Source organism: Nicotiana tomentosiformis, chromosome 10 (assembly GCF_000390325.3).
Source record: "Nicotiana tomentosiformis chromosome 10, ASM39032v3, whole genome shotgun sequence".
Lineage (NCBI taxonomy): Eukaryota > Viridiplantae > Streptophyta > Magnoliopsida > Solanales > Solanaceae > Nicotiana > Nicotiana tomentosiformis.
This window is the reverse complement of record NC_090821.1, coordinates 65,946,605-66,090,783: the sequence shown is the minus strand read 5'-3', so window position 1 is coordinate 66,090,783 and position 144,179 is coordinate 65,946,605. Positions and strand designations below refer to the sequence as shown.

General features: G+C 39.0%; 3 protein-coding genes, 1 long non-coding RNA gene and 1 pseudogene across 5 annotated transcripts in view; 1 reads left to right on the top strand and 4 right to left on the bottom strand.

The window, feature by feature from the left end:
• LOC138900321 (uncharacterized) overlaps positions 1 to 1,524 on the bottom strand; it is a 5,675-nt gene extending 4,151 nt beyond the window's left edge. The window contains exon 1 of the mRNA XM_070187048.1: positions 1,245 to 1,524. Within this exon, the coding sequence (XP_070043149.1) occupies positions 1,245 to 1,524 (280 nt within the window). The remainder of the gene's footprint in view (positions 1 to 1,244) is intronic.
• Positions 1,525 to 6,970: 5,446 nt separating this feature from the next.
• On the bottom strand, positions 6,971 to 9,467 carry LOC108945814 (uncharacterized). 2 transcript variants are annotated; one of them, XR_011411728.1, is made up of 6 exons: positions 9,209 to 9,467; positions 9,054 to 9,099; positions 8,859 to 8,941; positions 8,634 to 8,717; positions 7,563 to 7,636; positions 6,971 to 7,396 (listed from the first exon to the last, which is right to left on the bottom strand). It is a non-coding gene; the product is annotated as an uncharacterized lncRNA (long non-coding RNA). The 2 variants fall into 2 exon arrangements; XR_011411727.1 differs by having other exon boundaries at positions 8,859 to 8,920; positions 9,209 to 9,464.
• A 54,185-nt stretch (positions 9,468 to 63,652) lies between these two features.
• LOC138900320 (uncharacterized) lies at positions 63,653 to 64,801 on the bottom strand. The gene is made up of 2 exons (XM_070187046.1): positions 64,359 to 64,801; positions 63,653 to 64,253 (listed from the first exon to the last, which is right to left on the bottom strand). Exons 1-2 carry the CDS (start codon positions 64,799 to 64,801, stop codon positions 63,653 to 63,655), a joined length of 1,044 nt encoding a protein of 347 aa, XP_070043147.1.
• An 18,927-nt stretch (positions 64,802 to 83,728) lies between these two features.
• Positions 83,729 to 114,257, bottom strand: LOC117277706 (sugar transport protein 12-like; annotated as a pseudogene).
• Positions 114,258 to 124,754: 10,497 nt separating this feature from the next.
• LOC138900319 (uncharacterized) lies at positions 124,755 to 127,301 on the top strand. The gene is made up of 5 exons (XM_070187045.1): positions 124,755 to 124,860; positions 125,482 to 125,610; positions 125,679 to 126,395; positions 126,463 to 126,647; positions 126,714 to 127,301. Exons 1-5 carry the CDS (start codon positions 124,755 to 124,757, stop codon positions 127,299 to 127,301), a joined length of 1,725 nt encoding a protein of 574 aa, XP_070043146.1.
• Positions 127,302 to 144,179: the final 16,878 nt, after the last annotated feature.

Sequence of the window (144,179 nt, the reverse complement as noted above, 5' to 3'; positions counted from 1 at the left end):
CTATCTTCCACCTTTTGGCATCATAAAAAAATTACATAATTAAGTTATATAACCAGATTTTAGTAGATCTTACTCATGGTCATTGAGGCTACTTCAATTGCAAGCATGGATTCATGTTTCTCTTATCTATCTAAGGATATTATCCATATAAGAAATATCAACAAACAATTAGAGCAACAAGAGTGGTTATCATTGATAAAATTCATCCACAAAGCATAAAAAGAAATAAAAGTACTGAACCATGAGCAAAAAGACAAAAAGAAACACCCCACTCGGATCACTGGTTACAAACTAGGCTAGGAAGGATTTAAGATTGTGAAGAACCAGGTTCTTGGTTTCTGGCCTGAAGCAGCTTTAACATGTCTTGAAGAATGCATCCATTCTTCTATTTTTCCTTTGCAAGCTTAGACCTGAGAGAGTCGTTTTCAACCTCTACTTCAACCAATCGTTTCTTTAGCCTTTCAATTTCAGCATCCTTCGCCATTTTCTTTCACTATTTGAGCCTCCTTGCTCCTTTTGGCAGACCTAGTTCTTTTAGAGACAATTGAGCCCTCTGTCTTAGCCTCTGTTTCTTGAGAATTCTTTTGAGAAGTCTTTCTCTTTTTGACACTAGGGGTGAGTACTTCCACATCCTCATATTTATCTTCAAGAACCAGGTTCATCTCCTCAATCTGTACTACTACACTTGGCTTACCAGCCTTTTTTCTTTCTTTTCCAAGCGACTTTCTTGGCACTCTCAACTAAGGCCCTTTTTACATTGGCCTCACTCTGGTTCTTCTGGGTCCTTGTAGTTCTTCCTCTTATGAGAGGAATTTCTACATGGATTGAAGGAGAATTTTTCTTTTTGCCACCCATGCCCTTTTCCTGCAGTCTTTCCAACTTTGCTCTTCTTCTTTTAATTATAACTATTTGACACCTTTTGCAGCAGATCTGGACTCTTTTCTATTTTAGCAGGAGAAGGAACTGATTCATGAAACCGTTTTCTTAACCTAACCAACACATATGCTGCACTTCTATCACCAGACCTATCACATATATCCTATGATTCTATCCCTATACTTTCATTCAAAGTCTTATCATCTTCACTAATCTTTTCACTCCAAACCACCATTGCACATGTCTCCTCATGTAATCCATAACCAATAGGTAAATCAAATCCATCCACTTGTTCTTTTACCCTTCCCCTCGCATCAACCTCAACACCTCGCTCTTGTTTTATTTTTATTTTTATTTTTTATTTTTACCACCAATGTCTTCAGTAACAACATTTTCCTTTTCAATACCAGCCATAGACCTAACCAAAACAAATCGATTCTTAAGATTTTCTACAATTTCAGAACCAAACTTAGAGGTGGGAAACTTAGAGGTTACATGTTCAGTTTTAGAAGAAACTAGTTCTTCCCCCTCAGTCGCAGACCAAAAAGAATCATCGGAATTTTGTGGTTCTTTTGCTTGATTGGCTTGTAGCTTCTTATTCAATTTCTTGGCTTGTTCTTTGCTTGCTACTATTCTACGTGCAATCATTTTGATATGCTTTTTCTTGGGGGTTTGGGTGGTTGAATTGTGGGTGAAGGTTCTTTGGGTGATGAAGGAGGATTCTCAGTGTTCTTGGGATTTTCAGATAAGTTGGCCATTTGATCAGTGTAGGTAGATGAAGAAATTCAAGAGAATATTAAGGCTTAGAAACTTTGGTCTTTGGAAAATGAGAAATGAGAGGATATGATAATTATAGATCAATTTAAAGGAGGGTAGGTTGAGTGTGTAATGACACTTTTTGAAATCAAGAGGTCTAATCACTTTGGGAGTTTCAGTATGACACAATGTTGGGCTCTTCCCTAGAATTTCGGCAATTATGGCGCGTGAGACTCTTGGTAAAACTGGTTCGTTGATAACTGATTGGTTCAAAATTTGTTTGGGACAAAGTGGGACTCTTTTTAAATCATGATTCAAATACAATTATTTCAAATTATGCGCAGTGTTTAATACAAACCTTATAAGCTCGATGAACCACGTTCTTCACTAAAAATTCTCTTGTGTAAGATTGATTTTTTCCAAAATTATAAGGGAAATATCATTAGACATCAGTGAGAATTTTTAGCACACAACACAAGAGTATACTAATAAAAGTATGAGACTGAGAAATATCTAATCTAATTATTTGCAAAATTCACAAATTATCTAACCAATCATTGGGTTAGAACCAGTTTAGTTTAGGTGATCTTAATCATCCCTAATTCTAACCTGTTACTTTCAAAGTGATCTCTACTGAGAGCTTTTGTGAAGATGACAAGTATTTGTTTATCAGTAACACAAAATTCCACAGTGATCAAACCCTTCTCAAAGTTTTTCCTCAAAAAATAATGCCTAACATCTATGTGCTAGTCCTGCGCCATTTTCTAGAATCCTCTCCGTACAGGCGACTGAAAGCTACAGTAACGCGCCAGTGGCGAAATGGCCCCAGCGCTTTCGTCCACCAGTGAGAAACCACCGGACCACCACCAAAAGATACATCCTATAAATGCACACCTCCCCTAACATACCCTATTCCCAAATAACACCCTAGTCATGACAGATCTCCAAAAAGGCACAGGGATCACTGTTAACAAATATCGCCTGGGAGCCTCTGAAATTTCCCAAGCGAGTTCTGGGCCAAATTTCAAAATTCTAAGCCATGGAAACTCTTATCCATCATCAGGCGCAGGCATTTCCACCGTGGGAATAGTCGTCTATGATGAGTTGCAGATTTTCGGCATAACAGAAATGGCCGTCGATAGTGTTCCAGGGGTCCAAATAGGGAAAACTCGATACCAATCTGCTCGTTTTGATGAGGAGGATCTGATTTCACCTCCAATTTCACATGGGTGTCAATCACAAGCTCCAATTTTGGAATCAAATATTCCTGGCAGCGTGAACACTCCAGGTGTTCGACAAACGGACAAATCCAATTTTGGTCCAAATTACGATCAATTGGCTATTGGAAATTCATCTCCAACGCCTAAGGACCATGCAAGCAAAGTTTTATACCAATCCATTATGGCATTCTTTCATCATGATCAGCTCAAGAACCCAGAAATGCACTAGTTGGTCGGCGATGGTGTTCCGGTGATCCAAAATGGCCAAGACCAATGCAAAATTATTTGTTATGCTCTGGAGATTGATAGTGAGCAATCCAATTTCCTCAACAATGTTTCAATCGATGCAGCAATCCAAAAGACACTCCCAGCAGACTTAACTATCACAAGTGTTCGACGAAATGTATAGAAGAGTTCTGAAGCTAATTTGATCGAGCCTGACATTTCCCTAATACCACAATGTGATATAAAAGGTAATTGTCAAAGAAAATTTCAACTACACTTCCTCCAAAGTGATGGTCATACCCTTTTTCCACTCAGTCTGCCATGTTGGTTGAGCCATGTGCCCCTGTTGTACCTATGGCCCCTATTGAGCAAAACCACAATGAAATCCCTACAACCAATGTGCAAAATACCCTTGCTACATCCCCCTTGCAATCCCATGATCCTAAAGATAAAGGTGTGATAACACCTGTTGAGCTGCAGGGACAAAAGACTGGCGAGCCAAAGTCCCAACCTAGCCAACAACAGTAAAAAAAACTTGTCCCAACCTCTACAAATAACCACCCCTAAGATCTCAACAAACTTTGACAAACATGCCAAGAAGACCCCCCCACATAACCAAACCTCCCAAGCAACGGTTAATACTTCATCCAGCCCAGATGCCAACAAAGAAAACCCTCAGCTTTCTGGAACAAAAGAACAGCCCAAAAAGAACCCCAACAATGCTGAACCACCCCCACCTACAGTCACCCATTCATATGCTACAAAGATAAGAGTAAGATTTGAAGCAGAAAGAACATCAATGTCTTTCACCCCCCACCCCCCAAAACTGACCACCAAACAAGGCATACCTGCAGTTGTGTTCAAAAAGGAAGACTACATAGTCTACTTAGCTACCAGGGGCAAATACACAGTGGTAGGTAAAGTTTCCAATACCATGCCTAGAATGAAGTCATTAGAAGACGTTTCATCACTCAAACTGAGCTTAAAGGAGGAGTCAAGATTGCCCATTTCAATGATAAGACTGTCTACATTGACTTATACAATGAATATGATCATGCCACAATCTGGAATAAGCAATTCATGTACATCCAAGGTCAAATGATGAAGCTGGAAGCATGGACACCTCTTTTTAAGCCAAATGAAGACTCTCTAATTGTGCCAGTGTGGATTGTCTCCCAGAACTCCCATGGCATTTTTATTACATGGAGATCCTCACCCCACTACTATCTCATGTTGGCAAAGCATTATTTCTGGACCTTGTATCATTTCATAAAATAAGGGGAATTGTAGCTAAGGTTAAGATGCAGATCGATATCACAAAGGACAGACCACACCATGTTTGGTTGGGCTATGATGACAATCAGGATGAAAATAGGGATGGTCAATGTCTAGAGATACAGTATGAAAGCATTCCTGATTATTGATCCTACTGTAGATTGCTAGGACACACTAATCATGCATATCCTGCAAAATCCAAGAATGAAGACCTACAAAAGCAAAGGATCAGTGAAGCACAATAGGAAAAAGCAGCAGGATCAGCTCAAGTCCACCACTCATAGTTGCATCAAACTCAGAACAACAACCAAAACTTAGAAGGTTAGCAATCCCAACAGAACATTCAATCAAAAGACAATGCACAAAACAAGACAAAACCAAAGACACTAAGGGCTAACCCTTCACAGGAAGAATGGCAAACACAGAAAAAAAATAAATCAAAAGGAGGTGCTCATAATAAGAAGCAACAGGATGTTTTTCATAGCCAAACAACCAACAAATCAGCAACATCAGATCATACCAAAGGAGAATCAGCAACAGAACCCCCAAACCTCAGTTATGGCTTCTAGCAATCCTCCAGCTCCACTGGAGATGAGTGCAGATTCTGGTGCCTAGAATCAACCCATTTCCCTTGCTCCCCCTATTTTTTCTGCTGCTAAAGTTATTGAAGGAAATGAGATCTGTCAAGAGGAAATAGTAGATACTAGAGAAGGGGTTCCAAATAGGGGTGGGATTCCTCATATTTTGTATGAATGTGCTGATGCACAAATGATTGACCATAGGATTGGCCATACCCCTGCTACCACTATTGCTAATCCTGCTCATGACACTACAATTCCTGTGAGTTCTGAAGAGGACATTAAACAATGATTGATCAAAAAAAGTAAAAGAAAAGATCATGTGCAAGACACCAGCCACACAAAGAGCGAAAAGAAGAACAATCCTAGCCAAACGAAAAGAAGAGCACTTCAGAGGAAATAGGAGGCATTAAGAATTCAAAAAGACTCAGCAGTCACCAACAAAGAAAATGCAGTTATAGAGGTACAACAGGAAAGTGTTGATGTTGCTGAACTACAACCTCTCTTAGTTGACAAGGAATCAAAAAAGGATGAATTTTTCAATACAAATGAAGAACAGGAACCAAATACTAACAGGAATCCCCAGCACAGAATGCTCTCACAAGAAGCTGATCAACCCAGTGATTATCATTATGTCCCTGATCCCGAAGATGGCCAATTGAATAGATTCTCTCCTTCAGGAATGGATCTTGATGAGTACAAGCCAATCTTGTTAGAAGATGAATTAGAAGATGGATGTGTGGACCTGAATGAAGATCAACATTGTGATCTTCTCATTAGAGCCATTAATGGGGATACTGACAAAGACCACATGATAGCCAGTCAAGGTTTGTTACCAAGACATATGGGACCTTCACTAAGAATCACCAGAAGTAGGGCTGCAGCTGGCCCTAGTACCACCCAAAGGTCCAAACACCTCCCCATTTCCTGATGATTAGTACAATCATTTGGAATGCAAGAGGCATCAGAACCTCTAGAGCTATTGAAATTCTTAAACTTCTGAAAAAACTTCACTAACTCTCATTCATTGCTGTCCTTGAAACTTTCCTTCAATCCAATTCAATTCAACCCAATTACCTCAACTACTTTAGACTCCAAATCTCAATGCATAAAGAATCTGCCAATGTTAATGACAAGATTTGGGTTTTTTGGGATCAAGAATTCAGTGGTACTGTGTTGGACCATGATTGGGGGAAAAGCAAAAAAAAATAAATTAAATAATAAAGTTAATCAAATACAAACATTACTACCTTAGATAAAGAGCAAAAACTGATATGCATCTATCCTGGAGAAACCCAAAAAGGAAAATAAATAACTTGTGTATGAATGGAGCAAGAGAAGTCCCGAGATTTCGATTTTTAAATCGAGATCCAGTGGCAATGACATTAACATTATGCCCTGGCCTCTGGTGTTTCTCCAACATGAGGACTCTTAAAAAATCGCTGGCTCATTCAACACTTAGTATTACCTTGTCAAAAAGTACATGGGAAGTAATCCCAACACTATGAGTTTCTTTTGCTAAACAGCTAGAGGTAGTTTTATGACTCATAGTCCAGTTGATGTCTTGCAGTTCTATAATTAAAACTAATATCCCATAGTAACAAACAACAATCAGCAATTGAGAAATCATATTAGTAATATTTGTGAGATTTCAGCAATCGAAAAATCATACTATCTTTTTTTCCCTTTATCAGCCTGAGCTTGAGTTATTTCCCGAAATTAATACATTTATAAATTGGTCATCAATCCTGAAAGTTTTTTTTATTTTTAAGATCTTTACGTATTCCGAGTTAATCCCTACATTTAACTTAATTTTATCAAGAAAATGATAATTTTTACCATATAAACATAAAAGCCATAGATATACAGGAAAAAAGAAGATTTTCTTTCTTCCTAAGAAGTTGGTATGGTACAAAATAGGGCTAAGATGCTGAAAATACAAAGAAAAGGGAAAATAAAAGGGAATAAGAACAAACCATGTATTTGTTAGCCTCAAACATCTTCCTGCGTGAATAGACGAATCAAAAGCTAAGAAGATCAAAATCCCAAAAAGTTACAACCCATAAACATTAAATATGCATGGAACATATAGTATTAAAGTACCAAACACAACATATGATCTTACAAATTTGATCATAACATAATCTGTCGCATTGGATCACTCCTCGGATTGGATGGAAAAAGCACAGGGTATCTGATGTTGAAACATGATTAAGCCAATCTCTATCTTTGTGTCTATGGATCATAATTTCAAACAACTTCTTCACTACAAGTATATATATCTTCTTATCGCTTTACAATTCTCTTCTTCTGACCCTATTAACTCTGTAACTTGCTTGTCATCATTTCAACAAATGGAACATGTTTTTCTCTCCTGTTCTTTGCCTTCAGAGTCATTGATTATTTTGTCCTTTCATCTCCAAAGTTCGTTCTTTTATTTTGGCAACATGAGCAGCAGTAGTTTATCTGGAAAAGGAAAAAAATTGAAGGGCATATAGAATATCTCTGCAAATCTGCAATCTATGTGTTCGCCTTTTTTTCATATAAAATTCTGAAGCAAGAAGAGAGTTAGAAAGGGATTCCAAGTAGCCCATTTGTGTATAGAAAATTAAATTTGATAGAATGGGATTACCAACACCGATTTTTGAGGCTGAAATCTTTAGCAGCTACTTGTTCCCGGCAACTCTGACGCATTTCATTGAAGAGCTACAATGAAAAAAATTCCAAACAAAAGTGTAACACACTCTAGCAAAGTCAACATTCAAAGGCCATGAATTGCTATAAAAATTAATACCAGGGGCATCAACTTTCACCGACATTCTTAACTGGTGTTATAAGTAGTCGCAAAGCCATCTTATCGTTTTAACCCCTATACAACAATTAGTATGGGACATTTTTCACCATTTAAGGAAATCAAATTCTGATTGAAGTGATAGTTTAGGATAATTCAACTTAATTTAAGAGGGCAACATACTGCACATAAGCCGATGGAATATTGCAAATGCCCACTTTATCCTCCCCTTTTCAGTTTTCACAAGAAGTTTTATATAAGTTTTGATGCGCTAATATTTAGAGGTAGTTTTACGTGTTAGGACAACTTGAAAGTTAAATTAAATAAACTCAATAAGTTGAAAATCAAGTCATAATTAAAGGGTTACATATGAAATTGTGCCCCAACACGAAAGTAAAGAAAGACAATTAATATTTAAAATATATTGTAATACGTTTATATGTGTATATTGATATCTTTTTCGACCTTTTGAATAACATCGAGTACGGGTATTTAATATTTATAGGGACAAGGAACATAACATCTGAAATAAAATCTTAGCCAACTCAAAAAGATATAGACATGGGACTATCTTAAAGACTTTTAAAGAACTTCTTGAACAATTCCTTGCAACTCATGCTCCTTCTACCAATATTTATAATGTTCAATATTATAGTAGACTCTGTTGATGGATCTAAAACTTTCACTCTTTATAGCATCAGCAGGGAAAAAATAACAACGGAAAAAGATAAGAAAAGAGAAATCTTGATGACTCTGGAATTAGACATTATTATAAGAATTTCACCGATAAAATCCTTTGAGTGGTGTATATTTGAAGAATTCCCTTATTGAAGAGTTGCTAGTTGTGCATATAAATCTTATGGAGGCAACTTTTCACCTACACCAAGGAAATAGAGTAGAAGAATATAATACCTCAAGATAATTGAACCATTGGAAGTTTCTAGAGTGACCTTTTAGGCTCTTATTCTACACTCCTCCCACATCTCTGTTACAAAGCTATAAATAATCATAATAGAAGAGGGAATAGTGAATTATTCAACACGGTAACAACAAATAAGTGAAGTGTATCACCAAATAAGTTAATCACAAATTTAAGAAGAGCAGTTAAAATCAGAAAGCACAAATGGGTAAGATTACCTTTGGTCACAATTGTTGAAGGAGAAAACCCAGACTTGATCGTAGAGAGCGTTTGTTAAAACCTGGAAATGACGCTTCAAGCACTGAATTAGCCAATAAGTGCATGTATTAATCAAATCAGTTAGACAAACTTGAACAACAAAGTTGTATTAGAAAGCTAAAATATTAACAAAATAATTATCGACAACATCTAACCTCCTTCAGTGCTTTATAAAGCTAAAATATTAACAAAGTTGCATAACTGGAACAATGGGAGCAAAAAAGGACAATTAGATGGAACTCTCAAATGGAAAAGGGAAAAGGATAAATTAGGAGAATAAAAAGCAGTAGGGGGAGAGAAAAGGGATTACCAATTTCTTTTTAGTGCTTGTACTCTATTGTAGATTCAACTTAGTATATTGTTTCTATGCTAATTTTGCACTGTCACAATTACGAAATAGGTAAAAAAAAAAAAAAAAAAAAAAAGCAGTTCTTTAGCAATGGAGGAGGGGAAACTGATATCATCGGTTTCAATTGCGGGTGAGAGAGATTCTGGAATAAGGAAGGTAGGTTATTGAAATGGACGCCTCTTTTTTGCTGGCAGTTACAGAAGTGTAAGAAGCGTCGGTTGGAATGACACATATTTTTTCTCATTTTTAGCGGTGTAGGAGTAGAATGAAGGAGATTTTTTTTCTTTTAAAAAAAAAGAAGAGAAAATAGATAAATATGGATGCTGGTATCTGGATGCGCCACATCACCGGGTCTATACCTCTCTTTTATATATATATAGATCTTTCAAATTCTGATGTCGTCCGCCAGCTGTTATATATATATATATAGATTATTACAAAGTATTTATTAGACTTATGGCATAGGTAAGTCATCTTGCCTTCCAACCCCAACTTAATGTTGTTCCCCAGGTAATAATGCATCATACCCTTAGGGGTCATTTGCTATGCGGACTAAATTATTTCGGGATTATAATCCCTAAACTAATTTATTCTATCAGGGAGGTAGAATAATATAATCCCAAGTTTGATGGGATAAGGTGAGATATTCTGTATTAAGACTGGAATTAAATTTATATCATGTTTGGTTGACAGTATATATTTATCCTGGAATAAATTTATACCGTCAACCAAACATGGTATAAATTTAATGCCACATCTTATTTCATCTTATCCCGCGTACCAAACGACCCCTTAGGCTGTGGCCCTTCTCCTAATCCTGCGTGAACGCGAAATGCATATGTGTACCGATTTGTCCTTTAATATTTGATAGTAATTAAATTTACAGACTTTTAAAATTTTAAAATAATATTTATCTTATTTATTATTAACACTTAATTTTTTGAATCAGTACTGAGAAGCATGTGCCCATCACTCCAGCAATGGCACCGAAGATGAAATAAAGAGTCCCTATATCCTTGTGGTTAGTGGAGAACAGCCATCGGACCGGATTTGTCGTAAAATTGAGATTATTTCGTTTCCTTCCTTATCAGAGAGGGGCCCGCGGGGCTTATTTATTGAAAAAGGGGGAGTGAGGGGGGGGGGACGGTCTGTTTTTTGAGCAAGAATCACAGCCTTACCTTATCTTCACCATGATACGGACTCCAAGTTCTTATGGCAGAGCACGAGGAGATTTATCATCAATATGATGATTGGAATGGAAACCAGAAGCACGACTGGGGTCCTCGTGGTCCAAGATAATCAAACCATCAATAACAGTAACGTAAGCATGAGACTTTTTGGTAGTACCGGTGAACCAGATGGCCGCGGCGATGGAATCTGGGACGGAGGACTTGTAGTATCTCTCTAGATCTGGCAAAAGCGAAAGACCCCCTAACATAATTCGAATGGAGGCTGACCGCTGAGCCCACTCTGGCCTCGCGGGATCATGCGTGAACTTTAGATGCATTATGCATCGAGCTACTCTTTATATTTATTAGTAATTAGATATACAACCTTCTAAATTTTAAAATAATATTTAACTCATTTAAGTATTAACACTTGTTTTTTTTCTTCCTTTTCTGTACTTTGTTGTCATGTAAGGGTTTTTTGTCATATAAATAGATTTATGTTTTACCTATAGAGATGCAACAATATTTTTTGTTCCCCTTAAAACATGTAAAGAATTTTTGAGCATACGTAATAAATTTTAAACATTATTTTTCCTTACTATATGTATATAAGTATCTAAAAAAAATTATTAGAGAATTAAATTTTTGTGGTATTATGATTTTTCCTTGTAAGGCAACTAAAGGAGAAACAAAGCAAACCCGAATCCTTCGGCGCAAATTCACAAAATCAAAAGCCCCTTAACATGTGTAAGTATCTAAATTTTTTTCCATAGCGAATTAAAGATTTGTCTTATGATTTTTCCTTGTAAGGCAAGAAAAAAAAGAAACAAAAAACCCGAATCCATCTGTCATAAATCCACAAACCAAAATTTTATGAGTCTTATCTATAAGTTTTTTGGCTTTCTTTTTCTTTTCATTTTTTCTTTCTAAATTACCTAACCGGCCTCTTCATTTTATCAGAGAAACTGTCAAATATCCCTTTTTCCTAGCTTGGTAACCAATTTTTTCCCCGAAGAACTCTTAGTTCTTTTATATTCTAGGCCCATACATATCAAGATGACAATACACAATAGTTAAACAGAACTTTTCTAGTCCTATAGAGCAACTTATTTGTTGTTCCAATGCAAAAGACACATCATATGAAGCAAATATTTTTGTTGTAAGGCCGACATGATCAGTACCTTTAGATGGGCATTATGCTTACTCCTATGAAACTTTTCAAAAAACAGCATTACGTTCTTTTTTCTTGAAATCAACAATTAAGTGTAATAGAGATGAAATTATTTTTTCACCTGATCAAACTTTTACATTGTATATAATTAGTGATTCAAATTTCATTTGTGTCAAGTCCCATCTTTACTTGGCTATTGCCAATCCAGAGAATATATCAATCGTCTCATACAGTCACAAACAGTAAAGAATAGAGTCTATAACCACATTAGTATTTTCCTGTTACAAAATATTCAATGATATTAAGTGGTGGATTTTTTTATTTTTTTCTTTCGAAGAAAGTGCCCAAAGAAGAGAAAGGAAACATTACTAAAAACTTTAATTAAGAGACTGTTGTTCACTGCATGGCATAAAAATCATAGAGTGACACGGAACGGTTGCCCCGTAATATAAAAAAATGTAAGTATGAAAGGGAAAACCTTTGTAAGTGTCTCGTAAGAGTTTGCATTTGGTGTATGCAAAGTTAGTGTCAAACGACTTTTGCAGTTGGGAGTTTTAGAATGCAATGTGTACGCACCCGTCTTAACCTTCCTTCTTGGCAAGTTTGGTCTTTGACTATGGTCGATTGCAGTTTGGGTGTAAGAAGTAGCAGAAGGGCACAAAGTGCAGAGAAGTTTAGATTTCCAGGAGGTTTGAATGTGCGTTTTCCAGAAGTTACAGTATGTAATGGTAGCCGTAATTAATAGACGACGGTTAAGGAAAAGATAATGTAATAACTTTTTAAAAGATGTGACTATTGAATTTTTTAGTAGAGCTATGTTATTTAAAAGGTACAAAAAAGCAAAATTCTAAGAAAAAAGATAAATAGAAAACTTGGCATAACAGAATGCCACATCAGCTTGGCTATCGCCTTGCATTATATTAATATATAGATTTAACTCTAGATATTCTTATTGTACCTTAATGAAATGATTTACGGCCACAAAAATATTTATGGTTTATTTGAGGCTACAAATTTAAAAAATCTTCATTCTTTCATATACTCTGTACCGAATCAAACATCACCATATAAATTAGAATATAATGAAAAGGAAGTAATTATCAAATCCTGTTTCTCCTTGAGGCGGGGACAGTTTTAAATGTAGAACATGACTCTACTCTCTCAGAATTTTCATAGAAGTATCATATCTTAGAATTTCCTCTTTAATGATATTTTCACTGTTCCTAGGCGTGTGGTTGATGTAAATGTACAGTATCTAGTATTTAGAGTTTCATATAGTAGAGGATGCGCAGTTTTTTGACAACCAGTTCATTCGAACCCCAATATTAAATTCGAGCTTAATATTAAAACTATTGCTAGTTTAATACTAATAAGAATGTCGAATGTCATATCAATACAATTAAAATTCTGAATTCGCATCTAACTTAGTTTGATAAACAATGAGCGGTCTTGTTTCATCTTACAAGTTCTCTCATCTGGGACAAAAGGTACATAATTTAATAAATTGAAGATTAAATGTGGTTAATTAAACATCACAATAACCAAAATAGAAGCTTGCTAATAGTGGTATCATCCCTTTCTAATTTTCTTGGTTTTAAAAGGCTTCAAGGTCCTATCAAGAACTTGACAAGTTTTTGGTACAATCAGTTGTACCACATTCTCATCCCACTAAACCAAACCCAAAATATATTATTTTAAAAATCTGTTTTTCTTTTCAATTTTTTACCATGATGTCATCGAGCTCTGATTGGTTCGTATAGGATAAGCTCGTCATTATTTTGTAGTTTGAATTTTTAATAGTTAATCATGTCCTTATACTGCCTTTGTACTATTGATTTTCTCCAACAGCAGTATTTAAGGATATTTTTTACTTGTTCGGCTCGTGTTTGATATTCACCTTGTGTTTTCGGACAAATGCGGTTTTATATTCGAGGTTCAAATTTGGAGTCTTTAATTAAATATATAAAGTATTTACTATTCTATCACAATGTTGTAGTATATATTTAGTAGTAGAGTTGTTAGCACATCAATTGTTTAATTATTGTATACTTTATCTGATTACATATAGTGGTGGTTTGTGCGTCTATAGTAATACTTCACTTTAGCTTGCACGCATGTTATGCTTTTGCTTATGTACCATGAATTAAGGTCTTAATCCACTCCGATTGAAAGTGGTTAATTAATTAATTAATGCTGGAGTTATTATTTACCATATGTTTCGCATAATTAACATGGGGTGTATTGAGAGATCGGATTAGACACTAGTTATGGTTTGACTTGTAATTTCTTGAGTATTGCATTGTCACTTCAACGACTAAACAATTGTTTTCCAATTGATAGTGTTCATGGGTATTAACCTTAATCAATACACATCAAGGGTAATTAACGGTTTGTTTTCGTTAATTGATTGGTTGGTTTAGCCTTTTGACACCATCATATTCATCTGAAAACAAATATTGGACCTCAGGAAGTTTGTATATCTAATGATCTGATCTTTATAATGATGTTTGAAATCTCAATGAAATCCTTAGGGAGGTTTCTTATTGTGAAGTCATGACTAATTCACCCCTATTCATTGCTCTATTAGCATCGCAGAAAATATCCTACACGGATGATTGGTGAAGGCCCTTAATGTGTTCAATATGTTTTGAAACATTGTCTAGAGTTTTTAAAATTATTAAAACGTCCCATATTTCGAGTGTAATGATAATCGGCTTAATGTATTCATATTTTGATATATATCGCCTCATATTTTGCTCATGTCTCGACGATTTGAGATGTTTAATATGATTATTTATGCTAAATTTTGGTATTTCTATGTGTAGGTACCATTCAGATGCAATTTGGGACGAAAGGGCGCGAATTGGAGCGAAATCGGGACAAAAAGGCAAAAAGTAAAATTTGAGGGCCACAACCAGCGTCCCAGGGCCAGTGCCACATGCTGCCCTGGATGCTCAAGACGGGAAAGTAGCTTTTTTCGACTAGGACTCGGTTATTTCGACCCCTAGAAGCCCCCAACTCATATAAAAGCCAACCTAAACCTATTTTTACAGGAGGGAGGTGCCAAACACTCGGGAGCACGGATTTGATCAATTCTTCCATCCCTTTCCTAGTACTCATTGATTTTATGTTTGAAAGCTTTATTTTTTATAATTGTATGAACACGAGTGGCTAAGAACCCTATTGTTCGAGGGTCATGGGTGATACATGAATGTTGATGTTTGAAGTTTAATTTGACGAAGTTGATTTTATCATATTGGGTTATTTATTTAATTCTGTTCTTAATTATTTTACTGAGTAACTAATAGTGAAATACTATCTACGAATCTAGAGTTGAACTCGAAAGTGGAAATACTAAATTGCATATAGAATTAAATAGAGCAAGTTCTTGAACTCGGGCATTGGGGAACGGATTCGCAATTACGATAGACATATACCTAATTGCCTTTCTCGGTTGAAATACAAGAATTGTAAATGCATTCTTGTTAATCTTAATTCTATAGACATATAAGCATTGAGTTAGCTTGAATAGGAGAGTAAGGACTCGACAGATTCTTATGAGTAATATCAACCCTGTCAACCAACAATCCAGATAAAATAATTAGTCATTTTAAGCTAAGAACGCAACATAATTGATAGCTAACCCGTGACCCTAGAATTTTATCTCCTATTGATTGTTGAAATTGTTTAATTATTGTGGTTGATTTCTAGTATTTCATTACTTGATAGTTTTTAGGTAATAAATTAGGAAATTATCTATTTTGTGAGAAATCGCTTGAATCGATAAGTTATTTGAGTTTGAATTAGTCAAAAGTTAATCATAAGTTTTCGTGGGAACGATACTCTACGCACTACTCTATTACTTGACGACCACGTATACTTGTGTGAGTGTGTTTGGTCGCAACATGTAACTACCCGACCGATCATTTTGATTTATAGGTCCCCGTCCCCCTAATTAAGACTCCTCATATGTGTCTTTACCATTTTATGACGTGCGGGGATGATTGACTTGGGTTTGGAAGGGTTCGAGTTGAAATCTGAACACTTGGTTCCTTAATAGTGGCCTAAGATGGCCAAGTTTGACTTGAGTCAACGATTTTAGTAAACAACCTTGGAATCGGGATTTGACGGTTCCAATAGGTTCGTATGATGAATTTGGATTTGGGTGTATATTCAGATCAGGTTTCGGGTGATCCGGGAGCATTTCAGCACTTAATTTTGAAAGTTGGTTCATTGATGGTTTTCAAGTTCTTTTAATTTGGTTTGGAGTAGTCTTTAGTGTTATCGAGGTCCATTTGGGATTCTGAATCTGGGAATAGTTCCATATGGTGATGTATGACTTGTATGAAAAATTAGGAGTCATTGTGAGTAGTCTAAGTATGATTCGGTACGTTCGGAGTAAGTTGAAAAGCTTGAAGTTCATAATTTGATTCAATTTGGTATTGGGGTGTGATTCTTAGTTTTGATATTGTTTTACACATTTCGAGAGTTTGAGCAGGTCCGTATTATCTTTATGAACTTGTTGGTGCAATTGAACGAGATCCCGGGTGGGTCGGGTGAGTATCGGCCTACTCGGACCTAAGTCCAAAAATTTGCTATTTGCTGTTCTAGTTTCCTTCTTCTCGAACGCGAAGAAGGCCTCGCGTTCGCGATGAAGGAATTTGGGCTGGGGAGATTTTGTTCTACACGTTTGTGAAAAAAAGCTTGCGATCGCGAAGCTTTGTGCCACTAGCCTTCATGTTCGCATGAAGGGGTCCGCGTTCGCGAAGGGTATGGCGAGCTGGGTGGGGTGGCACGTTGTGGGTCTTCACGTTCGTGTAGGGCAAGTCAGGCAAGCCTTCGTGTTCGCGGGGCTTTGGTCGCGTTCGCGATGTTCATTTTTCTGGGGCTTGGGCAGCTTGCCTTCGCGATCGCGAGGCCTCTTCCGCGATCGTGAAGAAGGAATGCCTGGGGAGAGACTTATTTTAAACACGGGACGTAGGCCATTTTCTCTCATTTTACATTTCCTTGGCTTATTTTGGAGCTTCTTGGAGAGAGATTATCACCTAGATATTGAAGGTAAGTAATTCCTACCTAATGTGAGTTTAATGCATAGATTATGGCTAAATTTTAACATGTAAATTATCGAAATATTAGGATTTTGGTTGAAAAAATAAGATTTTGATAAAAATGATATTAGACCATGAAAATGATTATGGAATTGGGTAAAAATTATATATTTGTGTTTGTGAGATTATAGGTAATATTTATTTATAAATATTTCTGAATCCAGGCACGTGGGCCCGTGGGCCCGTGGGTTTATTTTAGGAACCTTCCAAATTGGGTTGGGTAATCACTCTAATAGTTAAATTATGAACTTTTGAGATATTATTGATTAGTTTGTACAACCTTTGGCTAGTTCCCGATTGTTCGGGACCGACTTGAGGCTTTTAGAGTAATTTGTGGACCAAGTGGACTTGAAAACGAGGTAAGTCTCTTGCCTAACCTTGTAAGAGGGAATTAACCCTATAGTTGTTTAAATTGTTATTTGCTACTAATTGTGGGTGCTACGTATACACGAAGTGAAGAGAGTCCGTGCGTAGCAAAAAATTCATGTTATGTCCGGGTAGACATAGGCTTTTATTATACTATTACTTGTACTATTTGGACTCAACTTGCTAGTTTAATTGCTTGTATTAAAAAATAAAACTTGGTTAAAGATTATGTTTAATCGAGCTTCATTACTTAGAGAGTTGGAAGAATATTTAATTACTGACGGAAATTATATTCTTTCATAGGCTTACCTCGGAGTTGTAAATTTGAAATTCGTAGTCCGAAGAGTTTCCCTATTTCTGTGGATCGGGCCGAACTTCTCGGCAATATATATATATATATATATATATATATATATATATATATATATATATATATATATATAATGGGATGCATTCATGGATAGGGTCGTACGACCTTGGTAATGTATGTACACGATTATTATGGATTGGGCCGTACAACCTCAACATAACTCGTTCGTGTTGTCACTCGTAGTCGGAAGAGTTTTCTTATTTCTGTGGATCGGGCTGAACGCCTCGGTAATATATATATAATGGGATGCATGCATGGATAGGGTCGTACGACCTCAGTAATGTATGTGGATTGGGTTGTACAACCTCAGTATAACTCGTTCGTGTTGTCACTCGGAGTCCGATTATATATATATATATATATATATATATATATATTGGGATGCATGCATGGATAGGGTCGTACGACCTCGGTAATGTATGTGGATTGGGCCGTACGACCTCAGCATAACTCGTGCGGGTTGTCACTCGGAGTCCGATTACACTTGATATATCTCTCACGACTTGATGACCTATAAATGCATGTTGAGCCTTACTTATTAAGATTAGTATGTGATATCTAGGGACTTTTAATTGTTATTTTGATAAATGGTCATTTAATTATTTTCTCCCATTCCATTGTTGATGTTGTATTTCATGCCTATTAAATAATCTTGTACATTATGTACACTGCCTACTAGTAAGTGTCGAAGTCGACCCCTCATCACTACTTCTTTGAGGTTAGACTAGATACTTACTGGGTACATGTTGTTAATATACTCACACTACACTTCTGCACATATTGTGCAGTTTCTGAGGTAGGTGCATCTGGAGTTCGTCCGGGAACGTATTCGCATTACCCAGAGGCTTAGTGGTGAGTTGCTTTCGCATGCTCCATTCCACAGCACCGAAAGCCTTCTCTTGTTATGTTTTTATCATTTCTGTCTATTTTGATTTAGACAATAGTTCTTAGAAAGCTTTGCATATTCTACTAGTTTGCTCATACACTTGTGACGCCGGGTTTTGAGAATATTCTAGTAGATATTTTATGGTTTTGTGTATTAAATTCACTATTTTACATTTTTGTTATTTTATGCTTTACAGTACTATAATCACCTATTAATCATTCTCTTACTAAATAAAAATTAATTACTTTTAAAATATTAAAATGAATAATTACATAGATAGTTTACCGCTGGTTTGCCTAGCGGCGACGTTTGGCGCCATCACGGCCTATAGTGAGAATTGGGTCGTGACAACTTGGTATCAGAGCTCTAATTTCACATAGGTCTCACAAGTCATGAGCAGGCGTAATAGATTATTGCAGATTGGTGCGGAGACATCCGTACTTATCTTCCAGAGGCTATAGGGTGTTAGGAGACTTATTTTTCTTTATCTCCTATCGTGCAGTTGATGTTATGCTAAGTATCTTTCCCTAATGTTTTCACAGATGTTGAGAACGCGCGCGACAAATGTACCTGGTGATGGAGGAACTGCTTCCCCCGTTGCTAGAGGACGAGGCAGATGCTGAGGTAGGGCTCCAGCTCCTACCAGATGAAGGCATCCTAGAGTTGCTCCGGTTGTGCCACCAGTGGACCCAGTGGGGGATCCTGTTATTGAGGAGCATGGTGAGGTACTTGCGGCTGAGCCGGCCCAGGCAAATTTCATGTCTGCACTGGAATTCCAGGAGGTCATGTGCCGTATGCTACGGTTCATGGACTTTATGACGTAGGCTGGTTTATTTCCTACGGACCTAGCCACATCTCAGGCGAGAGGGGGAGCACAGACCCATACCGATCAGGCTCTAGGGAATGATGTTGCCATATATCAGACCCAGATGCATTACCTGTAGGCGGAGCCCATCCAGTTGTAGCTGCTATACCGGGGCCCAAACCAGATGCGACCGTCGAGCTGGAAAAACTGTTGTATAGATAGACCAGGCTACATCCTCCTGCCTTTGGCGGTAAGCGGCATAAGGACCCCCAGGATTTTATTGACCGTTGCAAGGACATACTGCATAACGTGAGAGTATTGGAGTCAAACAGGGTGGAATTCACCGCATTTCAATTGGAGGGCAGGGCCCGAAGATTGTGGCAGTCCTATCTTCTTAGTAGGCTAGAAGGTTCGCCTCCCTTGACTTGGGATCAGTTCACACGTCTCTTTCTAGAGAGATATATTCACCCTCTTAGAGGGATGAGCTACGAAGTCAGTTCGAGCGGCTCCAGCAGGGTCAGATGTTTGTGACTGATTATGAGGCGAGATTCTCTAAGTTGTTCCGCCATGCACTTATGATACTCCCCACAGATGCAGAGAGAGTGCAAAGGTTTATTGCCGGCTTGCATTATGGTATTCAGGTTACTATGCCCGAGAGGTGGAGATGGGGACTCCCTATGAGCAGGTGGTGGAGATAGCTCGGCGGATTGAGGGTATCCGCATCTAGGATCGATTGTATACGACAGGGGGGAAGAGGCCTCGGCATTCTGGAGGATTCTGCGGTGCCCCTTCTGGGGGCGGAGGTCAGTTCGCGAGGGTTCAGTCCAGCACAACCACTTATTCAGCACCACTGCCTTCTCAGGGTGCACCAGTGTGGCCGTATTTCAATGCCACTCAAGAGAGTTCCTATCGTCCACCGGGTATTTAGTTCCCAAGGGTTAGACTTAGAGTCAGTCCTCTTCCACTCCGAGAGGTTGCTATGAGTACGGGGATCTTGGTGAGATCTTGCCCCGGGTTTCGGGGCAAGGAGGTGCAGCAGGGCCATAAGCCCATGATTACCGCACCAGTTGCTATACCAGCCGCCCGACTAGCCAGAGGCGGAGGGAAGGTAGGTAGGGGTCGCCTTATAGGTGGAGGCCAGTCAGATGGCACTTTAGCTAGGTTTTATGCTATTCCATCCAGGCTAGATGTAGTAGCCTCAGACTCCATGATCACATGTATTATTTCTGTCGGTAGAGATGCTTCGGTTCTATTGATCCAGGGTCTATGTATTCATATGTTTCATCTTTATTCTCTCATTATCTGGTTGTCTCTTGTGAGTACTTAGGTGCTCCTGTATATGTATCCTCTCCAGTGGGCGATTCTATTATCGCGGATCGGGTTTACCGGTCCTGTGTTGTGACTTTCTTTGGTTATGAGACCATAGTGGAACTTCTGTTGCTAGGAATGACCGACTTTGAGGTCATCCTAGGCATAGACTGGTTGTCTCTATACCATGCCATTTTTGATTGCCATGCCAAGACTGTTACCATAGGGATGCCAGAGTTGCCTAGATTGGAGTGAAGGGGTTCATCTATCAGTAAATACAGCATGGTTACTTCTTTCTTGAAGGCTCGACATATGGTCGAGAAGGGTTGTTTGGCTTATCTGGCTTACATTCGGGATACTGCTACAGAGACTCCCATGATTGATTCAGTGCCCATGGTACGGGATTCTCCGATATGTTTCCTTCTAATCTACCAGGCATGCCACCAGATCGTGATATCGGTTTCGTATTGGTTTGGTGCCAGTTACCCAGCCTTTCTCTATTCCACCATATCACATGGCTCCAAAAGATTTGAAGGAGTTTAAAGAACAGCTTGAGGAGTTGCTAGCGAAGCGGTTCGTCACACCGAGTATGTTGCCTTGGGGTGCACCGGTATTGTTCGTGAAAAAGAATGATGGGACTATGCAGATGTGCATTGATTACTGCTAGTTGCATAAAGTTACCATTAAGAAAAAGTACCCGTTGCCACGTATTGATAAATTGTTTGACCAGTTGCAGGGTGTTCTGTAAGATCGACTTGCGATTTGGGTATCATCAGCTAAAGATCCATGCTTCGCATGTTTCGAAGACATCGTTTCGCACTAGGTATGGCCACTATGAGTTTCTAGTGATGTATTTCGGCGTGACCAATGTCCTGATGACATTTATCAATTTGATAAACCGGGTTTTCATGCCGTATATTGACTTATTTGTCATTTTATTCATTGATAAAATATTGATCTACTCACGTAATATGGAGAAGGTCGAGCAACATTTGAGAGTTGTGCTTCAGACCTTGCGTGAACAGAAACTATTTGCTAAGTTCTCCAAATGCGAGTTCTAATTAGATTCTGTGGCATTCTTGGGGCATGTCGTATCAGGCGAGGGTATTAATGTAGATCCTAGGAAAATTGGGGTAGTCCAGAGTTTTCCTCGTCCTACCACAACGACCAAGATCAGGAGCTTCTTGGGGTTAGCATGTTAATACCGCCGGTTGGTGGAGGGCTTCTCATCTATTGCGGAACCTTTGACTAGCTTGACCCAGAAATGTGCTCCTTTTTTATGGTCCGATGATTGTGAGGCGAGCTTTCAAAAGCTCAAGACCGCATTGACTATTGCACCAGTGTTAGTGTTTCCTACCGGTTCAGGGAAGTATGCTGTGTATTGCGACACTTCACACGTTGGCCTAGTTGTCTATTGATGCAAGAGAGGCGAGTTATTGCATAAGCTTCACATCAGCTGAAGCCCCAAGAGAAGAAATACCATGTCCATGATTTAGAGTTGTCCTCGATAGTTCATGCTCTCAAGATCTGGAGGCATTATCTTTATGGGGTGTCCTGTGAGGTTTACACCTATCATCGCAACTTACAGTTGTTTAAGCAGATGGATATCAATTTGAGGTAGCACAGGTAGCTTGAGTTACTGAAGGACTATGATATTACCAATCTTTATCATCAGTGCAAGGCGAATGTGGTTGCGGATGCCTTGAGCAGAAAGGTTGAGAATATGGGTAGTTTGGCATTCATTTTAGTAGAGGAGAGACCATTGGCTTTGGACATTCAGCCCTTGGCTAATAGACTTGTGAGGTTTGATATTTCAGAGCTAGTCGAGTTCTTGCATGAATTGTGGCTCAGTCTTCATTATTTGAGAGGATCAAGGCTTGTCAGTACGATGATCCGCACTTGTTGGTTCTTAGGGAGACGGTACTATAGAGTGGTGCCAAGGAGGTTACTATCGGTGAGGATGGTGCTCTGCGACTCCAGGGTCGTCTATATGTTCTTAATGTTGATGGATTGAGGGAGAAGATTCTAGAGGAGGCACACAGTTCTCGGTATTCTATTCATCTAGGTGCTACGAAGATGTATCGCGACCTAAGGCAGTATTATTGGTCGCGGCAGATAAAGAAATACATAGTTGAGTATGTAGCGAGATGCCTAAATTTCAAGCAGGTTAAGTATGAGCACCAGAGGTCGGCTGGCCCACTTCAACAGATGGTTATATCAGAGTGGAAATGGGAGAGCATCACTATGTATTTCGTAGTTGAGTTGTCGTGGACGTTGAGGAAGTTTGACGCCGTTTGGGTCATTGTTGACAGGCTGACCAAGTCAGCACACTTTATTTCCGTGATGACTTCGTACTCGTCGGAGAGGTTGGCCCAGATTTGCATTCAGGAGATTGTCCAGTTTCATGGTGTGCATGTTTTCATCATTTTAGATAGAGGCCCTCAGTTCACTTCGTATTTTTGGAAAGTAGTACAGAGCGAGTTAGGTACCTGGGTAGAGCCCAGCACAACCTTTCATCCGGCGACTGACGGACAGTCGGAGCGGACAGTTCAGATCCTGGAGGATATGCTCAGAGGATGTGTGATTGACTTCGGAGGCCAATGGGATCGATTCTTGCCTTTGGCCGAGTTTGTTTATAAAAACATTTACCAGTCCATCATTGAGATGGATCCATTTATATGGTCAGCGATGGCGTTCGCCCATCGGATGGTTTGGGCCCGGCGAGGCTAGGTTATATGGAACTGATTTTGTGAATGATCCCTAGGAGAAGGTAAAGTTAATTCGTAGAGACTTCGCATAGCACAATCCAGACAGAAGAGTTACGTGGATCAAAAGGCACATGATTTTTCATTTATGGTGGGCGAGAAGGTTCTCTTGAAAGTCTCGCCGATGAAGGGGATCATGAGGTTCGGAAAGAAGGGCAAGCTGGGCCCAAGGTTTATTGGCCCATTTAAGGTGTTGAGGCGAGTTAGGAGGTTGCTTATGAGCTTGCTTTGCCTCCCAGTCTATCGGGAGTTCATCCGATTTTCCACGTATCTATGTTCCGGAAGTATCATGCCGACATGTCACATGTGTTAGATTACATCACGGTTCGGCAAGATGAGAGATTGGACTATGAGGAGGAGTCAGTTGCCATTATTGACTAGCAAGTTCGCCATTTGAGGTATAAGAATATTTTTGCGGTAAAGGTCCAGTGGAGGGGTCAACCAGTCGAGGGGTCCATACCTATTTAGCACTCCAGGTATGATTCTAGACCCGTTCGAGGATGAATGTTTGTTTAAGAGTTGGAAAATATAATGATCTGGCCGGTCATTTTACTTTCTATGTTCTTGTTCCCCTAGTTAAGTCTCCTCGTATGTGACTTTACTATTTTATGACTTGCAGGGATGGTGGACATGGGTTTGGAAGGGTTCGGGTTGAAATTGGAACACTTGATTTCTTAATAATGGCCTAAGATGGCCAAGTTTAACTTGAGTCAACATTTAGTAAACGAGGTCAGAACCGGGATTTGACAGTTCTAATAGGTTCGTATGATGAGTTTGGGCTTAGACGTATGTTCGAATCGAGTTTCGGGTGATCCAGGAGTATGTTGGCTCTTAATGTTGAAAGTTGGTTCATTGAAGGTTTTCAAGTTCTTTAAATTTGATTTGGAGTAGACTTTGGTGTAATCGAGCTCCGTTTGGGATTTCATGTTTGAGAATAGTTTTGTACGGTAATTTATGAATTGTACGCAAAATTTGGCGTCATTCCGAGTAGTCTAAGTATGATTCGGTGCATTCAGGGTAAGTTGAAAAGCTTGAAGTTCATAATCCGATCCAATTTAGTTTTGGGGTGCAATTCCTAGTTTTGATGTTGTTTTACACGTTCTGACGGGATCCCGGGTGGGTCAGATGAGTTTCGAACAACCTAGAGCTAAGTCCAAAAATCTGCTATTTGTTGTTCTGGTTTCCTTCTTCGCGAATGCGGACAAGGCCTCGCGTTCGTGATGAAGGAATTTGGGCTAGGGAGATTTTGTTCTACGCGTTCACGAAAAGGAGATCGTGATCGCGAAGCTCTGGGCCACTGGCCTTCGCGTTCACATGAAGGGGTCCGCATTTGCGAAGGGCAAGGCGAGCTGGTTGGGTTGGGGTGGCACATTGTTGGTCTTTGCATTCACGAAGAAGACCTCATGTTCGCGTAGGGCAGTTCAGGCAAGTCTTCGCGTTCATGAGGCTTTGGTCCCGTTCGCGATGCTCATTTTTCTGGGGCGTGGGTAGTTTGCCTTCGCGATCGCGAGGCCTCTTCCGCAATCGTGAAGAAGGCATGTCTGGGAAGAGATTTGTTTTAATAACGTGACTCAAGCCATTTTCTCTCATTTTTCATTTCCTTAGCCGATTTTGGAGCTTCTTAGAGAGGGATTTTCACTTTGCTATTGAATACATATATTATGGGTAGATTTTAACATGTAAATTGTTGAAATATTAGGATTTTGGTTAAAAAAACTAGATTTTTATAAAAATGAGATTAGACCACGAAAATGATTATGAAATTTGGTAAAAATTATATATTTGTATTTATGAGGTTATGGATAATATTTATTTATAAAATATTTCGGAATCCAAGCATGTGGGTCCGGGAGTGAATTTTTGGAACCTTCCAAATTGGGTTGGGTAATCACTCTAATAGTTAAATTATGAACTATTGAGCTATTATTGATTAGTTTGTACAACCTTTGGCTATTTTCGGATTGTTCACTGACTTGAGGCTTTAAGAGTGATTTGTGGACCAAAAGGTGGACTTGGAAACGAGGTAAGTCTCTTGCCTAACCCTGTAAGAGGGAAACCCATAGGTGTTTAAATTGTTATTTGCTACTAATTGTAGGTGCTACGTACGTACGTACGAAGTGACGCGAGTCCGTGCGCAGCTAAAAATTCATGTTATGTCCAAGTAGACATAGGCCTTTGTTATACTATTACTTGTACCATTTGGACTCAACTTTCAGTTTAATTTCTTTTATTAATAAGTAAAACTTGATTAAAGATTATGTTAAATAGAGCTTCATTACTTAGAGAGTTGGCGGAATGTTTAATTATTGAAGGAAATTATTTTCTTTCATGGGCTTACCTCGAAGTTGTAAATACGAAATTCGTAGTCCGAAGTGCTGTAAAGAGATCGGGTCGTACGACCTCGGTAGTGTATGCACACGATTATTATGGATCGGATCGTACAACCTCAGCATAACTCGTACGTGTTGTCACTCAGAGTCCGATTGCACTTGATATGTCTCTCATGACTTAAGGACCTATAAATACATGTTGAGATTAGTACGTGATATCTGGGGACTTTTAATTGTTATTTTGATAAATGGTCATTTAATTATTGCCTCTCATTCCATTATTGATGTTGTATTTCATGCCTATTAAGTAATCTTGTATGTATATTGCCCACTAGTAAGTGTCGAAGTCGACCCCTCATCACTACTTCTTCGATGTTAGATTAGATACTTATTGGGTACATATTGTTTATGCACTCACGCTACACTTCTACACATATTGTGCAGGTTCTGAGGCAGGTGCATCTGGAGTTTGTCCGGGCGCGTATCCGCATTACCTGGAGGCTTAGCGGTGAGCTGCTTTGCCATGCTCCATTCCATAGCACCCAAAGCCTTATGTTGTTATGTTTTTATCATTTCTGTCTATTTTGTTTCAGACAGTAGTTGTTAGAGAGTTTTGTATATTCTACTAGTTTGCTCATGCACTTGTGACAATGAGTTTTGGGAATACTCTAGTAGATATTTTATGGTTTTGAGTATTATATTCATAATTTATATTTTCGTTATTTTATGCTTTACAGTACTATAATCATCTATTAATTGTTCTCTTATTAAATAAAAATCAATTACTTTAAAAATATTAAAATGAATAATTATATGTATAGTTCATTGTTGGCTTGCCTAGCGGCGACGATGGACGCCATCACGAACTATAGTGGGAATTGGGTCGTAAGATCGAGGTACGAGGTACGAGGTTTAATTACCATATTTTAGGGCTTTGGAAAAAGGATCATTATATGTGAAGAGAGTCTCATATGAAAAATGAAAAAAGAAGAACCTACTTATAAGGAGTTTGATATTCTTAATAGTGTGACGCCTTCTTGGGAAGAATTGTGCGTGCTTGGCCCAAAGCAGATAATATTACGACATGTTAAGAGTATCTTTGGGACACTTAGCCCAAAAACTAGAGATGGCAGAGTGTGGTCTGGGGCCCGGCTTAGTGCCTTTGTCTGTATACGGGGTTTACGACCTTTACCCATAGTTTTTAAGACGTAAACACAACTTTCATCTAAAAGTGTATATTTTTATATGCATGTTGCCTCACATATTTACTCAAAATTTATATATTTCCATGTATGTTGCGATAATTTATTCTAAACGTTAGTGTTATTATGTGTAGGAACCAACCGGGAGCTAAGCGGGACAAAAAAAGCAAGAAATTGACCAGAAGAAAATGGAAGAGCGAAAAAATCAAGTCCAATGCTCAGGCCAGCGCTAGGCGCTACCTGTGGCGCTGTAGTCTGGCGAGATTAGTTGGTGAAGGCAGGCTAGAACAAGGCTAGCGCAACGCGCTGCCTTGCCGCTAAGTTCGGGAGTTATCCTATTTTGTTCGGGACTTGGTTCTTTCGATCCTAAATGAACGCAACAAGTATAAAAGGAATTCTAAACCTAATTTAGGTGGAGAGATGCCACTTTGAGAGCCAACTATATGTGAGGAGCAATTTGGAGCAATGATTCTCAGTTTTCTTTCATTTATCTTAGTATTTTCAATTATCCAACACTTGTGAATTAGATTAGCATTATCATGTGTGGCTAAGACCCATTAATACTTGTAATGACCCGGCCGATTGTTTTGAGTATTACAACCCTGTTCCTCCATATACTGCTCAATTTGTGCTTTACAATTGTTATATGACTTGTCGGGATAATTGGTTCGGGTCCGGCGAGGTCTTGGAATAATTGGGAACACTTAGTTCCAAAGTTTAAAATTTAAGTTGAAAAAGGTTGGCTGGATGTCGACCTATGTATAAACGATCCCGGAATAAAATTTTGATGATTTCAATAGCTCTGTATGGTCATTTTGGACTTAGGAGCGTGTCCGGAAGATTATTTGAAATCCGTAGTTAAATTAGAGTTGAAACGGCTAAAATAGAAATTTAAGTTTGGAAGTTTAACCGGGGAGTTGACTTTTTGATATCGGAGTCGGAATCCAGTTCTGAAAATGTTCATCGCTCTGTTATGTCATTTATTACTTGTGTGCAAATTTTGAGGTCAATCGGAATTGAATTGATAGGTTTTGACATAAAATGTAGAAGTTGGAATTCGTTAGTAGTTTCGTTAAGCTTGAATTGGGGTGTGATTTGTGATTTTAGCATTGTTTGATGTGATATGAGGATTTGACTAAGTTCGTATGATGTTTTAGGACTTGTTGTGTATTTTGTTGACGTCCCCGGGGCCTCGGGTGAGTTTTGGATGGTTAACAGATCGCAATTTGGACTTAATAATATGTTGGATTTTTATGATGACTGTATATGGTTTCCTTCATCGCGTTCGCGAAGAGGAAATTTGGACTGGCCCATTTTGTGCTATGCGTTCGCGACCGAGGGCACGCGTTCGCTAAGGGTCGAGGGGAAAAGATACGCGTACGCGAAAGGGAAAGTCGACCTGGGGGAAATTGGTCTCCTCCTTCGCGAGACTAGGCTCGTGTTCGCGAAGTAGGAAATCCGGGAAGCACAATTTGTGCTTAGCGAACGCGAGGAAGCTTCCTCGTTCACAAAGAAGAAACGCCTGGACATAAGCATTAAGTTCTGAAAATGGGACTTTCCAGTTTTGTCAAATTAGAGTTCGGGAAGAGGCGATTTTCGGGAGATTTTCAAGGAAAACAACATGGTAAGTATTCTTAACTCAATATTGGTTTAATTACCCGAATCCATATTTTTTCATTTATCATTTAATTGGTGAATTAAGTTGGAAAATTTAGAAAACCTTCTTGGTTTAATTTGAAGATTTGAGGGTCGAGTTGATGTCGGAATTTGGTAAAATTTATATGGTTGGACTCGAGGTTGAAGGGACGTTCATATTTTGTCACTTTTGTCGGGTTTCGAGACTTGGGCCCCACAGGCCATTTTTAGTGCAATTTCGGATTTTGTTGGAAAATTACTATTTTCATATAGAATTAATTCCTATAATTTGTATTGATAGAATCGAATTATTTGTGACTAGATTTGAGGCGTTCGGAGGCCGATTCGCGAGGCAAGGATATAGCGGAGTAAAGAATTACACGGTTTGAGGTAAGTAATAGTTCTAAATTTGGTCCTGAGGGTATGAAACCCCGGATTATGTGTTATGTGATCGGTTTTGAGGTAACACATATGCTAGGTGACTGGCGTGTGGGCGTGCACCGTAGGAGTTATGACTTGGTCAAATTCCAAGGAACTGTGTAGTTGAATAATCTGTTGTTATATGTACATTCTCTATGTAGTAGAGAAATTAAACCACAAATCATGTTTAGATTATGTGTTGGCACTGTAGGGACCCACAAAGGTCGTGTACATGTTGAACTATCTGCTAAATTGTTGTTTTGTACTCAGTCACAGTTTACTTGTTTATTTTATCTCAGTCTCTGTTGTTCATTATTGATACATCATATCATTGTTGTTTGGGCTGATTTTTATGATTATTGAGAGCCCGAGAGACTGGAGAGATTTATGACTGAGTGGGACCGAGGGCCTTTTGTGAGATATTATACTATAGCATGTGAGTTGTTCATCTAGCACATGAGTTATCTGTGCAAATCGATAGCTTATACTATAGCACGTGAGTTGTCTGTGCAGCACGAGAGTTGTCCGTGTGGATTCAGATAATTATACTATAGCACGTGAGTTGTCCGTGTAGCACGTGAGTTGACCGTGCAGATCCAGAAATTGATACTATATCACGTGAGTTGTCCGTGTGGATTATAATGCTTGGGCTGAAGGAGCCCCTCCGGAGTTTCTACACACCCCAGTGAGCACAGGTACCTACTGAGTGTGAGTGTTGAGTACCGAGTGAATGGAATGACTGAGTGACTGTGGTCCTGAGATGATGCATTTGATTTGATTATTGTTGCATTTCAGTTGTCTTATACCACTATTTTGAAAATTGCTGAGAGATATTATCTTATGTTTCAGTTTAACCTGACATAAAATTACTGTTTTGGCTTTAAATGTTGAACTTGAAAGCATGCCTACCTTCTTATGTTAGAAATTACTGTAATTGGACTTAGCTGTGAAGCTCGTCACAACTTTCAGTTCTTTATTTAGTATTGTTACTTGCTGAGTTGGTTGTACTCATACTACACCCTGCACTTCGTGTGCAGATCCATGTGTTCTCGGACACAGTGGGTGTTGATTTCTTCGCACAGTTGATTATCCGGAGATTGCGAGGTAACTGCCGGTGTTTCTTAGACCTTGTCTCTCCTTCCTTATCTTCTTGATTATTGTATTTGGTCTCAAACTATTATAGACTGTGTTTTCCAGACATGTGATGTATAGATTCTCATGTACATTGTGACACCCCGATAGTTGGGAATTCCAGACTTTTTTTGGGTTTTCTATCTCGGTTATGCGAACTTTTACTACTAAAACTTCTTTAAATTTATTTTCGCTAAAAGTATTGGAAACATTTGGGAGAAATCGGCTTGCCTAGTAGCACGTTAGGCACCATCACGATATATTACGATTTTGGGTCGTGACAAGTTGGTATCAGAGCCTAGGTTACAAAGGTCTAATGAGTCATGAGAAGGTTTAGTAGAGTCTTGCGGATCGGTACATAGACGTCTGTACTGATCTTCAAGAGCCTGCCGAACCCTTAGGAAACATTTCACTTTCTTGTATTTTGTCGTGTTGATTTGTTGATTCCGGAAACTAATTTCTATTATTCTATTCTCCCACAGATGGTGAGGACACGTACTACTGGATCAGACGGTCAACCACTAGTGACACCAGTTAGGGCCGCGAGAGGCCGGGGCCGTGGTAGTGGCCGGGGACAAGGTAGAGGTCACGGAGTAGATCGTACAACAATTGGAGCAGCACCTGTAGCACCACCAGTTGCTCCAGCTCAGGAGCAGATTCAAGAAATAGTTGAGCCGGCGAGACCAGCTCAGGCACCCGTTGTGCCTATTGTAATTCCAGGCCTTCAGGAGCCTTTGGACCATATATTGACAGTTTTCACTAGCCTTGCTCAGGTGGTTTTGTCTCAGGCCACACCATCCACTTCTCAGGCCGGGAGAGGCACTCATATCCCTGTTGCCCGTACTCTAGAGCAGGTAGTGCAGGGACTTTAGATACTGGGGAACTACTAGCCCAGCCGGCTGCAACTGCTCAGGCCACGGTAGTCCCCGTTATGGCAGATGATGAGCATATGAGACTTGAGAGAATTGGGAGGCTTCGACCTCCATCATTTAGCGGTGCTGAGTTAGAGGATGCTTAGGGTTTTCTGGATAAGTGTCAATGTATGCTTCGGACATCGTGTATTCTGGAGACCAGTGGGGTCTCGTTCATTACTTTTCAGTTATCTAGGGCTGCCTTCAAATTGTGGGAGGATTATGAGAGGCGCATGCCGGTCGGTGCAGTGCCACTTACATGGCAAGAATTCTCTGTTCTCTTTATGAAAATGTTTGTGCCGCTGTCTTGCATGGAGGAGCTATGCAGACAGTTTGAGCAGTTTCGGCACGATGTCATGTCTGTGACCCAGTACGAGATGAGGTTTTCTGAGTTAGCTTATCACGTAGTTTGTTTGGTTTCTACTGATAGGGAGAGGATTAAGAGGTTTATTGATGTCCTCACGTATCAGCTGCGGTTTCTTATGACTAAGGAGATGGTATCTTGTGCCACTTTTGACGAGGTGGTTGACATTTCTCGATAGATAGAGGTGGTCCGTAGCCAGGAGCATAGTGAGAGGGAGGCCAAGAGGACTCGAGATTCGGGCAGTTTTGGTGGTGGTACCTTCTGGGGGGTAGTCCTACCACATCAGGGGTCGTCCTTATAGGCCCGCTCAGACGACTCGTCCAGCTCATCGTGGTGCATTAGCTAGCCACGGTTCTTATAGTGCTCACTCAAGCCCGTCTTCATTCAGTGCACTACTAGTGCAGAGTTCTCACCATGCCTCGTCCGCTCAGGCTTCTACAAGTAATTCCTCGAATTATCAGGAGAATCAGTTCCATCATAGGAGGGATTGGTTCGAGTGTGGATCATTTGGTCATTGCAAAAGAGATTGTCCTAGGCTGTTGCGTGGGGTTCCACAATAGAGTTCTCAGCCGACGGCATCAGCACTAACAGTTACACTACCCACCCACCCAGCTCGGGATGGGGCTCAGCCAGGGGTCCCCCAAGAGAGGGAGGCCAATCAGTTGACGGTCAGGCCCGATTATATGCTTTTCCTACTAGGCCATATGTTGTTGCTTCAAATGCAGTGATTACATGTATTGTCTCAGTGTGCCACAGGGAAGCTTCTATATTATTTGACCCCGGTTCCACATATTCGTATGTTTCATCATATTTTGTTCATTATCTGGATATTCCCCGTGAGTCCTTAGTTTTACCTGTTCATGTATCTACACCGGTGGGTGATACTTTTATAATGGACCATGTGTATTGATTGTGTGTGATAACTATTGGAGGACTGGAGACCAAAGTTGATCTTTTATTGCTTAGTATGGTCGATTTCGATGTTATCTTGGGTATGGATTGGTTGTATCCATGTCATGTTATTATGGACTGCTACACAAAAACGGTGACGTTAGCGATATCGGGATTGCCAAAGGTCGAGTGAAGAGGTTCTCAAGATTATGTTCCCAACTTGAAGGCTCAACGTATGGCTGGGAAGGGGTGTTTGTCATATTTGGACTTTGTGATAGATCTAGATTTAGACACTCCTACTATTGATTATGTACCGGTAATGCGGGAATTTTCGGATGTATTCCCTGTAGACCTACCGGGTATACCACATGACAGGGATATGTATTCCTCTGTATCGTATGGAACCAGCTGAATTGAAAGAATTGAAAGAGCGACTTCAGAAACTCCTTGATAAAGGCTTTATTAGGCCTAGTGTGTCACCTTGGGGTGCACCAGTTCTGTTTGTGAAAAAGAAAGATGGTACTATACGGATGTGCATTGACTATAGGCAGTTGAACAAATTTACATCAAGAATAAATATCCTTTATCGCGTATTGATGATTTATTTGACTAGCTTCAGGGAGCGAGGGTATTCTCTAAAATTGATTTGAGGTCTGGGTATCACTAGTTAAAAATTCGGGATTCGGATATTCTAAAGTCGGCATTCAGGACTCATTATGGTCACTATGAATTTCTCGTGATATCATTTGGGCTGACAAACGCCCCAACAACAATTATGCACTTGATGAATAGTGTATTCCAGCTATATCTTGACTCATTTGTCGTAGTATTTATTGATGATATCCTGGTGTACTCATGTGATGACCCAAAATGTCATCTTTAAATTTAATAAGTAATTTTGTGTTCTAAGACCTCAAAAATCACTATTTATTATTTCTCGACTTGCGTGCGCAATCCGTAAAATTTTTCAAAAAGTTTTTATGTAAAAATTGGATTAAAATGTGAAAATTGAGCCTTAAAACTCAACTGAGTTGACTTTGGTAAATATTTTGAGCAACCGTAACCGGATCAGTATTTTGATAGTTTCGGTAGCTCCGTATCGTGATTCAGGACTTTGGCGTATGCCCAGAATTTAATTTGCAGGTCCCTAGCTCAAGTTATGACCATTTAACGGAAACTAGTAATTTAAAGGCTAAAGATTTCCAAGTTTGACCATGGGGTTAACGTTTTGATATCGGAGCCGGAATCCGATTATGGAAATTTGAATAGCTCCGTTATGTTATTTATGACTTGTGTGCAAAATTTGAAGTCATTCTGGATTCATTTAATATGCTTTGGAACGAGATTTGCAAATTGAAAAATTTTAAACTCAAAGTTCGAATCGGGGTGTGAATTGTAATTTCAGCGTTGTTTGACGTGATATTAGACCCCGAGTAAGTCTATATTATGTTACGGTACTTGTTGGTATAATTAGTTGAGGTCCCGGGGGGATCGGGTGGATTGCGAATGGTTAACAGATCAAAATTTGGACTTAAAGAAATATCTGAAATTTTTGCCTTCTAGTGTAATCGCACCTGCGGTCAATTTTCCGGAGAAGCGGAACCGCAGATGCGGTCAAATTTTCGTAGAAGCAGAAATCGCACCTGCGGTAAATTTTCCGCAGAAGCGAAAATCGCACCTGCGATCAAGTTTCCGCATAAGTGAAATCGCAGATGCGGTCAAATTACCGCAGAATCGGAAATGCTCGACAAAACACATAAAGTCGAGTTTTAGCCATTTTTACTTATTTTTGAGTTTTGAGTCTCGGATTTTGGCGATTCCAAAGCGATTTTTTACGAATTTGAATTGGGTAAGTGTTCTATAACCAAAAGTGATTATATTTCATAAATCAATGTCTATATTCATCATTTATTTCGGATTTAGATGGAAGATATTGGAATTTTTATAAAATCTTTCAAAAACGAAAAATTTAGATTTGAAGGTCCATTTGACATCGGAATTGGATAATTTTTGTATCGTTGGACTCGTCTCGGAATGAGTGTTCGGATTTCGTAATTTTTCTGAAATTTGGGACGTGGCTCCCATTGTCGATTTTTAAAATGAATTTCGGATTTTAATCCGAAAATTAGTAAAATCATATGGAATTAATTCCTACAATTTGTATTAAATATATTGAATTATTTATGACCAGATTTGAGGATTTCGGACACTAATTCGTGAGGCAAGGGTATATTGGAAACATGAAATTTGATTTTGGAGCGAGGTAAGTGTCGTGGCTAACCTTGACTTGAGAGAATAGAACCCTTAAATTATTTGTTATGTGAAATACATGTGAACGGCGTATAGGCGAGGTGACGAGTGTCTATACGTCGTTAAATTAATTGTTTGCCTACTTACTTGAAAAAGCATAAATTATTTTAAATCATGAATTAATTGTTATAATAATTGTTTCTCTCCTATTCTTTGTCAAATATTAATCCTTGAATTCTTGCATTAATTGTTACATGCTATTTGAATTACGTGTCTTAATTGTTATTTGACATTTAGCATATTAAACATTAAACTACTTATTTTCTCTCTGATTTACATAATAACTTTCTATTTGTCATTATTTGTTTCATAATTAAATCATAATTTTATATTAATTGTTGCATTTATTGGGAAAATTACTTATATAAGAATTAGTAAATGAATATATTAGAGGAGCGGGTTGCACGCCACAACATAATTGATCGAAATAAATATATTGGAGGATCGGGTTGCACGCCGCAACAGACTTATTAAAAAGTCCATATTGGAGGATCGGGTTGTACGCCGCAACAGACTTATTAAAAGTCAATATTGGAGGATCGGATTACACGCCGCAACAGACTTATTTAAATGTCTATATATATACTTAATTGAATTAAATATATGACAGACTTGATTAAAAGAAATATATTGGTAGAGCGGGTTGCACGCTGCAACAGAATTGAATGTGAATATATTGTGAGAGCGGGTTGCACGCTGCAACAGAATTGATAGAAATGATAATTGGTTATGACTGCTGAATTGGCTTCAATTATTATAAATGAGTTACCTGATTTATTTCTATTATTTGTTGTTGTTACTAATATTGCGTACAACATAATATAAGTGAACCACCTTAGCCTCGTCACTACTTCGTCGAGGTTAGGCTCAGCACTTACCGGTACATGAGGTCGGTTGTACTGATACTACACTCTACACTTCTTGTACAGATTTCGGAGTTGGTCCCAGTAGTGTACCATAAACTTACTCGGATTTCAGCTACTCAGAGGAGACTTGAGGTATAACTGCAAGACGTTCGCAGTTCTAAAGTCCCCCTCTACTTTACTTTAGCTGTGTGTTTGTTTCCAGACAGCTTTATTTTATTCCGACCTTTATTTGTATTATTCTAGAAGCTCCTGCACTTGTGACACCAATTTTGGGATGGTATTTAGTCACTATTGATTTTAAGGATTATTCACTACATTTCAGACTTTACTTCCGCATTTGTTCTTTGTTATTAATAAATTTAAAAATTATTTTAAAATGTATAATATTATTCTAATGTTGGCTTGCCTAGAAAATGAAATGTTAGGCGCCATCACGGTCTGAAGGTGGAAATTTCGGGTCGTGACAACTCACGTAGCCAGGAGGAGCATGCACGAGACTTGAGTATTGTACTACAGAGGCTGAGAGAGGAGAAACTTTATGCCAAATTCTCTAAGTGTGAGTTATGGCTTAGCTTGGTGGCATTCTTGGGACACATAGTGTCCAGTGAAGGAATTAAGGTAGATCCGAAGAAAATAAAGGTAGTTCAGAGTTGGCACAGGCCATCTTCAGCTAGTGAGATTCGGAGTTTTCTTAGCTTGGCTGGTTATTATCATCTCTTTGTGGAGGGCTTCTCATCTATTGCATCGCCCTTGACTAAATTGACCCAGAAAGGTACTCCATTCAAGTAGTCGGTTGAGTGTGAAGAGAGCTTCCAGAAGCTCAAGGCTACCTTGACCACAACTCCAGTTCTAGTTTTGCCTTCAGCTGTAGGCTCTTATATAGTGTATTGTGATGCCTCTCGAATTCGTATTGGGTGTGTTTTAATGCAGGAGGGTAGAGTGATTTCTTATGCTTTGCGCCAGTTGAAGCCATATGAAAAGAACAACCCTGTTAGTGATTTAGAATTGGCAGTCATTGTTCATGCAATGAAAATTTGGAGGGACTATCTTTATGGATTATCTTGTGAGGTACTTACAGATCATCAGAGTCTTCAACACTTATTCAAACAGAAGGATCTAAATTTGAGGTAGCAGAGATGGTTAGAGCTGCAAAAGGACTATGATATCACTATTCTATATCATCCCGGGAAGGCCAATGTGGTGGCCGATGCCTTGAGTAGGTAGGCGGTGAGTATGGGTAGCCTTGCATTCATTCCTGGTGGTGAAAGGCCTCTTGTAGTTGATCTTCAGGCCTTGGCCAACCAGTTAGTGAGGTTAGATATTTCGGAGCCCAGCCGGGTTCTAATTTGTGTGGTTTCTCGGTCTTCCTTATATGACCGCATCAGAGAGCGCTAGTATGATGATCCCCATTTGCTTGACGGTGATGCCAAAGATGTAACTATTGGAGATGATGGGATGTTGAGGATGTAGGGTCGTATTTGTGTGCCGAATATTTTAGGACTTGTTGGTGTATTTGGTTGAGGTCCCGGGGACCTCGGGTGAGTTTTGGATTGTTAACGGATCGAAATTTGGACTTAAACAGCTACTGGAAGTTTCTGATGCATGTATCTAGTTTCCTTCATCGCGTTCGCGAGGGGAGTCTCGCATTCGCTAAGAGGAATTTTGATTGGACCATTTTGTGCTACGCATTCGCGAAGGGTCGAGGGGCAAAGATACGCATTCGTGATTGGGGCCTCGCGTTTGCGAAAGGGAAAACCGGCCTGGGGGAAATTGGTCTTCCCGTTCATTAGACCAGGCTCGCGTTCACGAAGGAGGAAATCCGGGCAGCACAATTTGTGCTTTGTGAACGCGAGGAAGCTTCAGCATTCGCGAAAAAGAAACGCCTGGACATAAAACCCTCTTGGAGCTCCGGAAGAGCCGATGTTCGGGAGGTTTTCAAGGAAAACAACTGGGTAAGTGTTCTTAACTCAATATTGGTTAAATTACTCCAATCCATGATAGTTTTTAACATTTAATTGGTGAATTAAATTGGAAAATTTTGAAAACCTTCTTGGTTTAATTTGAAGATTTGAGAGTCGAGTTGATGTCGGAATTTGGTAAAATTTATATGGTTGGACTCGTGGTTGAAGGAATATTCATATTTTTTAAATTTTATCAGGTTCTGAGACGTGGACCCCATAGGCGATTTTTAGTGCAATTTCGGATTTTATTGGAAAATTAGTATTTTCATATGGAATTAATTTCTATATTTTGTATTGGCTGAATCGAATTATTTGTGACTAGATTTGAGGCGTTCGAAGTCTGATTCGCGAGGCAAGGGTATAGCGGAGTAATAAATTACACGGTTAGAGGTAAGTAATAGTTCTAAATTTGGTCCTGAGGGTATGATACCCCCGAATTATATGGCATGTGATCGGTTTTGAGGTGACACATATTCTAGGTAATGGGCGTGTGGGCGTGCACCGTAGGAATTGTGACTTGGTCAAATTTTATGGAACTCTGTAGTTGAATAATCTGTTGTTATCTGTACATTCTCCATGTAGTAGAGAAATTGAAACACAAAATATGTTTAGATTATGTGTTGGCACTATAGGAACTAGGGGTGGGCGTTCGGTTTTTCGGTATGGTTTTTAAGAATTATGGTTCGGTACTTCGGCATTCGGTATATCAATTGTGTATACCAAATACCATACCAAAGTAGTTCGGTACGGTTCGATATTTTCTTGTTTGGTTCGGTATGGTTTTAGTACGGTTTCGGTATTATTATTAGTAATAACATTAAAGAAATAATACCTTCAAATGGTGAATGATTAGCTTAAACATCTTGATTTCGTAGACTATTGTAGCCAAGCTATTTGATTTTTCCCAAAATCCATTTGAATTTGCTGTGTAAGCAAAGCATTAGATTTTTACATACTTCAATCTCTCACTTTACCCTTGTAATCACTAATAGAAAGGTAGAAAAGGCTCCGTTGTAGGAGCTTTCAAGCAAACAGTAAGGGAAACTGGGAATTTATGAAACAGAAAAAAAAAGTCCTTAGTTGGGTAGGACTTCAGGATTAATCTTACTAGCTAGGGCCTAGGACATGGGTAATAAGTTGGATTTGGGATGGAAATGGAAAATTTAAAACTTGGGCTGGGAAGTGGTGTGAAGGCTTACTTGAAAATTTTCGGTATTTCGGTATACCGAAATATCAAAAGTTCAATACCGAGAATCGTATCAAAATACCGAACTACCAAAAAATGTATACTGAATTAGCACCGAATAACCGATACCGAAATACCAAATTAATTCGTTCCGGTCCGATTTTTCATCTTTTATACCCACCCCTAGTAGGGACCCACTGTGTTCGTGTACATGTTGAACTATCTGCTAAATTGTTATTTTGTACTCAATCACAGTTTACTTGTTTATTTTATCTCAGCCTCTATTGTTCATTATTGATATATCATATCATTGTTGTTTGGGCTGATTTTCATGATTATTGAGAGCTCGAGAGACTGTAGAGATTTTTGACTGATTGGGATCGAGGGCCTCATTGTGAGATATTATACTATAGCACGTGAGTTGTCCGTGCAACATGTGAGTTGTCTGTGTGGATACATATATTATACTATAGCACGTGAGTCATTCGTGCAGCACGTGAGTTGTCCGTGCGGATCCAGATATTGATACTATAGTACGTGGGTTGTCCGCGCATAATGTGAGTTGTCCGTGTGGATTATAACGCTTGGGCTGAAGGAGCCCCTCCAGAGTTTGTACACACCCCTAGTGAGCGCAGGTACCTACTGAGTACGAGTGCTGACTGCTAAGTGAATGGATGGGTGAGTGACTGTGGTCCTGAGAGGATGTATTTGATTTCATTATTGTTGTACTTTAGCTATCTTATAGCACTGTTTTAAAAATTTCTTAGAGATATTATCTTACATGACATGAAATTACTATTTTGGCATTAAATGTTGAATTTGACAGCATGCCTACCTTATTATGTTGGAAATTACTGTAATTGAACTCAGCTGTGAAACTCATCACTACTTTCAGTTCTTTATTTAGTGTTGTTACTTGTTGAGTTGGTTGTATTCATACTACACTCTACACTTCGTGTGCATATCCAGGTGTTCCCGGACACAGTGGGTGTTGATTTTTTCGCACAGCTGATTATCCGGAGATTCTGAGGTAGTTGCAGGTGTTTCACAAACCTTGTCTCTCCTTCCTTATCTTCTTGATTATTATATTTGGTCTCAGACTATTATATACCATATTTTCTAGACTTGTGATGAATGGATTTTCATGTACTCTGTGACACCCCGATAGTTGGGAATTTCGCATTTTATTTTGGGTTTTCTATCCCGGTTATGCAAACTTTTACTACTAAAACTGCTTTAAATTCATTCTTGCTAAATGTGTTGAAAAGATTTCGGAGAAATCGGCTTGCCTAGTACCACGTTAGGCGCTATCATGACATGTTAGGATTTTGGGTCGTAACAGTACTGGGGTTGTGATAATCTAGGAATATTGTTATTTCATGTTAATTTCTCTTTAAATACAGTTTGCTATAATTATATGGTTGTTTCTTCAATTCTGTGCGTAATGGCTTGGTTGTCTAGCCAATGATCAACTTCTAGCAATTATCTAGATTATGCTTGATGGAGCTAAGTTTAGATTAGAGAAGAATTGAAGAGAGTATGATCTTATCTTTAAGGTTGAGGAGCAGATTTATGGTTATGATAGAATTATACCTTGATACCATGCTTAATCGAATACTGTGATCTTATTCATTCTTGGTAAATTAATTTCATAGAAATATAGGCGTTAATCTATTCTGAGCAGACACATAGTAATTCGAAGTGTAGTACGAGCATATACAATTCGGTAAATTAGCAACCGTAAACAAATTGCATTAAACAAGAATTAAATAGAATTCGATAGGATTGGTAAAATCACAACACTGAAATATTTATTTCTACTGAAGTAACAACGATAACCAATTTTCTGTTGTGTTAGTTTAGCTCTTTGTTCTAATTGTTTGTCTTAGTTAATATTTACAAAACTCAACCTATTTTAACAATTTTAATTAAAATAGTCGGTAGTTAACGACAAGTCTCTGTTGGTTCGACTCTCTATTCATCACTATATTATTATTGACCATGTATACTTACGTGTGCATTTGGGAGTAACACTTACTAAGTAATTATAAGTAAATTTCTTTATAAGGATTAATTGGTAATATAATAAATATGGTACCCAACCTACTATCAAAGGTTAAAATTCACTGATGTAAAAAAATCTCAACATTCAAATTGATATATATATATATATATATATATATATATATATATATATATATATATATATATATATATATATATAAAACTTAAATTCCAAAGTAAAACACCTATATATATGACCAAGGAAAATAAATACGTCATCTGTTTCACTTTTATGACACTATTTGGAAGATCAATCAAACAACACTTTCTTTGATCACAACTTTTTTCGCATACTCCTAACTAAAAAAAAGTTATTATTTTATATTATATTTTTATTAAGATTAGAAGTTAACGAAGGGAATATTGATTGCATATGTATTGCACATTTTAACGTTTCACCACGTCTATGATATTTCTAAGACGTTTCTGCTTTTAATTCCTTAATTATGGGTGATTGGAATGATCATGTGAGGGGCTGGTCTTAGTCGAATGTCCCCAAAATTAATGGTATTTAAAAAATAGTCATCAGCCTGTATACAATCATTGCTCTTCATCAATGTTTTTCTACTCTGATGGTAGAGTTTATACTATATTTACTCTACATGTCTTTTAAATTATTCATCAAAGTCTACCAGATTTGCTTGATTTTGTTATTTAGGAATTTTTCTATCGAACTAGTAGATCTTATGCTATATTTACTCTAACTATCTGTTAAGTTGTTTATTCAAGTCTACCCAACTGGCATACTTTTTTGTGTTATTTTAACAAAGTGTTCTTCGAATTTGCAACTTTAATCTATCAAATAACCCTAAATCTGCTCTAAATGATCTCAAATTTGAAATAATAGCTTCCAAAATACTAACATAAACAATTCTCAATCAGCAATTTAGTCAGATAACACCAAATCAAAAAGACTTAGTTTGTCTTTTTAATACTTTCTAAGGTTCAACAATAGAGTTTTGAGTTTTTTACCGTATATCGCTAAGTTGCTTGAACTAAAAATTTAAGCATAAATTATCTACATTCAAACGATTAACAATAATGGATCATTATATTAGTCTTCTACTTTTCATCACCAAACAAAAATTTTAAGCTTTAAATATTGAAGAACTATGTTGTTCAAATAAAAAATGGGGAAATGTTTCTAAAATCGAAAAAATGGACATTCGACCAGTCCCCCCTTAAGGGACATGCCATGCAATCTTTTGCTTAATTTTAAGACATGGGCCTATAATACAAAGTAATTCTGCTTGTGTCAGGCCCGTCACAATTGCATATGTCAATCTGTTCTTGCGTTACAAAAAGAGAACCGAAGCAAGAACTTTTCTCTCTTTACCCTTTGATTCTAAGGTAAAGCACAAGTTGATGGAAGACCAATAACACTACCCATTACTTCAGAGTTTTCAAACTTTAATCTTACTCCAAAATAATTCAGAATATAGCATGAAGAATTCTGAAGTCTAATTTGCAGATGTTTCTTCTTTTTGCATGTGAAGTCGATCGATGCTACATGTCTGATCGATTTTATCATGTTCTCTATTTAAAAATCTGTATGGGGAATTGAGGTATGTCTTTCCAAAGGTTGAATGGAATAAGCTGGTTTGCAACAATAAAGGAGCATCAAAATGGAATTTCATTTTATTATTAAAATAACTAGAATTAGTTACGAACTTTGTCGCTAATTTATTGTTAAATCTCTCGTAACTAATATATTTTTTTGTTAATTTGTCTCTAATCCATCGCTAAGTAAGATTAGCGACGAATTTTTGTTGTTTAGCTACAAAATTTGTCCGTCGTTAATTCTTATTTTTTAGTAGTATTTGGGGAGTTTTATTGATGATCTAACATCCCCTCTATGTTCTGCCGTGAATGAAGACATTGATCGCCCGTTCTCTTTGAATATATTCAAAATATAAAGAAATAAACAGACGAATAAGTCAAGGGAATTCAACATCTACTATACCCATAAAAGAAAAAATTTAACCTTATATAAAGAGTATAATTTTCTGGCGAAGATGCAGCATGGGCGGATCCACCCTTTAGGGTGGGGGTGGTATGGCACCCGTCAGATTGGTAAAATTATCATATATTTATGTAGAAATTTTCTTAAACTAGGTTAAATATTTGATCTTGCCACCTCCAATCGCAAACTAGACAAAGGTGTCATGGCTGGTAGACCTTTGTGAAAGTGCTTATCGTGTGCAAAATTTAAGTTCGAATTTATCTTGAACCTGATCTAACTTTCTTTTTATGTTGTGCTTTTCATTTCCTTTGTCCTAGTCATTTTCCTTTTTGGCTACCTCCCAATTTTCTATTTGTCGTTTATTATTTTTTATATGTTTTCCTCTATTCTATTATTTTATCTCTAGTCTTTAGCAAAGACACTCGAAAAAGAGCCTCCTATATTTAAAATACCATAAAATAACAATTTATTTTAATTCAAATGTTTTTTTTTGGCAAAATCAGAAACTTGGGTCTTGATACAAATTTTGGATTGAGAACAAATTTGATTTTTATAATTTATTTTTTTATTATAACATAAAAAATTGTGTTATTCTATGATTGTTAAATACAATTTAAATATTTTTACTATTAAATTATGATGAATATTTCGCAAGTATTGCTTAGAAAAATATGAGATTTTTTATTTTAATTTTTTGGATCTTGTAGTTTATCTAATTCTGCATTCACTTATGGTGTATAATTTATCTATTGAAGATATAATTTTATTTTTTTATCCTGATTGGTGGAATTTCCTTATTAAAGATGTTATTTTACTTGTGCAAATTTATTTTTAGCATGAAAAAAGATGCAGTTCCCTAGTAAAAAATATTGATTTTACTTGTATTGTTAATAATAAAGGTGTGAATCCTTCTTTAAAATGCTAATTATATTTGATTCTTGATGTCTGAGATGTAATTTTTGTATAACAACAACAACATACCCAGTGAAATCTCACAAGTATATTATGGGAAAGAGATGAAATTTTTTAATTTTAAATAAAAAATGCCTATTAATTGCCTGAATAAATTAAAAAACAAATAAATCGGATAAACGTTCTGAACAAACTCTATATTAATTATTTTGAGATGTACATTAAAAATAATTGTGGCACCCGTCATCTTCAAATCCTAGATTCGCCTCTCGAATATAGTCGCAAGAAATTAGTAGAGCAGTTATGCCATGGCATAAATGAGCTTATATGGGTAATAAGGAATGAGCTAAAGAGAAGAATGCTAGTGCTGAAATTTATAGAATTAATGACCTTAGCAAGCTGTGTCTATTATATATAGCAAGAAAGAAATTGGACAATTTTTAAATAAAAGACAAAAATACTAGTCTTGAGGCTGTTACAAAGTTAATTGTTCAAAAAGTGCATTCTAGAGGTGGCTTGCAAGAGGCTCTCAATTTTATCCTTAGAAATTAGAATATAGCAGCTGAGAATAGTTGACTTGTTTGTTCAAGTTGCTATTGGTGTTTTCAGCAGGTTTGTGGCCTTTTGTCTAAATCCTAGTAGTTTTGTCTTTCCTACTCTGCATTAATCTCAATTGGGTAAAGAAAATTATCTTAGTTACCAAAAAAAAGTGTAAGATTTCTACTTACTATAAGAGTACGTGTTGGCATGAGTAAGTTTTGTTTTGATGATTGACAAAGGAACACATACATGAATCAGGTCCATACACAATGTACACAGGGCACAGGCAGATTCAAGCAAAAAGCATGCACGTGAAGGGAATAAGCATAAGTAGTTATATCTGATATTCCCTGAACGAAAAGGTTGCATAATTGATAAGGAGAAGGACTTCTTACTTGAAGAAAACTCTATCCTAGATAAGGAAGGAATTAGAAGTTGAAGATAACTAGAACTCTTCGACCATGGAAGAGTAAAGTATTAGAACTCTAGTTAATCCTTATTCTACTAACTCTATATATATCAGTAGTGTTCTCTTTTACAGGCGGCACACACATACAGAAGTGAAAGCACGAATTGAGAGAAAATATCAAGACATTTTGTGAACAATTCCTGTGAGATTCAAAAGTGTGATCCTGAAGGTACACGAACTATATTGAAGAACCAGTTCCATAAAACGTTTTATGTGTCTTTCATTATTTCTAGTTCAGAGTGTAGTGCACGTTTTGAATTGTACCTTTCAACTTTCGTAGAAGCAAATTGTACAAGATACCTCAGTTGTATCATTCAAGTTAGAGTTAACATAAAGTAGTCGCAACAACCTGTGGCGTGTTTCTACAAGGGTTAGAGTTAATCATTAGGTTTGTAAGAGTTTTTAAACTTTGTTGTTGGCTTAGAGTTGTAGTGAAGTGGTTGAGAAAATCCTACTGGGTAGTAGGTCGTAGTTTTTCACCTTTTGAGCTGGGTGTTTTCCATGTAAAAATCCTTGTATTCTTTACTTTCTGCATTATTTATTCCGCAACAGTAGATTAAGGAACGCATAGAAGAACCAGGTTCTTCGATAATCTAGTGCACGCGAAAATTGGACATCACACAAATCACCCCCCTCTTGTGTAGCATTGAAGTATAAAATATCATTTGGTATCAGAGCATGTTATCCTTGAAGAGGCTAACACCTTAGGAAAAGATCAAGATGAGTGCACTACCTGAAAACTGTAAAGACCAATCCACCACTAGGCCACCACTATCCAATGATCACCACTATTCTTTGTGGTAAAAAGAACCACATGATCAAGAACTGTTCTATGTGGGAAGTCGAGTGAAAAAATGATAGATCTAAGAGAAACAATGGAAAGAAATAACATGTACATGATAAGAAGAAATACAACAAAGGGCCATCCAAAGCAATGGTTGCTGCCTGGGAAGACAATTCATGATGATGATGATGATGATGAACGAGCTCTTACAGCAATTCGAAAATCTGAAGATGAACCTGATGAAGAATCTAAGATAAGTTTTCTAGACCTAAAGGATAAAATTAAATTCCTTTCTAAAGATAGAGTATCAGAACTGTTGCTAACTTTAATTGACGAATCTAAGAATATAAGTTCTAAAAAAGAACAGTTGTCAAAAGAGTGTAAGTTTTTAAACGCAGAATGTAAAAACCTGAAAATAAAAGCTTGTAAAACTGAAATGGAAAATATTGTTTTGAAGAACAAGGTTCATGCAGTTGATACAACTGTCTTAGAACTTAGATTTGAAAATATAAAGTTAGGCACAGGAAAAGAGATAGGCAGTGATATACAACTCAACCTAGAAAACGATTTAGGAAAGGGAAAAGATGAGCTATACAAAAGGGATGAAATGGTAAGAGTTTTGAAAGAGGACTTGACAAAGGTTAAACATGAGCTTGATGGAATATGTAAATGGAACAGGTCCTCTGATGCACTTTCATGACTACATAAACATCATAGTAACAACAGATGGGGACTGGGCTTTGGGTAATCTGCACCTAAGTGGGATTCCAAAAGCAAATACCTCACACTCCCTAAGAATAAAATTTGCACACATTGTGGTAAACTGGTCACTATAAGAGTGACTGCACTGCAAAATAAAAGGCAAATCAAAAGAACAAAAATTTCTGTTCTAGGAAAAAATAGGCTGCCAAGTTGGGCTAAAAAGAATTTGGTTTATACTTTTGCCTATAGAAAGGGTCACAAACTAGTTTGGGTTCCTAAGACTAACCCCTGATATCCTTTTACAAGTCCAAGTGAAGGGGAGCAGCCAAATATGGTACATAGATAGTGGATGCTTAAAGCATACGACAGGAAGCAAGAACCAGTTCTTTTCACTTGAGGACCTTAAAAAGGTAATGTCTCCTTTGGAAATGAGGTTGGAAAGGTAGGAAAGTCTGATTCTCACTCTATTGAGAATGTCTACTTGATAGATGGAGTGAAGTACAATCTAATAAGTGTACCACAATTGTGTGATAGAGGTAACTTTGTAGCTTTCACCTCTACAAAATGCTTTGTGATAAAGATTACCACAAACAAGATTGTTTTGCAGGGAAAGAGAGTGAATAACATATATGTGGTGGATTTGCCCACACTTTCAGATAATGAACTCACTTGCTTAAGTGTGTTGGATCATGATCCCCTCATGTGGTACAAGAGACTTGGACATGCAAGTTTAAGTCAACTCAATAAACTAGTCTCCAAGGACTTGGTAATAGGACTGCCTAACATTAATTCAAGGAAGATAAAGTTTGTGGGGCTTGTGCAGGGGGGAAGCAGGTAAGATCCTCTTTTAAAAGCAAAAAAATGAGAAGTACTACCGGGACGATGGAACTGGTCCATATGGATCTGTGTGGACCAATGAGGACAATGAGCAGAGGTGGTAAGAAATATGTTATGGTGCTTGTTGATGATTATTCTAGGTTTACTTGGATACTGTTTTTAACATCTAAAGATGAAGAATTTGACTTGTTCACTTCATTTGTTAGAAAAACTCATAAACAATGAGGTAATAAACTTGCATCAATTATGTCTGATCATGGCACTGAGTTTGTGAATGCTAAATTTTCTAAATTTTGTGATGAGCATGTCATAGATCATAATTTTTCTGCTCCTATAACTCCACAACAAAATAGAGTAGTTGAATGAAATAATAGGACTTTGGAGGAAATGACTAGGACTATGCTACTTGCTAGTAAATTGCCTCATAGCTTCTGGGTAGAAGTTGTGAACACTGCATGCTATATCATAAATAGGTGCATGCCTAGACCTCTTATTGAGAAGCCTCCCTATTAGCTACATAAAGGGAGAAAGCCAAATATATCCCACCTTAGGGCATTAAGATGCAAGTGCTTTGTGCATAACAATGGAAAAGACTCCCTAGGTAAGTTTGATCCTAGAAGTGATGAGGGAGTATTCTTGGAATATGTTTCACATAGTAAAACTTATAAGATTTATCAAAAAAAAGAACTATGTGTGTAGAAGAAAGTGTACATATTGTTTATGATAAAATTAACATTCTTTCTGAGAGGAAGGAACTAGATGATGAAAAAATTAAGGTAGTAAGAAACTCAAATGAAACAATAGTACAGCCTGAAGCTGCACCACATGACGGAACATGTGATAGAACAAGTCCTTCTACCCTGGGCAACCTGACATGAGGGAACTGAACAGAGGAACTAATCCTTAAACCTCAGGGAACCTGTCCATGAACCCGTTCCTCAACAACAAAACCAGGAAGCAACATCCAAAGAAATTGACACTCTTATTGCAACATCCACGAAATTGGATTTGGATGAACCTGGTTCATCTGTTGATCAGAAAATTCTTTTGTGCCAGATTTCAGGAAAATCCAAAAGAGTCTCACTTGAAGGCTGTTAAGAGAATCGTGAGATACTTAAAGGGCACAACTGATCTTTTCTTGTGGTATACAAAAGGTAGTAATTTTGATTTAGTGGGATATGTTGATGTTGACTATGCGGGTCTTCTTATGGATAGAAAGAAAACTTCAAGTATGACACACCTTTTTGGCTCATGTCTTGTATCTTGGGCCACCAAAAAATAAAACTATGTGGCTTTATCTACTTCTGAAGTTGAGTATGTAGGTTCTGCCTCATGTTGTGGATTAAGCAATAATTAATGGAGTTTAGAATTGATATAGGTTGTATCCTTATTATAACGACCCGATCGGTTGTTTTGAGCATTTACGCTCCTTTCAACTATTTGAAGTCTTGAATAATTTCCTACGAGGTATTATGACTTGTGTGAATTGTTGGTTTTGGTTTTAAGGTATTTCGGAGTTAGCTTGGAAGCTTAAGTTGAAATAGTTGACCGGTTATTGACTTATGTGTAAACGACCTCGGATTTGAATTTTGATAATTCCAATAGCTCTGTATAGTGATTTTGGGCTTAGGAGCATGTCCGAAATATTATTTGGAGGTCTGTAGTAGAATTAGGCTTCAAATGCCAAAAGTTGAATTTTTGGGAAGTTTGACCGGGGGGTTGACTTTTTGATAACGGGGTCGAAATCCGATTCTGAAAATTTAAGTACCTCCATTATGTCATTTATGATTTGTGCGCAAAATTTGAGGTAAATCAGACATGATTTGATAGGTTCCGGAGTCGTTTGTAGAAATTAGAAATTTCAAAGTTCATTAGGCTTGAATTGGGATGTAATTCATGGTTTTAGCATTGTTTGAGGTGATTTGAGGGTTCGACTAAGTCCGTATGATATTTTAGGACTTGATGGTATATTTGGTCGAGGTCCCGAGGGGATCGGGTGAGTTTTGGATGGTCAACGGATAAAAAATTTGGACTTGAACAGCTGCTGGAATTTTCTGATATCTGATGATGTTTTCCTTCTACGCGATCGCGTGAATGCGTCTGCGATCGCGTAGGCTTATTTGGTCAGTGGGGGTTTGGTTATACGCGATCGCATGGGGATATCTGCGATCGCGTAGGGTTAATATGAGGCAGTGGCATTTTGTGCTTCACGATAGCGTGAAGCGGGACATGATCGCGTAGCTCTAGGATTTTGTGACTCACGAACGCGTGAGAAAGGTCGCGTTCGCATAGAGTAAGTGGAGCGGAGTAGAAGTCACGCATTTTGTGCTTCGCGATTGCGTGGACTGGTCCGCGATCGCGTAGGTCTGTGATGTTGTGCATCGCGATCACGTGTACGAGTCCGCGATCGCGTAGAGTAAAATCTGGGCTATGGAAAATTGTTCTTCGCGATCGCGTGGCAATGTTCGCGACCGCGTAGAGCAAATGTCTAGGCAGAGAGCTTTAGTTCTTGACGGATTTGAGCTCGGGAAGAGGCGATTTTTTGGAGTTTTCCAAGAAAAACAACGGGGTAAGTGTTCTTAACTCAATATTGGTTAAATTATCCGAATCCATGGTTATTTTTATCATTTAATTGGTGAATTAAGCTGGAAAACTTTAAAAACCCTCTTAGTTTTAATTGAGAATTTGAAAGGCCGAGTTGTGGTCGGATTTGAGTAATTTCTGTATGGTTGGACTCGTGGTTGAATGGGAGTTCGGATTTTGTGAGTTTTATCGGATTCCGAGACGTGGGCCCACGGGTGATTTTTGGGGCGTAATTTTGGATTTTTGGAAAATATTAATATTTTGATATGGAAATAATTCCTATAATTTTTGTGAGCTGAATCAAATTAATTGTGACTAGATTCGAGCCGTTTGGAAGTTGATACGCGCATAATGGAATTTCTAGAGCATTGCTTAGCTTGCTCGACATTGGATTTGGCTTGTTCGAGATAAGTAACTCTTCTAATCTTGGAGTTGAGGGTATGAACCCTGAATATATGTATTTTGTAAATTATTGGGAGGTGACACACATGCTAGGTGACGGGCGTGTGGGCGTGCACTATAGAAATTGTGATATAATTGTTTCTGTTGAATTTTGTAGTTAAGTGATCTTGGCATTTTCCATGCGATTTTATGAGTTAAAGAAACTGAGCTGAAAAGCACATCAAAAAATTATGTTGAGGTTATGTGTCAGTATTATTGGGACCTACATAGGTCATATTGTTGTGAAATATTAATTTTAAATTAAAAATTCATACTCAATCATATTCATTTCATTGCATATCATATCTCAGTCTCTGTTGTTATTTATTGATACATCATATCATCATTTTTGGGCTATTCTCATGACATTGTGAGCCCATGAAAGAGAGACTGGAGAGATTGATGACTGGCGGAGGCAAAGGGCCTGATTGTGAGGATATTTGTTTGGATCAGGCTGCACGCCGCAGCAGTCCATATTGGCTTTATATATATTATACTATTGCACGTGAGTTGGCCGTGCAGTTCTATATATTATACTATTGCACGTGAGTTGGCCGTGCATCACGTGAGTTGGCCGTGCGGATCCAGATATTATTATAGCATGTGAGTTGGCCATGCGGATCCTTATATTATTATTGCACATGAGTTGGCCTTGCGGATCCTTATATTATTATTGCACGTGAGTTGGTCGTGCGAATCCAGATATTTATATTATGGCATGTTTATTGTCCATGCAACACATGAATTGTCATTGCTTATTGCGCTTGGGCTGTAGGAGCCCCTCATGAGTCTGTACACCCCAGTGAGTGCAGTCGACTATAAACAAGGATCGGGTTGTACGCCGCAGCAGGTATTGTATAACGCTGAGTGATTGAGTGTGCTTAGCACAGTGAGAGAGAATATGAGACAATGAGATTGAGTACTCTGAGAGTGTGAGTACATGGGTGCAATCTCTGAGATACATTGCATTGACATGCACACATGACATATATGCATAGAGAAGTGTTTTTCTCATGCTGTACGGTATCACATTATTCATGATTTCTCTCACATGTTGACAGATGGGCATAGTGATGCATTTGTTTTACATTGGTTATCTGGGAAAGAAAATGAGATATTTTATTTATCATTGAAAGGATTTTGGAAAAAATTATTGTTTTCAAACTTATTCATATTTTTGGAAATCTTCAGTATACGATTCGGGTTTTCATTGATGTACTTGAAAGGCAGAACTATTTTCAGAAGTCATGAATTGGCTGAGCCTTTATTCTTGAGTTACTTTTGGTATTACTTGTTTAATATTGTTATAAAATATTGTTGGTTATGGAAGTTGGACTCTGACCTTGGTAGAAGCTCGTCACTACTTTTAACCTACGGCTAGGTTTGTTACTTACTCAGTACATGGGGTCGGTTGTACTGATACTACACTTCTGCACATTGCATGCAGATATTGGTTGCCGTTGTTGCTGTGCTCGATGGTTGCGGGATCTGAAGATGTACATGCGTTTCTGTTGTAGCTGCCTCTTGTTCAGGGTAGCCTTAGATTTATAAAAGCTCTGTTTATGTATTATTCAAACAGACTATGTATTATTTTATTTTCGCTTTGTATACTGTATTCTTAGAAGCTCATGATTTGTACTACCAGTTCTTGAAAAAATGTAATGGTTTCATATATTTTCTTTAATAATTGTCTTGTTAAATTACATTGGAATTGGATAGTGAATAGTTGGCTTACCTAACGGGTTGGGTTAGGTGCCATCACGACTAGTTGGATTTTGGGTCGTGACAAGGTGGTATCAGAGCTCTAGGTAACATAGATCTCACGAGTCATGAGCAGGTTTAGTAGAGTCTTGCGGATCGGTACGGAGACGTCTGTACTTATCTTCGAGAGGCTGCCAAACCCTTAGGAAAATTTCACTTTCTTGTATTCTATCGTGCGGATTTAGCTTGAAACATAACTCATTTAATTCCTTCCACGCAATTCGTATGCACACATGAGCGCTCGGTATCAGCTGTGCATCGCCGGCTTGTGATTCTATGAACGAGGTTCAAGATGTGTATTCTGTATTTTGGTGATGGGCCAGTCTGGAGGACTTGAGGCCAGATTTATACCACAACTTAGACTCGATAGCTTCAGTTGTAATCTGTACATTTGGACTCATATATCCGGTAATGTCCTTACGAGTGGAATTTATGGCTCGATGAACGATGGAATGGCTTTCTTTTTTATGAGAATGATGTAACTGCGGGATGTGTTAAGACGATTTGAATGTGACGAGAAGTGTTTCCTTGAAATGTAAAGGAAAGTCATTGGGTGCTTTATTTTTGTTTTGATGTGACGTACAATCTCGAGTGTGAATGTTTTGAAACATCTTTCACGTTGTTAAATTTTGGTGCAAATTAAATTTTTGTGTGTGATTAATGAGTTTGGACTCTGAAAGATTAAGTGATTTCATAGTAATTGTGGTTGCGAAAAGGTATAACAATATGCCAATTTGAGACTAAGCAGGTGGATTATCCCCTGCGCAGTAATTTATGTAAGTGTGTTCCTTATGATGTGAATAAAGAGTTTCTTTTCTTCCAGCGGGGTGTATGTGTTGAGACTTTAATTTGAATCTGGTTGAGAAAGTTAACTTGAGTGTTAAGAGAATGAATGCGAGATTAGCGGATGATTGAGGTATTTTTTGGATGGTGTGTCTTGATCTAGAGAAGAATTTTCGTTGAACTGACTGCGGTATTAAGACAGTAATAAAGTATGGGTATTGTGAGTTATCAAGTATTTTAATCTATGGCTTTGAGCCAAGTGGGGGAGCCTGTTATTGACAATTCAATTCATGGTTATATGTTAAAATGTTAGTTGGTTTGAAGTATACTTGGGGATCAGTGATGACTTGCAGAGGTGGAGTTCGAGAATGACTCGAGTAAGGAAATTTCCTGAATACGGGATATAATGCACTTACGAACATATGAATATTTTGGAATGATTAAGTTGTTATTTTGAAGGATGTAGTGCACACGAAGTATGAATTTGATTGGTCGTGTTAATACAGGGTTACTTATTTGAGTGTTGATTGTGCTAAAGGAGCACATGTCTTTTGGCCCGTTTGGGGCGGAGTAAATTTAATTTGAGCAGAATGGATGATTCTCGAGAAGGTTCTAATGGATTCAAAATGTATATGGGAAATTGAAATTTTTTCAAATTTGTATATCACTAGAATCAGTTACTTACATTGGATGGTATGGGGGCGTACGGTAATTCTGTTTGATTATGGATTGTACATTTTTAGTATAAGAAAAGAAAGAGGAATAATTTTAAATTCGCATAAGGTATTTTCAGAGTGAGTGTTACGGTTGGGGTATTTATGAAGGTGCTTAAGAAGAATACAGTAGCTTAAGGGCCTTAGGGCGATGTGGCTTTATGTTAGGATGTCTTGTAGTGAGCTTGGGTAAGGATAATAGTGTTTTCACAAGGTGAAATGTCAACCTGAGGGTGATTCAGAAGAAACTCAGAGAAAATAGGACAAATGGGTAACATGATGGATCAATATGGTAATGGTATGCTCGGTTCTTTTGGTTCATATGATGATGTAGGGATTTTACGGGTGTTTGGTGGCAATACTCTTGGATTTGGTAACTTGTGTGGCTTGGTGGAGTTAGAGAGATTCAGTTCTGATAGCTTGGTTATGTGCAAATGTATTTCTAAGTGCTCTTAATGGTTTCTACCATGGATTGAACCAAATATATTTTACCGGTGTAGGGAACGTGTTGCGTATTATGAATTCCTCCTGGAAAGAAGCAAGATGAAGGTTACTGAATGACCGGGTATGTAATTTGCTGGTTACCCAAAGTTGATAATGAGATTCTCGTGCTTGTCACATGATGACAAGATAGATGTGGTGTATGGCGCGAGATTAAGATTTGCATGTACAAGGTGGCAACTTATTCTTGAAAGGAAGATCACAAATTTTGGACAGAATGGTCAATTTTAGATAATTAGATGAATGTTATAATTGCTCGGTAATCCCTGAAAAGGGTACGCATTTTAAAAGGCGCATTGTGTTTTGACTTATGGATGTTCATTGGTATTGCAGTACTCACCTGGTTGATAGACTACTGGTATTCAAATTATTGCTATGTGGCACGGAAGAATTATGAAAGTATTCCTTATGGGAAGATCATAAATGGAAGATGTGTTAGTCATTCTAGTGCTGGAATTGGGATCAGTTACGGTGATTCATGTGTTTGATGAATTTGGAGACTGGGAGTTCTCAGAAGTATATTGTTTCGGGTTGCGGCCTGTTTAAAGTGAGTATTTTATTTTAACTCAGTGGAGGCACTAGTTGCGTTAATTATTTGTGATAGCTACGCGCTATAAGTGTGCATTTATGTGAGGTTGGAGCCTATGTGCGGGCATTAGAGCATGTATTCATATTCGGAAGAATGCTTAGGCTATTATATGCCTAGAGTCGACTGTTTAGCGTAAAGTTATAACGTTTTCCGTATTCGTACCTTTGTTGAAAAATATCTGGGCTATACTTGAGGTTACAAAGAAGATGATTCCCTAAATAAACGGGGTAGTTACTAATTCTGCGTAAAATTGCCGATTTGAAGTGTGATAGCAGACTTTGCACATGCTTACACTATGGCGTGTTATTTATACCAGTCCAGGAGCATGGGAATCTTATTTCATTATCATATACAAGTGTACTTATTTAATTGCTCATGTATGATATGCTGGAACTGGAAGCCCGTGACCATGCAGGGCGATTCATATTATTGGCACGCGAGTTATCCGTGCCGTGTGTGAGAATTTTATTTTTATGATAATTTATCTGATTCATTAATTTCCTTCCTCTATAATTGTGCACATGAGCCTATGGCTTCACAAAATTTGAGGAATTGGTTGTAACATTACGGTTGTGGTAGTGCTTGTTGAACTTGCAATACGATTCTCTTCCTTGAGACATCTCCCATATTTGGGTACACGGATTGCGCAGTGGTGGCTGGAGTTATATTGATGCGGCGTGTCTTTTGGATAGTTGTGTTTAGTAATATAAGGTCATTGGACCTAGAATGGGTACTATCAAGCTTGATTATGGTATATTCAAGAGGGTTATGGTTTTGGTTGGGACGAGAGAGCTCCATGGCTAGTTGATCTGATGAGTGGTTATGAGTTTTTGATTGTTTCTTTCATCATTGGCAGTGTATGAAGGTTTTGGAATGAGGTTTGGCTTGATATGAGGTTTTATACTAGTACTTGGTTGGTTTGGAGTAATTACTATGATCGGGAATGGTGCTGCGAGCATGTGAGTTGTGTAGTATGCAATGTGATCATATCTGGGGTTATGGCTATAGCTTGATATTGCTTGTTCAAGCATATACAATGTGTAGATGGGAGATTCGGGTCTTGAAAAGAATTTTGGATATTAAAAATTTGGCTCCAAGGTTTTTGGGCTAATGTTAAATTAATAATTTTCAGTTATGTTGTGTAGTCAGGCCTATATAGAATAGGGTGACATGAGATCACCCCGGGATATGTGCGTGGTAAGGTGGAATAGAGATTTGAAGGTTATGAACAACTCTTGGCACGTTCGAGGACGAACGTATGTTTAAGTAGGGGAGATTGTAACGACCCGACCGGTCGTTTTGAGCATTTACGCTCCTTTCAACTATTTGAAGTCTTGAATAATTTTCTACGAGGTATTATGACTTGTGTGAATTGTTGGTTTTGGTTTTAAGGTATTTCGAAGTTAGCTTGGAAGCTTAAGTTGAAATCGTTTACCGGATATTGACTTATGTGTAAACGACCTAGGATTTGAATTTTGATGATTTCAATAGTTCCGTATAGTGAGTTTTGGCTTAGGAGCGTATCCGAAATAATATTCGGAGGTCCGTAGTGGAATTAGACTTGAAATGCTGAAAGCTGAATTTTTGGGAAGTTTGACCGGGGAGTTGACTTTTTGATAACGGGGTCGAAATCCGATTCTGAAAATTTGAGTACCTCCGTTATGTCATTTATGATTTGTGCACAAAATTTGATATAAATCGGACGTGATTTGATAGGTTCCGTAGTCGTTTGTAGAAATTAGAAATTTCAAAGTTCATTAGGCTTGAATTAGGGTGTAATTCATGGTTTTAGCGTTGTTTGAGGTGATTTGAGGGTTCGACTAAGTCCGTATGATGTTTTAGGACTTGTTGGTATATTTGGTCGATGTCCCGAGGGGATCGGGTGAGTTTTGGATGGTTAACGGATCAAAAATTTGGACTTGAACAACTGCTGGAATTTTCTGATATCTGATGATGTTTTCCTTCTACGCGATCGCGTGAATGCGTCTGCGATCGCGTAGGCTTATTTGGTCAGTGGGGGTTTTGTTCTACGCAATCGTGTGGGGATATCTGCGATCACGTAGGGTTAATATGAGGCAGTGGCATTTTGTGCTTCGCGATCGCGTGAAGCGGGACGCGATCGCGTAGCTCTGGAATTTTGTGAATCGCAAACGCATGAGAAAGGTCGTGTTCGCGTAGAGTAAGTGGAGCAGAGTAGAAGTCACGCGTTTTGTGCTTCGCGATTGCGTGGACTGGTCCGCGATCACGTAGGTCTGTGATGTTGTGCATCGCGATCGCGTGTACGAGTCCGCGATCACGTAGAGTAAAATCTGGCCGATGGAAAATTGTTCTTCGCGATCGCGTGGCAATGTTCGCAATCGCGTAGAGCAAATGTCTGGGCATGGAGTTTAAGTTTTGAAAATGGGACTTCGTCCCATTTTCAGTTTTTGATGGATTTGAGCTCGGGAAGAGGCGATTTTCCGGAGTTTTTCAAGGAAAATAACGGGGTAAGTGTTCTTAACTAACTATTGATTAAATTACCCGAATCCATGGTTGTTTTTATCATTTAATTGGTGAATTAAGTTGGAAAAATTTGAAAACCCTCTTAGTTTAAATTGAGGATTTGAATGCCGAGTTGTGGTCGGATTTGAGTAATTTTTGTATGGTTGGACTCGTGATTGAATGTGGGTTCGGATTTTGTGAGTTTTATTGGATTCCGAGACGTGGCCCCCTCGAGTGATTTTTAGGGCGTAATTTTGGATTTTTGGAAAATATTAATATTTTAATATGGAATTAATTCCTATAATTTTTATGAGCTGAATCAAATTAATTGTGACTGGATTCGAGCCATTTGGAAGTTGATACGCGCATAATAGAATTTATGGAGCATTGCTTAGCTTGCTCGACATTGGATTTGGCTTGTTCGAGGTAAGTAACTCTTCTAATCTTGGAGTTGAGGGTATGACCCTGAATATATGTATTTTGTAAATTGTTGGGAGGTGACGCACATGCTAGGTGACGGGCATGTGAGCGTGCACTATAGAAATTATGACGGGCATGTGGCATTTTCCATGCGATTTTATGAGTTAAAGAAACTGAGCTGAAAAGCACATTAAAAAATTATGTTGAGGCTATGTGCCAGTATTATTGGGACCCATAGAGGTCATATTGTTGTGAAATATTTATTTTAAATTGAAAATTCATACTCAGTCATATTCATTTCATTGCATATCATATCTCAGTCTCTGTTGTTATTTATTGATACATCATATCATCATTTCTGGGCTATTCTCATGACATTGTGAACCCATGAAAGAGAGACTGGAGAGATTGATGACTGAGGGAGGCCGAGGGCCTGATTGTGAGGATAGTTTTTTGGATCGGGCTGCACGCCGCAGCAGGCCATGCTGGCTTTATATATATTATACTATTGCACGTGAGTTGGCCGTGCAAATCTATATATATTATACTATTGCACGTGAGTAGGCCGTGCAACACGTGAGTTGGCCGTGCAGATCTATATATTATTATAGCATGTGAGTTGGTCGTGCGGACCCTTATATTATTATTGCATGTGAGTTGGCCGTGCGGATCCTTATATTATTATTGCACGTGAGTTGGCCATGCGGATCCTTATATTATTATTGCACGTGAGTTGATCGTGCAACACGTGAGTTGGCCGTGCGGATCCAGATATTTAAATTATGGCACGTGAGTTGTCCGTGCAATACGTGAGTTGTTCGTGATTATAGCGCTTGGGCTGTAGGAGCCCCTCATGAGTCTGTACACCCCCACTGAGCGCAGTCGACTATAAATAGGGATCGGGCTGCACGCCACAACAGGTATTGTATAGCGCTGAGTGATTGAGTGCGCTGAGCACAGTGAGAAATAATGTCAGACAATGAGATTGAGTACTATAAGAGTGTGAGTACATGAGTGCAATCTCTGAGATACATTGCATTGACATGCACATATGACATATATGCATAGAGATGTATTTTTCTCATGTTGTACGGTATCACATTATTCATGATTTCTCTCACATGTTGACGGATGGGCATAGTAATGCATTTGTTTTACACTGGTTATCTGGGAAAGAAAATGAGATATTTTATTTATCATTGAAAGGATTTTGAAAAAAAATACAGTTTTCAAACTTATTCATATTTTTGGTAATCTTCGGTATACGATTCGGGTTTTCATTGATGTACTTGAAAGGCAGAACTATTTTCAGAAGTCATGATTTGGCTGAGCATTTATTCTTGAGTTACTTCTGGTATTACTTGTTTAATATTGTTATGAACTATTGTTGGTTATGAAAGTTGGACTCTGACCTTGGTAGAAGCTCGTCACTACTTTCAACTCACGGCTAGGTTTGTTACTTACTCAGTACATGGGATCGGTTGTACTGATACTACACTTCTGCACATTGCGTGCAGATATTGGTTGTCGTTGTGGATGTGCTCGATGGTTGCGGGATCTGAAGATGTACCTGCATTCGTGTTGTAGCTGCCTCTTATTCAGGGTAGCCTTAGATTTATAAAAGCTCTGTTTATGTATTATTCAAACAGACTATGTATTATTTCATTTTCGCTTTGTATACTCTATTCTTAAAAGCTCATGATTTGTACTACCGGTTCTTGGGGAAATGTAATGGTTTCATATATTTTCTTTAATAATTTTCTTGTTAAATTATATTGGAATTGGATAGTGAATAGTTGGCTTACCTAACGGGTTGGGTTAGGTGCCATCACGACTAGTTGGATTTTGGGTCGTGACACTTATAATTTGTGACAACACTAGTACAACTAGTATGATCAAGAACCCGGTTCATCACAAAAGACTAAGCACGTAGATGTTTTTTTAAGAAAAGTCCAATAGGCATTGTGCCTAGGGTTGATTTTCATATATATAAAAATAAAGATACAACAGTGGAGGGGGGCATAAACCTGACCTCCAAAGATGAGGGAAAACTTTGTCATCCAATTTTGACAACCAAATGAATCATGAATGATATGGTAAGTTAGACCTATAGTGATGAACCTAGTGTCTATCCAGAGTTGATATACACTTGGGTATACAAAAACAGAATGAAGTAAGCCTAGGTCAACTATACAACTAAGTACTAGAAGTCCTACATCTACTAAATACGTGAACTGGAAGCTACTCTTCCATGTACAATAAGTTCTACCTCTAATAAAGGAGTAGAAGATCCCTATGAGATATGGCAAACAAACATGAGAAAGTAGAGGGAACTATCTTCAACCTTGCTTTGACATTGAGGTCAAGGAAAGCCAGGTTGAAGTAGCTGACAAAAAGGCCCAGAGAACTGGGCTGAAATGCTGATGTTGCTACCCGGTATTGCTGACAGAAAAGACTGAGCATAGTCCTAGGTTTGAACCCATAGATTGTTTCTGCTGAAGAAGTAAATGAGATGCAGGTTGTTGTTGATGCAACTGCTGCCTTGAGCCTAGAAGGTGAGAAATTTACTGTTGGTGAAGGGTCCATGGTGTTGGTGTCTTCTGATGGTGATGAATGTGTGCAAATTGTGAGAAATAAGGTTGGAAGGACTGCTGATAATGATTTGTGTACATCATGAGAAACATGTCCTTAGTATCATATGTCCCAGAAAAGGAAGCCAGATAAGTAATAGTGAGTTGGGAGGCTTGGTTTAATTGGTGCTCTTTCAGTAGATTGAGCTTTCTAGATGCAGATACCATACACTGAAAGAGCAACAATTGACCAAGTCTACTCCTTGTACCTGCAAAATTAGCGAACTTGTTAGCAGTGGTGGGGTTCTGTTTGCAAGTTCTTATGGGATCTGGAATCAGAAGTTGTGTGGGGAGTGGGATTGAATGTGGAGGGTTTGATGCCATCCCAAATTCTTGATTAGTACCTACTTGTAGGTTAATGAACACCATAGAGTAGGTTATTTGACTATTGTTGTGACTGGGGGTGTGTGGCAAGGGAGAGAAACTACAGATACTAGGGGTGAGAAAGGTGAAAGGTTGTTCACATGGCGTGTTGAAGGTTGTTGTTGGAACTGGTGCATTGTTCATGCCATTAATGAGGTATTTTGCTTAGTATATTTTTAGAAGAATGAGCATCATAGATGCTAATACCACACTCTGAGAGCATACCAATTGATTGAGCATAAAGAAGTTATTGATACCTACAAAAAAAAAACCAGAGTTAGAGATGAAATGGGCATTTCTGCCCAGGTTTGTTATTCTGTTATTTTCTTGAAGGTCGTGTGGGATTGCATTCAGGTTCTTGTGTCTACTGATGCAATTTGTAAGTGGTTGAGTGATTGGTGGCTGGTGGTTAAGGGAATATGGTTGGTTTTTTTAGGTATTTTTGTGGCTTCTTGTTGTTGGATGATAAGAGTAGAGGACAATTGTAGGATTTTGCCACCAGGTTCTTGTATGTACTGGTGCAGTGGGTGAGGTGTTCAGGGTAGTGAAATATGGAGGTTGTTATTGCTAGGAACTGTAGGTTGTGTGTGTGTGTATTGGTGTATGTTATCTTGTTTGGGTGTGGGACTTCTGTGAATGTGTTTGGGGTGTTACTACTGGGACTTGAGGATTGATGGATTCTAAGTGAAGCAGCATGGAGTGTCCAATTACATTGGGGGGATACCAATAGAATGAGCATCAAATATACTAATACCACACATTGGATTTCCACCAATGATGTTGGCATTCCTGCTATTCCTGTAAAACAAAAAAGAAAGTTAGTCGAAAGGTGTGGGATTATGATGATCGCTGTGTGCTGGGGACTTTGAATCTCTTTGGAATATTAGGACAACTCCCAGATATTTGTGGTTGTCATCCATAGCCATTGTAAGAGGAGGTGGTGGTGTTCATGCATGGTGAGATTTGTATAGTGGTTGTCTTCTTATGCCTGAAGGATGGGGTGCACATTTGGTCCAATATGATCTGACATCTGATGTGGGAAGGGAGGTCAAGCATACTGTTAAAATGGGTAAGTCGGGGAAGATCATGGCTAAGCTTGGATAAGGAGTCTGCAGGGCAGTTTGCTTTCCTGAAGGTGTGTGCGCATCTGATTTCTTCACATTGTTGACAGAGGTGTTGCAACTGTTGAAGTTGCATCTGAATATTCCATGGGGGTTTGGATGAGTTGCTGACCCAGTGTACCAAGATAGTTAAATCAACTTCAAGATGAATTCTAGTAAATCCATTCTCAATGCACCAATTGACTCCAATTGTAGCAGCATTAGTTTCTGCTAAATTATTTGTGCCAGTGCCAAAGGGAGAGGTTATGGTATGAATGAATTGACTATGGTGATCCCTAACTATAACTCCAGCTCCTATTTTTCCAGGATTTGTGAGGGCACTGCCATCACAGTTCACTTTAACAAACTGAGCCTCAGGTTTTACCCATTCCACTTGAGTGGTTGTGGTAATATGTTTTACATTCTCTGCCAAAATGTAGATGTCAATCCAGTTGGGAGGCCATTGGATCTGGGGATAGCTGGTCTTGAGAAGAGGAAGGATATCTGAATGGATAGCAAAGAGTACCCTGGTGATGGATGAACTCATATTGCCATATTTGGCTCCACATTTGTTCTTCCAGTGGTTCCAACATATGATAACTGGAGTGGTGTCAAGCAGAAGTTTGTGGACTGCATTATTAGCTTTCATAAGCCACCATTTTATCAAAAGTTGTCTGAGTGAGAGGTCATCAGTATGAGGTCCAGCAATACCAGAGAATTTCTTCCACACTATTCTTGCAAAATGCCTTTTACTAAAGATGTGATCAATGGATTCCCCCTGAGGTCTAACACAACAAACACACCTGGTAACAGTAGGCTGACCAAAGGAGACAACTCTATCATCAGTAGGCAACTTGTTCCTGAGGGCTCTCCAAAGACAAAAGGACCATTTGACTGGCTTTTTATGTTCCAGATTTTCATATAGGAGAAGAGGTGTTGCTTTTTATTTCTGATAACTTCACAGGCTAATGCACATGCAAAGTCACTTGTTATGTGTGGTGTCTATATGGCTTTATCAGGGATGTGAGGATTAAATTGAATAGGGGTTTTGAGGATTTGGGGGATCATGTGTGTAGGAGCTAAGGCATTCAATTTCTGCATGTTCCACTGTCCAGCTTCCCAAAAATAGGAAACTAGAACTTTACCTGGTTTGCCACCACCATTTGTTTGATTAGCTAATGGACTAGTTCCAAGCCAATTGTCCCACCGGAAGCTGATCTCCCCTGAATGCAGTCTCCAATGAATGTATTGTCCTGCCTCTTTCCTATTGACCGTGAGGTTCTTCCATGCCTGAGATTGTCCTGTATCCCATTTCTTTAAGATAGATGAGATCTTTGGCAGTACTTAGCCAAAAAGAATCTGCTCCACAATGACTGATTGGTTCTAAAATTCCACCATTGCTTGAACTCCATAGCTTTGCATACATCCTGAATAGATCTAGTCCCAATGCCTCATTCTTTCAAGGGGTATGCCATTTTTGACCATGAAGCCCAGTGATATTTATTTCTGTCTTTTTCAACACCCCAGAAAAATTGAGCAGCCAGCTTTTCAATTTGTTTCATAACTGTCTTGGGAGGGGAAACAAATGAAAACAAATGAATGGGAAGGGATTGCATGACATGTTTGATGAGGGTAACTCTGCCTCCATAAGAAAGCAGCTTGTCATGCCAGCCTCTAATTCTCCCCATCACCTTAGATATTAGACCATTGAAGTATATGATTCTTTTCATTCTAATGTATAATGGGCACCCCAGGTATGTGATAGGAGATTCCTTTCTAGTGAATCCAGTTATCTGTTGGATTCTGCTCACATTATAATGGAAAACACTGGCTAGAACCATGAAATAACTCTTGTTTTTGTTAATTTTTTGGCCAGAGGTGGTTTCATAATCACTTAGAATCTTCATGATTTTGTGGAGTGAGGATCTGCACCCTGAAGTGAAGATGATAATATCATCTACAAAGCTAAGATGGTTGACCTGTGGACCTCTCTTTTCCATGTAGAAACCATTGAAAAATTGATTAGGGGTGAGGTTGTTGAGCATTCTTGACAGGAGTTCAGCACCAATAATGAAAAGGGCAGGGGATAGAGGACCCCCCTGCTTCAAACCTCTGGTAGACTTAAAGAAACCATATCCGGTACCATTGACAAAAACTAAATACCAATTGTTGGACATTGTCCTCCAAATCATGTCAATGATAATCTCACAGAACCCTACTCTTCTCAATATAATGCAAGTGAAAGCCCATGAGACTCTGTCATCAGCTTTGTCCATATCAAGCGTGATCCCAACATTGGCACCAGTATTTGGCTTTTTGATTCCCTAAACAATTTCTTGTGCAAGCATAATATTCTCAGAAATGCTCCTTCCCCTAACAAATCTAGATTGATTAGGAGATATAATCTTGGGCAGTGTGGGGGCTAATCTGGTGTAAATGACTTTGGAAATGACCTTGTTGATGAAGTTACTAAGACTGATTGGTCTGAATTCTGTTAAGGAGTTTGGAATTCAAACTTAGGTAGGAGAACCAAACAAGCATTGGTCATGTACTTTGGCATAACACTGCCTCTGAAGTAGGCCAGGACAACATTGAGAAGGTCATGATTTATTATTTACCAGCATGCTTGGAAACATTTTCTATTCATTCCATCTGGACCTGCTGCACTGTTAGGGTTCATAGAGAAGACCACCTTTTTGAGTTCCTGTAAGGTAGGATCATTGATGAGTTCAACATTATCTTCAGGGGTGATCATGCTGGGAATACATTTAAGAAGGTCTTCTTTTATCACCCCCTCTGTTTCAGAAAGGATCTCTTCAAAAAATTCACAAGCAGCTTCACCAATAGCCTCATCCCATTGTATCCAATCCCCTTCCTTATTTTTGAGTTTATGAATGTACAACTTTCTTCTTCTTCCTATGATTAAGTTGTGAAAGTATCTGGAGTTGGCATCACCATATTTGAACCAGTGAAGCTGTATTTTTTGCCTTAGAACAACTTCTTCAGTCTTCAAATATTTAGTATATTGGGCTTGAATCTCATGAAGAGAAGCTCTATCAGATGGATCATTGGTTGATAACCATTTCTCTTCAGCTTCCCCAACCTTTTGTTTAAATTCCTTGGGTAGTTGAAAGATGTCACCATATTGTTCTCTTGACCAGACACTTAGTGCCCTAGAGGTAGTTTTCAATTTCTGGTGGAATTTCCACATAGCACTGCCAGCAATATGTGTGGACCAGATCTGGTGAACTCAGGGTTTGAATGACTCATTTTTAGTCCAAATATTGAGAAATTTGAAGTACTTATGATTGTGTTCTTGCCTCATATGAAGTTCTAAAAGGAGGTGAGAGTGGTCAAAACCAGCTATTGCTAGATGGGTAATGGTGGTGACAGGAAAAGAGCTTAGCCAATTGTCATTAACCATACCTCTATCCAGTCTTTTACAAACTATTGAACATGGGCCTATACTATTTGACCATGTGTATCTTGGACCATAGAAACCAAGGTCAACAAGCCCATAATCTTCAATCATGCTGAGAAAATCAATGTACTTCTTCATTTGATAAGGGAGCCCACCAATCTTCTCTTCAACTGAGGCTATAACATTGAAATCACCAATGACACACCAAGGAACAGAACAACTGGTGGATTTCAATCTCAAAGTTTGCCATAGAGGAATTCTCATAGAAGGTTTACACTTAGTATAGATAATAGTGACCTGAAAGGGATCATCAGCTTCCACATGTTTGAGTTCAATGGTCATTTGTTGTTTGGATTCAATTCTAACATATTTGGAGAGAATGATTCTTTTTTAGATAAGGTTGATTTGGTTTGAAGAAAAGAATCGGTTTTGGTTGGGTGTGAGAGAAGGAAATGATATTTTTGGGGCAACGAGTCAGTTTAGAAGGGTTTAACATTTTGGACTTCAAACATTAAGAGAGAGACAGGAATAAATTAGTAACATAATACTTCAGCAGTTTGAAAAGACATAATATTGAAGAGACTACTAACCTGAGTCACCAGAACTAGGTTCCTTGACGGTTTTTTAAATTTTGAGAAAAAACTCCTAGAAGTGCAATGTCACTCATACTTGTTTTCTCCAAAAAATGCTATGTGTGTATACCTGTAACAATATAGAATTGAGTTAGATGGCACTAGAAAAACACTTTTTAGTATTGTACCTTTCCTTATTTACATGGCCAATCATCAAGGGACCAGGTCCTTAGTTAAGCTTCATCAACCTCAACTCTAGACGATCTCTTTCAAAGTGTTCTCTGCTCAATTCGTTGGTGAAGATATCTACTACCTGATCCCCCATCTTGCAAACCTTCATACAAATAAGCCATTTTTCAATATTGTCCCTCAAAAAGTAATATCAGACATCAATGTGCTTTGTCTCCTTGTGTTGTATCGGGTTCTTTGCAATATTTAAAGCACTTGTATTATCACACAACAATGGCATACAATATGTAAACACACCCAAATCTTCTAGTTGTTCCTTAATCTACAACATTTGAGAATAACAAGAGGCAATATCCACACATTCACCTTCAATAGTAGAAAGAGCCACATGGTTTTGTTTCTTTGTACCGTATGAGATCAAGCATAACCCTAAAAAATGTGCAATTCCAGATGTTCTATTTCGATCCACCAAATATCCAACATGATAAGCATTAGCATATCCAACCAAGTAAAAACTATCTCCTGAAGAATAGAAGAGGACCAACTCCTACGTTCCCTTAGAATACCTCAAAATTCTTTTGCCAGCCTTCAAGTGAGATTCTTTTAGGCTTGATTGGAACCTAGAACACAACCCAACACTAAAAATAATATCAGGTTTGCTAACAGTCAAGTACATAAGAGATCCAATGATACCCTTATACATAGTTTCATTGACTTGAGAACAAGGTTCGTCCATGTCTAAACGAGTAATAGTGGTAATAAGTGTATCAATGGTTTTAGCATTCTCCATCTCAAATCTTTTTAGCAGCTCCTTGAAGTACTTAAACATCAGAATTTGAAGTACCAGGTTCCTCCATAAATGAATCATCATTGACATCAACAGAATTATGACTTCCACTTCGTTGTTCTGCATCAGGAGTACCTGATGCAACATCAGAAACCTTACGTTCAACTTCAGCCGAGGTGATAGAGGGACCAGGTTCCTTTGTGCCTTTTGGAGATTCTGCTACATCTTCTTCATCCCTCTACTTGACTTGACACATCAAGTCAGTCTTTCCATTTGCAATATCTATAGCTTTACCAGGAGCATTTGTAAATTCTCCATCTTCATGTTCTTTGTTATGTGAGCCTTTGCCACCATTATTGAGAACAAAACATTTTGCATCCAACATCTTAGGTTTTCTCCCATTGAGCAGTTCACATAGAGATTTCTCGAGAAGGGACTTGATCATGCGCTTGTTAATCAAGTACCAGGCGGTGTTGACTGCTTCAGCCTACGAACTAGGTCCTCCATAAATGTAACGATCCGGTTGATCGTTTTGAGTATTACATCCCCATTCCCCCATTTACTGCTCAATTTATGCTTTACAGTTGTTATATGACTTGTCGGGGTAATTGGTTCGGGTCCGGTGAGATTTTGGAATGAATTGGAATACTTAGTTCCAAGGTTTAAAGCTTAAGTTGAAATAGTTGACCGGACATTAACTTATGTGTAAACGACTCTGGAATAGAATTTTGATGATTCCAATAGCTCTGTATGGTGATTTTGGACTTAGGAGTATGTCCAAAAATTTATTTGGAAGTCCATAGTTAAATTAGGCTTGAAATGGCTAAAACAGAAATTTACGCTTGGAAGTTTTATCGGAGAGTTGACTTTTTGATATCGGAGTCGGAATCCGATTCTGGAAATTTCAATAAGTATGTTATGTCATTTATGACTTATGTGCAAAATTTGAGGTCAATCCGACTTGATTTGATAAGTTGCGACATCGAATGTAGATGTTGAAAGTTCTTAGTTTTGTTAAGCTTGAATTGGGGTATGATTCGTGGTTCTATCATTGTTTGATGTGATTTGAGGTTTCAACTAAGTTAGTATGATATTTTAGGACTTTTTGGTATGTTTGGTTGAGGTCCCGAGGGCCTCGGGTGAGTTTTGGATGGTTAACGGATTGAATTTTGGACTTGGAACTTTGCTGGAATTGTCTGATGCACTGTCTGGTTTTCTTCTCCGCGTTCGCAAGAGGGGCCTCGCGTTCGCAAAGGGGAACTTGAGGCAGATGAATTTTGTTCTTCATGTTCACAATGCAGGGACCGCGATCCCGAAGGGTTGATGTCAGTGTTTATCGCGAAAGCGTGAAAGCGTTCGTGTTCGCGTAGAAGGACGAGGCCAGGCTGGGTAATATGCATTAAAGCTTCACATTTGTGAAGGGTAGATCGCGTTCGCGAAGGCCAAGCTTGGTAAAGCATCGCGTTCGCAAAGAGTAATTTTGGGCAGAACAATTTTGTGCTTCGCGAACGCGAGGGGCCTGTCGCGTTCGCGAAGAAGAAAGACCTGGATAGAAAGTTTAAGTTCTGAAAATGGGACGAACTTTCCATTTTTGACAATTTGGAGCTCGGGAAAAGGCGAGTTTCAGAAGATTTTCAAGAAAAACAATGGGGTAAGTGTTCTTAACTCAATTTTGGTCAAATTACCCGAATCTATAGTTGTTTTGGCATTTAATTGGTGATTTAAGTTGGAAAATTGTGAAAACTCTCTTGGTTTAATTTGAAGATTTGAGGGTCGAGTTGATGTTGGAATTTGGTAAAATTTGGTTTGACTCATGGTTGAATGGGAGTGCATATTTTGTAATTTTTGTCGAGTTTCGAGACTTGGGCCTCACGGGCTATTTTTGAGTGCAATTTCGGATTTTGCAAGAAAATTTATATTTTTATATGGAATTAATTCCTATAATTTGTATTGATTGAATCAAATTAATTGTGACTAGATTCGAGGTGTTCGGATGCCGATTCGCGAGGCAAAGGCGTAAGAATTGTGATTTAGTCAAATTCCATGGAATTGTGTAGTTGAATAATCTATTGTTACATGTACATTCTCCAGGTATTAGAGAAATTGAACCACAAATCATGTTAGAAATTATGTTTAGGCTATGTATTGGCACTGTAGGTACCCACAGAGGTCGTGTACATGTTGAATTATTTGCTGAATTGTTATTTTGTACGCAATCACAGTTTTACTTGTTATTATATATCAGTCTCTAGTGTTCCTTATTGATACATTATATCATTTCTGTTGGGTCTGATTTTCATGATTAGTGAGTGCCCGAGAGACCGGAGAGATTTATGACCGAGTGAGGCCGAGGACTTGATTGTGATATATTACACTATAGCATGTGAGTTGTCCGTGCAACACGTAAGTTGTCCGTGCATATCCATATATTATACTATAGCATGTGAGTTGTCCGTGTAACAGGTAAGTTGTCTGTGCGGATTATAGCGTTTGGGCTGAATGAGCCCCTCCGGTGTCTGTACACGCCCTAGTGAGCGCAGGTACCTACTGAGTGCGAGTGACGAATCCTGAGCGAATGGGAGGACTGAGTGATTGTTGCTCTGAGAGGATGCATTGATTTCATTATTATTATGCTTCAGTTGACATATATCACTATTTTTTTTGGAAATTTCTAAGAGATATTACCTCCTATTTCAGTTGATCTTAACATGAAATTACTGTTTGGGCCTTGATTGTTGAACTTGAAAGCATGTCTACTTTCTTATGATGGAAATTAATGTAATTGGGCTTAACTGAGAAGCTCGTCACCACTTTCAATTCTTTATTTAGTATTGTTACTTGCTGAGTTGGTTATACTCATACTTTACTCTGCACCTCGTGTGCAGATCCAGGTACTTCCGGACTCGACGGTTGCTAGTTTTTCGGAGCTTTATTTGTTAGAGATTATCGAGGTAGCTTCTTGACGTCTGCAGACCTTGATTTTCTTTCCTTTCAGTTTTTGTACTGTTCTATATTTTCAGACAGTATTTTTATCTGTCAGACTTTGCTATCATTTAGATTCTCTTGTACTTAGTGACACAGGGTTTTGGGAGTGTTTTAGTTTGGTATTGGTGAGATTTTTGGTATTGAATTTAAATATTATATTTTTGAAACTTAAAAGAAATTGTGGTTTATTGAGGTTGTCGACTTTCCTAGTATTGAGATAGGCATCATCATGACAGGCAGGATTTTGAGTCGTAACAAGTTGGTATCAGAGCCAAGGTTATATAGGTCTCACGAGTCATCTACAGGTTAAGTAGAGTCTTGCGGATCGGTACGGAGACGTATGTACTTATCTTCGAGAGGCTACCAAACCCTTAGGAAAATTTCACTTTCTTGTATTCTGTCGTGCAAATTTGTTAATTTCGGAAACTAAATTTCTGTTTTTCTATTCTCTCACAGATGGTGAGGACACGTACTACCGGATCAAATGGTCAGCCACCAGTTAGGGTCGCGAGAAGCTGGGGTCGTGGTAGAGGCCAAGGTAGAGGTCGAGGTATAGCTCGTACAATAGTTGGAGCACCACCTGTAGCACCACCATCATTTAGCAGCGCTGAGTGAGAGGATGCTAAGAGTTTCCTGGATAAGTGCCAGTGGATGCTTCGGAGAACGGGTATTTTGGAGACCAGTGGGGTCTCATTCACAACTTTTCAGTTTTTTTGGGCTGCCTTCAGATGGTGGGAGGTTTATGAGAGGCGCAGGCTGGTCGGTGCAGCACCGCTTACATGGGAGGAGTTCTCCGTTATCTTCTTGGAGAAGTTCGTGTCGCAGTCTCGCAGGGAGGAGTTGTGCATATAGTTTGAGCAGCTTCGGCAGGATGGAATATCTGTGACCGAGTACAAGATGAGGTTTTCTGAGTTAGCTCATCACGTAGTTTGGTTGGTTCCCACTGATAGGGAGAAGATCATGAGGTTTATTGATGGCCTCCCGTATCAGCTGCGGTTGCTTATGACTAGGGAGAGGGTATCGGGTGCTACTTTTGACCAGGTGGTTGACATTTCTCGGCAGATAGAGATGGTCCGTAGCCAGGAGCATGGTGAGAGGGAGGCCAAGAGGCCTCGTGGTTCGGGAGGTTTCGGTGGTGTACTTTCTGGGGGCAATACTACCATAATAGGGGTCGCCCTTATAGGCCCGCTCAGATGACTCGCCCACCTCATCGTGGTACATCAGTTAGCCACTGCTCTTACAGTGCTCACTCAGGCCAGTCGTTATTCCGCGCACTACTAGCACAAAGTTCTCACCATGCCTCATCTGCTCAGGTTTCTATAGGCAGTGCCTCGGGTTATCAGGACCAGCAGCTCCGTTAAAGGAGGGGTTGTTTCGAGTGGTCATATCAAGAGAGATTGTTCTAGGTTGTTGAGTGTGGATCCACAGTAGAGTTCTCGGCTGATAGAACCATCACTAGTAGTTACACCACCCGCCCAGCCAGCTCGGGGTGGGGCTCAGTCAGCTAGGGGTCGCCCAAGAGGAGGAGGCTAATCAAGTGTCGGTCAGGCCTGATTCTATGGTTTTCCTGCCAAACCAGATGTCATTGCTTTAGATGCAGTGATCACAGGTATTGTCTCAGTGTGCCACAGGGAAGCTTCTATATTATTTGACCATGGTTCTACTTATTTGTATGCACCACTATACTTTACTCATTAACTGGATATGCCCCGTGAGTCCTTATTTTGACCTATTCATGTATCTACGTCGGTGGGCGATACTATTATTTTGGACCGTGTGTATCGGTCGTGTGTGGTAACTATTGGGGGACTAGAGACTAGAGTTGATCTTTTATTGCTCAGTATGGTTGATTTCGATGTAATCTTAGGTATGGATTGGTTGTCTCCATGTCATGCTATTCTGGACTGTCACGCCAAAACCGTGACATTGGGATGTCGGGGTTGCCAAAGGTCAAATGGAGAGGTTCTCTAGATTATGTTCCCAACAGGGTAATTTCTTATTTGAAGGCCCAACATATGGTTGGGAAGGGGATTTAGTGATATTTGGCCTTTGTGAGAGCAGTTGATGCAGATACTTCTACTATTGATTCAGTACCGGTAGTGCGAGTCTTTTCGGATGTATTTCCTGCAGACCTGCCGGGTATGCCACCTGACAGGGATACTGATTTTGGTATTAACTTGGTGCTAGGTACACAACCCATTTCTATACCTCTGTATTGTATGGCACCAACTGAGTTGAAAGAATTGAAAGAGCAACTTCATGAACTTATTGATAAGGTGTTTATAAGGCCTAGTGTGTCGCCTTGGGGTACACTAGTTCTGTTTGTGAATAAAGATAGATTGTACTATGTAGATGTGCATCGACTACAGGCAGTTGAACAAAGTTACAATCAAGAACAAGTATCATTTGACGCGTATTGATGGTTTATTTGACCAGCTTTAGGGAGCGAGTGTATTCTCCAAAATTGATTTGAGATCTGGGTATCACCAGTTGAAAATTCGGGATTCAGATATTCTAAAGACGACATTCAGGACTCACTTTGGTCACTATGAATTTCTCGTGATATCGTTTGGGCTGTCCAGTGCCCCAGCAGCCTTTATGCACTTGATGAATAGCGTATTCCATCCGTATCTTGATTCATTTGTCGTAGTATTTATTGATGATATCCTAGTGTACTCACGTAGCCAGGAGGAGAATGCTGATAAGTGGGGATTTTTGACTACTTATTTGCACCCTTTAGCTTTCGTTTTAGTCCCAAAGCGCTTAATTGTGTTCCCGAAAACTGATAAAATATGCTTAATGCATGAATATTTGAAGATAGGCTCCCAAGATAAAATTCAACTCAAGAAGGAGTAATTTGAACTTAAGGACAAAAACAGGCACAAAAGGTCAGAAGTACGGACCGCGGAATATTATCTGTGGCTGCAGATTGTGAAGGAATTCCCATTAGAGAAATGTGCAAAGTACGGTCCGCACATAAATTGTGCGGCCACAGAAGCTGAGGCAAAGCAAAAGTTCAGAGAACCTGAATCTGAAAAATGCGAACCGCACAATTATTGTGCGGCCGCAGAAGAAGAGCTATGCAGCTGCACTCATATTGTGCGGACTGCAGAAGAGCAAGGTGCGACCGTACTCAGAATTGTGTAAACCGCATAAAGAGCGCAGTGTGGCCACAGATTAGAATTATGTGGCCGCGGATTTCCAATCCTGTTAAGCTGAAGAAATGTGCAGCCGCAGAACCTCCGAAAGGGCATTTTTGTTTGAAAAATTCCAGTTCTGTACAAATAGAAGAGTTTCGCTTTTTTAGGCCAACTTTTGACATCAGCTGCTACAGTAGACTATTTCTTTTACTCTTTTTAGAAATTTTTACTATTTTGAATTATTTGAAAATAGATTTTGTTATTTTAATTATCAATATGGGTTTAATTATCATGTCTTCTCCTCTTTCGTCCAATTTAAGCATGAGTAGCTAGATTTTCACTAGGGTTGTGACCCAACCCTAGTGTGTAAACTTACTGGGTGTTTGTTATCTAGCCTTGGTCTTGCTTTTATTTGAAGAATTAATGGTTACAAATACTAATCTATGCCTATTTGACTTGGTATCTACTTGAGAAAGAGAAACTTAGTCTAGAAAAATGTGGCTAGCAAGAAATTGGGTCAATCGATAGATTGATAAGCCCAATTAAAGGGTTGAACCTAGAAATAGTAAAAATCGACTTGAGCTTCTTATCAACCATTTTGTTCAATACCCCTTTGGGCTTGAGAAAATCAAATTAGACAAAATCACTCTCTAATCGAGAGGTATTGAGTGGGTACTTGAGTGTTGATAGCTATAATATACCCCGACCAATAAAACAAGCTTTAAAGTTTACAACCCATTAGGCAAACACCTAGGTGAAGGTCATCAACCTAGGCCTTTTATATCATTTGAAAAACAACAAAAATCAATTTCCTAGTTTCCTTCTTTTAATTGCAAGCGAAGTTTAATTTATATTTTCAAACAAAACCAAATATTGCGAAAGTGCAAATTTAGATATACAAACTCACACGCTAAGATATATACTACCGATTCCTAATCATATAGCTCCTTGTGGAATTCGACCTCGACTCTTGTTGGGTATTAATATTGCATCGGTCATTTTCATAGCCTCAAATAGAGGAGTAAAATTGGACGACATCAATTTTTGGCATCATTGCCGGGGAGCTACAAAACGGTGTTAGCGATATATTTAGGTGTCCTTTTGGGATATCTTCTTTTCCTTCCTTGTTACTAACGTGTTGAGAAATATTAAGTGTAATCATGGCAAACAATTAGGTAGGATAATTACCTTTGGGGGATGTGGACGTTGAGGATGATCAAATGGACGTGGTCCCTCTTGAACCTCAAGCCAATAGACGAGGTCGACCACCTCATCACAATGTACCCGCTCCACCCCCACCTCCATCACGAGAGGCTAAATACCGGTTGTTGTTGAATGAATGGTATGCAAGTGCTATAGTCCTTCCTCGTATTAGGGCGGGCAACTTCCAAATAACCAACGTGATGCTCACTTTGCTTGAGCAACGAGGGTTCTTCACCGGTGTATCGAGTCAAAATGCATATAAACACTTGAAGGGGTTCGTCGATACGTGTTGGGAGAGCAAACAAACAAATGTCGCCAAGGATGCTTTGAGGCTAAGGCTTTTTCCCTTCTTTCGATGGGGATAAGCTTTAGATTGGTTGGAACGTTTACCAAATTATTCCATTCATACTTGAGATGAATTAGCGGAGAAATTTATTTCAAAGTACTTCTCTCCCGAACACATGGCTATTCTTTGGGATGAAATTCTAGCATTCAAGAAAGAGCACAATGAACCACTACACAAGATATGGGAAAGGTATAGAACAATGGTGAGAGAATGCCCCAACAATGATATGACAGAGAACATGATTCAACAAACTTTATATCGGGGGATAAATACCAACAACCAATGTGTAGTGAATCAACTTGCCGGTGGAAACTTCATGACTATGCCTTATGCGGAGGCGTGTGAGATTTTGGATGAGATGGCGGATACTTCATCGGCGTGGCAATCTAGAGCTAGTGTTCCACAAGGTAATCCAAATGTGATTTTTAATTATAAAGAGTTACATGACCATGGACAAGACATAGGTGAGTTGCCAACCACCATGAATTAATTGGCAAAGGCTAAACTTAAACAATTGCAAAACCCGAGGCATGTCAATGCAATAGAGGGAGTCAATATGATGGTGAATAAGAGAAGAATAAGAAGTCCACAAGTGCAACAAAGAGTGGACAATTTTGTGCAAGATGATAGTAGATTTGATCAAGGTGATTCTTACAATGATCAAGAAGAAGAGGTCCAATATGTGAACAACTTTCAAGGGCAAAGAAACAACTTCCAATGCCCTAGTCAACAACAATGGAGACCTTCAAAAAATCAATGCAATTGGAATTCTAACAACCAAGGTAATTGGAATAGTGGAAACAATCAAGGCAATTGGAATAACAACAATTAAGGCAATTGGAGTGGAAGTAATAACCAAGGGAATTGGCAAAACAATAATAACCAAGGCAATTGGGGAGGAAATAACCAAGGCGGGTGGAACAACAATCAAGGAAATCGAGGGTCGGGTTCTCAAAGGCCCCCGATGTATCAACAACCGAGCAACCCACCTCCTTATCCTTCTCATGGTCCTAGTTTATCCAATAATAAAATGTGTCGTATTGAGAACATATTCAAGAAAATAATGGAGAAGAATGTCGATTCCGATGCGCAACTTGTTTCACACAACACATCAATCCGAAACTTAGAAGTGCAAATGGGTCAATCTCTCAAGCTTTAAATTCTCATCCTAAGGGGGCTCTACCAAATGATACGGTGGTGAACCCGAAGGGTGGGAATAAACGGGGCATGCCATGGCCGTTACTACAAGAAGTGAAAGAGGTAGGAATTCACCTACCTCAAGTCAAAGGCAACTTGTGGATGATGAGAAAGTGGTAGAAGAAGAGGAGATCCCAAACTATGTTGTGCATGCAAATAATGAAATACAGATTGATATTGATAACACGGTGGAAGAGACTCAAGAGGATGTGAACCCGTCTAGGGATCATGTGATTGACATACTGGAACCGGTAGTGCAAAAAGCTAAGGCACCAGCCTAAGCCACCTCCTCCCTATCCTCAAAGGCTTACCAAGAAAAATGGCTAGAATTTATTCAAAAAGTTCATTGATATGATGAAGAGTCTCTCTATAAATGTGCCATTAGTTGAAGACTTGGAGCAAATGCCTGGATATGCACAGTTTATGAAGTACTTGGTGACAAAGAAGAGAATGATAAATTTTGAAACTATCAAAGTAACTCACAAAGTGAGTGCAATTATGCATTCAATGGCTCCTAAGTTGGAAGATCCCGGTACTTTCACAATTCCTTGTACCATTGGAAATGCCGAGTTTGCAAAAGCTCTTTGTGATCTTGGGGCAAGTATCAATTTGATGCCCTATTTGAGTTTCAAGACATTGGGAATTGGGCAACCAATACCCATATATATGAGATTACAAATGGATGATCGTACAATGAAGAGACCGTTTGAGGTGATTGAGGATGTATTGGTTCGAGTTGACAAGTTCATTCTCCTGGCGGATTTTGTTATTCTTGATTGTGAAGTTGACTAGAAGGTCCCGATTATTCTTTGTAGACCTTTCCTTGCTACGGAAAAGGCTCTTGTTGATGTAGAAGCCGGAGAATTCACTTTCCGGGTGGGTGATGAAAAGGTAGTGTTCCACATGTGCAAATCTATGAGGCAACCGAATAGCAATAAAGTGTGTTCATTCGTGGACTCGGTCACCGATGTGATTATTGATGATATAAGTACCACGACTAATATGGGTGACATGTTGGAGGCCTTCTTGCTAAATTTTGATGATGAAGATATGGATGGATTCATGGAATATGTTAATTCTTTGCAAGGAATGGGGTAGTACAACTATGCACCCCGAAAGATTTCCTTGGATCTTGAGAATACGAAAACTCCTCCTACAAATCCGTCAATTAAAGAGCCTCCTATCTTGGAGTTAAAGCCTTTGCCTTCACATCTCAGGTATGAATTCCTTGGCTCTTGTTCTACTTTACCGGTTATTCTTTCTTTTGTTTGACTAATGTGCAGGTTGACTCTACATTGGTGGTGCTCCACAAGAGGAAGAAAGTTATTGGGTGGAATTTGGTGGATATTCGGGGAATAAGCCTCGCGTTTTGCATACACAAGATTAACTTGGAGGAATATTCCAAACCCTCCATTGAACATTAAAGGAGACTCAATGAAGCTATGCAAGACGTGGTCAAAAAGGAGATCATCAAGTGGTTAGATGACGGGGTGGTCTACCCCATTTTTGACAGTTCGTGGACTTCTCCGGTGCAATGTGTCCATAAGAATGGGGACCGGATGGAGAGTGTGTATGGACTACCGGAAGCTAAACAAAATGACAAGGAAAGAGCATTATTCACTCCCCTTTCTTGACCAAATGCTTGATAGGTTGGCCGACCGTACTTACTATTGCTTTTTAGATGGATATTCGGGCAACAACTAAATCCTTATTGCCCTGGAATATCAAGAAAAAACAACTTTCACTTGTCCCTATGGCACTTTTGCTTTCAAGCGGATGCCATCTGGCTTTTGCAATGCACCAGCAATCTTTCAACGGTGTATGATGGTGATCTTTATGGATATGGTAGAGGACTACCTTGAAGTCTTCATGGAGGACTTTTCGGTAGTCAGGGATTACTTCAATGATTGCTTGGAAAATTTGGATAAAGTATTGGCAAGGTATGAAGAAACGAATTTGGTGTTGAATTGAGAGAAATGAAATTTCATGGTCGAGGAGGGCACTCTCCTTGGCCACAAAATTTCAAAGGAGGGCATTGAGGTCGACAAGGTGAAGATAGAGGTGATTTCTAAACTTCCACCTCCAACATCAGTGAAAGGCGTGAGAAGTTTCTTAGGTCACGCGGGGTTCTATCGGCGCTTCATAAAGGATTTTTTCAAAGTGGTAAACCCCTTGTGCAAGCTTTTAGAGAAATATGTTATGTTTCACTTTAATGATTATTGCATGAAAGCCTTTGAATCTCTCAAGTTCAAGGTGACAACCACTCCCACCATCACCACTCCTAATTAGAGTATTCCTTTTGAACTCATGTACGATGCTAGTGACATAGCGGTTGGAGCAGTTTTGGGGTAACGTATCAACAAGATTTTTCATCTGGTCTACTATGCTTGTAAGACCATGATATATGCCCAAGTAAATTACACCATTACTAAAAAGGAGCTCAATTCCATTATGTTGGCAATTGATAAGTTCTGCCCATACTTGCTGGGTGCAAAGATTATTGTTCATACGGATCATACGGCACTTCGGTATCTCATGAGCAAGAAAGATTCAAAAGCTAGGTTGATGAAATGGGTTCTATTGTTGTAAGAGTTTGATATTGACATTCAAGATCGGATAGAGAGTGAAAATAAAGTGGCGGACCATTTGTCTCGTTTAGAGGAGGAGGGGAGGCCACATGATGGCCTTGAAATCAATGACTCCTTCCCCGATGAACACCTCTTGGCCTTTTTAATGAAGGAGGTTCCATGGTTCGCCGATCTAGCAAACTTCTTTGTGTGTGGAATCATCCCGGATAAGTTCTCTTCAAATCAAAGGAAGAAGCTCAAACGCTATTGTCAAGATTATTATTGGGACAAGCCTTTTGTCTTCCGGATTTGCAAGGATGCGGTAATTAGATGATGTGTACCGGAAGAAGAGAAAAATGTTATTCTTGAAGCTTGTCACTCTTCACCTTATGGTGGTCACCATGGCGGAGCAAGAACAGCGGCTAAAGTTCTAAGTTACGATTTCTATTGGCCCACTCTCTACAAAGATGCAAGTGATATAGTGAAAAGATATGATGAATGCCAACGGGCCGGTGGAATCTAGAAGAAAAATGAAATGCCTCTCACTACCATTTTGGAGATTGATATCTTTGATGTGTGGGGTATTGACTTCATGGGTCCTTTTGTGAGTTCTTGTGGAAACACCTAGATCTTAGTCGTGATTGATTATGTGTCTAAATAGGTTGAGGTTGTTGCTCTACCCAACACTGAAGAGAGAAGTGTGGTAACTTTCTTGAAGAAGAATATTTTCACAAAATTTGGTACTCCGCGGCTATCATAAGCGATGAGGGTCACATTTTTGCAACAAGGCTTTTGACACTTTGCTTAACAAATATGGTGTCACTCATAAAGTTACGATTCCCTATCATCCTCAAGCTAGTGGTCAAGTAGAAGTCTCCAACCAAGAGATAAAGAATATCTTGTCCAAAATAGTGAATGCTAACCGGACGGATAGGTCAAAAAAGCTTGATGATGCACTGTGGGCTTATTGGACTGCTGTCAAAACTCCTATCGGCATATCTCCATACCGGTTGATGTTTGGAAAATCTTGGCATCTTCCGGTGGAACTTAAGCACAAAGCCATATGGGCTTTAAATAAGTTGAATCTTGATTGGGATGCAGCTGCTAACTTGCGGGTTGCACATTTGAATGAATTGGATGAGTTACGGTACCATGCATATGTAAGTTCGTCCTTGTACAAAGAGAGAATGAAGTATCTTCATGACAAATACATCCGTAACAAGGAGTTCAAGATGGGCGATCTTGTTTTGTTGTTCAACTCACGAATGAAGATGTTTCCCAAAAAGCTGAAATCCAAATGAAATGGTCCCTTTGAAATTGTGGGTGTGACATCTTTTTGTGCATTGAACTTGAAGAACAAAAATGATGAGGTATTCCGAGTCAATGGTCACCAGGTGAAGAACTATTTGGGACGAGATGGTGATGGCCACGTGGTGGCAGTTATTCATTTAAAGTGATGGTAATTTGTGTCGTACCGCAACGTTAAAATAGGCACTTCTTGGGAGGCAACCCATGTTTTCTTTTTCTTTTCTTTTCTTCTTTTGTAGATAGGTGTTATTTTGTGCTAACTGAATTTGAAGTGTGCTGTAGGAATGTGTGTTCTTTATAGGAACTGTGCTCAAAATAATTGACTAAGTGTGGAAAAAGTGCGGACAACACATGAAATGTGCGGACCGCACAATTTTGAATGCTACAGCAGAAGGCAACCGCGGCCGCACAAATTGGAAGGGGAAAATGCAAACTCTCTGAAGTTTAGCCTGTCATAGAATTGGTCATGCTTCGACCTCACATCGAATTATGCGGTCCACAATCCAAATCTACGGTCGCACCAGAAATTATGCGGACCGCAGATCAACATAGGTTACTGAGCCTTCAAGTAATATAGTGCGGACCACAGAAGGAATTTTGCGGCCGCACTCCTCTTTTGTTTCTCAAAGTTTGCCTGCTTGTATAAATAGTAGCCTTGGGCTACTGTATAAGGTTTTCCTTCTCTGAGCACTCTAAACTCTAATATTTTAAAATCATTTGTTCAATCATCTGCCTCACTCCACCCACATCTGTGATCATTTAGTTGCACTCCTTCATATCTAGTATGATTAATTTCTCATAGAAGTTTTCAATTTTCTTAGTTTAATTTACAATTTTTTCTTTTAGGTAGTCTTAGGCTATTTCTCAATAGATTTCAATTTCAATACCATTTGGGGGTTAATCTGTAATTGGTCAACTACTAATTTCTTTATGGGGACTGGGTACATTCATTTACATGCTTAATTATTAATACCATGTTGAATCTGTGCAAAAACGTGAAAAGCCTAGAAGTCTGATCGTTTTGATTTTGAAATCTGTGGCCGCATAAGAAACTGTGTGGTCCGCAAACGTTGTAATCTAAGGTATTTGGCTAATTAGATTCTGCGGCCGCACTTGAAATTTTGCGGACCGCAGAAATTCCATCGCGGCCACAGAAAAGTGTGTGCGGCCGCAGATCAGGCCAATCTCTGTCATCAGAGACTTGGCATTTTTGGAAAGTCTAATGTGCGGTCGCACTCAGAAATGTGCGGACCGCATTTCAAATCTGCGGTCGCACTCAAAATTTTACGGACAGCAGTTCCATCTCTGCGGCGGCACTTCTACATTGTGCGGTCCGCACAACCCAGACTGCGTCCGCACTTGCAATTGTGCGGACCACACTTCACCACCCAGCACTCTTGTTCTGAAATGTGATATATTGTCTGTGTACAATTGAATTATAATTGACTTCTTTTGTTGCTTGTTACAGAAAATGGTTAGATCTCGTGGTCGCGATGACACTTCAAAGGGGATGGGTGAATCTTCCAGAGGTAGAACCAAAATAACTTTACCTCTCACCCTCCAGAAGATAATCACTAAGAAAGATACAGCATGCCTAGTATGACAGCTTGAGCCCTCCGAATCTAGTTCATATGCCTCATCTCAGGAAGCATCGGAGGGTAACTCAGTTCAAGAGCACCCTGTTGTCCAATCACAGCCACAGCAACCACAGAGAGGTATCAACTCTGCGACGAGCCTTCCTCCTCACATAGCACCTCCGAGGGTTCGGAGAGTGCTAGTCAGGCTTCGGAGACTTATTTTACACCTGCCCCTGAGGCACCAGTAGCCGATGTTGATGATATTCAAGACGATGGTCGAGGGGGTGATAATACAGTTGCCAGCCTTGAAAGGTCGAATAAGAAAGAGGTTTGGGAGGACAGGTTTGTCAGTCTAGGTGCCTTCACCAGTTTTCGTGGATGGTGGTCGGTGAGATAGATCACTCTTGAGCGAAAGTTCCTACTTCAAGATCTTGACAAGTACAATCCAGAAGTGTTGAGACAGTTCTGAGAGAGAAAGAAGTGGATGTGGTTCACCAAGTAAGTTGTGGATGCCAAGGAGTATGTGGTATGGAGTTCTATGCCAATGTGGCATATATCAAGAAATGGACCAAAGTTACAAAAGCGCGAAATCTGAATGTGCGGTTCGATCAGCACACACTGAACTCCTACTTGGGATTTGAGGACGTGGAGCCAGTGCAGTACTTGGAGAAGCTGGCAATGGGTGATGCAGCTTGCCCATGAAAAGCTAAGATTTTTGCGGCCTCAGGGCCACCACCACCATGGATCACTGCAGGGGTTCCTATTCAGTGGAACTCCCTAAATTTCGAGGCGAAGGGATGACAGACCTTCATATGCAGTAGACTAGACCCGTTCCAAAATGAGACAAACTTATCTATTCCACGGGCAGTTGAAGTCGCATCTATTATGGTCGGGTACCCAATCAATATAGGTGCCGTGATGTCGGCCAACATGCCAGTGGTCGCCAGGCAGGCTGATACTTCCTACCCGTATCCCAACACCTTCACGAAGTACCTTACGGATGCACGGGTAGAGCCCTGGGATTTTGACACGAAGGTTCGAGCAAATAAACTCTTTTCTTGGTATTCTCTGATGGATTCGAAGAACCTGAAGAGAAAGGGCTAGCCGACTACTACCGTAGGCCAGTCTGATGACCCTTCGGTGGTAGCTGCAGAGTTTGCAGATATGCCTTTCACTTCAGCAGTGTCTTCTTCCAGTGTAGCTACCATGCCTTCAACTTCAGCCTTAGTTCCTCTATCCTTGGCTTTGAAGCCGGTACATGTGCCTTCTGCTCCACTATCTATGCTGCGAGTCTCCCAAACTTTGGCGAGCCTCAACAACTGGATGCAGAAAGCTACTGCAAAGTTGTCTGACATATCCGGTCATGTTGTAGCGCAGTCATCTATGACGGCACCCCAGTTTCATCCCGCAGTCGAAGAAAGTTTGAAGAAGATCCTGGACAACCAGAACACTATTATGGCCACTCTGGTACAACATTGGGCAGTGATCGAAGAATTCGGCAAAGAGGTAAAGAAAATGAGAAAGCAATAGGCATCTAAGAAGTCAGTGGACGAACTTCGGAGTCAGGTTACCAAGATTGCAGCAGTCGGAGACATTTCATTTGACATGTTGATAGACCCACACCACCGAGGCCCAGATCCCACAGAGCCCACCGTAGCAGCTGGCCAGTCTGAGGAGCCAGGCCTTGCTACTTACACTGCTGAGGTAGTCCGTTAGATGTTCACCAACCCAACTAATCCCAGACATGATTAAAGACGTACATGTTAAAGATAATTTTGCAGTCGATTATATTTTGTGTTTATATCCGGTTATACACAAATTTGTTGTCTACCATGTTTTGTATTTGCATATTTCTTTTGATTTGAGATGATGATTGCTAGGTTAATATCAAATGTATTTTTACGAGTTCTTATTTTGCGGAGTAAGAGAACGTGAAAGAGGTACTGTCACAAACGACTTTTTTCTCCTAGAAAGTAATTATTATTATTTTTTGCATTCAATCATTCAAATTTATTATATCTTCGGAAAAAGAATGTTAATTTTTTGTGCCTATATTCTACCTATTGTAATTTATCAACTTAATAATTCAGTTTACAAAATTGAAGAAAAACTGGTAGTTTTCGTTTTGAATTCCAACTAAAAAACAAAGGTCGTAGTAATTTTATCCCAAATTACCAACATTTTACGATACAAGAAGAATTTAAAAACCTAATCCAACACTACATATGAATTTTATCTCAAATCTAACGTGACTTGAGATATTCGTGTAACGCACGACTATAGAGACTAATACTATATTAAAAGCACGAAGACCTTTACGAAATGCCGTTCGTCTTTTTTACCCTTTTAAAATAGAGTTCATACTGGATAAAATAGCAATTTGATCATTTTACTAATATTTAGGAATAGTCATTTATTAGTTTTCAAATATTTCACACTTTAAAATACTAAAACTTAGATTACTAAATCTTTCCTTATTTAAATTATATAAGAACTTCTAATATTTAGAAAATCTAAAATCGAGTTATTTTTTACTTCACAATTAATTTGCTTTGTTATTTGTTTAGGCTTAGTTTCTTCCGTCTACACAAATGACTCTATAAAACAAAGATTTAAAAGTAAAATGTGAGAAAGATTTTTATTTGTACCCTTTGGAAATATAAATCTTAGTAGATAAATTATTATTACATTTAAATATTTAAAATTGGGGAGGAGTTTATATTAAGATTTGAATAACAAAATATAAATTATTTTCTTTAGTAACGAATTATTATGTTTTTGAAACAACTTATTAGACAAAGAAAGCTTACTCAATGTTTTTCTAAATTCATCATATTAAAAGAATTATTTTTTAAGTTGAAAAAGTTCTTAATAGTATTAAGACTCAGATTGATAAAAGTGGTAACTTGACGTAACAATGATGAAATAGTAGAGACAAAATATATCCTAAATGAGTTGTTATTAATTATTTTTTATTTTTTCATTCATCCTAACAAATAACAACTTGTTTTAAAATATTAACTCAACATTAGTCATTTTTAGGCTTCACATTTTTATTTTATCAATTTTCTTCTATGAGCTATAGGACCACCTCTTATTCACAAATCTTTAAAAAATCAAAAGATTCAATTTTCAATTTAGATTTACGGAAAAAGGCTCAGATATGCTATCCAACTATAAGAAATGGCATATCTATGTATGCCACCCGTTAAAAATGGAATGTATTCATGCCACTAACGTTATATTATTGGCTCTTTTGTGCCATTATTCATTAACGGTTCTCACACTCGGTATTTATATTTCATATTCTGGTTTTTTTAACCTTACACTTGCCATGTGTCGTTTAATTAGACTCCTTCCCATAACTCGACCCTACACCATAATAAAAGTATAGTTGATCATGTGTTTGTATCTTCTCGAGGAACTTGAGTACAGCTTTCCAAAAATATTTGCAAAGTTATCTCACTCGGAACCAACCATCCTAACGGACCCCATGATTATGCAAAGTTAGCCACGAATACACAGATGCAACAACTACTAAAGTTGCAAACTAAAGAGGCAAATCTGCTACATTTCCGAATTTTGCCCCAATAAGAGCTGCCACTGCTGTTTGGAATATATACATGAAGATGCCACCCCAGAAGAAGAGTACTCTCCTGCCAAACTTATCTGTACAAAAGACTGAAATAAAAGTTGCACAGCCAGTGATAGCAGCTGACATAAGCGAAGCATTACTCTTAAACCCTAATATTTGGAAAAGTACAGGAACATAGAACATGACTACGTTAAGCTGCTGGAGTGATGGAATAAGATTTGACAAAACTCTATACTTCCGGACGAATAAAAGATTATTCCATCACCTGTCTACTTTCTTGGAAGCTTCCCTCGCCATAACAACAACAACAACCCAGTAAAATCTCAGAAGTAAGGGGTCGGGGAGGGTAGTGTATACGTATACCTTACCCTTATTTCCATGGAGTAGAGAGGTTGTTTCCGATAGATTCTCGCCGTAGCTAGGTCATTAAATTCAGCATTCACATTATCAACTCCTCTGATCTTTTTCAACAATTGTTCATCCTCCTCTTTTCATTCCCCTGTCTATCAACGAACTCGGACTATCAGAGAGTGTTAGGGTATATATTATTAACCAAGCATTTAGATATGGTAGATATTCTAATAATTGTCATGGTTAAAAGTCTAAATGGGAGATTGTTGGGATATATACTATTAACCATGGATTTTGGTGTGGATATAATATTTATTATGGAATAATTGTTATTTAATTTTAATAAAGTTTTAAATAAATCATATACTCGTTTGTGTCGTTTACTTATATAGTAGATGATTTAGTTCATAGAGTTTAGCTTATACACGGAAGATTAAATCATCGATTCTTATAAGTATAAAGATCATGTTCACGATCTAATGATGGAATTGGATAAACCATCAGGAATGATTGTAGCACGTGATTAAATATAATTTAGCTTGATTATGAAAATAGTTTAATTCTGACTTCTTGTGCTAGTACATTTTGTATGTATTGAACGGACCAAGTAGAGATAAGTATTTTATACTGACTTAATAAAATAACTTCTCTAGCTACTAAACGTACTTATATTCTTAATTTTGATATAATTATTATTAGTTGCGTATATTCTTTATTGTTTTAATTTATTAAAAGGCGAGATTCTTTTGTGGGTCATTATGCTTGGTAAATTGGACAGTGATGATATACATCGGCGAAGTAATAGTTAGTTGAAGGAATCCATGTCTCGGTCTAGAGATTGATGATACACCTTTATGAAAACTTATAAGTTTTCATGTGTAAACCCTGCAGGTGAATTTTGTATCCGTCACATGATATAAGTTAAGCGAAAATCTAATAAAAATAATCAATGAATTAAATTGTCAGTAATTTAATTTATTTGATTAATATCTGAATATTAGCATGTGGAGTTAAATGAGGTTTAATGGAGGAATTTCGAAATTGAACTAAGGAGTGCAGTTACGAATTTTTAGTGGAATAATTCGTAATTTATTATGGTAGTATTAATTCGGATATTTCGAATTAAGTCCATAATAAGAAGCTTCGTTAATTAAATACTGTGGTCCTTGTTGTGCCCGAATAATTAGGAATTAAATGGAATCATATTTCTTGGTGGAAAAGGAAGACTCAACAGGTTTAAGAAAATAGTTTAAACTCTAAAACTTGTGTCTATATAAAGGGGTCTTATTCCATAAGGATGCTATGGTTTTACTACATGGTTTTTCCAAGGAGGAATTCGCCCACACGAATTTTGCTAATTTCGGGCATTATTCGGGTCACACAGTAGAAGACTGTGGAGTTGGAGGATGATCTCGTAGACGGTTTTCGCTCTCACTTGAAGGCTCTTTTCACGATCACGATCACGCTCCAAGAGATAAGTATCGATTTTTATATTTGATTAAAATCTGTGATTATGTGTTGTCTACATCACATGCAAGTGATCATAACTATTTGTTTCTGCTGTTTATACCTAGTTTTCATCAATCGATATCAGACTCTACTTGCGTCTAAATAGATAACATGAAATATGTGTGTGTATCTGTGCAATTATATACAATTACATGAGCGGTCGCTGAAATTAAAGCCATCGATTGCACTCGTCAGTTAGTTCCTATCTAACGGGTTATGTCGTATTCTTGATATTTAATTAAGAAAAGGATTGAGGAATTGCTTGATGTATTTAATATGGCGGCGGCGGCAAACATTATAGATGTTGTTGACCTTGCGCTTGTAATTTGATTTGTTGATGGGCATATAATAATTAACAAAGAAAGAAAAAGCAGAAGAGGTGTTGCCTGTGATTAGATCCGGTGGCGGCATCGACATTGCCTTTGTTTTTTAAAGATTCACCTTACTTTATTTTCTTGGTTATATGACTATATCTGAGATATTGAAAAAAAAAAAAAAAAAAAGGAGAAGTGGGGAGAGAAACTATTTTAGTTTTTTAATGGTTATTTTTCGTTGTATCGTATTGTATTATTATCCCAAAATAATATTTGTTTTGATTGTTTCATTAAAATTGATTGTATTGTATTGTTAAATCAATTATTGCAGAACAATAAAAAATCTCATTTTTTGAAATAACTGATGTGGTGTAGGGGGATTGTTTCCTATTTTTCTTTCTAATTATGCCCTAACTTATTACTCCATAATTCTATTTTACCTCTTTACCTTTTGTTATATTTTAACTCCAAATCTCCCACCTATAACCCACTTTATCTTCGTCCCATTTCTTTCGGAACAATAAATCATGTCATTGGACATGGGAAAAGAAAAATCGACTGCACTGCTTCTCCACTAGCTAACATTAGCAATTTGCAGATTTCAAGAGGATATGCATACATATGACCATTAACTAAAGAGGAAATTTCATATTAAATGCAATTAAAGGATACTTAGAAGTAAATCTTAAATAAAATATAGTTAAACAACATTATAACTCCTGCCATTTTTAACTCCAACGTAAAATTGCTAATTTTGTTAGAATTTGCATGAATTTTGCTTAGTCTATTTATGAGACATATTTAATGATAAATTAGTAGAAATAGATTTTTTTTTTAATTATTTTTATGCGTAATTCTGGATAAATTTAATATTTAAATAATTAAGGGTATTTTAGTAAACTTATAAGTTATAGTACAGTACGATACAGTCAAATCAAACAGCGAAATATTATTTAACAATAACAAACAATACAATCTATCCAAATATTATACTTATAAAACGATACAATACAACACAATATAATATATTATCAATCATGGGTAACAACCATCCGCCGTAAAAGTCAAGGATTGCTAGCACTGTTGATAACTTTAATTGGTTGTTTGTTGCACTTTTTCTATGGATGCGTGGCCTAGAATGAATTTGCATCTTGTGACTTTGAAATTAGAATAAGCGTTCAATGAGCTTGAATATTAAGGTTTCTGTTTAAGCCTCTGGACGTTGCTCAGTAACCATTTATAATTGGATGGCATTAATTCTAATTATGTGGTCATTATTCTCTCATATTTGAATAATATAGTATATAAATAAGAATTTATGATTACATAAACAGTTATAACCAAAGTGGTTTGTTTATTTGGAATCATTGAAAATTCTTAATAACTTTATACATGTGACACTATTAAAAATCCGGTAAAAATCGACCAAAAAAACCGACCAACGTTGGTCGGTAATGGCCAAAAACCGATCAAAACGCGATCATTTACGTGTGGACGGTATTTTTGTGGTCGGAAAGGAATACCGACCAAAGTTGGTCGGAGATTACCGACCAACTTTGGTCGGTCAATTAAATTCAAAAAACAAAAAAATTACAAAAAAAACCGAACAAAGTTGGTCGGTTTTTTCCGACCAAAGTTGGTCGATATTTTAATTATGTAATAAAAAGATTCACCATCTGGGAATCGAACAGGGGTCTTTATTGTGGCAGAATACTATTCTACCACTAGACCATTGGTACATTTTGTTTTAAGACTGTCTTTTATTTTATTTATACTCTTTAATTGTATTTTCGCACGAAAATAACCGACCAAAGTTGGTCGATTTTATTAAAAAGTAAAATTACCGACCAAAGTTGGTCGGTTTTTTTAAATGATCCGCCGAATCAACAGACCAATTTTGGTCATTTTTTTAATATTAATTTTTATTTATTTTAATTAAAAAACCGACCAAAGTTGGTCGGTTTCTTGAAACATAAATTTCGCGGGACTCAAAAATAATTTTCCGCATTTTTGCGCCAAAGAAAACCGATCAAAGTTGGTCGATTTCGTAAAATATATATATATATATATATTGGTCGGTTTCGTAAAAAAAAAAAATATTTTTTGAAAAATCGACCAACTTTGGTCGGTTTTTTGACCGACCAAAGTTGGTCGGTCGACCTTGGTCGGTTTTTGCCGAATTTCTAGCAGTGTGAGATAATATCATACATAAGTTAAGAATTTTTTATTAATAAATGGTTATCACCAAGGTGATTTATTTATTTGGAATCATGAAAAATTCTTAATAGTTTTATACATGTGTAATTATGTGAATTCATGGAATGAGCATTATGATTAATAAATAGGATCTACCAAAATGATCTATTTATTTGAGTCATTGAAATGTGCTTAATGTACCATGTGAAAATTATCCTTGATAAATCTACACTAGTGGTGGAGGTTTTAACTAGAAAAAGAATTTTATCTTTGGGTACTAGTGACACCAACTCCATCCATTGAGAAGAGATACTGAAGTTTTCGTCGAACGGGGGAAAATACAATATCTTGGATTTTTGTGTATTTAATAAAAAGATAATTTATTGCAAAATGAGGTATTATGTATCCTAAAAATAGGAAGAACATAATATATGTCTTGAACTCATAGTATAATTATAAGGAGAATGGAAACGTGATCATATTTATTTTCATCCATGAAAATGCCTAAAACAGATATTCTCCGGATTTGGTCATAAATTTGGAGGTCATGATATTGACGAACTCCAATTCACCTGAAATTTGGTAAGTCCATCGGAAACAACTTGATGAGAAACACTCACTGCTATAAGTGAATCACATAATTTTTGGGAGTTTCGAGGTCATTTAGATGGGTTTTAAGCAGTTTATCCGATTAAATGAGCTTTGAATGTAAAAAATTATTTTTTTTATATCAGTTTTATTTGTGTTGAATCTGAAATATGATTACACGATATGATTTAGCTTGATATGATATATGGAAAGAATACAAATTACATTGATTTAATCTCTAAATTTGTCTAAAGCAATTAATCCGAATAGTCATCATGAATTTCATGATCTCCAATTGGCCTGAAATTTGGTGGTGTCACGACCCAAAATCCAACTAGCTGTGATGGCACCTAACCTCACCCGCTAGGTAAGCCAAATAACAACAATCCTATTCAATTAATATATAACTAACTCTAATACACTCCATAAGGACGGGTAGTACAAATCATGAGCTTCTAAGATTAGAATTTATAAAGTTGGTATGAAATAAATACACCATCTGTTCGAAAAGTACATAAACAGATTTTTATAAATCTAAGGCTACCATGAACAAGAGGCAGCTACGACTGGAACACAGGTACATCTTCAAATCCAGGCTCTGTCAATCACAGCAACATCAACATCCAATATCTGCACGCAAGGTGCAGAAATGTAGTATGAGTACAACCGACCTCATGTACTCAATAAGTAACAAACCTAAACTTAGGTTGAAAGTAGTGACGAGCTGGAACAAAGGTCAGGGTCCAACACCAATAGCCAACAATAATTCATAACAACATAATAGAAGTAATAAAAAAGGTAGCTCAGAGATAAAATGCTCAGGTCGTTCACAATTCCAGAAAAATAGTCTTGATTTTCAAATATATCAATGAAAACCCAAATCCTTTACCGAAATCACCAATTTATGAGTAAGTTTGAGAACTATGATTTTTCCCAAAACTTTCAACAGATAATTATTTTATTTTTAAATAACATGAGGAAAATACATCTCTATGCCTGCATGTCAATATGTAGGAGAAGTCATGAATGACGCAATATCGTACAGTATGAGAAAAAATGCATCTTTATACATGTATGTCAAGTGTGCATGCAACTCAGTAATATAACCATATGCATACTCTCAGAGTATCATTTCACTCAGTTCTCCCAGTCACTCAGTCCTCACAGTCACTCAGTCCTCCCAACCGCTCAGCACTCACACTCGGTACTCGCACTTAGTAGGTACCTGCGCTCATTAGGGGTGTGTACAGACTCTGGAGAGCTCCTTCAACCCAAGCGCTATAAACTGCACGGACAACTCACGTGTTGCACGAACAACTCATGTGTTATAGTATAAATATCTGAATCTGCACAGACAACTCACGTGCCATAGTATAAATATTTGGATCCGCACGGACAACTCATGTGTTGCACGGACAACTCACCTGCCATAGTATAAATATCTGGATTCGCACGGACAACTCACGTGTTGCACGAACAACTCACGTGCCATAGTATAAATAACCTCACAATAAGGCCCTCGGCCTCACTCAGTCATCAATCTCTCCACTCTCTTGGGCTCACAATGCCATGAACTAGCCCAAAAATGATGATATGATGTATCAATATATATAGCAACAAAGACTGAGGTATAATATGCAATGAATGAATATGACTGAGTATGAAATTATAATTTCAACAAATAATTCAACAGCAATACGACCTCTGTGGGTCTCAATAATACCGGCATATAGGCTCAGCATGATATTTAGCTCAATTTCTCTAACACATGAAAGTACATGAAAAATGCTAAGATTATTTGACTATACAATTTCACGGAATCAATTACGTCACATATTTCTATAGTGCACGCCCACACGCCTATCACCTAGCATGTGTGTCACCTCCAAACAAATCACATAATACATAATTTGGGGTTTCATACCCTCAGCGATAAGTTTAGAAGTGTTACTTACCTCGAACAAGCCGAGTCCAATATCGAGCAAGCTAAACAATGCTTCAGAAATTCCATTCTACGCGTATCAACTTCTGAACGACTCGAATCTAGTCACAATTAATTCGATTCACTCAATACAAATTATAGGAATTAATTCTATATTAAAATATTAATTTTCCCACAAAATTCAAAATTACACTCAAAAATCGCTAGTGGGGCCCATGTCTCAGAACCCAACAAAAGTTATAAAATATGAACGCACATTCAACCATGAGTCCAACCAAACCAAATTTACCAAATTTTGACAACAACTCGACCTTCAAATCCCCAAATCTCATTTTCAAATCCCTAGGCCCAAATCCTCTAATTACACCTCAAAAATACGTAATCTATTTGGAATACTCGATGATAATTCAATATTATAGACTAACAATGATCACAAGTGACTTACCGCAAGCTTTTCCCGTGAATTCTCATTGAAAATCGCTTCAAAACCGTGGTTGGAATGTCCAAAATGACAAAAATATTGGACCCTTCTGTTTTTGTAGCCTACCCAGCGTTTCCGCTTCTACGGAGTACCTAACCGCATCTCCGGTCTCGCAGATGCGAGGTCCTCCCTGCTTCTGTGGCTTATTTCACTTCTGCGGAGCTTTTGCGGAACCCAAGCAACTTCTGCGATGAGGCCCCTCCCCTCTCACTTCCTTTTCTGCGATCAACTCATCGCATGTGTGAGTCCATTTCCGCGGTCATGCGTGCGCACCTGCGACCCCTGCCCTTTCCAAGCCAATTCCACTTCTGGGAAACCAAGCTCGCTTCTGAGAGCTCGCACCTGCGAACCAATTTCCGCAGGTGCAATTGTATCAGTAGGCAGCAACAAGTTTTAATTGTTCTAAATCCAAATTTGATCTGTTAACCATCTAAAACTCACCCGACGCCCTGGGGACCTCAACCAAATACACCAACAAGTCCTAAAATATCATACAAACTTAGTCGAATCTCTAAATCACATCAAACAACGCTAAAACTACGAATCATACCCCAATTAAAGCTTAATGAAACTAAGAATTTTTAACTTCTATATTCGATGTCGGATCCTATCAAATCAAGTCCGATTGACCTCAAATTTTGCACACAAGTCATAAATGACATAACGGACGTATTCCAATTTTCAGAATCAGATTCTGGCCCTTATATCAAAAAGTCAACTCCCCAGTTAAACTTTCAAATAATTTTCCGGACACGTCCCTAAGTCCAACATCACCATACGGAGCTATTGGAATCACCAAAACTCTATTCTGGGGTCGTTTACATATAATTATAATAGAATATAGGATAAGCAGTAAATGGAAAAATGGGGTTGTAATACTCAAAACGACGGGCCGGGTCGTTACATTCTCTCCCACTTAAACATGCGTTCGTCCTCGAACGTGCCAAGAGTTATTCCTAAGCGTTTAAATCATTGTTCCACCCTATCATGCACATACACGGGGTGATCCCTCGTTACCTTATTCCATAATGATCTGACCACAACATAAATGAAGATCATTAATTTAGCCTTGGCCCGTGAACCATCCAAAACTCACCCGAGGCCTCCGGGACCTCAATCAAATATACCAACAAGTCCTAAAATATCATACGAACTTAGTCGAACCTCTAAATCATATCAAACAATGCTAAAACTACGAATCATACCCTAATTCAAACTTAATGAAACTAAGATTTTTTAACTTTTACATTCGATGCCAGAACTTATCAAATCAAGTCCGATTGACCTCAAATTTTGCACACAAGTTATAAATAACATAACGGACATATTCCAATTTCTAGAATCAGATTCCGACCCCAGTATCAAAAGGTCAACTCCCCGATCAAACTTCCAAATAATTTTTCGGGCACGTCCCTAAGTCCAAAATTACCATACGAAACTATTGGAATCATCAAAACTCTATTCCGGGGTCGTTTACATATAATTATAATAGAACACAGGATAAGCAGTAAATGGAGAAACGGGGTTGTAATACTCAAAACGACCGGTCGAGTCGTTACAGGTAGGTCCATCAAAAATGACCTAATAAGAAAAACCCACTACATTGCAGTGAATTACGTCGTATTTCAGTAGGTTATAATCGTTTAGATGGGTTATGTTTTGCGGTTTGCGGGATTAAAAATGTGATTTGGATATGAAAAGTCATTCCTTTTATGTCAGTCTTATTTTTGTTAACTCTGGAACATGATGATGCATGTTGATTTAACATGAATTGACATATGGTTGGAATGTATGTCATATTTTAAATTCCTAAAAATACTTAATCGGTAATTTTTTCGAATTTTGAAATTTAATTTTCTAAGAAAATACATGGTTGTGATTAAATGGTGATAGGAATTAACCCCTATGGTATCCATTATCTATTATAGTGAGATAATAACTTTACGCGTTGACTTTAGGTCTTTCTCCATATCAGATAAATTTATTTTGAACTTACTGAGTATAATTACTAGTAGTTGATAACATGTATTGACTCTCCATCTGAGTTTACACGTTGAATCAATTTTATAATTATAATGCAACCATGATTAAGTGGTAATAGAAATATATTTCTATGGTCTTCCACTATTAATTTCAAGTGAGTATAAATTTACACGTCGATTTTAGGTCTTCCTCCATATCGGATAAATTTATTGTAAGCTCACTAGGTGAAATACTAGTTATTGATATCATGTACTTACTCTCCATATGAGTATACATGTTGGATCAATGGAACTAGAGCTATTAATTATGGTGTTTACTTGACTTAAATTAACAATATACTTTCCATCTGAGTTGGGTCTGTTTTAATTTATTGGAGTGGATAATCTAGCAGTACATGTATATGTTGCATAAGTAGTTCTTTTCCCATCGAAATTTGCTATTCAAGGTGCATGAATATATGTGTGTAGTGCATGAATATATGAGTTGGTTCTGTTTCTTTTTGGATTGTATAATTCTTGCATTATATAATATACTTTGCATGAATGACTCTGTCACGACCCAAAATCCAACTAGCCGTGAGGGCATCTAACTCAACCCGCTACTTATGCCAGTTAACAATAAACCAGTTCAAATGATATTTATTAAGAGAAGAAATGTTAATACAACTGAACTCTTATACAAGAATTCCCAAGGAATGGTAGTACAAATCATGAGCTTCTAAGATTTAGAGTATACAAAGCTAGTATGAAATAAATACATCATTTGTCTGAATGCGCGTAAACAAGTTTTTTATAAGTCTAGGGCTATCATGAATAAGAGGCAGTTGTAACTGGAATGCAGGTACATCTTCAATGCTAGCTTCTGTCATACACAACAACATCCGCATCCAAAATCTGCACGCATGGTGCAGAAGTGTAGTATGAGTACAACCGACCACATGCACTCAATAAGTAACAAACCTAACCTTAGATTGAAAGTAGTGACGAGCTGGGATAAAGGTCAGAGTCAAACTCCAATAACCAGTAACAGTTCATAATAATATAATAAAGATGGTACAAGAAATAACTCAATAAATAAATACTCAGCTCGTATACAATTCCGGAAAATAAACATTTCCTTTTCAAGTATAACAGTAAAACTCAAATCTTTTGCCGAAAGTATGAGTAAGTCTAAAATTTGTGATTTTTCTCAAAAGCTTTAATGACAGATAAGAAATTCCATTATCAGATGGCATGATGAAAAATACTTCTATATGCCTACATATCAAGTATGCATGTCTAATGCAATACAGCACAATGATTGTCACAACCCAAACAAACCCCTGTCGTGATGGCGCCTATCGTGGAACTAGGCAAGCCGACTCATTTCCCAAACAAACCGATATTTTTATTTCAAAGATAATTTCAATGCTATTTAACATAAAAACCTTCGCAAAGGAGTTGAAATCAAAATAAAAGTGTGAAAAAGAAAAGCCCGATATCGGGGTGTCACTAGTCATGAGCATCTACTACAATCTATTTACCAATATCAAGGCTAACTCTGCCTGAAAATAGCTAAATACAACTAGAGGAAGATAAGAGGGAGAAGAACAGGGGCTGCGGTCGCCAAGCAGCTACCTTGCTATCCCCGAGAAAATCTGCAAACCAAAATAATCAACAACCGCTACCGTGTCCAGCTACACCTGGATCTGTACACAAGGTGCAGGGAGCAACGTGAGTACGCCAACTTAGTAAGTAACAACAATAAAAAAGACTGAGCAGTAGTGACGAGCAATAAAGCATATAACGTTCATATCAGGAAATCTCAGTAAAATACTATATGCTTTTAAAATCAGGATTTGAAACAAAACATCTCGTTTAAACCCAGTTCCAGTTTTCAAACAGAGGAAAAATGCAAAGGTGAGCAAAAATGATGAAATCACAAACAGCCCCTCGGGCAAAACATCACTCATATACAGCCCCTCGAGCAAATCTCATAGTCACTCGTGCCACTCGAGCATACCTCACAACCACTCTTGCCACTCGGGCATACCTCACAATCACTCATGCCTCCCAGTCGCTCAGCACTCGGCACTCGCACTCAGTAGGTACATGCGCTCACTAGGGGTGTGTACAGACTCTGGAGGGGCTCCTTCAGCCCAAGCACTATAATCTTTACGGACAACGCACATGCTGCACGGACAACTCACGTGCTATAATAATAAAGTATGATGTAGGCGGGCAACCCCGATCCATACTTATCCTCATAATCAAGCCCTCGGCCGATATCAAACATGCTGCGGCGTGCAGCTTGATCCGATAAATATGCAACATGCTACGGCATGCAGCCCGATCCCATAAATATCCTCACAAATCAGGCCCTCGGCCTCACTTAGTCATAAACCTCTCAAGCCACTCGGGCATTTCAGTAAAATCAGGGCATTCGGCCCAAAACAACATTTATATGCATCAAAATAGAGTCATAAAACTGAGTTATGCAGTAAACAAGTATAACCATAACAAAGTATAGATTTTCAATCGAAAACAATGAGATGGTAGTAAGAAAAGGCCCCTAAGGGTCCAAACAGCACTGGCACAAGGCCCAAACATGGCACTCAGCCCAGTTTACAGAAACTCTTTCTAAAACATATAAGTATCATATAGTTTCAACAAAATATGCAACGTGACAGTTGCTACAGGACGGACCAAGTCACAAATCCCCAACGGTGCACGCCCACACGCCCATCACCTATTATGTGTGTCACATCAAAATAGTAAAATGATATGAAATCCGATGTTTCATACCCTCAGGACTAGATTTACAATCGTTACTTACCTCAAACCGGTCAAATCTCTACCCCGCAATGCTCTTGTCTCTGGACTCGGCCTCAATGCTCCATATCTATTTACAATCAGTACAATACCATCAATATACGCTAATGGAATGAATTCCACAAGAAAAATTATCAAATTAGACCAAAACTCGAAATTGGCTAAAACCCGGCCCCCGGGCCCACATTTCGAAATCTAACAAAATTCATAAAACTAGAAAGCTCATTCACTCACGAATCTAACGATACCAAATTCATCAAAATCCGACATAGTTTGGTCCTTCAAATCCTTGAATTACTCTCCAAAAAATCCAAGCCCTAACACCTCATTTTCACTAATTACATGATGAAACAATGGAAAATCACCATATATACGAGTATTAGGGCTCAAGCAACTTACCTCACTGATAACCCTTGAATCACCATTCAAACATCACTGAAAAAGCTCCAAACACCAACTTGAAAATAGTGAAAATGAACCAAATTCGCGAAGTGTTCTATTTATGGTTTCTGCCCAGGTTTTCGCACCTGCGGGCTCTTTTTCAGCACCTGCGGTCAAGGCGCCGCATCCGCGAACTCCACTTAATTCCCCAGCTTCCGCAGCTGCGCTCCAGGCCTCGCACATGCGGGCTCGCAGGTGCGGCCAAATCCTTCGCGCCTGCACTCCAGCCTTGGCCTCACATTTTTCCGCATCTGCGCATCAAATTCTCGCGCCTGCGAAAGCGCACCTGCGCGCTCATACTCCGCTTCTGCGGAAACTGACCAACCTCCTTTCCTTCGCATCTGCGCCCCAGGTTTCACCCCTGCGGGCTCGCAGATGTGACCTCCAACTCGCACCTGCGCAACCTGCCTAGCCCAGCATTGCCCGTACCTGCGAACTCCCCACGCGCACCAGCGGCCTCGCACCTGCAACTCCTCCTTCCGCAGGTGCGGAAATAGCAGAAGCAGTAGCTCCACCTGTAAAATCCAACTTTGACAAATCCGTTAACCACCCGGAATCACCCCGAGGTCCTCGGGACCTCAACCAAAAATATCAACAAGTCATATATCGACATACCAACTTAGTCGAACCCTCGAATCACTCAAAACAACATTAAATCATCAAATTACCCTCGGATTCAAGCCTAACAACTTCTAAATTTCCAAATTCGACAACCGATGACGAAACCAACCAAACCACATCCGAAAGACCTCAAATTTTACATACACAACACAAATGACACTATGAACCTACTCCAAACTCTGTAATTTTGTTCCGACCCCGATATCAAATTTTTCACTGCCGACCAAAATCGCCAAATTTCCAATTTCGCCAATATAAGATTAATTCTACCACGAACCTCCAAATTTCATTCTGGACGCACTCCTAAGTCCAAAATAACCTAACGGAGCTAACGGAACCATCATAATTCAAATTCGAGATCGTTTACACATAGGTCAACATCCGATTGACTTTTCCAACTTAAGATTCTAAATAAGAGACTAAGTGTTTCATTCTACTTCGAGCCCGAACCAACTAACCCGGTATATCATAATATAGCTTAAGAGCATAAAGGAAACAGAAATAGGGGAAACGGGGCTATAACTCCTGAAACGACCGGCCGGGTCGTTACATCCTCCCTCACTTAAACATACGTTCGTCCTCGAACATGCCGAAAGTTGTTCCAAAAGCCAAGAAATGGCTGTGTAACTTTCCCATGCATATGCCCGGGGGTGATCCCACGTCACCATATCCCATACAGGTCGGATAGCACAGCATAACTGAAATTCCTCAATTCAACCTAGCCCACAAGCCTTCGAATCAAATTTCCAACATTCGAAATTTCTTATAAGATCAGAAGTTCGCATCTATATACTGTAATTGTGAACAAGTTGTACCAAAAGTCATAATCATAACTCAAATACTCAAATTCAAATATCGCATAGCTCGAATGATTGAAGCAATGATTTCAAATCACAGTATCGACTCAAATCAACCCAGTGCTGGTAATAAACCTCATATCAGACAAAACCTCGTTCTAAAACCTTCGTACATAGCCGATGATGAAAGAAACATACCGAATTCATAACCATTCATTAGACCAACAGGTCATGGAGCTCTTGTTCCTTCCACAATAACTATAGCCAATTTTAAAGTCGACTTCCGATATTATCCTCCCAATTATACCACAATCAAATCTGATAGCATCCATTCTAGGCCCAATGACCTCGTCTCATCCAACACGACCACTCTAGTGACATGACACATCAATACAATATAAAGCCACAACCCGCGCAATCCGTGCACCAGATAGCAACATTCCAAATGTACCCAATCGTAACAATGACCCAAACAGGAGAACCGTTCTGCAAGCTCGACGAGTACCACCCCGACGCAATGTTAAGAACCCATCATACACCGCAGAACCATAACACACGAATCTTACACAAGGGATCATATTTCCACAAAACTCTACTGTAATACGCGACCCTATCCAAATACGGGTCCATATGAAACACCTCAAGCCACCCTGCTAAAATCAATAACCATGCGCCATTCGACATCAAGTACCCAAAGTGCATTACCATAACCACAGAGAAACAAACGACACCATGCCACATAAAACCCGAAAGAACATAACCAATACGTCATCAACCAAGCAATATCCAATACTATTCTTGTTCAAATTCTGCTATAAGGCCACAATAGAACCGCACCATATGTGTATATAACCAATAAATCACAACTCCTCGTAGCATAGAAGAGTAACTCACAGATCATTTCGGAACATGAATAAGCTTCATATCAACCGAATGGCACATCCTTCAACAATAGCAGTATGGAGCCAATCAATCCAGCTCGGTGTAAAATACACATCCTAATTGGGCCTATCAATGGGCCCCAAATCAACTATGGTCAGCCACAAATAGATAAACAACCTCCGAAAATCCACAATGATGGAATCATAACACCTTTTATCATCTAGTTAGCTCTGGCCTCAACTTCACAGTCCACAACCATGAAACAATCTGCTCCTGAGAACTCCCAATCTCCAATTCCATAGAACGCATGAATCACCATATTTGATTCCACCTCCACTGCCTGAATGCCTAACACCTCTCTCATACGCAATCTTCCTACGAGAAATACTTAAAAAAATTCTTCCGTGCCACCTGGAAAAAATTTGAATATCAACAGTCGATCAATCAGGAGAGTGCCGCAATACCAGCGAAGTACCCATAAATCAAAACACTACTACACCATCTGAAATGTACACTCTCATCAAGTTATACAAGATAGTAATATCATTTACCTAGTCATCGGAAACTGTTCATGCTGCCTAAGAATTTATGTCCTTCCCTTCAAAACTGAACTGTGACCTTGTACATGTAAATCTTATTCCCGCACAACACACATCTATTATGCCATCATGTGACAAGCATAAGAATTCCATTATCAACTCTGAGTCACTAGAAAATTACATACCTTATTAGTCAGAAACCTCTTTCTTGCTTCTTTCTAGGAGGAAATCATAACACACAACACGTTCCGTACATCGATAGAAAATATCCAATTCAAACCATGGTAGAACCCATCATGAACACTTTGAAATTCATTCGCACATAACCAGGCTATCTGAACTGGATTCCTCTAACTCCACCAAGCCACACAGGTTGCCAAATTTGAGAGCATTGCCATGAAACACCTGTAGATACTAGCCACATCATAAGTACCCAAAGAACCGATCATACCCATTACTGTGCTAACCCAACCTACTACCAAGTTGTCCTATTTCTCCAATTTCTTTCTAAATTGCCTTCAAATTGCTACTTTTTCCTTATTAGAACACTACTATCATTAACTAAAATTTACCCCACGAACTCTAGCATAGAATCACGCCGCCCTAAGGCTTATAAGCCGATGAATTCCCTTTTTATGTATCCCAAAGGTTCCACAACCAAAAATGCTTACTCCGAAGAGACTTTATGTTAACCTAAAACAATTTCCTTCACCTTCTTGATACTGAAATGCATAATTCACAATGATGTAAGATGCCATGAGTCTCAACACCGTTCAATGCAACTCCCAGTTTTCTAGCCATATTTATAAATCTTGAATTCATTGGAACCATTCTCGAGAGTCATCCACTCTACTCAATTCTCGAATTAACCGACCAAACGAACCGAAACGACATGTTCCCCATTAGCACACCAACAACCAAGGAAATAAAGAGTAACCCACACTCCTACGCGACCGAGCAAATACCCGCTCCATGTACACTACATTCTCTGTGAATAACCACTCAATTATTTTATGGTCCTCCTATAACCATAGAGTGTAATACAACTTGTGTCCAGAAATTCCTTTACCCGAGTCATTCTCGATCTCAACCTCTGCAAGTCATAACTGATTAACCGGTATACCCCAAATCGAAACTAATACGACCCATAACCGTGCAATCAACTCGTCGATAGCAGACTCCCCCACTTAGCCTTAAGCAGCAATTATATAAAATTAGAACCCGTAAGGATTTCTCCTTCTCAATTACCAAGGTAGCGCACCGTTAACCTGCCAGGCTTCTCGAAGTCTTTTATTAAGCCTTTCATGAACATTCTGAATCTCCAGCCAAAATCACACACGCGACCTCCTACCGGGTAGCAAGTAATATTCCTCGCAAAAGCTTCATCAACATCACGCCACCGCTAGCTGCACACAGGAGATAACCCACATGTGGAATTCCTTAATGACATCTTCCAATGACACTGCACTGAGTGCAACAACCACTAAATCTGTAAATTCTCCTGAGTTCATGCTCACCCACTATTTGTATAAGTCTGCACTTTCCCTATTGACATCAACTGTACGTCAACAATACCTTGCGAACTTAAGTCATATTGCACCTGACACGATAATCAGATCTTCACGCCTCTATTCATTTCAAACACACTCATTTCTGCCATATTCAATTTTCCTTTTTACACTATCCATCACTCCAAATATAGTCTGCAGGCCGATTCACATACTAACATAATTCCAAACCATTCTACACTTTCTCAAGGCGCACGACTACCGTACTAGTGAATTCATATGCTAATCTGCCACTCTCACTTCAGTTAAATCATCTCCTTTAAGAAACTTCTCCTACTTGACCTGCTAGTACTTCAACCATCGCGAAACACTTCTCGTCATATCTTCCCTCATACTTTGCTACCCAACTGCTGCATCAAATCGAAATGTATCTCTGTCGCACCTAAACCAATAAAATGTTACCGACTTTAAGTCTCTTCGAAGATCATCTTTCTCGAGCCATCAACATCAAAAATACCCATTCGTAACCACAATTACTACACAATCACTTACTCTTCTTAAGTCCAAACTCATTGACAAAACATGAAAATTTAATTTGCCCCAAAATTTAACAACGTGAAATATCCTTCAAAACATTCACACTCGAGACCGTACGTCACATCAAAACAAAAATCAAGCACCCAATGGCCTTCCTTTACATTTCAAGAAAACACTTCTCGTCGCATTCAAATCATCTTAACACATCCCGCAGTTACATCATACTAATCACAAAGCCATTCCACCGCTCATCGAGCCACGAATTCCACTCGTAGGGGCATTACCGGACATATTAGTCCAAATGTACAGGTTACAACTGAAGCTACCGAGCCAAACGACGGTTTAAACCTGGCCTCAAGTCCTCCAGACTAGCTTATCACCAAAACACATAATACACATCTCGAACCTCGTTCATAGAATCACAAGCCGATGATGCACAACTGATACCGAGCGCTCATGTGCGCATATGAATGCGTGGAAGGAATTCAAAGAGTTATGTTTCCAGCTGAATCAATTTCGCACGATAGAATACAAGAAAAGGAAATTTTTCTAAGGGTTCTGCAGCCTCTTGAAGATAAGTACAGACGTCTCTGTACCGATTTGCAAGACTCTACTAAACCCGCTCATGACTCGTGAGACCTATGTAACCTAGGCTCCGATACCAATCTGTCACGACCCAAACAAATCCATGTTGTGATGGCGCCTATCGTGGAACTAGGCAAGCTGACTCATTTCCAAAACAAACCGATATTTTTATTTCAAAGATAATTTCAATGTTATTTAACATAAAAACCTTCGCAAAGGAGTTCAAATCAAAACAAAAGTGTGGAAAAGAAAAGCCCGATATCGGAGTGTTACTAGTCATGAGCATCTACTACAATCTATCTAACAATATCAAGGCTAACTCATCCTAGAAAATAGCTAAATAAAACTAGAGGAAGATAGGAGGGAGAAGAGCAGGGGCTGCGGTCGCCAAGCAGCTACCTTGCTATCCCCGAGAAAATCTGCAAAAAAAAAATAATCAACAACTGCTACCGTGTCCAGCTACACCTGGATCTGCACACAAGGTGTGGGGAGTAACGTGAGTACGCCAACTCAGTAAGTAATAACAATAAATAAAGACTGAGCAGTAGTGACGAGCAATAAAGCATATAACGTTCATATCAGGAAATCTCAGTAAAATACCACATGCTTTTAAAATCAGGATTTGAATCAAAACATCTCGTTTAAACCTAGTTTCAGTAAAAATCATTTAAAGATATTTTTCAACAGTTTTCAAACAGAGAAAAAATGCAAAGGTGAGAAAAAATGATGAAATCACAAACAGCCCCCGGGAAAAACATCACTCATATACAGCCCCTCGGGCAAACCTCACAGTCACTCGTGCCACTCGGGCATACCTCACAATCACTCATGCCTCCCAGACACTCGGCACTCGACACTCGCACTCAGTAGGTACCTGTGCTCACTGGGGGTGTGTACAGACTCCGAAGGGGCTCCTTCAACCCAAGCGCTATAATCTGCACGGACAACTCACGTGCTGCACGGACAACTCACGTGCTATAATAATGAAGTATGTTGTAGGCGGGCAGCCCCGATCCACACTCATCCTCAGAATCAAGCCCTCGGGCGATATCAAACATGCTGCGGCGTGCAGCCCGATCACATAAATATGCAACATGATGCGGCGTGCAGCCCGATCCCATAAATATCCTCACAAATCAGGCCCTCGGCCTCACTCAATCATAAACCTTTCAAGCCACTCGGGCATTTCAGTAAAAATAGGGCATTCGGCCCAAATTAACATTTATATGCATCAAAATAAAGTCATAAAATTGAGTTATACAGTAAACAAGTATAACCATGACTGAGTATAGATTTTCAATCGAAAACAGTGAGAGGATAGTAAGAAAAGGCCCTAAAACAGCACTGGCACAAGGCCCAAATATGGCATTCAGCCCAGTTTACAGAAACTCTTTCTAAAATATATAAGTATCATATAGTTTCAACAAAATATGCAACTTTACAATTGCTATAGGACGGGCCAAGTCAGAAATCCCCAACGGTGCATGCCCACACGCCTGTCACTTAGCATGTGTGTCACCTCAAAATAGTAAAATGATACGAAATCCGAGGTTTCATACCCTCAGGACTAGATTTACAATCGTTAATTACCTCAAACCGGTCAAATCTCTACCCCGCAATGCTCTTATCTCTCGACTCGGACTCGAATGCTCCAAATCTATTTACAATCAGTACAATACCATCAATATATACTAATAGAATGAATTCCACAAGAAAAACTATCAAATTAGATCAAAATTCGAAATTGGCTCAAACCCGGCCCACGTCTCGAAATCTAACAAAATTCACAAAACTAGAAAGCTCATTTGCTCACGAATCTAACCATGCCAAATTCATGAAAATCCGACATTGTTTGGTCCTTCAAATCCTTAAATTACTCTCCAAAAATTCCAAGCCCTAACACCTCATTTTCACTAATTACATGATGAAACAACGAAAAATAACCATATATACGAGTATTAGGGCTCAAGCAACTTACCTCACTGATAACCCTTGAATCACCCTTCACAAATCACTCCAAAAGCTCCAAAACCCGACTTGAAAATGGTGGAAATGAACCAAATTCGCAAAGTATTCTATTTATGGTTTATGCCCAGGTTTTCGCACCTGCGGGCTCTTTTTCCGCGCCTGCGGGACCGCAAGCTTCCGCACCTGCGCTCCAGGCCTCGCACATGCGGGCTCGCAGGTGCGGCCAAATCCTTCGCGCCTGCGCTCCAGCCTCGACCTCACATTTTTTCGCATCTACGCAGCAAATTCTCGCGCCTGCGAAAGCGCACCTGCGCGCTCATACTCCGCTTCTGCGGATACTGACCAACCTCCTTTCCTTCGCATCTGCGCCCCAGGTTTCGTACCTGTGGGCTCGCATATGCGACCTCCAACTCGTACCTGCGCAACCTGCCTAGCCCAGCATTTCCCGCACCTGCGAACTCCCCACACGCACAAGCAGCCTCGCACCTACGACTCCTCCTTCCGCAGGTGCGGAAATAGCATAAGCAGCAGCTCCACCTGCAAATTCCAACTTCGACAAATCATTTAACCATCCGGAAGCACCCCGAGGCCCTCGGGACCTCAACCAAAAATACCAACAAGTCATATATCGACATACCAACTTAGTCGAACCCTCGAATCACTAAAAAAAACATCAAATCATCAAATTACTCTCGGATTCAAGCCTAAGAACTTCTAAATTTCCAAATTCGGCAACTGATGTCGAAACCAACCAAACCACGTCCGAATGACCTCAAATTTTGCACACACGTCACAAATGACACTATGAACCTACTCCAAATTCCGGAATTCCGTTCCGATCCCGATATCAAATTTTCCACTGCCAACAAAAATCGCCAAATTTCCAATTTTGCCAATTCAAGCCTAATTCTACCACGAACCTCCAAATTTCATTCCGAACGCACTTTTAAGTCCAAAATAATCTAACAGAGTTAACGGAACCATCAGAATTCAAATCTGAGATCGTTTATACATAGGTCAACATCTTGTTGACTTTTTTAACTTAAGGTTCTAAATAAGAGACTAAGTGTCTCATTCCACTCCGGGCCCAAACCAACTAACCCGGTATATCATAATATAGCTTAAGATCATAAAGGAAACAGAAATGTGGGAAACGGGGCTATATCTCCCGAAATGACAGGTCGAGTCGTTACAATAATGAACTCATGTACTCACACTCTCAGAGTACTCAATATCACTGTCTCGCATATCCACTCACCACGCTCAATATGCAGCACACTCAGTCACTCGTCACTGTACAGGGAAGATCCATCCCAAATATAAATGACAACTCGCGCACAGTCACTTAGTACTGTATATGGCTAATCCAGCTCAGGGAGGATACATCCCAAATATATATATATATATATATATATATATATATATATATATATATATATATATATATTTGATAGCTTACATGCAGTCACTCGGTACTGTATAGGGCCAATCTAACCAAGAAAAGATTCATCGCTAAATATAATATCAACTGCGCTCACTGTGAGTGTGCAGACTCCGGAGGGGTTCCTTCAGCCCAAACACTATAATAAGCCAAATCCATGCATAAATAAATAAAACAAATACTGCGGTGTGTAGCCCGATCCCATAAATATCACTCACAATTAGGCCCTCGGCCTCACTCAATCATCAATCTCTCTTGTCTCTCGAGCTCACAATGTCATGAAACTAGCCCAAAATGATGATATGATATATCAATAAATAGCAAGAGAGACTGAGATATGATATGCAATGAATGAACATGACTGAGTACAAAATTATAATTTAAACATATAATTTGACAGCAAAAATGACTTCAGCTGGTCCCAATAATACCAGCATTTGCCTAAGCATGATTTTTAACATGAGTCACAGCTCAGTTTCTCTAATACATAAAGAATACATGGAAAATACAAGTCAATTGTCTACACAGCTCTACGAAATCGACCGAGTCTCAATTTTTACGGTGCACGCCCACACGCCTATCACCGGCATCTGCGTCACCTAGCAGATAGTTCATCAAGGATTAACAAAACCGCCTCCGGAGTTTTCTAATTTAGTGGACCTCCACATGTAGTATTCAGAATTCATTGCGAAGAAGGTGTCAGTCCATCCCAAAAATCCTGGAGTTGCATCCACAAGTCGATGCCATTGTGCTGACACTTCTGACTATCTCCTTGAATCTTTCCTAAGCTTCAAAAACCATTTATGTCTCCTTCTGGTAGAAACTATGGATTTCCCTTCTAAACTATAGAACCGCACCATATGTGTATATAACCAACAAATCACAACTCCTCGTAGCATAGAAGTGTAACTCACAGATCATTTCGGAACACGAATAAGCTTCACATCAACCGAATGGCACATCCTTCAACAATAGCAGTATGGAGCCAATTAATCCGGCTCGGTGTAAAATACACATCCTAATTTGGCCTATCAATGGGCCCCAAATCAACTATGGTCAGCCACAAATAGATAAACAACCTCCGAAAGTCGACAATGATGGAATCATAACACCTTTTATCATCTGGTTAGCTCTGACCTCAACTTCACAGTCCACAACCATGAAACAATCTGCTCCTGAGAACTCCCAATCTCCAATTCCATAGAACGCATGAATCACCATATTTGATTCCACCTCCACCGCCTGAATGCCTAACACCTCTCTCATACACAATCATCCTACGAGAAATACTTAAAAAAATTCTTCCGTGCCACCTGGAAAAAATTTGAATATCAATAGTCGATCAATCAGGAGAGTGCCGCAATACCAGCGAAGTACCCATAAATCAAAACACTACTACACCTTCTGAAATGTACATTCTCATCAAGTTATACAAGAAAGTAATATCATTTACCTAGTCATCGGAAACCGTTCATGCTGCCTAAGAATTTATGTCCTTCCCTTCAAAACTGAACTGTGACCTTGTACATGTAAATCTTATTCCCGCACAACACACATCTATTATGCCATCATGTGACAAGCATAAGAATTCCATTATCAACTCTGAGTCACTAGCAAATTACATACCTTATTAGTCAGAAACCTCTTTCTTGCTTCTTTCTAGGAGGAAATCATAACACACAACACGTTCCGTACATCGATAGAAAATATCCAATTCAAACCATGGTAGAACCCATCATGAACACTTTGAAATTCATTCGCACATAACCAGGCTATCTGAACTGGATTCCTCTAACTCCACCAAGCCACACAGGTTGCCAAATTTGAGAGCATTGCCACGAAACACCTGTAGATACTAGCCACATCATAAGTACCCAAAGAACCGATCATACCCATTACTGTGCTAACCCAACCTACTACCAAGTTGTCCTATTTCTCCAATTTCTTTCTAAATTGCCTTCAAATTGCTACTTTTTCCTTATTAGAACACTACTATCATTAACTAAAATTTACCCCACGAACTCTAGCATAGAATCACGTCGCCCTAAGGCTTATAAGCCGATGAATTCCCTTTTTATGTATCCCAAAGGTTCCACAACCAAAAATGCTTACTCCGAAGAGACTTTATGTTAACCTAAAACAATTTCCTTCACCTTCTTGATACTGAAATGCATAATTCACAATGATGTAAGATGCCATGAGTCTCAACACCGTTCAATGCAACTCCCAGTTTTCTAGCCATATTTATAAATCTTGAATTCATTGGAACCATTCTCGAGAGTCATCCACTCTACTCAATTCTCGAATTAACCGACCAAACGGACCGAAACGACATGTTCCCCATTAGCACACCAACAACCAAGGAAATAAAGAGTAACCCACACTCCTACGCGACCGAGCAAATCCCCGCTCCATGTACACTACATTCTCTGTGAATAACCACTCAATTATTTTATGGTCCTCCTATAACCATAGAGTGTAATACAACTTGTGTCCAGAAATTCCTTTGCCCGAGTCATCCTCGATCTCAACCTCTGCAAGTCATAACTGATTAACCGGTATACCCCAAATCGAAACTAATACGACCCATAACCGTGCAATCAACTCGTCGATAGCAGACTCCCCCACTTAGCCTTAAGCTGCAATTATATAAAATTAGAACCCGTAAGGATTTCTCCTTCTCAATTACCAAGGTAGCGCACTGTTAACCTGCCAGGCTTCTCGAAGTCTTTTATTAAGCCTTTCATGAACATTCTGAATCTCCAGCCAAAATCACACATGCGACCTCCTACCAGGTAGCAAGTAATATTCCTTGCAAAAGCTTCATCAACATCACGCCACCGCTAGCTGCACGCAGGAGATAACCCACATGTGGAATTCCTTAATGACATCTTCCAATGACACTGCACTGAGTGCAACAACTACTAAATCTGTAAATTCTCCTGAGTTCATGCTCACCCACTATTTGTATAAGTCTGCACTTTCCCTATTGACATCAACTGTACGTCAACAATACCTTGCGAACTTAAGTCATATTGCACCTGACACGATAATCAGATCTTCACGCCTCTATTCATTTCAAACACACTCATTTCTGCCATATTCAATTTTCCTTTGTACACTATCCATCACTCCAAATAGAGTCTGCAGGCCGATTCACATACTAACATAATTCCAAACCATTCTACACTTTCTCAAGGCGCACGACTACCGTACTAGTGAATTCATATGCTAATCTGCCACTCTCACTTCAGTTAAATCATCTCCTTTAAGAAACTTCTCCTACTTGACCTGCTAGTACTTCAACCATCGCGAAACACTTCTCGTCATATCTTCCCTCATACTTTGCTACCCAACTGCTGCATCAAATCGAAATGTATCTCTGTCGCACCTAAACCAATAAAATGTTACCGACTTTAAGTCTCTTCGAAGATCATCTTTCTCGAGCCATCAACATCAAAAATACCCATTCGCAACCACAATTACTACACAATCACTTACTCTTCTTAAGTCCAAACTCATTGACAAAACATGAAAATTTAATTTGCCCCAAAATTTAACAACGTGAAAGATCCTTCAAAACATTCACACTCGAGACCGTACGTCACATCAAAACAAAAATCAAGCACCCAATGGCCTTCCTTTACATTTCAAGGAAACACTTCTCGTCACATTCAAATTGTCTTAACACATTCCGCAGTTACATCATACTAATCACAAAGCCATTCCACCGCTCATCGAGCCACGAATTCCACTCGTAGGGGCATTACCGGATATATTAGTCCAAATGTACAGGTTACAACTGAAGCTACCGAGCCAAACGACGGTTTAAACCTGGCCTCAAGTCCTCCAGACTAGCTTATCACCAAAACACATAATACACATCTCGAACCTCGTTCATAGAATCACAAGCCGATGATGCACAACTGATACCGAGCGCTCATGTGCGCATATGAATGCGTGGAAGGAATTCAAAGAGTTATGTTTCCAGCTGAATCAATTTCGCACGATAGAATACAAGAAAAGGAAATTTTTCTAAGGGTTCTGCAGCCTCTTGAAGATAAGTACAGACGTCTCTGTACCGATTTGCAAGACTCTACTAAACCCGCTCATGACTCGTGAGACCTATGTAACCTAGGCTCCGATACCAATCTGTCACGACCCAAACAAATCCATGTTGTGATGGCGCCTATCGTGGAACTAGGCAAGCTGACTCATTTCCAAAACAAACCGATATTTTTATTTCAAAGATAATTTCAATGTTATTTAACATAAAAACCTTCGCAAAGGAGTTCAAATCAAAACAAAAGTGTGGAAAAGAAAAGCCCGATATCGGAGTGTTACTAGTCATGAGCATCTACTACAATCTATCTAACAATATCAAGGCTAACTCATCCTAGAAAATAGCTAAATAAAACTAGAGGAAGATAGGAGGGAGAAGAGCAGGGGCTGCGGTCGCCAAGCAGCTACCTTGCTATCCCCGAGAAAATCTGCAAAAAAAAAATAATCAACAACTGCTACCGTGTCCAGCTACACCTGGATCTGCACACAAGGTGTGGGGAGTAACGTGAGTACGCCAACTCAGTAAGTAATAACAATAAATAAAGACTGAGCAGTAGTGACGAGCAATAAAGCATATAACGTTCATATCAGGAAATCTCAGTAAAATACCACATGCTTTTAAAATCAGGATTTGAATCAAAACATCTCGTTTAAACCTAGTTCCAGTAAAAATCATTTAAAGATATTTTTCAACAGTTTTCAAACAGAGAAAAAATGCAAAGGTGAGCAAAAATGATGAAATCACAAACAGCCCCCGGGAAAAACATCACTCATATACAGCCCCTCGGGCAAACCTCACAGTCACTCGTGCCACTCGGGCATACCTCACAATCACTCATGCCTCCCAGACACTCGGCACTCGACACTCGCACTCAGTAGGTACCTGTGCTCACTGGGGGTGTGTACAGACTCCGAAGGGGCTCCTTCAACCCAAGCGCTATAATCTGCACGGACAACTCACGTGCTATAATAATGAAGTATGTTGTAGGCGGGCAGCCCCGATCCACACTCATCCTCAGAATCAAGCCCTCGGGCGATATCAAACATGCTGCGGCGTGCAGCCCGATCACATAAATATGCAACATGATGCGGCGTGCAGCCCGATCCCATAAATATCCTCACAAATCAGGCCCTCGGCCTCACTCAGTCATAAACCTTTCAAGCCACTCGGACATTTCAGTAAAAATAGGGCATTCGGCCCAAATCAACATTTATATGCATCAAAATAAAGTCATAAAACTGAGTTATACAGTAAACAAGTATAACCATGACTGAGTATAGATTTTCAATCGAAAACAGTGAGAGGATAGTAAGAAAAGGCCCTAAAACAGCACTGGCACAAGGCCCAAATATGGCATTCAGCCCAGTTTACAGAAACTCTTTCTAAAATATATAAGTATCATATAGTTTCAACAAAATATACAACTTTACAATTGCTATAGGACGGGCCAAGTCACAAATCCCCAACGGTGCGTGCCCACACGCCTGTCACTTAGCATGTGTGTCACCTCAAAATAGTAAAATGATACGAAATCCGAGGTTTCATACCCTCAGGACTAGATTTACAATCGTTAATTACCTCAAACCGGTCAAATCTCTACCCCGCAATGCTCTTATCTCTCGACTCGGACTCGAATGCTCCAAATCTATTTACAATCAGTACAATACCATCAATATATACTAATAGAATGAATTCCACAAGAAAAACTATCAAATTAGATCAAAATCCGAAATTGGCTCAAACCCGGCCCACGTCTCGAAATCTAACAAAATTCACAAAACTAGAAAGCTCATTTGCTCACGAATCTAACCATGCCAAATTCATGAAAATCCGACATTGTTTGGTCCTTCAAATCCTTAAATTACTCTCCAAAAATTCCAAGCCCTAACACCTCATTTTCACTAATTACATGATGAAACAACGAAAAATAACCATATATACGAGTATTAGGGCTCAAGCAACTTACCTCACTAATAACCCTTGAATCACCCTTCAGAAATCACTCCAAAAGCTCCAAAAACCGACTTGAAAATGGTGAAAATGAACCAAATTCGCAAAGTATTATATTTATGGTTTATGCCCAGGTTTTCGCGCCTGCGAGCTCTTTTTCCGCGCCTGCGGGACCGCAAGCTTCCGCACCTGCGCTCCAGGCCTCGCACATGCGGGCTCGCAGGTGCGGCCAAATCCTTCGCGCCTGCGCTCCAGCCTCGACCTCACATTTTTCGCATCTGCGCAGCAAATTCTCGCGCCTGCGAAAGCGCATCTGCGTGCTCATACTCCGCTTCTGCGGATACTGACCAACCTCCTTTCCTTCGCATCTGTGCCCCAGGTTTCGCACTTGTGGGCTCGCATATGCGACCTCCAACTCGTACCTGCGCAACCTGCCTAGCCCAGCATTTCCCGCACCTGCGAACTCCCCACACGCACAAGCAGCCTCGCACCTACGACTCCTCCTTCCGCAGGTGCGGAAATAGCATAAGCAGCAGCTCCACCTGCAAATTCCAACTTCGACAAATCCGTTAACCATCCGGAAGCACCCCGAGGCCCTCGGGACCTCAACCAAAAATACCAACAAGTCATATATCGACATACTAACTTAGTCGAACCCTCGAATCACTAAAAAAACATCAAATCATCAAATTACTCTCGGATTCAAGCCTAAGAACTTCTAAATTTCCAAATTCGGCAACCGATGTCGAAACCAACCAAACCACGTCTGAATGACCTCAAATTTTGCACACACGTCACAAATGACACTATGAACCTACTCCAAATTCCGGAATTCCGTTCCGACCCCGATATCAAATTTTCCACTGCCAACAAAAATCGCCAAATTTCCAATTTTGCCAATTCAAGCCTAATTCTACCACGAACCTCCAAATTTCATTCCGAACGCACTTTTAAGTCCAAAATAATCTAACAGAGCTAACGGGACCATCAAAATTCAAATCTGAGATCGTTTATACATAGGTCAACATCTTGTTGACTTTTTTAACTTAAGGTTCTAAATAAGAGACTAAGTGTGTCATTCCACTCCGGGCCCAAACCAACTAACCCGGTATATCATAATATAGCTTAAGATCATAAAGGAAACAGAAATGGGAGAAACGGGGCTATATCTCCCGAAACGACCGGTCGAGTCGTTACAATAATGAACTCATGTACTCACACTCTCAGAGTACTCAATATCACTGTCTCGCATATCCACTCACCACGCTCAATATGCAGCACACTCAGTCACTCGTCACTGTACAGGGAAGATCCATCCCAAATATAAATGACAACTCGCACACAGTCACTCAGTACTGTATATGGCTAATCCAGTTCAGGGAGGATACATCCCAAATATATATATATATATATATATATATATATATATATATATATATATATTTGATAGCTTACATGCAGTCACTCGGTACTGTATAGGGCCAATCTAACCCAGAAAAAATTCATCCCTCAATATAATATCAACTGCGCTCACTGTGGGTGTGCAGACTCCGGAGGGGTTCCTTCAGCCCAAACACTATAATAAGCCAAATCCATGCATAAATAAATAAAACAAATACTGCGGTGTGTAGCCCGATCCCATAAATATCACTCACAATTAGGCCCTCAGCCTCACTCAATCATCAATCTCTCTAGTCTCTCAAGCTCACAATGTCATGAAACTAGCCCAAAATGATGATATGATATATCAATAAATAGCAAGAGAGACTGAGATATGATATGCAATGAATGAACATGACTGAGTACAAAATTATAATTTAAACATATAATTCGACAGCAAAAATGACTTCAGTTGGTCCCAATAATACCAGCATTTGCCTAAGCATGATTTTTAACATGAGTCACAGCTCAGTTTCTCTAATACATAAAGAATACATGGAAAATACAAGTCAATTGTCTACACAGCTCTACGAAATCGACCGAGTCTCAATTTTTACGGTGCACGCCCACACGCCTATCACCGGCATCTGCGTCACCTAGCAGATAGTTCATCAAGGATTAACACAACCGCCTCCGGAGTTTTCTAATTTAGTGGACCTCCACATGTAGTATTTAGAATTCGTTGCGAAGAAGGTGTCAGTCCATCCCAAAAATCCTGGAGTTGCATCCACAAGTCGATGCCATTGTGCTGAAACTTCTGACTATCTCCTTGAATCTTTCCTAAGCTTCAAAAACCATTTATGTCTCCTTCTAGTAGAAACTATGGATTTCCCTTCTAAACTTACCTATTTTTGTGGCTGAGAAGTACTTGTCAAGAAACATTTTGGTCATATCTTCCCATGTCCTGATCGAACCTGTGGGTAAGCTACGAAGTCATTGCTTCGCATCATCTTTCAATGAAAAGGGAAATGCCCTTAAGTAGACTGCATCCTTTGATACGTCATTGTATTTGAAGGTGTTCATGATTTCTTCAAGATCCATCAAGAGAGTGTTAGGATCTTCGATCACTTTTCCTCTGAAAATGCAGTTGTTTTGGATAGTTTGAAGCAAGCCTTGCTTCAATTCGAAGTTGTTTGCTGCTATGGGTGGAGGTTTGACACTTGACAGTCCTTGATTATAGACTAGCCTAACATAGTCACCCAATGATCTTCCAGACCTGGGTACTGCATTCTCGAACTAGTCTTCAACCAAGGGTCGGTTTAGATTGAATCTTCGACCCGTCTCATCAGGAATACTTCGGGCTACTTCAGTTGCTATCCGTGCAGCTTCTTGTTGTGCTGCCTCTCTTGTAGCTAAGTCTATTCCATCATTCTCCTTGTTTGCCATGGTATCTTGAGTCAAAGTTTGACCCAATAAATTTTCTGTTAATTCTCTTTCTTTTCTCATTTGTCATAGGTGTTTCTCCAACTCTGGTTCGTAGGGTATCACTTCATTTGAAGAAGATCGAGCCATACACCAGAGAAATCAACATGTATCTTGCACATAGGTGAGAAAATGTGAATATACTAAAGTAAAAATTTGTTCCTGAATTAGTAATAAAAACTATTTTAAACGCTATTGATTGTCAATCCCCGGCAACGGTGCCAAAATTTGATGAGTGTAAAATACAACACAAAATTATTGCTCGCTAATCAAAGATAGTATAGATTAATTATCGTCTTCATATGGATTGGAATTAAACAGTGTTCGAATAATCTCCAGTTGATAACTGTGCAGGAAAATTAACACTTGATTTGATGACTATTACTACGATTAACTACTAAAAATTAAGCAAATAATAATTGATCACGAAAGATAACATATGAGCAACAAAAAACTAACAATGAGTGGAATAAGGGTATTTTACTAGATAGGTGAAAGATAACTGACTCAGGATTCAATTCTTGAGTTAATTCACTCTATAATACGGTTGATTCTCACGAATTAAATCGATAATCAAATTACACTTGAAGTTAATGTTCCTTCTTCGATTAAATGTTAATTTAAGTAATTAATTCAATTGAAGCACGGTAAATAATTGCAACAATAAAATGATGGTTATGATCTAAAGGGTAGCTTCTCACGAATATTCCCTTATTTTCTAGTTCGATTAACAATGAAGCGGGCTCTTTCGGTTACCTATTTGAATCACGAATTTAAACTAGAGCATAAGATGTGAAGAAATTCAATATCAAGCTCCTCTTTCGATTAAGCAAAATAATAAATAACTCCACAATACAAATTAAAGCTCCATCAGTTAATTCTAACAATTATCAAGAATCGAATCCCTAATCAAGTTATCGAAACACCGTATTTGTCAACAACCTAATGGAAATTACTCCATAGCAATGGAGTATGAGATCTCAATAAGGTTCAAAAATAAAGAAAACATCAATTCTAATGATTCGATACAAACTCTCATATTGCACCGATTGCAGGTTGAAATATTGATGAATTCTTGAGTCTTTTTGCCTTGATTCGTTCTCCAATCTTTCGTAGGTCAAAAGTCCCTTAAAATCGTATTTTGGTGTATTTATACTATGTAGGAACAAGCCCAGACGAAACTACCCTTTCCTAGCCGAACTGGGAGATCACTCTGATATTTTTGCACACCCGTGTCGCGCCATGCGGCGCGCTTGTGAGGAAATCCAGAGAGCTCGCACATTGCCTGTCAGACCATTTGTGGCTGTGACTTTTTCTCAGAGTAAATTTGTTTGTTCACTTTTTGACACCCGTACTTGGTCCTCAACCCCCAAGCGTGATCCCGGCTTAATTTCTTAGGCTTCTACTCAGACTTTGAAGTCCAACTTGTTCGATTTAGCTCCAAATTACCTTAATAGCTCGTAATCATTTCCTGCAAGGCATAAAACACGTAATAAGTGTAATTCACTATCATTAAGCTCAAATACACGTAAAATGCAGTAATTAACGTGCCATATTAAGGCTAAAACGCGAGTTTCTAGCCTACCATCAACTCATTGTTCAGTTGTAGACAATATTATTTGCCTATATTTGTACTCATTGTTTACTTACCATATTCCATACTTGTCTATTTATTTATATTTGATTTACTGAACCATTAGTAAGTCTCAATGTCGACCCCTCGTCACTACTTCGTCGGGGTTAGGCTAGATACTTACTGGGTACGCGTTGATTTACGTACTCATACTGCACTTCTGCACTAAATGTGCATGATCTAACAGGCTCATTGGTGGTCATTTGGACTCATAGGCGCAGCTGCTGAGGGGACTTTATGGTGAGTTGCATTCCATGCTACGATTCGCAGCACACAGAGTCTACATCATAATTATTTACTTTATCCTGTCTATCTTGTATTCGAGACAGATGTTGTATTGTTATTGTACTTCCTAGTAGATGCTCATGTACTTGTGACACGAGTTTTTGGGGTGTTCTAGAATTTGTGTATGGTTTTCCTTACCATTGACACTTTTACTATATATTTTATTTAAATTGTACGTATTTACGATTTTTAATGCATTGATCTCTATATCTAATAAGATTCATGATTTCAAAAATAAATAACTAAGTTGGTAGTTCACCGTTGGTTCGGCTAATGGCGACATTGGGTGTCATTACGACCTATAGTGGGCTTTGGGTCGTGGCAAAGATATACCTGTGGGGGGGCTCTTAGCATGCTATATAGGTTCAAAGGTGGTTACTTGAATATCCTTGGTGAAATTTCAGTCTTCGCAACTATCTCCGTTATCTACCTTATACTTGTTACATTGTTTTTTTTGTCCCTACATCATCACCCAAATTAAAATAACAAAGAAATTAAACATTACATTAGGGGAGAAATGAATAAATAGAAGTGGGGAACATGGTAAAAGCATGAGGAAGGAAAAATCATGCTATTGATTGAAGGAGTTTATAAAGTGAGGTTTCCAATTAAAGTTTTTGTATGTTTTCCATGAACACCTTATTAAGAATAATTCGAACAAAAAAAAACCTACTAATATCTTCTGCAAATTCTTGAAAAATGTGATTTAATCTGGTGTAAGGTTCAAAGATGACGGTAAATGGATGGAACACTTCCAAAATTAAGGATATATACTTTTCAATGTGGTTTTAACTGTCCAGTAGGATGTACATAGACGGGATTGGTTCGATTTTTACTAAAATTAAACCAAATCAACTATATCGGTTTGAGTTGGTTCGGTTTTGTCGGGTTTTTCGAATTTTTTTTTATTACATGAATATTATTTCAATCTTACTTTGTTAAAATTATAAATAAAGTTTTCAGAAGTGGATATATTTTTAGTTTAAATTGAAAAAACTAACAAATATATGATCTATTAAAATATTTTTATTGGAAATTTATTTTAGTAATACATGATAGTTATTTTCTTAGTCGTATAACAATAATTTTTCGTTGATTTATGCTTTCAAGGTTAATCGAATTTAATAATTAAATATAAAAATCAATATGATACCTAAACAATGATATGTTTAATTTTAAATTATCAAAATACCATTTCAAATTCGAAAAAAATATTAAAATCTAATAGAACTTGACATATGAATATGGAAGATCAAAAATATTGACATATTTCAGTAACATTTGATACGAAAGTGATAATACAATCCATTATCTAAAGTAAATAAAAATAGATGCACTTTATAATTCTATTAAATATTACATTCCATGAGAAGATCCTAAATATTTCTAGACACATTTAAAGAAAATTTTATATAAAGTCTTAAAAGTGTATATAAAAATTATATATATATGTGAGATTGGGTGAGATTTTTTACTCAATACCAAACCAAAACAAATCAAATCTAATTTGGTTTTATAATCGATTCGGTTTGACTTTTCGATTTGATGCGATTTTCCAATTCGATTTGAAAACCCTTACTGTCATATTCACAATGAGAGTCTCCCCTAATCATTTCTTTAAGATTAATTTACAACGTTATTACAAGTGAGATCATTAGCTATAAAAAAAGTCATGAGGTCCAATTGTTCTCATATGAATGTGATGATGCTGAATTAACGCTTAATCGACCAATCAATTAACGAAAGCAAACAATTAATTACCTTTGATGTGCATTGATTAAGAATAATTTCATGAAAGATTTGTCGCTGTGTTATTGGCAACTAACAGAGGCGGAGCTAGCCTTAAAACCAGTGGTGGGCAAAAAATCCGAAAAATTGAGTTTCGAACCGGATCGAATTAATTCGGTATTTTAGTATTGGTTTATTCGGTATTTCGGTATAATTCGGTAGCAACTTTTTGTTATTTAGATATTTTGGTACGGTCCTCGATATTGAGGTTTCGATATTTCGGAAATACTGAAATACCAAAACACCGAATTAATTTTACATACAGTTCTACCCTACCCAGCGGCCCAGCCCAAAATTTTAAACCCCTAACCCAATATTCCTTGTCCATTTCATTAAAAAGCTATAGTTTTTATTGTTTTGGCATTTTAACGAACAATTACTACCAAACATGGAGATGACAATCGTTTTGTTAATCAGAATTGAGAACTTGTGCTTCGAAAACTTTCTGAACTGGACCAATATATATTAATCTTAATTAAGATTTGGTTAGCTTTATGATAAGCTTTCTCTGTCCAACTGTTTGCCAGTGCAATGAAATGACAAATATTTTCGACTATATATATGCAGCGGCGGACTCAAGATTTTATACAAGCGGGTTCAATCTTAGAAGTATATAAATTTAATAGTAAAATAGTAGTTATCAAGTGGGTTCAAATAAAATATTTATGCAAAATTTAGACAGTTATAATCCTAATTTATACATATACACAATATTATTTTTTTGTGAAGCGGGTTCAGTTGAACCCGATATCTACCACTTGGGTCCGCCACTGTATATATGCGTTTTACACTCGCCCGTGCCACTTCTTGTCACGTTAGATAGGGACGGTAACCGTTACCGAATCGCACCGAACCAAACAAGAAAATACTGAATCGTACCAAACTGCTTTGGAACGGTATTTGATATGAACAATTGATACACCGAAGTACCGAACAGTAATTAATAAATATCGTACCGAAGTACCGAACGCCCACCCCTACTTAAAACCTATTAGGTGTGGGTTCGGTCGAACCCAGTCGTTTTAGCTTAAATATTATATTTTAAAAAATTAATTAAATATGTATAAATATTTAATTATGAACCCAGTAACTAAAAAAAGTTATAAGTTTCGTGACAAATTCAGAACTCATAAACTTTAAATCATGGTTGCGCCTCTAATAACTTAGCCATTAGAGCAAACTTCTAGTCTAAGATGACAGAAACTACAAGCACTATCAATTAAAAATGGACGTAATGTAGTCCCAAAAGAAGAATTGAGAAGTACACATATAGTACAAACTAATTATTCCACTATTAAACAAATAATTCTCAAATGTTCACATAAGAGTAAAATTAGGTTAATGCTTAACAAATATGTTAACTTTATTTATTTATTTATTTGCCGGAGGAATATGATTTAGTTTAGAAGCAAATGATGACAACTTTCACAAAATAAAGAAAAAGCTTCTTGCAGGATAGAAAGCAAAAAGAAGAAAGGTAAAAAAGATTAAAGCTTTTCATTTCTCTATCTGTTCGTATAGTTGTTTATTCTTTGCAAAAGGAGATTTAGGCTGCTTTAAAGTTTAAACATGAAAACAAAAAAAATGTTATTCGGACCTTTTTTCTTCTAATTAAATAGTAAATCATGGGTTAGTATCAATTGGAGTACTAAGTGGGCGTTTGGACATAAGAATTGTAAAATTCCTAAATAGAGGGGAATTTTTCAAGTGAAAATGGTATTTGAAATTTAGAATTGTGTTTGGCCATGAATATAATTTTGGGTTATTTTTGAAGTTTTGCGATTGATTTGAGTGAAAAATTTTGAAAAACAATGTTTTGGAGCCCAAACGTGAAAAAAAGTGAAAACTTTTTGAAAAAAAAAGAAAACATTTTCTTATGTCCAAACGGTGATGTCTATCTCATTTTAAACAAAAAAGAATTATAATAGCCCAAACTACTGACATATAATACGATGTTGTGGATATCTGAAAATTCTTTATACATAGTTTCTTTGGTCAGAAACTAATTAACATTATCAACACTTGCAAAGGTATTTTAAGAACAAATTAATTAGTAAATAAATTGAAGTGGATTAAGACCCTTAAACGATGATACATAAGCAAGGGTAACATGCGCATGAATTAAATTCAGGTATTATTCTAAAACGCACAAAGAAAACAGTTTATAAAAAATAAGCAAAGACGTACGTGATGAAAACTTCTAATAATATTTGAATACTGTAATAAGTGAATAGGCAAGGAGAAAAAACTACTCCTTCACTTTTACTTGGCTACTATGGAGTTTGCACTCATCTTATAAAATAATAAATGAAATGTATAATTTATCATGATACACATATTAATTGATGCATATTTATTAATGGATTTGAGAAAATAATTTGAAATGAGTAATTAATACTATGAGTATAACAGAAAAAAAGAAATTATATTCTCTTGATATGCTAAAAGTGAAAAGTAAAAATAAAAATCTATTTTTTGAATAGTGAACAAGTAAAAGTAAACGTTAACTAGTCAAGTTTTGACGGGACCTAGAAACCTTTGAAAGAAAAGAGAGAGGCTAATTGCTTTGGTTCCTGACTTGTTCGTAAATTTCTATTGTGGTCATGGGATACACAAAAATCATTGTATAACAACCTCGTTTAATTTTTAACTAATTAAATATTTTTTATGGAATATTATTTCTTTGATTATATTGTCTCGTTTATTTTTATTAAGATTAATACGTCTAAATTTGAATACACATCTGAATATCAAGATGTGTATTATGATTAACACATCTCAATCTGTATACACATCTGAATATCAAGATGTGTATTAAGATCTGAATACTAAATGATTAAGATTGTTTGATTTTTAACATCTGAATGTATACAATTTATCTTTATTTGAAAATTAATAAACATAAAATTCAATTAAAATATTAATCAATCTAATATTCTATGGTAGTTGTCGATGGTGATGGCTAACGGCGGTGCTTGTGAATCCCGACTAGAGGCGGTGGTTGGTGATAGTATTGGTTGATGGTAGTGGTTCAAGATAGTAGCTAGTGATAATTGACAGTGATGGTTATTATGATTGAGGATGGTGGTGGTGAGTGGTGGTGGTAGTTGTGATTGAGGAAGGTGGTGGGTGGTGGGTGGTGGTAGTTTATAATGATAGGAAATGTCGGCTATGATTGTTGATGGTGATGAGGTGGTTAGTTATGGTAGTTGAGGTGGATGAGTGTTGGTTGTGGTTGAAAATGACGGTGGCAGGAGTGGTGGGTGATGGTAGTCGATAATGGTGGTTATGATTGAAGATGATGGTTGTGGTGGTTGAGTATGGTGATGGTAGGTGGCATGGTGGTAGTTGATAATGGTTGGCGATGGCGGTAGTTAATAATGAATGTGAATGATAGCATCTTAATGAAATTAAGTCTTTGTTATAGATCTTAAGCATACAGACTCATTAAGTGGGTATGAATTAAAAAAAATATAATTAATGATTAAGATCTGAATAATTAAAATTAAGACTTTAAAAATAAACGCATTTAATGTCTGAGATCTGAATAATTAAAATTCATACCTGCAACAAGTGCAAACAAATGCTAAAACCTCCGGCCGACAAGAGAATACTTTGAAGATTAGCGGATGCATGGAAGAAATACTAAAACCTCCGGCCGACAATTGATGAAAAACACTATCATTGCCACCATATACTTTTGTGTTGATTGTTGCCTTTGATATAATTGTTAGCAAAAATACATGGACTTTCTTTTCATTTTTTTTTTTTGTGTTTCATAGGGAACATAAGAATCGTAAAATTTAGTGGGCGTTTTGGAAATAAAGAATAGTAAAATTTCGGGAAAAATTGAATTTTTTTCTAAATAAAAATGATATTTGAAAATTAGAGTTGTGTTTGGATATAAATTCAATTTGGAATTATTTTTGAATTTTTGTAAGTGATTTGAAGTGAATTTTGAAAACAGCTTATTGGAGTTTTTCAAATTTTTGAAATATTGCGAAATTCAACTTCAAATGAAATTGAAATTTTCATGGCCAAACACTGATTCTGAAAAAAAAAGTTAATTTTTTTTATAAAAAAGTTAAAGAAAATTTATGGCCAAACAGGCCCTTAGTATGCGGTCTGCGGATACAGTTGTTTAATAGATTCATATGAACTCAATATTTTCGGTACGAGCATAAATTTAGGTATAGGGTAATTAGCCTTCAATCCCTTTTTGCGATTCCTTCCCTTTATGCCTCATCTTGTTAAATTCACTTCCAATCCATAGTTCTAAATTAAAGTTCAGGTAAAAGCGACATTGTAGATTTAAATATACTATAATTTAACTAAAGATTTACCACTAATTATAATGAGGACTTTGGTAGAAGCTGACATTAGCTAGTTTCTTGCTTCTATGATGTGTAAGGTTTAGTCTTCGACCAACCATCTCATTCGTCTTCCCCTTATCTTTGTTCAAAATGACACCTTTTAAAAGAAAAAATAAATGCATTCATTAAATTAACAAGTGAACTATTATCATGAACTTATCTTAAATCTAAAATATTGCAGTTTAAGCTCTACCACTTGCAAGCTAATCGACGTGAGACAAAATGGTTAACTTCTATAACAGATAATATCATAGTTAATATTCCCCTAAAGTATTTTCAAGAATTAACCTAAATAATTGTCCACCCAACTGCTTCAATTAAAAATATGAATATATGATATATGTATTATCCATATATAATTAGTGTATAATTTATGTATATTAACTAATTATGAAAAATAAATAATGTATCCGACAAGCTATTTGTGTAAAGAACCCAAGTATCTTTAAGTGGACTTTTAATAATTTGTGTCAACGCCTTTTTTGTTGAATAACGATTGTCTTTGGATGCTTTATAGGACGTGTCTTGTTGCCTTTCTACAGCAAAATTTAAATTTCTCTTTTTGGTCGTTCAACTTAATAAATCACTTATCCTTGGTGCTTTTGGATAAAAATGATTTGCATTTCTACGTCGTTTGCAAAAAGGCGGTTTTAATGTGGATATTAGCTATCATCCTTTAAAATACATTTGTCTTTAAGTACTTGTTCCTCTTTCCTATAATTCAATAACTCATAGGAAAAAGAAGAAAAAATCCCTAGTTGACTCAAGTTTTCAACCAATTCACGTAAGTCTGGAATTATCCCAATCCCAAATCACCAATTTGATATTTCCATATATTACTTACGACGTAAATTAAACGTTTTCACCAATGTAAAGCAGATTCTGATCCCTAACCTTTTTCTATACTTCGCCACTAATTTTAGCAAGTATATGCGACACGTTTATGCTCTTCTTTCATTGGAAAGAACAGAACAAACCTAACTCGAAACCACACAGCCGTCCACGTTTAACATTAATTTACTTAAAGAAAGAACTAAGATTTCGTATATCCTATCCTAATTTATTCGGGATTAAGGCATAGTTATTATTGTTGTTAAGTGTTATTAGGTATTAATACATTCTTGTGACAAAATTTATATACATCGACTGTGAAGAATTTTTATTCTTATCATTGTAATTTTGCTAGCTATCCCAAGTTATTCTTGGTTAGTATGTAAAGCTCGTTGCGAAGTTGTTTACCCGAAAAATAGATAGAGTTGAATTTATACGTAGTTCTAAGGATACGTGGTATAACTTGGCACAAATCGGAAAAGCAGGTAGAAATATATCGAATATTGACTGTAAAAAAGAACGAAAATACAAACCAAATTGAGTGAGAAATGGTTTATGAACCAGCAAGGTGAATCAATGTACAAAGCCTACAAAAGGATAATCTCTGTTGTATCTCTATGTGAATATCAATAATCTCTTAAAATATGGGAGTGTATAGATGTCTCAATGTTCAATCCCTTTACAGAAATGATAGCCACTCTTCTTATAGTGAAGGGAGCCTACTTTGGATATAATTAAAAATACATAGTGGGGATCCCATGATAGATTTGTTAATTAGTGTTTCCTTGATTTCCGCCGAGATTCCTTCCCTTGGTGCGGTTACAACGGCTCTTTGCCTCTTAGCTCGATCTTGGTCGGTCTTCTTAGCTCGATCTTGGTCGGTCTTGGAACTGGTCGATCTCTAGATCTCGAACTTGATATTGACTCGAGTTCGATATTGACTCGAGCTCGATATCAACTGGTTTGGATCTCGAGTTCAATAACACCACTTCACATCATAGTTCGATTTGGACTCGAGTCGATAATGACTTCGAGCTCGATATTGATCGGTCCCTGAATCTTGAGCTCGGTAGCTTCAGGTCTCATCTCGATATCACGGAGATGACCCTCGGTCTATCATGTTCCAGTCTTGTCTAATTACACGAAGGTCAAAACCGATTTTGACCGTATACAGATAGTTCTCTCGTTTCTCAGAAAAGATATGGCGAGAAACGATATGATTTTTTCAACCTCTAGCTAGGTACACACTGACGTTTGCATCGAGCCCGACCATGACGTATGTGATAGATTTCCCGTCGGTTCAGTTACCAACGCATTAAATGCGCGTCAGGCGATGGTCGGTCACTGCTGGTTTTGAACCATCATCGCTAAATCTATAAATAGCTCCTCTCTTCACCATTTTTTACTTTCAGATCTCTAACCACCAAATCTTCTAAGTTCTTTTTTGTATCTTCTGAGTTCTTCATCTGCAAATCTGTGATTTTCATTACAAATCTCTTCTTAGAACACCAAATCTTGTCATCTCCCTCTATTTTCAATCTTCAAATTCAAATGGCGAAAATGTCAAAAACTGTTCCTCAAAAAGAAAACGCTTCTTCTTCACGGCCTGCCGGCGACAAAACACCGATGGAGTCACGACCTGATGAGTGTGTTTCCGGTAGGGGGTGTGTTCTCACTTCTGATTTTAAGACCGATAAAGCCTCGTCGTTTCCCGGTCGATGCAAGCCATTATCGAGGTATATATGCTCGATAATTGAGGGATACCTTAAGCAGGTAAGGAAAGATTGCAAATGGGAGAACAAAGAAGTGGTGATCCCGGCTCTCGAAGAAGATATCACCACCTATGTGGAAGGATTTTTAAGTGTTTATACTTACCCTTTCACGTTAGGCCCCCTCGACCCCATTGTCGTTGACTTTTGCCATCAGTATCAAATAGCCCTAGGCCAAATCGACCCTTCCTTTTGGCGAATCATTATTCTGCTCCGATTTTTTGTGAGCAAAGTCGAGGGGATGCCTTTTACCCTCGACCACCTCATGTGGGTTGATAAAACTCCAACGCCGAGCTACGAAAGTACTGTTCTCGAGCATAGACAAGGATAAGGACCGAGGTTGGATGAGCTAGTTCGTTCGAGTGAAGACTTCCGACCTTATCCCGGCCGAGAAGATGCCATTTCCCGAGAAATGGAATATGAAGCGTAAGTACAATCCCACTTTTAGCTCCTATTTATTGTTTTATTTCTTCGTTTCTTTCTTATCGATATCTTTTTTTGTGATGTAGCGGTTGTTTGGATGCCCGGTGCAATCCCTAACCTCAAGGGTTGGGTTCAGGACCTGGCCTCAACTTCTACGTATGCCGAGCGCTCGTGGCGCGATTTATCAAAGGGCAAATGGGAGGCTAAAACACATGGTAAGCCTCTTTCCCACGCCTTTGTTGATTTTATTAAAGCGCCTCTTACTTATTTTCTTTTCATACAGGCCTTGGCAAAGACGCTATTGTGAGGCCCCTGTCTAATGAGGAGGAGACTTCAATCCCGGCAACGAAACCGACGAAGGACAAAAATAGGAAAAAGATCATGACCTCCGAAGATCCAGAACCTAAGAAGAAGGTGGCTCGTAAGCTGAGGAAGAACATCATCCTCTTGACCGAAGATTCTGTTCGGCATTTAAGGGATAAAGACGTAGAAAAGAAAAAAGATAACTCCGGGCTGGTGGCCCGAGTGAAAATGAGCATCGAGGCTCCAAAGGCTACTGAATCGATGAAGGCTACAGAGATTCTGTCTCGTTATGATGGAGTCTCGGGAAGAGAATTGGTTGAAGTCCTCGAGTCGTCGAGGATCGAGGCTACCTCCCACCATAATGAGCCAATGGTGATTACGACTGCAGGGGCTGATTTCGAGGCCCCTCGAGATAGAGAAAACGCCCCAAGTGATTCACTTGGGGCAATAGAAATTGGAGGCTCCCCGCTGCTCCCCTCGTTTTCTGGGGAGATAATTCGAGAGGATCGGGACTTGAAGACCCTTTCCATCGAAGGAGGCCACGGAAAGGAAGATAACTTCCGTGATTATTTTACTGGGGTCGAAGATGCTACCGGCTTGAGTGACTTGGAGGTCTCGGGGAAGGACTCGAGTGAGGCATCGAGCCTTTTCAACGAAGTGCAGCAAGCTCTAAATCGGCTAAGCCTTAACTCCCCTTGTTGGTATTACCCTTTGTGTTTGTTTTTCTTTTCTAACTTCCTTTATTCTTTCTGCGTATGCATCAGCGCTTCATCGGGAAGAATTTTCTCGGTCTCGAGCTGAGCTGAGTCAGTACGAGGCCGACCTTCGAAGGCTCACGGAGGAGAGAAATGCCCTCAGACTTCTCTGTGGGCAAAGAGAAGAGGAGACCAAGGACCTCCGAGCCGAGTTGGCCAAGGCTTACCAAGATCAGACCGACCTGACCGAGCAGGTAATGAAAATCTTAAAAACTCATGGGCTCGATTCGTGAACGGTGGCAAATGTTTCGATCTTATAGCTACAGCAGAAGATCGATATGATCGGGCAGCTCTATGAGGAGGTCGACACGATAAAGGCGGAGACCTTGGGGTGGAAAGAAGATATGTACCGCTTCGCTGCAGAAAAAGAGACTGCTTTATCCCAATTGTCATCGGCCGAAAGTCAACTTCGAGGCATAAAGGAAAAAAACTCGATTCACGCAAAGAGAATAGAGGAACTCGAGGCCCGGTTGGCTTCCGAACTTGCAAAGGCCAAGTCTAAATTCGAAAAGGCAAAGGCCGAGGCAGAGGCGATCGTGTTCGTCTACCGGGCTGATGCTGAAGCCACTCAAGTTCAAGAGAGAAAGGAAGCCGAGACCGCTCGAACTCGAGCATATTGGATTGCTGAACTCGCCAAATGTCAATCTCGGAGGGAAACCCTCGAGGAGATCTACGCTTGGGGTTTCGATCTTTCTGATGAAATAACAAAGGCTAGAGAGCAAGAAGTGGATGCTAGAGCGTTGGCCTCCTCCGATGATGATGATGATGCCGAGAGTAAGAGCGGGTCCGAGATCGGCGAGGACCTAGATGGAGAAGAAGCTTCCCCCGGAGAAAATCAAGAACCCTAGGGATTTTCATTTTTTAAATTTTTTAATCTTTTTGTGTAGGGTCCTGATCGGATCTTGTAAATGTTCTCATATATATAAAAATCTCTTTCTTTTCCGACTTGTCTTTATTTCATTTTCTGCCTTGTGAGAATTATGTTTCATTCATGCCTCATGAAAGTTTTGTTCAAGTTCGAGGCTTTAGGCAATCTGATCGAAGTCGGACTAGTGTAGTCTTTATAATCGAGTGAGTGTTTCCTTGAACTCGTGTTAAGGGTAGCCCTTGTCTTAATAGTCGAGTGAGCGTTTGCTCGAACTCGAAGTGAAAACAACCCTTAGGCTTTATGATCGAGTGAATGTTTGCTCGAACTCGAAATGAAAATAGCCCTTAGGCTTTATGGTCGAGTGAGTGTTTTCTCAAACTCGAATTAAGAGAAGCCCTTAGGCTTAATAGTCGAGTGAGCGTCTGCTCGAACTCGAAGTAATGTAGCCCTTAGACTTTATGATCAAGTGAATGTTTGCTCGAACCCATATTAAGAGTAGCCCTTAGGCTTAATAGTCGAGTGAGTATTTGCTCGAACTCAAAATGAAAACAGCCCTTAGGCTTTATGGTCGAGTGAGTGTTTGCTCAAAATCGAATTAAGAGTAGCACTTAGGCTTTATGGTCGAGTGAGTATTTGCTCGAACTCAAAATAATGAGTAGCCCTTAGGCTTAATAGTCGAGTGAGAGTTTGCTCGAACTCGAAGTGAAAACAACCCTTAGGATTTATGGTCGAGTGAGTATTTATTCGAACTCGAAATAATGAGTAGCCCTTAGACTTAATAGTCGAGTGAGCATTTGCTCGGACTCGAAGTGAAAACAGCCCTTAGGCTTTATGGTCGAGTGAGTGTTTGCTCGAACTCGAATTAAGAGTAGCCCTTACGCTTTATGGTCGAGTGAGTATTTTCTCGAACTCGAAATAATGAGTAGCCCTTAGGCTTAATAGTCGAGAGAGCGTTTGCTCGAACTCGAAGTAAAAACAGCCCTTAGGCTTTATGATCGAGTGAGTGCGAACTCGAACTCAAAGTGAAAATAGCCATTAGGCTTTATGATCGAGTGAGTGTTTGCTCGAACTCGAAATGAAAACAGCCTTTAGGCTTTATGGTCGAGTGAGTGTTTGCTCGAACTCGAATTAAGAGTAGTCCTTAGGCTTAATAGTCGAGTAAGTGTCTGCTCGAATTTGAAGTAATGTAGCCCTTAGGCTTTATGATCGAGTGAGTATTTGCTCGAACTCGAAATAATGAGTAGCCCTTAGGCTTAATGGTCGAGTGAGTATTTGCTTGAACTCGAAATAATGAGTAGCCCTTAGGCTTAATAGTTGAGTGAGTATTTGCTCGAACTCGATGTGAAAACAGCCCTTAGGATTTATAGTCGAATGAGTGCGAACTCGAACTCGAAGTGAAAATAGCCGTTAGGCTTTATGATCGAGTGAGTGTTTGCTGGAACTCGAAAAAAAATAGCCCTTAGGCTTAATGGTCGAGTGAGTATTTGCTCGAACTCGAATTAATGAGAACAGCCTTTAGGCTTTATGGTCGAGTGAGTGTTTGCTCTAAGTCGAAGTAATGTAGCCCTTAGGCTTAATGGAGCTTGATCTCATTGATTTTTCAGTTGGCAGTCCCCGATTTATGGGGTAATTTTTCAAACTACGGTCATGGTCGGCCCTTAAGCCTATTTGAACATGAAGCAGAAAGATTTTTCTGAGATATGAGATATCGGTAAAGAAGAAGTTTCTCTTTATAAGTCATTATACATGTATTCATGTTTTGTGTCAGGGCTCGAGCAAACTACGCGGGCATGGTTCGTTCGGCCATTTGGCCCTTACACTTTTTCCTATCGAGACCCTGTTTGACATGAAGTAACTTTCTTGCATTGAACTTGATTTATTCGATGGCAATGCCCCCCAGTATTCGAGGTTGATTGTAAAGAGGCCTAGGATACTGTTGAATCATTCCAAGTTAGAACGATCAATGGTTTCCTCATTAAAAACCTTGTCGAAAAACCTATTTGGGACAAAATCGATCTAAGGGAAAAAGAGTGCAATGCGTGCTTTCAGGCCTAAATGCTTCAAGTTGAACAATCCATCCATGTTTCTGGTCGAACACCTGCAAGGGTTAGTTTCAAAATATAAATGAACATGGGTGGGGCGTACCTTAGCAGTAGTATCATTTTAGGTGCGACACATTCCAATTGCTTGGTAGTTGATTGCCGTTTATCACACCGAGCTTGTAGGATCCTTTTCCGACGATTCGAGAACCTGATACGGCCCTTCCTAGTTCGGACCTAGTTTCCCTTAATTTGGATTTCGGGTGTTGAGGGTGACTTTCCTTAGCACTAAGTTCCCGATTTTAAAATGTTGAAGATTAGTTCTTCGATTATAGTACCTTTCGATCCGCTATTTTTGGGCGGCCAATCGGACGAGATCGGCTTCTCATTTTTTGTCTAATAATTCTAGGCTCGTATTCATGATCTCATTATTCGACTCATTTGTCGCATATCGGAACCTGATGCTAGGTTCTCCGACCTCAACCGGGATGAGAGCTTCGACGCCATAAACCAACGAGAATGGTGTTGCTCCAGTACTGGATTTCGATGTTGTGCAGTATGCCCATAGGACCTCGGGTAGTATTTCTCTCCATTTTCCTTTAGAGTTGGTTAACCTTTTCTTAAGATTTTAGATGATGGTTTTGTTGGTCGACTCGGCCTGTCCGTTCCCGCTAGGATGATAAGGTGTTGATAGGATCCTTTTGATTTTATGATCCTCGAGAAATTTAGTTAATTTGTTGCCGATGAATTGCTTTCCATTATCACATACAATCTCGGATGGCATCCCGAACAGACATATGATGTGGTCCCAAATGAAGTCTATCACTTCTTTTTCTCTGACTTTCTCGAAAGTCTGTGCTTCAACCCATTTAGAGAAATAATCAGTTATAAATAAAATAAACTTAGCCTTGCATGGGGCCAATGGGAGGGGGCCAACGATGTCCATCCCCCATTTCATGAAAGGCCATGTAGATAGGACCGAGTGGAGAAGTTCCCCGGGTTGATGAATCATGGGCGCATGTATTTGACATTTGTCGCATTTTCGAACGAACTCCCTTGCATGCTTATCCATATCGATCTAATAATATCCTGCTCTGATTATTTTGTGGACCAATGAATCGGCACCGGAATAATTCCCACTAGTGCCCTCATGAATCTCACGTAGGATGTAGTCGGTATCTCCCGGTCCCTAACACATTGCCAATGGACAAGGTGAACCATGCTACTTTTGTGCGCAGAGCCCTCGATTCTTTTGGATCTGATGGAAGCTTCGTGTTCTTGAAGTACTCTATATATTTGTTTCTCCAATCCCAGGTTAAACTTGTGGATTTTATTTTGGCGTGTCGTTCTTCGATCACCGATCTTATGAGTTGTACGACAATCCCCGAGTTGAGTTCATCATCTTCGACCAACGAACCTAAGTTTGCAAGAGCATCGGCCTCGTTGTTTTGTTCTCAGGGTACATGTTGCAAATTCCATTCCTTAAATCGATGTAGAGTTACCTATAGTTTATCTAGGTACATCTGCATTCGATCTTCTCGGACTTCAAAAGTCCCATTAGCTTGGTTTACCACTAGGAGGGAATCACACTTGGCCTGTACGACCTCAGCTCCCAAGCTTCTAGCTAGTTCGATACCTACAATCACTGCCTCATACTCGGCCTCATTGTTAGTAAATTTTGTAGTTATGATAGACTGTATAACTACATTACCTGTGGGTGATTTTAGTACGATGCCTAATCCAAACCCCTTTGCGTTCGAGGCACCGTCCATAAAGAGGGTCCAGACTCCCAAAGAGCTACCCAATTTTATCAGTAATTCCTTTTCAATCTTGGGTACGAAGGCCGACATAAAGTCAACCACGAAGTCTGCTAAGATTTGAGATTTGATAGCGGTTCGAGGTCGATACTCGATGTCGTACCCGCTGATTTCTATGGCCCATTTGGCTAATCGACCTGAAAGCTCAGGCTTGTGCAAAATATTTCGAAGAGGATAAGTTGTTACAACATGTATCAGATGGCACTGGAAATATGATTTTAGTTTCCTAGAGGCACTTATTAAAGCAAGCGCTAATTTTTCTAAGTGTGCCTCTCCTAAAGTTCGACTGACATAATAAATAGGTAATTGCGTACCTAGTTCTTCTCGAATCAGGACTCCATTTACCGATGTCTCCGAGACAGCTAAATACAGATAAAGTTGTTCGTCTGCCTTTGAGGTATGAAGCAACGGCGGGCTCGATATATACCGTTTTAGCTATTCCAAAGCCTGCTGACATTCCGGAGTCCATGCAAAATTACTTTTCTTCTTAAGCAGAGAGAAAAATTGGTGGCTCCTATCTAAGCATCTCGAAATGAATCATCGCAGGGCGGTTATCTGTCCTGTTAGCCTCTGTACGGCCTTTACATTATCTACTACTGCGATGTCCTCAATAGCTTTGATTTTATCGGGGTTAATTTTGATTCCTCGATTGGACACCATGAAACCGAGAAACTTGCACGAGCCAACCCCGAATGCATATGTTTCGGGGTTGAGCTTCATATTGTACTACCTCAGTATGTCGAAAGTTTCCTTCAAATGCTTTAAATGGTCCTCTGCTCGCAGGGATTTAACTAACATGTCTTCAATATAAACTTCCATTGATTTTCTTATTTGCTTTTCGAATATTCTGTTTACTAGGCGTTGATAAGTTGCACCAGCATTGTTTAGACCGAATGGAATTACATTATAACAATAAGTCCCGTACTTAGTGATAAATGAGGCCCTTTCCTGATCCTCTAGGTTTATCTGTATTTGGTTGTACCCGGAATAGGCATCGAGAAAACTGAGAGTCTCGTGGCCAGCCGTGGTATCGATCATACGATCGATATTAGGCAAAGGAAAAGAATCCTTAGGGCATGCTTTATTCAGGTCTTTGTAATCTATGCACAGTCTAAATTTGTTCCCCTTTTAGGGACTACCACCATATTTGCTAGCCATTCGGGGTATTTTACTTCCCGATGGATCCTATTTTAAGAAGTTTGGTTACCTCGTTTTTTATTAAGGCATGTTTGACCTCGGACTGGGGCCTTCTCTTTTGTTTTACCGGATGGAATTTTGGGTCCAAGATTAGCCTATGAGTGGTGATTCCCGGTGGGATCCCTGTTATGTCAAGATGGGACCAAGCGAAACAGTTCATGTTAGCTATAAGAAATTGAATAAACTTTTTCCTGAGCTCGGGATCTAACCTCGTGCCCAGGTATACCTTTCATTCGGGCAGATATTCGATTAGCATGATTTGCTCCAGTTCTTCGACCATTGATTGGGTAGCGTCGGAATCATCGGGGACCACGAAGGATCTAGGGACCCCATGTTCATCATCTTCGTCAGTCTTTTGATTCTCTAGTTGGGTCGAAGCTGACATTTGTGATTGTTATTTGGTATTCTGTTCCCCCTTCGAATCCGATACTTTTGTCTACGATAGTGAAGATATCGGAATTGCTTCATTGACGGCAAACATTTCTTTTGCGGCCAGTTGCTCTCCAGAGACAGTTTTGACTCCCTCCGATGTTGGGAATTTCAAAACCTGGTGGAGGGTCGAGGGTACAACTCTCATATTGTGGATCCGCGGTCTTCCAAAAACGGCGTTATACCTCATGTCTCCTTCGATTACGTGAAACTTCGTTTCTTGGATGGTTCCGGCCACGTTTATTGGCAGAATTATCTCGCCCTTAGTAGTTTCACATGCCATATTGAATCTATTTAGAACCAGGGTTGTGGGCACGACCTGGTCCTGTAGACCGAGTTGCTCTACGACCTTTAATCTAATAATGTTGGCCAAACTTCCTGGATCAATTAACACACACTTAACTTGAATTTTATTCATAAGTACAGATATTACCAGTGCATCGTTATGGGGTTGCATGGCTCTTTCTGTATCTTCATCATTAAAGGACAAAGTTCCTATGGGTGCGTAATCCTGAGTGCGGGATCGCTTCTCTCTTACAATCGACATCTTAGTGCGTTTAAGAACCGACCCCTAGGGGATATCGAGCCCACTGATGATCATGTGGATGATGTGTTGTGGCTCTTCTTGTTCGTTTTGTCTACTGAAATCCCTGTTTTTGAAATGGTTTTTGGCCTGGTCATTAAAAAATTTCGAAGGTGCCCTTTATTGAATAACCGGGCTACCTTCTCTCTCAGTTGCCTGCATTCTTCCGTTCAGTGGCCATGACTGCCACAATATTTGCATATTTGATCGAGATTCCTCTGGGCAGGATCGGTCTGCAGAGGTCGAGGCCATTTAGTATCTTTGATGCGTCCGATAGCTGACACGATGGCGGATGCATTGATGTTGTAGTTATATTCTGATAACTGTGGTGGTTCCTTAGGTCCGGTATGCCTGTCGAACCCGTTCTTGTTCATCAGCCCCCGAGACCTTTGACCCCGATCACTTGTTTTATTGCCTTGTATAGGGTTATGTCTTGGTCTGTTACCCCTATGGTCTCCACTATACGGTCGGTATCGATCCCTGATCAGCCTTTGGTTATCGGTCGATGTCCCTTTTAATAATGGACCCAGAACCCAACTGGTCGTCTTCGACTCTAATTTTCGATTGATACCGATTGTGCACATCAGCCCAAGTAACAGCTGGCTATTCGATCAGGTTGTGTTTCAATCGTCATGAAGCCATCGAGCTTCGTTCGTTTAGACCTTGAGTGAAAGCTTGAACAGCCCAGTCGTCTGTGACTGGTGGTAGATCCATCCGTTCCATTTGGAAAAGAGATACAAATTCTCTTAGCATCTCGTTATCTTTTTGTCTTACCTTGAAAAGGTCTGACTTCCTGGTCTCGACCTTTATGGCTCCAGCATGTGCTTTTATGAAATAATCTGCAAGCATAGCAAAAGAATCGATAGAGTTAGGTGGTAAATTATGATACCATATCATTGCTCCCTTTGAAAGGGTTTCACCGAATTTTTTCAATTATACAGATTCGATCTCATCGTCTTCTAGATCGTTCCCTTTAATGGCACATGTGTAAGAGGTGACGTGTTTGTTGGGGTCGATCGTTCCATTATATTTAGGAATTTCGGGCATGCGGAACTTCTTGGGGATCGATTTCGGGGCTGCGCTTGGGGGAAAGGGCTTTTATACGAATTTTTTGGAATCCAAGCCTTTCAATACTGGTGGTGCCCCCGGGATCTGATCAACCCTAGAGTTATACATTTCCATTTATTTGTCGTTTGCTTCGATCCTCCTTTCTCCTGACTCTATTCGTTTCGTTAGTTCCTCGAGTATCTTAACAATTTCGGGATTAGTCCCCGATTCTTGATCATTTGACCTTATTACAGTTGGCCCCGTTTTGTGGGTGACTTCTCGGGATGGACTGGGTTCCGGCCTGCTCAGTGCCTGGGTTTGACTCTACAACTGAGCTATCGCTACCCGTTGAGCTTGCAACATCTTGAAAATCATACGCAAGCTGATTTCGTTTTTCTCAACGTTTTGGGTATTGCAAGCCACAGATCGAGTTTCACCATGAATGTTATTTTTAGGGTCGGAACGTTGGTTCGCCTCGATGGCCACATGTGAATTAATGTCTATTGGTGTTTCGACCCGAGCTCCAATGGCATCGACGGGCGGCCTTTCATCCCCGGGCGTCAAGTTGTTGTTCTCATCTTGAAGGCCAGCTTCGTTGTCGATAGGTAGGGCCATAATCGAGAATTCATTGTTTTCAGCCTGAAATCAGAAACACTTCCAAGAGCACGCGTAAAACGGTGTATTTTGCAAAGATTCGTACCAAATAACCACTGTTATCCTTAGCCCCACGGTGGGCGCCAAACTGTTTACCCGAAAAACGGATAGAGTTGAATTTATACGTAGTTCTAAGGATACATGGCGTAACTTGGCACAAATCGGAAAAGTAAGTAGAAATATATCGAATATTGACTGTAAAAAAAGAATGAAAATACAAACCAAATTGAGTGGAAAATGGTTTATGAACAAGCAAGGTGAATCAATGTACAAAGCCTACAAAAGGATAATCTCTACTGTATCTCTATGTGAATATCAATAATTTCTTAAAATATAGGAGTGTATAGATGTCTCAATGTTCAATCCCTTTACAGAAATGATAGTCACTCTTCTTATAGTGAAGGGATCCTACTTTGGATATAATTAAAAATACATAGTGGGGATCCCATGATAGATTTGTTAATTAGTGTTTCCTTCATTTCCGCCGAGATTCCTTCCCTTGGTGCTGTTACAACGGCTCTTTGCCTCAAGAAAACCCAGAACATCATCTGAAGCTAGTCCGTTGAAAGTAGGTGGATGGTACTTCTTGTACCTCTCAAGTCTGAGCTGCTCTGCCTCAGAAGCAGCTACCCTGATCTCATGCTGAACCGGAGCCACTGGGGCATAGGAATATACTCTGGGGCCTGATCAACCTGGACCCTCTGCTCAGGGGTGCGGGCTGCGGGAGTTTGTGCCCCTCCCCCGGCCTGAGATGTAGCGGGAGCTATCGGAAATAGTCCGGCCTGAGCCAAAGTACTGAACATGCTCAAGAACTGAGCTAAAGTCTCATGAAGGGCTGGAGTAGCAATAGGGATCTCTGGCGCCGGCCCTCCAGCTGGAGTTGCTGGGGGCTCCTCTGACGCAGCTCTCGCAGGTGCTCGGGCTGCACCGCGTAGTCATCCTCTACCTCGACCCCGGCCTCTGGTGGCTCTGGCAGGGGGCTCAGGTGCCTAATCGTTGGTCCTCCCATTGCGGGTCCTCACCATCTGTGAGAAAGAATAGAATAGAATCTTAGAATTTTTGGTGTCAATAACTCCCACGACAAGGAAATCAAAGAAATATGATTGTTCTAAACAGTTACATAGCCTCCCGAAGATAAGTACGGACGTCTCCGCACCGATCCGCGAGACTCTAATAAACCGGCTTGTGACTCACAACTCCTACGAATCTAGTGCTCTGATACCAACTTGTCACGACCCAAATTAACCCTCCGTAAGGTGTCGTGATGGCACCTAGTCTTTACGACTAGGTAAGCCTAACATTTGCGGAAAAATATAAAGAAAACACAACATTTTTAAGTTAAATAGTATATTTTAAATAGCCAAGAGTAGTACCACTCGGCATACACAAAATAATTTCCCAAGACCCGGAATATCACTAAGTCACAAGCTGCTATAATCTATGTAGCTCTATACAAATGTCTGAAGATAATAAGGAAAAATCTCTAGACGAGGGAGTAGAAGGGGACTCTGAAGATCTGCGGACATAAGCAGAGGTACCTTGAAGTCTCCTAGAATCAGCAGCACGTACTAACCCCAAGGCTGATAGCTCGCACCTGGATCTGCACACGAAAACAAATGCAGGAAAGGGCATGAGTACACCACAATGGTACCCAGTAAGTGCCAAGCCTAACCTCGGTCGAGTAGTGACGAGGTCAGGTCAAGGCCCTACCAGAGTAAATATAATAAAGTAAACAGTAAAAGATATAAGTAGAATATACAGTAACACAGTTAAAGAAATTCTCAAAAATTTAACAGTTAAGGGAGCCCTCGGCTCTAAACAAGGTAAACACAGTGGGAAATCTCTCGGGATACCGTCCCGTAGTTTCAAATGAATATGCAGTATAGGGGGATCTCCCGGAATACGTCCGTAGTCCCAAAGTAAATATGCAGTGCTGGGGGATCTCCCGGAATACGTCAGGAGTCCCAAAGTAAATATGCAGTATAGGGAGATCTCCCGGAATACGTGTGTAGTCCCAAAGTAAATATGCAGTACAAGGGGATCTCCCTGAATATGTCTGTAGTCCCAAAGTAAATATACAGTACAGGGGGATCTCCCGAAATACGTCCGTAGTCCCAAAGTAAATATGCAGTACAGGAGGATCTCCCGGAATAGGTCTGTAGTCCCAAAGTAAATATGCAGTACAGGGGGATCTCCCGGAATACGTCCGTAGTCCCAAAGTAAATATGCAACACAAGATGAAATGGCAGGTATGACATCGAGTTATACAGTTTATACTGGACACATATAAGGCAAATAAGGACTTAACTGAACATGACGCACAGAATGTCAATTAGGCAATTAAAACACGTAAGCATGCTTTTCTAGTCTAAACTACACAATTAAACAAATTAGTACAATTAATAAGAGAAGCAATTTATGATTTAAAAAGGTTAAACATGATGTTTTTGCAATAATAGCCCGTGTACGTACTCGTCACCTCACGTACACGGCGCCCACACACCAAATAATATCAAGATATCTTAAAGGAAAAGTCCCCAACATAAGGTTAGGCAAGCCACTTACCTCGAACCGCTCAAATCAACCTGATATCACGTTCTTGCCATGAGTATCCGACTCCAAATGGCCCGAATCTATTCAAAATAGTACAATACCATCAATACGCGCTAATGGCATGAATCCCACAAGAAAAACTACAAAAATTAGGCCAAAATCCGAAATTGGCTCAAACCCGGCCCCCGGGGCCCACTTCCCGAAACCCGACAAAATTCACGAAACTAGAAAGCTCATTCACTCACGAGTCTAACCATATAAAATTTACTAAAATCCGACACCAAATGGTCCTCCAATCCACAATTCAAATTCCCAAATCCCTAGTCTCCAACTTCCAATTTTCACCTTAAATACACATTAACTAGGTGAGAAAATACATGGCAAGGCAAGATTATTGACCAAAAATAAGCACAAGGAACTTACCTCAAGAAATACCTCAAAAATTCTCTCAAATATCGCCCCAACCCGAGTTTGCAAAGCCAAAAATGGTAAAAATCGCGAAGCCCTTCGGTTTTAATCACTACCCAGGTATTTCCGCACCTGCGGAACCTGGGCTCGCACCTGCGGGTGCGCTTGTGTGGAAAACGTGCGCATCTGTGCAACTCACTTACCCCCTCTGCCTTCGCACCTGCGACGAAAGGGCCGCATCTGCGCCCTCGCGCCTGTGAAGTCCCTTCTGCTTCTGCGCATGTGCGAACATCCTTGCGCATTTGCGGGCATCGCAGATGCGGAAACTTCCTCGCACCTGCGACCCCATGCCAACTCTCAATTTATCGCATATGCGCTTCCATCTCTGCATGAGCGGCTAGCGAACCTGCGGTCTCTTTTCCGCAGGTGCGAAAACACCAGAACTATCAAAGTTCAGAAATTCCTCTAAGTCCAAGTTTTCACCCGTTAAGCATCCGAAACACACCCGAGGCCCCCGGGACCTCGACCAAACATACCAACCAATTCTAAAACACCATACTAACTTAGTCGAACTCTCAAATCCCATCAAACAATGCTAAAATCACGAATCACCATCCAATTCAAACTTAAAGAACTTGAAACTTCAAAATTCTACAACCGATGTCGAAACCTATCAAATCACGTCCGATTGACCTCAAATTTTGCGCACAAGTTATAATTAACATTACGGACCTACTCCAACTTCCGGAATCAGAAAACGACCCTGATATCAAAAATTCCACTACCGGCCCAAAACTCCAAATATTCGACTTTCGCCATTTCAAGCCTAAATGAGCTACGAACCTCCAAAACACAATCCGGACACGCTCCTAAACCCAAAATCACCAAACGGAGCTAACGGAACAGACGGAATTTGATTCTGGAGTCGTCTTCTCATAGTTTCGACTACGGTCCAAATCCTAGGGCTTAAGCTCTCATTTAGAGACTAAGTGTCCCAAAACACTCTGAAACTCAAAACCAATCATCTCGGCAAGTCACAATAGCAGAAAAAGATTTGGGGAAAGCAGTTAATAGGGGATCGGGGCTATTACTCTCAAAACGACCGGCCGGGTCATTACAATGTGAGTGTAAAATAACAAATTTGAATGATTATGTTATTGCAAATAATTTAAGAGAATAATTAGTAGATATTCAAGTAATTTAAATGCCAGAAAATCAATTTTAAAGATTTAAAATTATAAAATATTATAGAAAATGCTTGCATAAATCTTATAAATTAAATAATGGATGAAAAATAACATTTTGAAAGTCTATATACTATTTGAGAAATGTAAGGAAAAAATTGGGTATCAACAGTACCCTAATTCAAGCTCAATGAACTTTAGAACTTCAAACTTCTACATTCGATGCTGAAACCTATCAAATCACGTACGATTGACCTCAAATTTTGCACACAAGTCACATTTGACATTACAGACCTACTCCAACTCCTGGAATCGGAATCTGACCCCGATATCAAAATGTCCACTCCCAGTCAAACTTCCAAAAACCTCCAACTTTCGCCAAATGACCCCGAAACGGCCTACGAAACTCCAAATCTACATTCGGACGTGCTCCTAAGACCAGAATCACCATACGGAGCTATTCCCAGGCTCGGAATTCCAAACGGACATCGAGAATATTAAAATACACTTCAACCCAATTATAAAATTCTTTCAAAATGCCAACCTTCCACAATAAGTGTTGTAACGCTCTCGGGTCATCCAAAATCCAATCCGGACATACGCCTAATTCCACGATCATCACAATAACCTATTGTAACCTTCAAATACCGATTTCGAGGTTGTTTATTCAAAAGTCCAACCTTAGTCAAGTCTTCCAACTTAAAGCTTCTGAAATTAGAATTTTCTTTCCAAATCAACTTCGAACTTACCGAAATTAAATTCCGATCACACGTGCAAGTCACAATACTTGAAGTGAAGCTTCTCGAGGCCTCAAACCGCTGAACGACGTGCTAGAGCTCAAAACGACCGGTCAGGTTGTTATATTCTCTCCCACTTAAACATATGTTCGTCCTCAAACGTACTAAGAACTGCTCCGGAGTTGTCCAAAATCATTGTTTAACACCTCGTGCACCTACCCGTGCCACCACAACCCAGTTGAGCACATTCGCTCGAGCCAGACTGAAGATCTTTCCTGCTACCTTAGCTAACAAGCTTCAGAACCAAATTCCAACACCTGGAATTCTTCACGATACCGGATTCTCACACACAACCCGTATTAATCACCAGACATTGAACCCAACGTGACCATGCTCCTCCGCTGAAATCACACCACGTACCACATAACTCATTTGCTCAAGGCAATCTCCCCCAAGAATAACAACTAAAATTTCCACTGACTCGAAAACCGTAGTATACCTCATAACATAAATAAGCCCTGTTTCAACTCTCGCACTACTGCCACGACGGAGGAGATCTATAGAAACTCATAATCGCCTGCCGAATTAAAAAATAATGGAGCCTCTTCTCCTGTTAAGGACCATTAACTCATTCTGAACCGAATAGCGACATTTGCTCTGTAATATACCTTATATAAATCTGATTGCACTGATTTCAGGTCCAAAAAGCTCATCTCACCTAGTACAAGTTGCTCGCTAATAAGCCACCTTAAACATTGACCAAGGTCTCATATGATGCCACAATGTTCCAGCAAGCCACAAACTCGAATGTGATACATAAGAAAACAAACTCTAGAAAGAACTACTCAACCCACAAAACTAATTAAACAACGAAAAAGATGTTACGAACCTTCCTCAGAAAATGAGGAACAAAACACACGAGAATAGATATAGGGAAATTGTACTCCACATCACACTGTTGCGGCGTTCAACCCAATCCACACATGATACCCGTGATGGCGTGCCACCCGATCCAAATAACATACTTGTGGCGGCGTGCCACCTGATCTTAATAGCATACCTATGGCGGCGTGCCACACGATCCACACATAATAATCTAAAGAAAACACACACCAAGTCATAACGCTTATACTCACGAAATTTCCGAATATCAACCACGAGCACGCCACATGCATAATGCAAATCCTGGGGAGACGGGTAGCGCCATACGCTACGAAACTCAAGCACAACTAACGTGCGATATATGATATGAATCTCGAGAGCCATCCTGCTCACATAACACCACCACTAAGCGGGACCTCAACACATGTGCGAATAATCAAATCGTCTCACAACCCACATGGCCAATAGAGTATTACATGAAATAGTTGACGACGAGCAATAGTTGCCCGGATACTCCTTCATAAGAAATGCTATGATGAATGAACACACTCGGTCGGGTGTAGGGCACACATCCACATTTAGACCCATCAACGGACCTCAAGTGGATTTTGATCGTACTGTACTAGGCCAATAATCTTTCAAGGATCCACAATAACCTAATCATGACATATAAGAACAGCCGTCAAATCAGGAACAAACTAACACGGTCCATAACCCAAGGAATAAAATGCCCCTCAGGTATAAACTCTCTCACATTAGCGATAGTATCATAATCCCCATACTTGGTTTAAATCTTTAATCAATCAAGTGACTACATGTCACACCTATATGATCTTCTCGTGGGATATGCCCCCACGACCTCCCGCACTAGGTAGCAAAATCTGCACATCTATACCACCGGCCATACAATGCTGCAAAGCGAATCGAGAATCCGCAAAACAGTACACAAAGCCTCTTACACAGGACAATGTCCTCAGGTGACGCTAAGACAATACCAGCTTACTCTAAACATCTGAATTCTTTCCTGCTCATCCAAACTCATGATATTCTTGTCAACACCGAACTGCAACCTTGACCCCAACTTTCAATTCTCGTGTCGCTCACTGCACCTAATATTCCAATACACGTAAGTACAAGAATTCCATCATAACTCCTGAACCACTAATAGAATAAACATTCCATCATATAAAAACCTTTCACTTAACTCATTTCAGGAGAACCATTGCAACACGTGACTAAATTCCCATAACCACAGAAAATACAATCCTCAAATAGTGGTTTAAACCACCATAACTCTTCCGGGATCCATCTACACATAACAGGCCATTCGGATCAAATACCTCCCAAATCAACTAAGTGGTGGTGGCGCTCAAGCCCAAGTGTACAACCATAAACTACATGTATAACTTTACGCTGAAGAAACTGATCACTGCCACAATCATGTTGATTCAACCATTACTAACCAACCCAACTTCTTCCAATTTACTCTGGACTTGCCTTAAAGATAATAATAGCTCCATTCAATATATAACGAGCTCAATCCGCACTCATCCTGAGTGACCCCATTTCACGAGACCACGCTGTCTTAAAACCCATGAACCATCTCATACCCTTATTGTGCACACATTCGCATCTTCAACTAGTTCACCCATCCTGATAATTCCTCTATGAATTTAAAGTTATTTTCTCACATTCCTCCAATGCTACACCGCATACCAATGATAACATAGAACACTCCAAGCCCCTTTCATAATCCACTGCAAAGCTCGATACTTAACCATGCCACGAACTCGAAATCCTTAGGCACCGCACTTTAATTTTTGAACCCACTAGGACCGTTGTTGAGAGTCATCCACTCTAACCTGGTCCCGAATATGACCAAACTCCAACGCCTTGCTAGCATATGAACACCCCCTCAAATAAGCAACCAGCTGAATTCCTTTCCTTGTACATCACATCCATATGAAGCATAGACTACGAGTCTTCCCAAAACCTTTACATGAATCGATAAGGCTGAATATAGCACACCGTCATCAATTCTTTTGCTCGAATTACCGCTGTTGTTTTCTTTCCCTAGTCATGATACCTCACCGACACACCGATAACCAGAAACCGCATAAGCAGACAATCACACGATCCAATCGTTGACGGTGGGGCTCCTCCACATAGCTTGAAGCTACAATTACATAACCCTCGAACCTACCAAGATTTCGGTCACGACCCAAAATCCCACCACAGGAGTCGTGATGGCACCTAGTCTCTAAGACTAGGTAAGCCGATTTCCATTACATTTTTGAAGCCATTTTTTTTAAACTAACAATGGAAATAATTACAGTATACAACCTCCCAAGACTGGTAGTACTGAGTCACGAACTCTAACTGAATACATAGAATGATCACGAGGACCGAATATACAATACTGTTTGATTACAAGTTAACTGTACAATGAAATGGAAAGACTCCAAGGGACTGCGACGACCAAGCAGCTCTACCTTGAATCCTTACGATCCCGCTTTAACTCTGCTCAAGTCAGTTATCTTCAATACCTGGCTCTGCACAAAAATGTGCAGAAGTGTAATATGAGTACGCCACGGTCGGTACCCAGTAAGTATCAAGACTAACCTCAATGGAGTAGAGATAAGGTACAGTCAAGACACTCACTAGTCTAATAACCTGTGCAATATAATATACAAAATACTAGGAAACATATAGCAATAAGGGCATGATAGAACAACCAGTGGTATACGCAGCAAGACAACAAGAATACCATAAACATCACTCAACAATTAATAATACATGTACGCCCAATTAATTCAAGTTTTTCAAATAAATATCCTTCACATAAAATTCTTCCAAATAACTCTCTTTCAAAATGTAGTTTTCTCAAATAATTATTTTTCTAATATAATTCTTTCAATAAATCTTTTCAAATATAATTTCCTCAAATAAATATCTTTCAAATACAATTCTTTCATATAATTCTTTTTGAATCAAAATCCTTCCAAATAAATATTTTGAATATAATTCTTTCAATTAAAAAGTCACCATGTGACACCTCATTTCATAATCATAAAAAATACGGGTCTCAGCCCATTTTCATATTTTTCGTAAGCACGGGTCTCAGCCCATTTTCATATTTCCACGGCACCTCGTGCCCATAATTAAATCATATCACAACTACACAGACAATTCACGTACCAATTATCATCATCATTTCATCACAGCACCTCGTGCCCACATTTCATATCACAACTGCACAGACAATTCACGTGCCAAATATTCTCATTATTTACTCACGGCACCTCGTGCCCACATTTTAATTTATAAT

What these genes read in the sequence shown, in the direction of transcription:
- LOC138900320 (XM_070187046.1), bottom strand. Translation starts at nt 64,801, where the DNA reads ATGACCATTGAACTCAAACATGTGGAAGCTGATGATCCCTTTCAGGTC. An exon ending in CTTTTAGAACTTCATATGAG is followed by an intron (nt 64,254 to 64,358) that starts GCAAGAACACAA and finishes TATTGCTGGCAG; the next exon opens with TGCTATGTGGAAATTCCACC.
- LOC138900319 (XM_070187045.1), top strand. Translation starts at nt 124,755, where the DNA reads ATGGCGAAAATGTCAAAAACTGTTCCTCAAAAAGAAAACGCTTCTTCT. An exon ending in ATGGGAGGCTAAAACACATG is followed by an intron (nt 125,611 to 125,678) that starts GTAAGCCTCTTT and finishes CTTTTCATACAG; the next exon opens with GCCTTGGCAAAGACGCTATT. An exon ending in GCTAAGCCTTAACTCCCCTT is followed by an intron (nt 126,396 to 126,462) that starts GTTGGTATTACC and finishes CGTATGCATCAG; the next exon opens with CGCTTCATCGGGAAGAATTT.